The 120,936-nt window shown below is 50.3% G+C and overlaps 5 protein-coding genes across 5 annotated transcripts; 3 read left to right on the forward strand and 2 right to left on the reverse strand.

Annotated features, from left to right (window-relative positions):
• Positions 1-34,441: 34,441 nt before the first annotated feature.
• On the reverse strand, positions 34,442-59,185 carry TMEM132E (transmembrane protein 132E). The gene is made up of 9 exons (XM_054287176.1): positions 59,040-59,185; positions 46,725-47,610; positions 45,090-45,230; positions 41,921-42,113; positions 41,433-41,576; positions 37,321-37,526; positions 36,407-36,686; positions 36,139-36,330; positions 34,442-35,488 (listed from the first exon to the last, which is right to left on the reverse strand). Exons 1-9 carry the CDS (start codon positions 59,110-59,112, stop codon positions 34,460-34,462), a joined length of 3,144 nt encoding a protein of 1,047 aa, XP_054143151.1. The 5' UTR covers positions 59,113-59,185; the 3' UTR covers positions 34,442-34,459.
• Positions 59,186-80,496: 21,311 nt separating this feature from the next.
• LOC128944263 (C-C motif chemokine 4-like) lies at positions 80,497-81,652 on the forward strand. Its single transcript, XM_054287461.1, has 3 exons — positions 80,497-80,569; positions 81,301-81,415; positions 81,547-81,652. Exons 1-3 carry the CDS (start codon positions 80,497-80,499, stop codon positions 81,650-81,652), a joined length of 294 nt encoding a protein of 97 aa, XP_054143436.1.
• A 1,401-nt stretch (positions 81,653-83,053) lies between these two features.
• On the forward strand, positions 83,054-84,611 carry LOC128944231 (C-C motif chemokine 7-like). The gene is made up of 3 exons (XM_054287405.1): positions 83,054-83,123; positions 83,700-83,817; positions 84,512-84,611. The coding sequence occupies exons 1-3, from the start codon at positions 83,054-83,056 to the stop codon at positions 84,609-84,611; spliced, it is 288 nt and encodes a 95-aa protein (XP_054143380.1).
• Positions 84,612-90,727: 6,116 nt separating this feature from the next.
• LOC128944230 (C-C motif chemokine 3-like) lies at positions 90,728-91,572 on the forward strand. The gene is made up of 3 exons (XM_054287404.1): positions 90,728-90,836; positions 91,026-91,134; positions 91,394-91,572. The coding sequence occupies exons 1-3, from the start codon at positions 90,764-90,766 to the stop codon at positions 91,485-91,487; spliced, it is 276 nt and encodes a 91-aa protein (XP_054143379.1). The 5' UTR covers positions 90,728-90,763; the 3' UTR covers positions 91,488-91,572.
• Positions 91,573-99,333: 7,761 nt separating this feature from the next.
• On the reverse strand, positions 99,334-116,875 carry LOC128944079 (merlin-like). Its single transcript, XM_054287177.1, has 18 exons — positions 116,736-116,875; positions 115,419-115,536; positions 113,698-113,823; positions 113,217-113,339; positions 110,719-110,802; positions 110,253-110,321; positions 109,512-109,594; positions 108,744-108,819; positions 108,197-108,334; positions 106,493-106,567; positions 106,045-106,158; positions 105,126-105,248; positions 104,425-104,642; positions 103,465-103,567; positions 102,697-102,824; positions 102,025-102,175; positions 101,124-101,333; positions 99,334-100,190 (listed from the first exon to the last, which is right to left on the reverse strand). Exons 1-18 carry the CDS (start codon positions 116,741-116,743, stop codon positions 100,155-100,157), a joined length of 1,983 nt encoding a protein of 660 aa, XP_054143152.1. The 5' UTR covers positions 116,744-116,875; the 3' UTR covers positions 99,334-100,154.
• Positions 116,876-120,936: the final 4,061 nt, after the last annotated feature.

The following is a 120,936-nucleotide window of genomic DNA, read 5'->3' on the forward strand; positions in this document are numbered from 1 at the left end:
AAGTGAAATTTCTTGCTTTGAAAGCAAGAGAATGAAATGTTCCAGCTCCTTCCAGACACATTCCTGGGTTGTCCCTTTGCTGGGGTTTGATATTGGAATAAGGGACTCTGCCATTGACACTGGTTAATTCCACAATTCCAAGTCATTCCATCCAGGATAAATCACCTAATGATAAATGTAGAGCCCAAAAACCACCCTGGGTGTTGCCCCAGGAGCTCCAGGTGTGACACTTAAATCCCCATGCATGCTTTCATCTTCAACCCAAATAAATTCCTTGGAGCGGCAAAATTCTTTTTTAGGGATAGGGAGCAGAAATTAACTCCAGACACCAAGCAGTGATGAGAGATCCATCCATTCATGTGCTCAACCCATTTCCAAGAGAGCAGGGATGATTTCCTGGGATTTTACCTCTCATTTCTGGGATCCCTGACCTTTACAGACTTGGCCAAGTCTCCCAAGCCCCGGCACTGTTTGTTCCCCCTGCTCCTACTGATCCCTCCCTTCCCAGCCCTGATAACCTTTGGGAAGAGCATTTTGGGAGCCTTGTCAGCCACAGGGAAAGGTGTCCCATGGCCCTGGAGATGAAAGGAGGGATCAGGATGAGGAATCTCCCTCTGAAATGGGATATTTTGCTGGGGGATCAGATGGGAAGAGCTGGGCTGGAGAAGCAGGGAAGCATGAGCTGGGAAGGAGCTGCTGGTGACATTTTGGGGACAAGTGAATCGTGGCCCCAGCTCCAGTGGTCAGAGAGCAAAAGCTGCTGGTGCCACAGGGAACAAAATTCCTGCTTTGCTTAGGTGAGGATGGGAATGCTGAAATGCAGGGATGGGGATCTCTCTTCCACAGGAGTCTTGGAGTGGTACCTGGAATCCAGCCCCGATTCGCCCCAGCAAAATCCTAAAAACCCCACAGATGGTTCTGGAGCTGCAGCACCCAGGAACAGGAGGATGGAAAATTCCTTGGAGCATGAGGAATCTGTGGGGAAATCAGCCAAACAAGCCCACCCTGCACTGAGCCATAATCCCCTGCTGGAAAAGGGGGAAAAAAGGTTTCAGCAGCAGAGTAGGAGGGAGGCCAGTCAGCTCCCTGTGTTAAAGGAGAGAGAGAAAATGAGTCCTTTTTGGTCTCCTCACCCATTTACACACATCAAACTTCCCAAATGCTAAGCCAAATAAAGTCTTCTTATCGGTGTATTACCACTTAAGGCTCTTTCAGGCAGATTTAGGATGAATTAGTGCTTTTTTTAATCACAAAAAAAAGGAGCAAATTGAAATTTCTCACTCCATCAGCCCATGCAGCCTCTGCCTTAACCCTTGGACGGGAGAGCGGGGTCAAGGCTGGGCCAAGGTCCCTCCTGGTGTCACATTTTAGTGTGGAAAGTGCTGCTTCCCATGGATCCTGGAGATTCTGGGAGAGGTTTTGGATTGGCTGCAGAGCATCCTGATGTTCCCCTTGTTATGGTGAGTTATGCAGCTATTGGGAGCACAGGGAGTGCTCCAAAGTCCCACCTCAGCTCCAGCAGTGGGAAAACACCATTGTGGCTCATTGGGAAGGTGAATTGGCCACTTGGGATCCACAACAGATCCAGGTCTTGTCCTCTTTCCCACCCAAGCTGGATTTGGGACACAGCAGGATGTTGTCTCCACCTGTGCATGGAGGCAAGAGTCATGAGGAACTGGAGCACAGAACCTGTCTGAGCTGGGAAAATGGGAATGGGGAGCCTGGAAGTGCTGGGTGATGCCCCCCTTTCCCTGTACCCTGGTCCCAGGGGAATATTTGCAGCTCCATGCCCAGGAGCACAAAAAATTCACTTGATGTGAGTTCACAGGGGTGGAACTGTCCTCCCAGAGGAGCCACCAAACCCATCAGAGAGCCGCCACTCGTTAGCAATTAACTGCTTGACTTAATTGCTCTCCATCCCTCCCACTGTTCTGCTGTTTCAGGAATGCTGATGCTTTCCAAAGCTTTTTTAATTTTTTTCCCTGTGTGTGTGTGTGTGTTTAGCAGGGAGCAGCCGTTGGAGGTTTTGTGGCTAAAATTATTCCTGGGGATGAATGGCTGTGGCTTCTGGAGCCTCCAGGAATGGAGTCACCATCTGCTCGTGCTTCTGAGGGAGACACATCCTCAGCACACACCCATGCCCACACAGCTCTGCTCCTCCTGGGCAGCCACGGAGGGCCCAGCCTGGCTGGGAAATTATTCCAGGGGGGAAAAGCAGCTCCAGAGGGGACCACAGCACTTGGGAAGGTACCAGGAGGATAAAGGGATCTCCAAAGGGTGCTCCAGCTGCTGTGGGTCCAATCTGACCAGGGCTTGTGGTCCCTGCTCTGGACGGGGTTTGAGGAGGGGTGGTTGAGTCCCTGGGGTTGGTGTAGCCACAATTCCTTCTTCTCCATCCATCATCCCTTGTCCAGCCACCATCCCTTCTCCAGCCACCATTCCTCCCTTTTCCATCGACCATCCCTTCTCCAGCCACCATTACTTCTCCAGCCACCATCTCTTCTCCATCCACCATCCCTTCCTTCTCCATCCACCATCCCTTCCTTCTCCAGCCACCATTCCTTCTTCTCCATCTATCATTCCCCCCTTCTCCATCCACCATCCCTTCCTTCTCCAGTCACCATTCTTCCCTTCTCCAGTCACCATTCTTCCCTTCTCCATTCACCATCCCTTCTCCAGCCCCATTCCTTCCTTCTCCAGCCACCATCCCTTCTCCATCCACCATTCCTTCTTCTCCATCCACCATCCCTTCTTCTCCAGCCACCATCTCTACTCCAGCCCCATTCCTTCTTTCTCCAGCCACCATCTGTTCTCCATCCACCATTCCTCCCTTCTCCAGCCACCACCTCTTCCTTCTCTATCCACCATTCCTCCTTCTCCAGCCTCAGGAATGTGCTCCCACTCATGTTCCAGAAAAACCTCCTCCGTGTCCCCAAAATTCCAGGCTGAGCTGCCAGTGCTGGGGATGCTGCACAAACCATCCATTGGGAATAAAGCTGGGCTTTTTTTTAGGACTTGGCAGTGTTCTTCCCTGTCCTCAGCTGCTCCAGGGCTGAATCAGGATGGGAGCAGGTCACTCCAGGGTGGTTTACAACACCTCCTTCCCAATATTCACCAGGCTGCCATGGGCACAGCACTTTGGGCTTTGCAGTTGGGATCCTCCAGGGTCAGCCACGACCCAGAGCTTTGGGAATGGGGCTTTTGGCCACTCTGTGGTGGTTCCCTCTGCCCTACCCTGAACACAGCTCCCTTTGGGACCCACCACCAGGAGCTGTAATTCCCTGTCTCCCAGAAGAAGAAGATGCTGAGATGATGCCCCTCTTGGAGACCAACCTTCTGCAGGATGCCCCAGGGTCTAGGGGGGCGGGCACCTGGGATATGGAGACCCAAAATACCTTGGGAATGACCCAACCAGTGGCCACCAACCTCCACAAAGCCTCCCAGGCCATCCCTGCTGGTGTGGAGCTGATCTGGGCTGTTTGTGGAGGTGAAGACCCAGAGCCAAACCTTGGCAGGTTCACCTTCAAGAGGGACAGTCCTGGTTCCCTTCCCAAATCCTGCTATGGAATAGGAGCCATCAGCAGAGCTGGGAAAAACCTCCAGGACCCATCCTGGCAGAGCCAGATGGTGCAGGATGGATGGTGGAGGAGCTCCATCGGCATCTCCCGGCGTGGGAGGCACCTCCTGCCACATGCCAGGGGCTGGATGGTGCCAGGAGCAGCTCCAGGTTCTCCTTTCCTCGTGTCTGTCCTGGAAATCTCCGTGCCCTGGGCTGGGGCCACGAGGCTCTGCCACACGTGGCTGCTCTGGTGGCTCGAGGGAAGCTGTCCAAGAAATTGTCTGAGATTTTTCTGGTCACTCCTGGGCTCTGTGGTGATGCCCACACTGCTCTCCAGCAGACTCCAGTTCCCAGCTCTGGCTGTAAAGAGAGTTTTCCCCTCAGTGAGGAATCAGCTCCTCTCTGATTCCTTTTCAGGGACTGCCAGGATGAGAGTTAAAATCAAAATATGCTAAAGCTCCAGCTGGGTCTGAGAGACCCTCCTCGACCCTTCTCTGCAGTCTGTTAGCACCAACTCCACTCTCTCATTCTCACTGATTTTTCAGAGCTCCTGGGCCATCCTACTGAATTCTGAAGCTGTCCAGGCCTCTTTTTTTAATTTTTTTTTTTTTAAAAGAACACTTTCTTCCCAAGGCAAAAGCCAACTCTTTGTGTCCTTTTCACATGAGGCAAGTAGAGCTCACTTTGAAAAAAAACACCACAAAGGCAGGAGTGATCCCACATTCCCCCATCCCAGCTCTCCTCCACTGCACCAAAGCAAATTAAAAGGGAATTTTCAAGTCCTCATTCACAATGGGGAAAGTGCAAGGGCTGAGTTTGGATTCAGGTGGGAGGAAGTGATGCCTTGATCCTTTCCTACAGCATCCCCATCCTAATATTAGATTAGATGTGGTTGTGGAGAGCTGCCCCCAAAAAGCTCCATCTTCTCCCAGGAAACACAAACTCCAAAAGAAAATTTTATGCAAAGCAAGTATCCTTTTCCCCTCTTCCAGCTGCAGCCACAAATTGTCATTTATTGGTGAATTTAGAGAGGTATTTTTGGGAAAAGATGTACTTGGAGACCTTTGCTTGCCTCCCACTTCCAGCCCTGTTTTTCTGACTTTGGAAAAGACAAAAATCTGGTCTTTGTGAAAACCTCACATTGCTGCTGTGGGAGAATCCAGGTTTTATTTTTTGTTGTTTTGCCCTGGGATGGCTTCAAGGGCTCAGTGTGGTGAGGAACAGGAGGCTCCAGGGAAATTTGGGGTGGAAGATGGAAAACTGACAAATATCCAACCCCACTGAGTCCCTCCAGTGCAGCTTGGACCTTCTGGGGGGCAGCAAGACTTCAAAGTGGGGCTGGAGCTGCCTTCTCAAGAGCTGGAAATCCCTGGATTGTGCAAATTAAGGGCATAATTAGGTGCATCAGTCATTAATGCAACCCACAGAGACTCACGGCTGCTCCCTCCTGTGACCATGGTCACAGGGGTCTGAGAATGAGGGAAGAGACAAGGATCTGACTCCATGTTTCAGAAAGCTTGATTTATTATTTTATGATATATATTATATTAAAACTATACTAAAAGAATAGAAGAAAAGGTTCTCAGAAGGCTAGCTAAGCTTAGAATAGAAAGGAATGAAAATAAAGGTTTGTGGCTTGGACAGAGAGTCTGAGCCAGCTGACTGTGATTGGCCATTAATTAGAAACAACCACATGAGACCAATCCCAGATGCACCTGTTGCATTCCACAGCGGCAGATAATCATTGTTTGCATTTTGTTCCTGAGGCTTCTCAGCTTCTCAGGAGGAAAAATCCTAAGGAAAGGATTTTTCATAAAAGATGTCTGCAACACCCTCCATGGATGTAGGACATGGCTTTGTTCATTTTCCCCCAAATTCCTGGGATTGCTGATGTCTGGGGAATGGATCCAGCTCCCAGGTCCCAACATCCCAGCTCATCTGCAGGGTCCCAAATCCCAGATCCCCTCTGAGCTTCCAGAAAAGCTCTCAGGTTCTCCCCGTCCCCCAGCCTGGGGACATGGCAATGCAGGGGACAATTCCCACCCTGCAGTGACACTTTCTCCATGGATCTCCATCACATTCCCGCTCCCTTTTCTCACCCCTGCCTGGCTCTGAGCCAGCAGAAGCATTTCTCTGCATTTCCTTTGCAGACCTGGAAGGCAAAAGGGATGAAGAGCCGTGGCTGTACATCCCAAATGTTTGAGGGAAAAGCTCTGGCAGCTTGGAGCTGTGAGGGGTGAGAGGCAGGGAAAGATCTGGGTTAATTAACAGGAGCAAAATGAGGATCTGAGGGAGATGATGGATCAAGGGCTGCTCACAAACTCTCCAAACACCTCCTGTGTGTCACAGGACTGCAGCAAATGTGACTTTATTGCCCAAATCTATGCCAGAGACAGCTTTTATTGGGGGAAAAAAATCCTTTTTGCGCTGCTCACAGAAAACAGGAGGTTCACATCACCCTGACCTCCTGCTTTATTCCCATCTCCACTGACTCCTGAAAAGTCATCATTTTTCCACTTGATCCCCCAAGCTCTTGGAGAGGGAGATGGAACATCCAGAGTCCATTTACAGCATTGCTGTGACCCCAGGGCTCCGTGTTTGGGAAGCTTTGGGCAGCTTTCCTGAGCTAAAAGCCTGCTCCTCTCCTCAGACACCACTTCCCTTGGTCGGTCTTTCCCTCTCACACTTCCAGGGCACTTCCAGCAAGAAAATGCCCAAAGCTTTTCCCTGGGATGAAGCTGGGAACCTTTTCCCTTGAACAAAACCCACACCAGTGTGAGAAATGATCCTCACTTCTAAAAAAATTAAAAGGTTTATTAAAACCTTATCAAAAATACAACAGAAGACTGAATAGAGAAAATATCACAGTGTCAGGAGAGGAGGGTTCTTCTCACCATGCTCACCCACACAAAGGAGGTTTCACCTTTTAACCCTTCAGCCCATCCCAAAGTTCTCTCCATGGACTCCTCCTGTGCTGTCCAGTGGTGGAAATAATTCCTTAAATCTTGATTGGAGCTCAGGTGCTGCCATAGTGACAAACTGACCCTCCCAAAAGTCCCAAACACAGGCCATCCCCTGATAACCACACAAAGGGGGGGGGGGGTAAAACACAACTATAAATCTATAAAACTTCTGTTAACATATATACATGACATTTGCCTTTTAAGTGTGAGAGTCAATCGTTGCATCGCTCGTCTATCACACCAAAAATTGGCTGATCCTCTCTGCACAGGTGGGGTGGTTGGAAGGGCAGCACAGAGCTGAGTTCTCCAAGGGGGCTGGACAGGCAGAATTTGGATAATTCTGATTTTTGGATCTGTTATCCAGTCGAGTTTTCCCTCAGAGCTGCTCTCAGTATCCACATTCCCAGGAGCCAGCTCTCTCTCAGGGCCAGGTTTAAGCAGGAAGCATTTTTGGCTTCTTTGGATGCCAAACCTTCAGCTCAACATCTCCAAGTGAAGCTAAAACAGAACAAAGACTCTCCCAGGCCAATCCTATTGTTGTGTCCTCTCTATTCCAACATTCTACTTGCAGAGCCCCTTCATTTTTGCTTTTTTTAGCCAAATTTGGTCCTGTTCAACTCGGACAGAAAGTTTTTCCTTCCTGGAGCAGTGGAATTTGGTGCCAGACACCCATCTGACTGCATGGCTCAGGGCCAGCAGCTCCCAGCCTTGCCAAGGATCCGAGGAATTTCGGAATTTCACCCCCAGACTCCAGATCCTGTTTGCTTCCCATAGCAGGGACTGGTGCTGGCACCGAGCTGGAATGGGAACAGCACCCCCAGAAGTTGTTCTGGGAGATGAAAATGGTTTTTTTCCCTGTTTGCATGGAGCTTGGAGCTGCAGATGGGCCCAGCTCAGAGAAGGGATGGACTCAGCTCCGTGCCAGGACTAACGTGAACCAAGACATTCCAGACATTCCAGAAAATTTCCCTCTCCAAATTTTTGCCTTCCTGGAGCTGGAACAACCCAGAATGTCCTTCCTGGCTCACCCTTCATATCTTCCCATGTCCTGATTCTGCACCCTCACATGATGCACAGGTGACCTCTTCCCATGTGCAGATTGCTGAATCCCTGGGAGCCGGTACCAGTGGGAGATCAGCACTTTCCTGGCCAAAATCCTCACCAATCTGTGCAGGAATGAGCCCAAATTCACCTCCCCGATGGATTTTCAGGCCTGCCCAGCAGCAGCCTGGGGTCTCATCTGGAGGCTGAACTCAGAATCCTCCTCATGCCCATCCTTGGGGAGTGACTTCGCTTTTCCCACCTTGGAATGGCACCGGCAGAATTGGGTGCTCCAGCTTGGAGCAGCCTCTTGCAGGAGCCTGGGGCAAGGGAACAAGCCCACAGCAGGGGAGAGGGTGGGTGAAGGTCCCAGGGTGCATTCAGGAACTTTTTATCCCTTTTCTTTCCCTAAAACCCAGGCTGGAACATTGCAGGGTTTATCAGAGATCTCCTCTGGCTTTTCAGTGCTGAGCAGGTGGGTGGAACTGGAGCAGCTGCTCAGGAGTTGGGGATATTCCTGTCTCATCCCAGTGGCTTGGAGAGCCCTGCAGGAACCCTTTCCCTGATTTATTGTCCTGTTCTCACCTCCTGTCCCCTCTCCTGGGGAGGAAATCAAAGCCTGGAGAGCTGGAGAGCACCGGCTCCTCTCTGAGCAGGGATTCATTTCCCCAGACAAAGGAGGGCTTCTCATCTCCCAAATGTGACCGTGTTCAAAGGGGTGAACATAGATCTGACTCCATGTTTCAGGAGGCTTGATTTATTATTTTATAATATATATTATATTAAAACTATACTAAAAGAATAGAAGAAAAGGTTTCACTAGAAGGCCAGCTAAGCTAAGAATAGAAAGGAATGATAACAAAGGTTTGTCTCTCAGACTCTCTGTCCGAGCCAGCTGTGCTGTGATTGGCCTTTAATTAGAAACAATCACCTGAGACCAATCACAGATGCACCTGTTGCATTCCACAGCAGCAGATAATCAATGTTTACATTTTGTTCCTGAGGCTTCACAGCTTCTCAGGAGGAAAAATCCACAAGAAAGGATTTTTTATTAAAAGATGTCCGCTACACCCAAACCCCATCTAAACCCAGGAATGCGCCACAATTTAAAGCAAAATACAAACCCTTTTGTTTAAATCGCTGAATCCATGAGAAAAATCCATCCTTTAAGTGCAGGGCTGGGCCAAGCCCCTCCTGTGTCCACCCGGGGGATGGGCTGGGGCGGGATCGGAGCTCTTTGGGATTTTGGGGGAATTTTGGCTGCCGGGTGGTGGCGGCGGCTCCATTTGGCAGAGCAGCAGCAGGGACCTATTTCTGTCGTCCTTCTGGCGCTGGGAGGGCTCAGACTTTTTTAGGGGCTGCGGGTGCTGCTTGGCTCCCGCTTCCCAGGGAGGGGGAGCTGCCAATTGCATGACTCAGGGTGCTTTGAGGAAAAGCGGGATGAAAACACCAGGGGCTGCTGCTGGCTCCCACCTCCTGCCTCTCCCGCTGCCAGAGTTCATACAGCTGTTTCCTCCAGCTCAAAACCCGCTGCTAAAAATATTTCGGAGAGCTCGAGGATGCTGGCGTTCCAAATCGCCTCATTCCGAGGTTTTTCCATGGGTTTTTTTTTTTTTTCCCTTTTAGTTGTTTTTCCCTGTGTAAAGGGGCTGTCCAGGTGCTTCCTGTGCTGTGCCAGGGATTGGGATGGGTCATGAGGAGGAGGATGGGGGTGGCAGGGACAGTGATGAGCTGAGCCCAGCTGAGTCAGAGCTGCGGATGTGACCCCTGGGAATGGCCGGATTTGCACCAGCCCCAGGCTGATCTTGGTCCAGCAGGGAAATATTCCTGGTCTCCCACTCCCTGCAGGCTGTGGCACAGGAGCTCTCCAGCCTGGAGCTGCCCACGAGGCAAGATTTGGGCAACTGGGACATCCCATATCCCTAAGATCCAGATCCTGGGAGCTGGGCAGAGCAGCAGGATGCTCCCAAGCTCCATTTATGCTTTTTGCTGCTGGGCACAGCCAGATTTTGGGGAAAGGCTGGATTTGGGGCTGTCCTGGGAGGGCAGTTTTGCTTTGCCAACTTCTCCAGAGCAGAAGGAAAGAGAAGCAGGAATGTGGTGGCTTTTTCTCCACATCATCCTGGGGGATTGGATTCTGTGACAGTGTTCACAGGGGTCTCAGGTGGAGGGAAGAGATGAGGATCTGACTCCATGTTTCAGAAGGCTTGATTTATTATTTTATTATATATATTACATTAAAACTATAGTATAAGAATAGAAGAAAGGTTTTCATCAGAAGGCTGGCTAAGAATAGAAAAAGAATGAATGATAACAAAGGCTTGTGTCTTGGACTTTCTGTCCAAGCCAGCTGACTGTGTTTGGCCATTAATTAAAAACAACCACATGAGACCAATCCCAGATGCACCTGTTGCATTTCACAGCAGCAGATAATCAATGTTTGCATTTTGTTCCTGAGGCCGCTCAGCTTCTCAGGAGGAAAAATCCTAAGGGAAGGATTTTTCATAGAAGATGTCAACGACAGGATTCTGCCCCGTGTGATCCTGTCCATCAGTTCTCCCAGCATCCCAAATTATCTCCCGCTCCCAGCCTGGAAGGAGAAAGCCTAGGTGCTGTAATTTCAGAAAAAAAACAGGAAAACCCATTCTACTTGGATTTTTCTCTCTTTTTTCCCCCCTCTCTGGTGTCCCCCATCCCAGAGCCATCCTTGGGCAGAGTTCAGCCCAAATTCCTGCTCCTCAGAGCTGCCCCACAACAGGACTGGAATTTCCAGGTGCTCTCGGACTTTCTCTGCAACCCCCTCGGCACCACAGCTCCCCAACAGAGCATGGAATAACCACGAGGAGCAGTTTCCTTTCAGATATTCAATTTTAACTCCCTCTTCCTTAATTCAATTCCACCATCCCTCCCTTCCACCCCGGGGGAAACGATAGCACATCCTGATATCCGGCGAGGATTCGCTTTGCTCGTCTTTCGTTTGTCTCCGCTACAAAAAAGAGAAAAAAGAAGATGCCACAATAATTCTGATGGGATTTTTTTGTTTTCCTCCCATCCCGAGCTTCCCAAATCCCTGAGCTGATGCTGGCAGTACCTTTAGGAGCTGCTGGTGCTGTGGCAGCTCCATCCCAGTCCCTCCCAGTTGCTCCACCAGTTAATCCCTTAATGCTCTCCCGACACGCTCCCATTTCCTGAGTGTTTCTCTTCTCCCCCGAGCTATTTTTACGAGGCCTTTTGTTACTTCCTAATTGTCCAAACCACTTTTCCACATTTCTCCTGATAAAGGCAGATTTCTAAAAGCAGTTCGGCATCTCAGACATTTCAGCCTCATCATCTGTCTCATCCCTTTTATTGTTTAGCAAATGCCCTACTTTTGCTGGAGCATTTTTATTCCCCCCCAAGAGAGGGTTTAATTTCCCCCCTCCTTTTTTTTTTTTTAACAGCTTTTTCTTTTCTTAAATAATTCCACTTACACTGATTCCTCTTGCCTTTATTTCACTCTTTTATTCCCAGCCATTCCTCTGCTGGGCCAGCCTCCACGGGCTCTCCCAGTGCTTAGACTTGGATTAATTTATTTTATTCCCTTTTCCTCACAAACATTTTGGGTTTTGGGAGGGGTTCAGTGCATTTATCAAAGGAGGGGAAGTGCTGGTGCTGAGTCTGACCCACCCACAGTGATGCACTCAGCCAAACAGAACAGGTTATTGATGTTTTTGAATTTTCCAGCCTTTTCTTGGCCAAAAAAAAATCACATTTCAACACTTCTCTGGTGCTTCCAGTTGTTGGAGGGAAATCCCAACAGGCCTTGGTCCCTCACCACAGTAAAGAGGAATTTGGTCCCTAAATGGAGGTTTTAAAGCTGCCTGGGGACCACTCGAGCAAATTATTTCCTCTCAGGGGGAAGGAAATGCAGAGGAGACAAAACTTGCAGAGGAGCACAAGGGTGTTGTTTGTTTCCAAATACTGGAATAAAGGACGTGAAGGGAAAGGGAATATTGGAGACAAAAAAAGCCTTTCCCTCCAGCTAAGGCAGGGGAGAGAAAAATCCCTGTGGGAGAGGATCCTGAATCCCACCATGGATGGTTTGTACAGAACTCACTTTGCTCTGAGCTCCACAGAACCAGGAGCTTTTTGCTGTTTAAGTCGTTTTTCTTACCAGGGAAACAAAAGATGTCAGGAAGATTCAAGCCCAGGTTTGAAACAAGCCTTTCCACGAGCCCTCCCGAGGATCCAAACTGGTGTTTCCTCAGCTCACAACAGCCACATTCCGTGGGATTCCGGGGGAACAAGTGACATTTTAAGATGAAAGGGATGTAGAGCACATCCCTGTGGCTGAGTGGGAATGGCAGGACAAGCACACGGGGATGGTGCCTGTGCCTGGAAAATTAGGGCAGCACAGCCTGAGGTGCCTTGGTGGAGGGTGAGGATGGGGGGAAGCATCCACATTGTGAGGATTTGGGGTGTCCATGGGCTCCTGGGTCTGGCTGATGCTCCTTTTTCCTCCCATCAGTGTGGGACAGGAGGGGACAGGGAAGGTGAGGATGGAGGGAGGAATCCAGGCAGGAAGGATTCATGAACCCTTGGGTATGGCTGCAACTCCTTGTTCCACTTGTTCCACAGGAGGGGACAGGGAGGGTGAGGATCAAAGGAAGGATCCAGACTGTGAGGATTTGGGTGTCCATGGGTTCCTGGCTCTGGCTGAAGCTCCTTCTTCCTCCCATGAGTGTGGGACAGGGGAGGTGAGGATGGAGGGAGGGACCCAGCCAGGAAGGATCCATTAATTCCTCTAATCTGGCTGCAGCTCCTGCTTCCTCCCATGACTTTGGGGCAGGCAAGATGAGGATGGAAGGAAGGATCCATCCAGGGAGGATCCATTAATTCCTCAGGTCTGGCTGCAGCTCCTTGTTCCACTTGTGGCACAGGAGGGGACAAGGAGGATGAGGATGGAGGGAGGGATCCAGACAAGGAGGATCCATGAATTCCTCTAATCTGCCTGCAGCTCCTGCTTCCTCCCATGAGTTTGGGGTAGGGAAGATGAGGATGGAAGGAAGGATCCGTCCAGGGAGATCCATGAATTCCTCGAGTCTGGCTGTAGCTCCCTCTTCCTCTTATGCCACAGGAAGGGACAAGGAAGGTGAGGATGGAAGGAAGGATCCAGCCGGGGAAGATTCATGAATTCCTCAAATCCTGGAGGCAAACAAAGCCTTTCCAAATACATGGAGCAGACACCACCAGAGGATACACACAGGGCTGGGGTCTCAAATAGGAAACACCTCCCCGAGCCAGGAGTATCCCACAAACCACCCCAAAAGAGCACAGCCAGCTGTGGATTCCTTGCTGCTGCTGCTGGATGATGCTCCAGGAATTTCCCCAGGGACTGCTCCTAATTGCCTGGAGAGTCCCTGATGGCTGGTGAGAAAAAGGAGCGACATTCCCAGCACGGCCCTTTCCTCAGCAGGGCCATTAATTATGTCCTTCACTCCTCTGGCAGGCTGGGGATCCTCACCAAGCCTGTCAGAACATAATTCTCCTCAGATTCCCATTATTGCTGTCAAACCCTGTTCCTCTTGCTTCCTAAAGTGGAACATGAAGAGAGCAGACACTCCAGCTGCCTCAGACACAGGCAGGGACACCCCATAAACCTCTTTTCCTCAGGAAATCAGCCTTGCAGAAACCAAAATACTCCTTTTTTTTTTTAGTTTCTCTGGAGCTCAGCACATCCATGCTGGCACTGGTCTCCAGCAGAATGGAGGGATCCCTTTCTCCAGGAATCTTGGGGCACTCCTGGAAAGCTGTCCCAGCAGGAATGGCCTGTCCTGGAGCCACAGGAAAAGCTCCTGCAGCAAACCCAGCCCTGGAAGCAGCTGATGAGCATCACAGTGTGAGATATCCCTCTGCCTTGGCATCTCACCCTGGGAATTTACATGGGTTTAGCTATGGGATAATTCCTTTTTTTCCCTTCCCTCTGTGGGGTGCAGAGCTTGGTGCTTTCAGCTTGGGAGCAGCTCTATTTTGAGGGCTCAGAAACCAGTTAATCCCTTCCCTGGCGTGCACCAATGTCCCTGCTCATGGACAGCTTGGCACTTGCCATCTGCAGGGGAAAAAAAAATCATATAAAAATATCTTTACAAGGTGGAATCGTGTCCATCCTTTGTCACCGTTCTACAGGGAAAGCAGGAGCCAGCTGGGGCTGGAGGAGGGATCCTGAGATCCAGATCCATCTCAGCTCTGGAACAAAGTAGAACAGGAATTCAATGTTTTCTCTCCCTTTTTAGTGTGCCTGATGCCTTTTTTTAGGACTCTCATGGGAGGCAGGGAGAGCGCAGGAATGTGGCAGAATAAAGCACTGGCTAAAGGTGGGGGAAAGGAATTCCAGGTGGGAATAACTCCTTGCAGGGGGAGTGACACAGGGACAGGGACCTGTGCTGGGTGGGGACATCTGGGCTTGGAGCAAAACACAGCTCAGGAGCTGGAATAGAAAAGGTGGGAAGAGAAAATCAGGAGTGGATGAAGGTTGGAAACAGGACAGGGTAGGACCCTGGGAACAGCTGAGCCATTGTCACCTTGATGGGGACAAGGATTTGGGCTGGGGTGTTGTGACGGTGTTCACAGGGGTCTGAGGATGAGGGAAGAGATGGGGATTTGACTCCATGTTTCAGAAGGCTTGAGTTATTATTATATATATTATATTAAAGCTATACTAAAAGAATAGAAGAAAGGATTTCATCAGAAGGCTGGCTAAGAATAGAATAGGAAGGAATAATAACAAAGGTTTGTGGCGCAGAGAGTCCAATCCAGCTGGACTGTGATTGGCCATTAATTAGAAACAACCAACATGTGCCAATCACAGATGCACCTGTTGCATTCCACAGCAGCAGATAATCAATGTTTGCATTTTGTTCCTGAACCCTCTCAGCTTCTCAGGAGGAAAAATCCTAAAGAAAGGATTTTTCATAAAAGATGTCTGTGACAGGGTGTCACATTGTGAAGGTGAAGAGTCAGAATTCATCTTTCCTGTCTGTGAAGAAAATTTTTAGGGGCTGCTCTGCCCCTTTTGACAAAGACACTGCAAGGAAAACTCTGCCTGAGTGCTCGGGGAGTTTGTTCCCTCAGCCCATCCTCTCTGGTTGGGATTTGGGAGAAGGGATCTGATTGGGATGAAGGTGCTGAGCTCCCCTCTGCTGCCTGAGCACCCAGCCCTGAGCACAGCATGCAGCTCCCAGAACTGCAGAAGGAGAAACCAGGAGATTCTCCCCCTTTCCCAGCTCTTCACAGCTCACAGGAGTTGTTGGTGCTGCAAAAAGGAGCGCTCGCTTCCTCTGCTGGGAAAGAACCAGGCAAGGGAAGGAAGGAAATGAAATCATCCTCCTCCTCAAGGCACCAGAATGCCAGAACCAGCCGGGATCCAGCTCACAAACAGCTGCAGAGTGTTTGGGGGATTGGGTGTGACAGCATTGGGCGCTCCGTGTGCTGGGTGTGCTACCACTGGGCAGTGCTGGCTTTGCACCTCCCTTCCCTTTAACGTCACAAAGAACTGGAAATCTTGGAAATGCTGGAAATGCTGGAAATGAATGCTGGAAATGCTGGAAATGCTGGAGATGTGACTGCCAAGGTGCAGAGCTCCGTGCCTCCCGGCAGATGTTGCTCCTCCTGCTGCACCAACACTCATCTGCTCCCCAGATGTCCCTGACTAATGAGCAGCTCCTTCCCCTCCTTCCAGGGTCATCCCAGGTCTCTGAGGAGTTTAAAAATATCCATGGACACTGCGTCTCAGCACAGTCAGGGTGTTTGCTGTGTGTTGGGATGTTCTGGTCCAGTGAGTGGCCAGGATGTGGATTTGGGGAGCATTTTAAACTAATTTTTTAAACTGGAATGGAGCAGAAGTACATGAGGGAATACATCCCTCATTTTTCCTCCAGCAAACTCCATGGATGCTGCAGGCACAGCATTCACCCACCCTGGTGGAGGAGGTGGGCTGAGTTTCTAAATCATCCCATGGAGGAGGTGGATGGAGAATCCCAAATCATCCCATGTAGGAGCTGGATGGGGAGATCTCAAATCACCCCATAGAGGAGGTGAATGGAGAAGCCTCAAATCATCTCATGGAGGACGTGAATGGAAAATCCCAAATGATCCCATGAAGGAAGTGAATGGAGAATCCCAAATCATCCCATGCAGGAGCTAGATGGAGAATCCCAAGGTGGATGGAGAATCCCCAAATCATCCCATGAAGGAGGTGAATGGAGAGATCCCAAATCATCCCATACAGGAGATGGATGGAGAATCCCCAAATTATCCCATGCAGGAGGTGGATGGAGAATCCCAAATCATCCCACACAGGAAGTGGATGGAGAATCCCAAATCATCCCATGGTGGAGGTGAAGGGAGAATCCCAAATCGTCCCATGCAGGACATGGATGGAGAATCCCAAATCATCCCATGCAGGAGGTGGATAGAAAATCCCAAATTATCCCATGGAGGTGGTGAATGGAGAATCCCCAAATTATCCCAAGGAGGAGGTGGATGGAGAATCTCAAGCCATCCCATGCAGGAGGTGAATGGAAAATCCCAAGCCATCGCATGAAGGAGGTGAACGGAAAATCCCGAGTTGGATGGAGAATCCCAAACCATCCCATGCAGAATGCTCCATCTGGTCTTTTTCTGAGGGATTTTGGAAGAAGGGGATGAGCATCCTGCCCCTGACATCTCCACTGAGCCACATTATTGGTCTGGGATTAAGCAGAAACCCCTTTGCAGGTGCTAATTCTGTAAAAATAAATCGGTACCAGGCTGGAGTGGTGAGGAGGAGGCAGGAGCCTGCAGCTCAGGCTGCACTCGTAATCCAGGGGGAAATGTGTGTGTGAATAATGAATGGGCACTGGAAAAATAAAACACATTATTGTGGGGAAGATAAGTCTATTAAAGTCTTGCTGCAGAGCCTGCCTGATGGATTATGGAGTTCTCTGCCTCCAGCTGCAGCTCTTCCCTGTGCTGGGCTGGGTGAAATCTACTTGGATGAGCTTTCCATGGGCTGTGCCTGCATCCCAGCTCACCTGCATGGACATTCCTGGCCTCTCTTCCTGCTCCCCATAAGTGCCCTGCAGTGGATTTTAGTGAGCTCAAGGGAATCTCCCAAGGGATGGTGAGGCTACCTAAAAACAGAGGCCAGACAGAATTAAAGGAATAAAAAGCAGTGTATTTATATTTCTTGAAGGGCCTTCAGGTATATTTAGGGCAGAAGAAGTCCCTCAGAGGCTACACCCAAATGGCTGTGGGGTCACAGATTTTTATACTTTTATAATTTTGGTACATTTGCATTTTGGGGGTTAATCTTCCAATTATAGCTTCAGGTAATGAAGTCATTTACCCCAAATTTGCTCCCCCTAACTCACTTTTGTTTCCATTTTTCAGGGCCTGAGGCAGTGAGGTGTCCTTGATTCCCAGGCCTGGAGAGGAATTTTTGTGTCTGACCAAAATGGGAAAACAGCAGCTCACACTGAATATGGAATTTAGAGTTATGCACTGAAGAGCTGCAGGATTGCAAATAAATGAAGAATACAACAGCTAAAATCCAAAGGGATCAGTGGGAGCTGGGTGAAATTTGGGTGAATTTGGGAGCACAGCACCCTCAGTCCCTGAGTCCTGGTGGGGTTTCCAGGCTCCTTCTCCTTCTCCTTCTCCTTCTCCTTCTCCTTCTCCTCCTCCTCCTCCTCCTCCCCCTCCTTCTCCTGCCATCCCTCCTGGCTATGAGTTTTGGTGTCACAGCTGCTCCAAGGGATGAAGGCACCTCCTCACTCACCATCTGGGCCATCCTGGAGCTCCAGAACAGCCCCACCTGAGCAGGTGGGCAGCAAAAGCTGCTTCTCCTCTCCCTCAACCCCAAACCAGCCGCAGCCAAAGCCCCCCATGTGCCAGGACCTTGTTGGACACACCTGTGGGCAGGGATGGGGTCACACTGCTGTCCCCAAGCTCAGCCCCACAGCACTGAGCCTGGCTGTGCTGCCCTAATTAGAAACACCCAAATTAATCAGCGCACTGCAGCTCTGAGAGGAGCCTGTGTTGTTCTGCACTGACCTGAAAGGATTTGTCAGTGGTCGCTGCAGCCGTGGTGGGGAATGGTGTCTGCTCCCATTCCAGCTTTCCCTCTGCTCTGGGCTTGTTTCATTTTTTATTCCTCAAAGAAAAAGCAGTTTTGTTTGTGTTTCTCCTTCAGCAGCAGGAACAGCCACTTTCAGTCAGTCTATCCTTTCTGAAGGGGCTGCTGAGGTTTGGGGAGGTTTTCCCCATTTCTTTTTGAACTTCTCTAGGATGGGACTTTTCATTTCTCCTTCTTCTCCTTCTCCTTCTCCTTCTCCTTCTCCTTCTCCTTCTCCTTCTCCTCCCTGGGTTCCACCCTCAGGGAAGGTTCCTGCAGCACAGAAGCAGCCCCAAGCCCAGGATTGATGTTTGAAGAAGGAGCTCGATGCCTGCTGTGCGATTTGGGGAATTGCAGGGGGGAGCAGCAGCAGCAGCTGCGAATGTTGGGGGTAAAATCACATCAATAATGGAGAGAGCACGAAGGGAAGCAGCCTGGGCTGCCTGATTTAGGATTCACTTTGAAAACAGATTCCCCTTCAGGGGAAACACGTGTGTGCCTTGGTGGGAAGGGAAAGGGAAAAGGAAAAGGAAAGGGAAAAGGAAAAGGAAAAGGAAAAGGAAAAGGAAAAGGAAAAGGAAAAGGAAAAGGAAAAGGAAAAGGATTGCAAGAGCAAAGTGAAGTCAAATCCCTTCAAGAGAGGAGCTGGACCAGCAATTCCCACTCCATCTATGGAGTGTGGGTGGCCAGGCTTTGGCTCCAGGAAGGGGAGAGGCTCATCCTCAGCGCAGGAATCCAGGCACATCCCTCTGGGAAGAGCTTCAAAGGCTCTTGAACACCTTTCCTGCTTGTAGCCTCTGCTTTGCCTTTTCATTTCTCAAACACCGCCCAATCACGCTAATGAATTCATTCTGGGATAATTATCTGGTTTCCATCGAATTTAAATCAGGTTTTATCAGCAATTTGCCGTGGCTGTGGTGGTTGCTCAGGTCCTGGTGCTCCTTCCCCAGCCGCTTTCTCCTCCCCAAAGGTGACACCACAGGATGATGCTGTTTGGAGCTGCCCTTTACAGCCAAAATTGATCATTTTGCCCTTTGATCCTGCTGCTCTCCTCTTGCCTCCCCTTCCCTTGTGCCAGCAGGAGCAGTGAGGGGTGCTGGGGATGGGTCAGGACAGGCACATATGCGGGTTTTTCTTCCCAAAGCCAATTCTTGGGGCACAGAGGAGCTCACACACCCTCCTGCTTCATCATTGTGGATGATGGGGGTGAAGGAGGGGCTCAGGTCCATCAGACATGGGATGGGATGCTGCATCCTTCCCTCTCATCTCTCACAGGGGAGAAGTGGATGTTTAATCCCAAATTTCTGTGGCTGGGGAGCTGAGAAGGTTTGGAGGTTACTCCAGGAATCACGCCAGATTTTGGTTCTCATGTTTGGGGTCAAAATCCCCCCTCTGACACCACAGAGAAACAGAGGCGGTAATGGAAGAGGCTTAAGGACGTTTTTGGCACATTTGCTGATATTTCCCGGGGGAAATTCCTGCTGCAGAGCCAAGCCACCCCTCCCTCCCTCCCTGCTGTCCCCGCTGTCCCTTTGCTGCTGTCACTGATCGATGCCCGGTGTCACCCCGGGCCAGGTCAGGGCTCCTCGGGCTGCGTGGAAGAGTCACCCACATCATCCTCACAGCCATTAATCTTAATTAGACGTGCCAGGGCTCAGAGCCCATCAAGCCCAGCTGGTCTGGGCTGTCAAAGCCAGGTCTGGCCGGGCTGGGCCCCTGCGTGCCCAGGGGAAGAAGGGGAAAGGATGGAAATTCAGGGAGAGGAGGAGTGCAGACACCTGTGTCATAGACATCTTTTATGAAAAATCCTTTCCTTAGGAGGCTTCAGGAGCAAAATGTAAACATTGATTATCTGCTGCTGTGGAATGCAACAGGTGCATCTGTGATTGGTCTCATGTTGGTTGTTTCTAATTAATGGCCAATCACAGTCAGCTGGCTCAGACTCCCTGTCTGAGATACAAGCCTTTGTTATCATTCCTTCTTTTTCTGTTCTTAGCTAGCCTTCTATTAAATCCTTTCTTCTATTCTTTTAGTATAGTTTTAATATAATATATATCATAAAATAATAAATCAAGCCTTCTGAAACATGGAGTCAGATCCTCATCTCTTCCCTCATCCTCAGACCCCTGTGAACACCGTCACACACCTGGTTTTTAAAGCACACAGATATTGAAGCCTGCCCTTGTTGTCACCATCTCCCATCCCATCCCAATCTGCCCTTTCACATCCTGATCCAAAGCCCCCCAAAAGGACCAGAAGGCAGCAGCACCACACCAGGATTAACATTATCCTGAATTTTTTTCCTCTTTTCCCAGCAATTATTTGCATTGAAAATCTCAGAGATTTTTGCCTCTGGCTAACACAGCCACTCATCTCTGCATTTCTTCTGAAAGCATTCCCAAAATATTCGAGTGGAGGGGAGAGGAGGGGGTTTCCCAGCTGTCTGGCCATTTAGGAGGGCAAAAAAATGATCAAATTCCAGCAGCTGCTCAGTGCAGGGGACTTTGCTGCTGCATTAGCTGGATCAGCTTGGAAAACGCATCCTTCAATCAGTTTAAGCCCCTAGGCTTGATGCAATTTTGCTGCTGCCTTCTCTCTGAGGTGCTTTTTGCTGCTGCTATCTCTGAGTATTTACAGCAAAGTGAGGAGAGACTCGGCTGGGTCTGTCCCCGCCGCGGGTGGCAGCTCCAGGGTGGTTTTCCAGGGATTCATCCTGCTCTGACACCGGCAAGGAGCATCTTTCAGCACCAGGAAAAGCCTCAGCCTGGGCAGGAACCGGTCCTTAAATCCTCCCATCCCAGCTTTTCCCTTCTAGGAGCTGGATTTGGTGCAGGTGCAGCTCCTCATGGATCGGCGAGTGTGCTCTCTGATTTTTGCCACTCCTTCTGTTATAAGTAAAAAATCTGCCAAATTTTTTTGGGGGAAAAAAAAAAAGGTTGCAGAACCAGTTAAACCAGTTGCTGCCTAAGTGAATTTCTACCTGTTTGGCAGGGCCAAGCTGATGGTCCTTCTCCCCAGACGGTGAAAGGAGGGGACATGAGAGGGGGGCAGCAAAAGATGCAAAATAACCTCAGGACCAGCATGCCATGGGAAGATACCTCAAAAACTTACCAAAAAGACCCCAAAAACAATGAGCCAATAGAGAATTAAGAGATCAGAGTGATGTCTGGACGTGAAGAACAAAGTACTGAGCCTGCAGAGATGGTGAAAAACCTTTGTAGCCCCTTGCCCTGAGCAAAGACCTCAGCTGGAACCTAGACCTGAGCCTGGAAAAATCAAAAGTCAAAATCTGGGGCTATGCCCACTGCTCTCATGAGGACAGGACCCCCAGCTCTGCCCTTTAGTGGACAAAGCTGCACATTCCTCCTCCTCCGAATCACCCTGGGATCGACAACAGAGAAGCCGCGGGTACATCGAGCTTCCCAGCCTTAAGCTGATCACTTTTAATAAAGGCATTAAAAGGAGGAAAAGTCTCCTGCCCTGTTTATTTCACTTCCATCCAGGTTTTCAGGAGGAAAAGCCTGAGGAGAGCTGCAAATCCAGCAGTGAAGCTGCACATGCCGAGAACTCCGCGCTTGGACCAAGGCTCGGTTTTAAATCCTTTGTTGCTGAACAAGTGCCAGGTTTAGGCATGAGTTTAATCCACTCTGCAGGACTAAAGGACGCTGCTTAAAGTTCAGCACGAGTTTAAAATCGCTCTGTGTTTGCCGAATCCAGCCCTGCAGTGAGAGCTTTAAATGGAGCTAATTGCGCATTGTGTGCGATGGGCGAGCCCTCGCCTCCAAAATCACCGCCCGTGAGTTCTTGGGAAGGCTCGGCAGCAGCTGCAGAACACTTTTTTTCCATCCCTTTTTCTATCCAAAATTCCAGCACGCCGTGCAAATCCAGCTGGAAGCACGGCTGGTGTGGGCAGGGATTTATTAAATCAGTCTGAGGCTGTGTTTTAGGTACCTGGGGTAAATCCGAGTGGGATTTACCAAAAACCCACAGGGGACCAGAGCAGGGAGAGGAGAAATTATGGGAACCCTCACTGTGGCCTGCACACTGAAAATGGGAGATTTCTGCCTCATTTCTGCTGCTCTGGATCTTTCCATCCCTGCTGTCCCTGCTTGTGGCAGGAGCACTGTCCTCGCTCTCCTCCATCACTTCTGGTGCTCCTGGGATGCTCAGGGTAGTGGCACCTCCAGTGGTGCCTCGTGTCCCAGTGCTGCAGGGTCACCCGGGAGTGCTGGGCAGGAGAAATGTGACAAAACCAAAGTGTCCCCAACAGGGGCTGCAGCATCACCCAAGCTGTGGCTCCTGAGGCATTCATCCCCACTGAACCCCTTGAAACAGCTGAGCCCACATCCCAGGGCCTTCAACTCCTTCCCTCATGTGAAACCCACCCTGTGCCCATGCAAGACCCTGTGAATGTTTTTTATCCCCTATTTTTTTATCACACCTTGCAGATAATCCAAATTCACCCACATGGCCCCAGAACTTCCACGACCTTCCCCACCAGCTCCCTTGGCCTTTGACACGCCCCTGCTTCAGTCATTTTGAAATAAAACTGGATGGATGGATGGATGGATGGATGGATGGATGGATGGATGGATGGATGGATGGATGGATATGCTCCAGATTTGGGTGGCAGGGACAAAATCTTGTCCTAGGATTTTGCAGCTGCCCTTTCACCTCATCCATGCACCACAAGGGATGCACCCCAAACTGATTTTGTTGTCTGGGACAAAGCCCATTTGTCCATCCCTCTGTCCATCCCTCTGTCCCTCACATCTCAATTTAGCCAAGGCTGAGCCAGAGCCTTTTGCTGCCTGGACCATGCAGATGAAGGTAAAGCTGTTAATGTGCTAAATGAAATTCATTAATCAAGGGGAAGAGAAGCTGCTGATGGGAAGGGCTCTCATCCATCCACTCCCTGCCACCTCTAATGGGGCTTTTGTTCGCCTGCATCTTCATCTCACAGATGCAGAAATTCCAGCACTGAGTTGGAAATTCCAGCAGGAGGAAACTCAAAAATCCTTCTCCCCACCTCCCTTCGCATCCTCCAGGCTGGGGAGGTTGCTAAGTGACAGCGTTTCTCTTTCACTTACTCACGGTGAGAACCTGAGAGCTTAAAAGCAAAAAAAAAAAAAAAAATTTTAAAAAACTAAAAAAGGTGATTTAAGGACCTGAAAATGCCTGGGTTCAGGGGGCTCTTTGTTCTGGGAGGAATGGGGGGAATTCCATGCAGGAATTTGGAGGGGATGGATGGGGATTCCACCTTGCCTGCAGAGCTGGACGGGCATCCCTGAGGGGTTTCAGCCCAGTTTGAGCCTGAGGGATGCCCTGACTCAGTTTCCCCATCTGTGTGAGGAAGGTCAGGTCTGTAGGGACAGCCAGGTGCCACATCTGGATGCTGTGGATCCTGTCTCAGGTGTGATGCTGAAGGGCTGTGACAAAGGAGCCAGTAAATTCCACCTTTCTTCGCAACCTCACCTCTCTTTACCCAAATTCCCGAATGGATTGGGTGGATCCCGAGCCCCTGGAGCCCACCCAGCAGCAGAGCTGGGTGCAATCAGCCCAGCCCTTCCCCTCTCCCTCCTGCCAGGCTGCTCCATTTGTATTTTTTTGTATTATTTTTTATCCCGCTGTTGTTGGGATTGCTGCTCCGTGATCCCATTTAAAACCATTGATTTACCACCGAGGCCTCAATAAGCAATTTGGAGCAATTGGAGCTGTTATCTCACTGTAAATCACATGCTGCTGGCACTGAGAGGGGGAAAAGGGGGAAAGGAGAGGGAAAAGAAGGCAGGGAAACAGCTGGAGCTCCCCACAGCTGGTTTGGGTCCATCCACATCTCAGGGAGGCTGGAGGGTGTTTGAGTGCTGTGGTCCAGGAGAAGGGAGATGCTACTCACTCATTTTATTGGGATTTATCCTGGATTTGCCAGCACAAAAGGCCTGCAGGACAGGGAAGATCCAAGGAGGGCCCTGAGGGTCAGAATTAGAGAATAAATTTGGGAATAAATTTGGATTTTTCCACCACTGGTTGGACACAAGGACAATGGCAGCCACAGGCACTTGTGGGAAGTGTGACACAAACCCAGCAACAGTTCTGGCTTCAAAAGTTTCCTTTCTCCCTCTCAGGTTTGCCACCTTCCCTCCAGGCTGTGTCTTCTGCTCAATCCTTGGAAAAACCTTTTTGGAGGAGTGGGGGAAAGGAAAATGAAATCCCAACCTGATCAGAGGGAAATCTCTGCATCAGTGAGCTCAGAAACAAAACCTCCCCGAGCTCCACCAGGCAAAAAAAAACCTAATTTCCAATATCAAGGAGAAGGATAAAACATCCCAGCACTGGAGTTTTTAGCAATAAATTTCTGGTACCTTCAGAGCCCACCTGGAAAAGAGTTCAGGTCTTCAGAGTGCCTCAAAAAGCACAGTTAAGGGGGGTTTTGGGGGGCATCTGTGTATTTTAAATTAGAATTAAATAACAGAGCCCTGGGAGGATGTTCCAGAGAGGTTTTGCATCCTCTGGGTGGAAAATTTTCTCCTGGCCATCACCTCCAAGACAAACCCAAAATCCAAAATCTGCTCATGGAGAGTGAGAGGATCTGGTAAATGTGAGCTCTGCAGTGACTGAAAACCAAGTGTGAGTGTTCTTAGAGTGGAGAGGGAATAAATCAGCAATAAAGCAGCTACCTGAGAGCTTTAAAAGCACCCTAATGAAGTGATCCAGCTGCTTTCCAGAGGGTTTGGGAGCTGCTTTTTGGGATGTGCCCTGCTTATACTCACAGTGTGCAAAGTGATGCTCTTTGGTGGCAGGGAAGCACCTCAGAAATTATGGGTTTTGGTGATTTGACACCAAATTTGTTGCTGCTGCTCCCAGCAATCCCTGGTTTGTGTTTCTCCCATCTCCAGTGCTTTCTGCTGGGATGGAGATCACCCCCAGTGTTTGTTTCATGTGTTCTGGTGCTCACCAGCGTGCACAGTGCGGTGGTTCGGCATGGGAGGCATTCATGGAAGTGATGCAAAACTGCTGTGTAATTGACAATTTGTTGAACCACTAAAAAGCTGTACAAGGCTCTATGAAAAACACAAACATTAACATTAAACACAAAAAATCCCAGGAAATCTCAAAACCACTACACCTGGTTTGTGTGGGTACCACACACAGCACCTGGCATGACCCCAGCCAGTGGAACCAGCAAAAAGCACCCAAGAAAACACCTAAGAAAAGCAAAAAAAAACAAAACAAAACAAACAAAAAAACCCCACCAAAAACAAAACAAAAAAAAAACCCACAAAAAAACCAAAACAACCCAAAAAACCAAAATAAAATAAAACAAAACAAAAAAAAACAAGAAAACCCCACCAAAAATAAAACCAAAAAAAAAAAAAAAAAAGCCACGAAAAAAACCACAAAAACCCCCAAAACCAAAACAATATTTAAAGTTGCAAAGGTCCCCAAATTCCCAATTTTTCTGTGGGGCAGAGAAGGTTTTTATGTGATCAGTTGGAGCAGGAGCAGAACCCTGAGCTGCCTCCCCCTGAGATCAAATCCTTAAAAATGCCCCCAAAAGGGATAATTTCCATTCTGGAGGGCTCATCCTGGTTCTGGGTGTGCTGGATTCCATCCCTGTGCACCCACAGCTTCTTTCCAGAGGCATTTTGGCATCTCCATCTCCTGGCAGAGCAGAGCCAAGGCCACAAACTCAATATCTCCTTCCCAGCCATGCCAACAACAGATTTATTTGGGCTTTTTTTCTTTTTCCTGGTTCTGGTGTAGCTGAGGAAAAAAAACAAACCAGAAATCACTTTCCAGAGACATCATCTGTGCTCTGTCTCCGTTCCAGTCAAAATCAAAAGGGCTTGGGTTGATTTCCAGCTTTTTTAAGGTAAAAAATAAATAAATGCAATCAAAGGATGCGTCAGGGGGGAAGAAACTCCAGATCAAAAGATTGAGGCGGCTCCTTGCGAGCCAGGGAAACATGTCAAGGGGAAATATTTTTATTTCTGAATGTGGGGGGTTTTCTTCTGTCATTTTTCCTCTGGGAGTTTTGAGGGGATAAATCCAAGGAGTTTGGAGCAACCTGGGACAGTGGAAGGGGTTGAAGGTGTACAGAAAGGGTGGAAGGAGATGATTTTGAAGGTCCCTTCCAATCTATACCTTTCCATGATCCAGCAGGTCCTTGTGGGGACTTGGGGTGGGGAGAGGGAGCTTGGGGGGATGCAGGGATTCCCCATGGATCTCCTGCTTCCAGAGGGGCTGGGATGGATCCAGAGGGATTGGGGTGGATCCAGAGGGGTCAGGATGGATCCAGAGGGGTTGAGATGGATCCAGAGGGGTTGGGGTGGATCCAGAGGGGATGGAGATGGATCCAGAGCTATTGGGGCGGATCCGGAGGGGTGGGGATGGATGCAGAGGGGCTGAGATGGATCCAGAGGGGCTGGGATGGATCCAGAGGGGTTGGGATGGATCCAGAGGGACTGAGATGGATCCAGAGGGTTTGGGGTGGGTCCAGAGGGGCTGGGATGGATCCAGAGGGTTTGGGATGGATCCAGAGGGACTGAGATGGATCCAGAGGGGTTGGGATGGATCTGCAGGGGTTGGATGGATCCAGAGGGGTCAGGATGGATCCAGAGGGGCTGGGATCACCAGCATGGGGGGTGAATGGGTGGGCACAGCCCTAGAGATCAAAGGTGGCACTCAGAGGTGCTCATGGACCTCTCCCAGTGCTTCTCCCAGCTCGTGTCCCCTCTCTGCAGCTCCATAAATCCCTGTTGGGTTACACCAACCCCAAAACTGCATTTTCCCCACCTCCACTGTGGATCCCACTCAGAGAATCCCCCCCTTCCTCTGGGTAATCCCATCTGAGCAACAATATTCCCTCATTTTTCCAGCAGTAAAACCAGAGCTGTGGTACCTCTCTGTTCACCCCAAACCCAAACCAGAATGGGGTTTGTTCATCTGCTCAGATGAAATGTGAGGACAGAAAGGGATGAGCTCCCAGGAAGCAGCAGGATCATTTCCATGGCATTGATCAGGGGCAGAGCTGTTGCTGGCTCAGCACTTTGAACCCCTGGATTTCATCAGTGGAGTGCTCAGCCCTCAGCTAATTGGATTTGCATCGTTAGGGTGATCTATGCCTCCTCCAAGTATTCTAGGCACGGGCCTGGCTGGGATTTTAGCAGGGACAAGGAGCCAAAAAGGCCTGAACCTGCAAGGTCAGGCAGGAAAAGGCATCCTGGAGAGCTGGGACATCAAATATTGGGATATCAAACCTTGGGACATCAAACCTTGGGACATCAAACCTTGGGACATCAAATATTGGGATATCAAACCTTGGGACATCAAATATTGGGATATCAAACCTTGGGACATCAAACCTTGGGACATCAAACCTTGGGACATCAAATATTGGGATATCAAACCTTGGGACATCAAATATTGGGACATCAAACCTTGGGACATTACTTGGTAAAGGCAGGGACAGAGCTGGAGCTGAAGTTTGGGCTGAGGGAGGTTTTTATTTTTAACTGGAACCTCGCAAAGGACACAATCAGGCCCTGCAAATCCAGGGTCAGAGAGAGTGTGAAAACCAGCTGGGATTAATTACTGAGCAGTGAATTAATGTCGCATTAATTAGGCTGCAGCCCTGAGCCTGCCACAGACCATGGCAAGGTAAACTGAGGCACAGGTGGGTGAAGTTTTGTCACTGGGACACCCAGGGGGGCTTTGAGGGGTTCTGCACCTTGTCCTTGTCATGCTGGACCATGACAAAATGCTGTTTCCATCCCCAGTTTGGTTTTTCCAGATGTATCTCAGTTTAAGCCACTTTTCCCTCAATCTGGTTTCTCCCCATCCTGTGGAGCAGATCTTTAGATTTCCAGTGAAGACACAGAGCCACAACCAAAACCAGCTGTAAACCAATTTGCAGGGAATTAAAATCCATGATATTTTTTTTTTCCTGGCCAATAGGCTTTGCTTTACCCAGGCTGGCAAAAAAAAAAAAAAACCAAACAAAAAAAATAAAAACAAACAAAAAAAAAACCCTTCAATTTTGGCAAAAGGAATAATTTTGGCCAAAAAAATTTACTCCATTTTGGCAAAAACCCCTCCCCCCCAAAAAAAAAACCAAAAAAACCCCCAAAACCCCTCAATTTTGGTGAAAAAAACCAAAAACCCCTCAATTTTGGCAAAAAAAAATACTCAATTTTGGCCAAAAAAAATTACTCAATTTTCACCAAAAAAACCCAAAAAAAAAACAAAAAAAACCCCTCAATTTTGATGAAAAAAAGAATACTCAATTTTGGCGAAAAAAATATACTCAACTTTTGCTCCAAGAAGGAGCTCAGCCGTGCGTCAAAAATCAGATATCTGGGAGATGTTTGCTCCCATGGGAAGAAGGAAAGGCTCCAGCCCTGCCCAGCCCTCACAGCCTGGTTTTCAATCATGTCCAAGGGGAGCCAGGATAATTGGGAGCTGTGTCACAGCAGGTCAGACAAGCTGCTCTTCCCTGACCTTTAAATCCAGGAACTCACAAAAATTGGGGCTTTTCTGTAGCCAGGCAGCCGGGACAGCATCTGCTGCCTGTCCTGCCTGGCTGTGCATCCAGGAAATGGGATTTATCCATGGATTTATCCTAACCATCCCTCCGGGTCTGTGGGACCCCAGGAAATTCCTCTGGCTGCCCTGGAGGACTCGAGACCCTGTCAGGGGGCTCAGAGACCTTGGTACAGAGCCCAAGACCCCTGTGCCTTTGATTTAGCCCTTGGAAAAAACAATTACCAACCTTTACATGAAGGATTACAAGCCACAACAGTTTAAGTAGAATGATAGTGAATTTATCACAGGGTGGAAAAATAGATTTTGGGGTTTTTAGAATGGGGGTTCAGGAGGTAAGATGGAGGAATCTGGGTGTGTCCAGCCTTTCTCCTTCTTCTTCTTCTTGGCCTCCATCTTCTGGGTGATGTTGGCACTTTTAGATTGGTTTAGAGTAGAGGCTCACTGTCTAACGTAGGTGATAGGTATTGGAAAGGAATTGTAAATACTATAAAAATTGTAGATTTTAGTATAAAGACATAACACTGCCCTGGGGGCAGGCAGAGTGCCTGGAACTGTCCTGCTGGACGGACCTCGTCAGGGCAGGAGAAAATTTTTTATAGATAAGATAAACAACCTTGAGACTGAGAAATGAAGAGTTCTGACTCCTTCTTCAAGTGCTTGGGATGGGAAAAGAGCCTTTTAACATTTCTCGGGGTCACTCTGAGCAGCTAAAGATCCCAATATGGGTCCACCCCAGAGCAGGACTGGGAGGAGGGACAGGCAATCCTGGCCGGGCATCTCCAGGAACAGCTGGATTTATCCATGGATTCATCCCAACAATCCCTCCAGAGCAGAACTGGGATGGGGACAGGGAATCCAGGCATGGGACTCCCAGGAATAGCCGGGTTTATCCATGGATTTATCCCAAACAATCCTCGGGAGGGGGACAGGGAATCCTGGCCTGGGACACCCCCCGGCAGTGCCGGATGATCCCAACAGGGGCAGGAGAGAATTGCAGGAAGGATTCCCGGCCGTGCTGAGTCGGGGGAATGGGAATGAGTCCGCTCCTTTATGGGAATGCTCATTGAAAATGCAGCCGTGGTTAAAGGATCTGCCTCTCCCAGAGCCGTCCTGGGGATGCCTCAGGTTTAGCTTTTCTATTTTTCACATTCTGTGCTGCCTTAGTGTGTGGGTCTGGGTTCATATTAGGGTGTGGTGAGCTCTGCACAGAGCAAGGAGAAAAACCAATTCCTTCTCCAGCTGGGGACCAAGAACAAATGATCCAAATCTCAGTCCCAAGAGCATAAATAATGCTCTGAAATAGTGGTGATAATAATATAATGTAATATAATATAATAAATAATGGTGAAATGAAGAGAGAAAAACAAGCAGGATGGAACTGCATAACCTAAAGCTGTAATTGGACAATTAACTCCAAGATGCAAATGGAGCAGAACTGATCAAAGTGAGAGGCCTCTTGACTGGTTGTCCATTTTGTGACAAGTTTGGTTTATCTTGGGTTCATTTTGTGACCATTTTGGTTCATCTTGGGTTCATTTTGGGACCATTTTGGTCCATCTTGGGTGCAGCCCTGGCTGGGCTCTTGCACTGCCCAAGGTGGATCCATTGAGGAGATCCTTTTAATAAATCCCTTCTTTATTCTCTAACTCTGTCCAGTCTCTGTTCTAGGCCAGCCTTCTCAAGGCATCACTGGTGATGATTCTTCACTGAAACGCTGGAAGGGAAGCCCAGAGGTTTGGAGGAGAAGCCTCTGCCCCAAATCACAGAATTCCTGACGGATTCAGGTTGGAAAGGACCTTAAAGCTTATTTAATTCCAATGACAAGAGCAGAGACAACACCAAAGAAACCCAGAAAGGCCCCAAAATTCCTGGCAAGCCTGAAGGGAGTTCTGGAGAGCAGCAAAAGCTCCCAGCAAACCTTGAAAAAAAATTCATTTCAGAGGGGCTCCAGTCCTGCTATCCTTGGAAAGTGCTGGGGGAGATAAAAAGGGAAGAATTTGAGGAGAATCAATGGGAACCTGCAGCCAGGATATTTAGGATATTTAGAAGTATCCTCAGCTGCGAGGAAGGGAACAAGTTCCTGGTGCAGAGGAGGAGCCCCAAAATTCGGTGTCTGATTTTTTAGGTTTTCCTGCTCCTGTTCCCTGGAGAAGCCGGTGCTGAGCTGCAGCTGGTGCGGAGACAGGAGCATCCCTCCTCTGTCCCTAGGGAGGAATCTTGGATGAGCCAGGCACAAAAAAAAAAGAAAAAAAAAACCACAGCCTCGAGCCCCCAGAAATAACCGCGCAATTAGCAAAGTAATTAAATCGCAAATCCTGCCCCGGTAATGTCAACAGCGGGGAGGGGGGACAGAGACCTTGATTAAACTCGCCCTGGACAGCCAGGGATGGCTTTTCTGATCCCGGGAAATGAATCTGCCTGGCTGTGGGGAATATCCCTCCATCCCCTGGGATATGGGGCAGCCTGGGATGCAGCACCTCCTGTTGCCCTATAAATTTTGGGGTCCCCATTCCTGGACAAATCCCACACGGCTGGGAGTGGCGGGAGGCATCCCAAGAGGGGGAATTGTCGCAGACATCTTTTTGTGAAAATCTTTTTCTTTAGGATTTTTTCCCTTCTGAGAAGCTGAGAGGCCTCAGAAACAAAATACAAACAATGGTTATCTGCTGCTGTGGAATGCATCAGGTGGATTTTTGATTGGGCCATCTTGAATGTTTACAATTAATGGCCAACCACAGACCAGATGGCTTGGACTCTCTGTCCGAGCCACAGATCTTTGTTATTCATTCTTTTCTGTTCTTAGCTGGCCTTCTGAGGAAACCTTTCCTTCCATTCTTTTTAGTATAGTTATAATGTAATATATATATCATAAAATAATAAATCAAGCCTTCTGAACATGGAGTCAGCGTTCCCTCATCCAAGAACCCTTGTGACCACTGTCACAGGGAATTGGGGAAAAAAGGCTCTGAGTTTGGAGGGTGAGGGAAATGATGGAGGGAAAGGGAAGGGGCTGAGCTCAGCACAGGATAATCCCCATTTTTCACTCTGCTTTGATCCCTCCTCTCTCTCTGAGCCCGGAGACATCGATGCTCCGTGAGGTTTGAGGGGTTTTGTGAGGGTTTAAAGGATTTGTAAGGCACGTCTGGGGGCACAAGAACCCCATAGGGAGCAGGGGGACATCAGGGTGCAGGGCCCCAGCTCTGCCTGCTGCTCCTCACAGGTGGCTCCTGCAGCCTCACAAGGCCAAATTAAAATGCAAATATGTCCCTGCCTGCTGGGAACAGATAGTGAACCACCGAGCAGGGAAAAGGCAGCAGGAATAAACACAGGGAGCAATCAGAGAGCTGCTTTCTCATTATTTTACACGGGTTTTTCCTTTCTCTGGCACTTGGCTGTTTGGTTGGGGATTATTTAATGGGGTCTGAGGCAGTCAAAGGGGAAGGGGCTGGGTTTGGGGTAGCGCAGGTGGGTTTGGGGCTTGTCCCCATGGGTGCCACCAACCCCCAGCTGCAACCTCCATGTCCCCATCTCCAACAGCACTCTGGGGTCTTTTTATTTTAATTATTATGTCCCAACTGGATCATTCTTATGGGGAAAACAATGGCAGTGGTAGGAGTGAAGAGGACCAGAGACCATCAGAGCCTTCAGAGAATTCCCATTTTCCTGGGGTTTGTCCCTGGGTGTTTTGCATTTGCTGATGGTCTTCCAGGGCATCAGGACTTTTGAAAAATTGGTGGAGAGTTGTTTTCCTGGTATTCTGAATTCCCAGGATGGGTGAGACTCAGGGGAATTTGTATTTAGGGGTGTCTGTAAGTGCACCCCTGCCCCTGAGCAAAGCCTTTCTATATTATACAGCATTTATATATATATACATACATATATATATGTATATATATATATATATACACATATATATATATATATATATAGACATTAGAGATTCATATATATGTATGAAGCCTAAATACATCCATATGTATGAATTATAAATATCTGCATCTAAAGGTACCAATAAATAGATGGAGCCACACAGAAGGGTTTGCTCTCTTCACCCTGAGCAGGAACAAACACAAAACCCTGAGCAGGATTTTCCCTGGTTCCTCACCCAGGAATGATTCCCAGGGATGCTGGGAATGGCCTGGAGGAGGTGTCAGGGGATGCAGGGATGCTGCAGGGACACAAAACGGGGGTACAAACGCCGTGGGGCTGTGGGTGCAATGCAGCACCCAGTGCTGAGCTGGATCCATCAGCTGGGATGGGAAGTGATGGGCTGGAAAACCTCTGCTGGTGCTTGGTGTCAGACCTTGGGCTTGGCTACAGCTGGGAGAGCAGCCAGGAGAGGTGGGAGAGCCTGGCAGTGGGGGCAGCCCCTGCCAAGCTCCCTGATTCCCACAGCTCTGTCCCTGCTGTCCCCATCATCTCCCACCTCCACATGGACCAGAGTCAGGCACTGCCAGCTCTTATTACAGCTACAAAATTTTATTCCACCCTTTTCTGACCTTCCCCCCCCGCTTTGTAAATCTTTTCCCCCCCCCACAAATATTCATTTATGTTAATTCAGCGAGGAGGTTTGGTGGTTCCAAGCAGGCGAGGCAGCTGTGTTAATTTTCCTGCTCAGAGCCACAATCAGCTCTGTGGCTGGTTCAGACAAAAACCAACTCCCTGCATGCCCTGCCTGCACTCTGAGCACGTCTCAACTCCCTTGTATTTATATTTATATGTACATATTTGTGTATAGAAAACCAGCATAGAGCTCTCAGGTAAATTTTAAGGCCACCCAGGGGAGAAACTTTCATAGACCCAAAATTGATAAACTCCTTAAAGAGGCTTTTGAGACACCACACACCACCCCAGACCACGGCTTACCTGTCAGGGAAACTGAGGCACAGGATGAGCTCTGTGCCCATCCAGGAAGAGGAGAGGATTTTGGAGAGGAAACCCTCAAAACCACAAAATGCTCAGTCAAAGTTGAGCCATCCCCCAGCAGTCCCCCACAGCCACCCCCAAACCCACCCCAGGCACCACAGCAGAGACAGGGCCCATGACAGTGCTGCCACTTTGCTTTTTGTTTCATTTTTTTCCTTTTCTGGTCTTTTATTTAAGAAAAAAAAAAAAAAGAAAGAAAAAAAGAAAAAAAAGAAAAAAAAAATAAAGAGACACAGTGGTGGGTAACTTTCGATCCAGAAATAATCCGCTGCCAACTTCCACCAGGTGATGCTGGGGGGGAAGTCCCTTTCCCCACATGCTCGGTGCCCATGGGGACAATTGCACAGCCCAGGGGGGTACCCTGGATGCTCCACACTGGGCTGGGAGATGGGGTGGCCCTGGGCTGGGTGAGCCAGGGGGCTGGGAGGTGCCACCAGCACGGAGGGGACCAGGAGGCATCGGGTTATGGCAGTCAGAAGGCACCACACAGGCTGAGCCTGACCCCTGGGCTGGCACTGGCACACACAGGCCAGGTCCCATTGAGGGTGTCCCCACACCACATTCCCATCCCAGAGCCACATTCCAGCACTGGGAGGGGCCACAAAGCAGTGGCTGCCCCTGGAGGCCCCAGCAGGGCTGTGGAGTGGAGGGGTCCCAGCATTGGCCCCATGGCTGGGACAGAGGGACAGGCAGGATGGGCCCCACTGGCCACCCCCAAACTGCCCAAGCAGCCAGGGAGCAGGGCACAGCAGGAATTTGGGGCTGTGGTGGGGACAGCAGTGCCCTGGGCCTGTGCCCATTGTGCCCCCCACTTCTGCCTCGCCCAGTGTGGGCCAACACCCCAAAAACCGCGGGGTTACCCAGCCCTCACCTCCAAAATTGTGCAACTGAGCGCAGCAAAGGCTGGGGGAGGCCCTTGGGGAGCCCTCACCCACCACCTCCCTGCTGGGCTCCAGGGGGAATTCGGGATCTCTCCCTTCTCCCAAACCCTTCCCAGCAGGACCCCCAACCTCCCCCTGCACACCCTGAGCTGTGACCCCACCCCCTGGGAGGCCACGCTGTGCTGCTGCTCCCCTGGGACACCCACTGAGGAAAACTGAAACAAGGCCCCGCCAGAGGCGCCTTTGGAGGGGGTGAGGACGTGAGATGTGCGGAAGAAGGAGCCAAACGTGGGTGCCCGGCCCCGGGGAAGCGTGGTGGCGGCGTGGCACGGCGTGGCGTGGCGTGGCACAGCGTGGCAGCCCCTCCCTCCCGCCCCATCCCGCTGCTGCTGCTGCTGCTGCTGCCCCTGCGTTAAGCGATCTCCTTGATCCTGCGGATGTAGTTGTGGAGCTCCTCGGGGTCCTGCAGCCCCATGTCCTGGCACACCCACTCCAAGTCCTCCTCGTCGGCGATGGGGATGGAGTTGTAGGCCAGCTCGTCCGAGGGCATGGTGGCGAAGGTGGTGAACTTGACCCGCTTCCGTTTGGAGGTGGGCGAGTTGAGCGGGTCCTCGCTCTGGTCCCGCGTGGAGCCCCCCGAGGAGCCGTCCCCGCGCCCGTGCACCTGGCTCTGCACGCTGGTCTGCGAGCTCCCGCTGCTGTGGTGGTCCCCGTGGCAGCAGGTCTGCACATTCTCCAGCGGGTTCCCCGGGCTCTCGGGCTGAGGGGAGAGGTCATTGTGAGCCCTCAAGGGCTGCCCATTGCCCAGGAAGACCCAGTGGTGGGAATGGTCCATGTTGGTCTGGCCTTCCGGCGGGATGCGCTTGTGCCGGTACTTCAGCACAAAGACGATGCAGTTGATGAGGAAGACCAAGATGGCCAGGCAGAAGACGCCCAGCAGGGCGTACATGCCGATCTCCAGGTCCGTCAGCCCCCGCGTCACCTGCACGAAGCCGGTGGGGATGGTGGGGAAGTCCTCGGTGGGGTGGGACACGCTGGACATCCGGCTGTCCTGGCTCGGCTCCGCCTTCCTGTCCACCTCTGCCCGCAGGGTGGTGCTGGCCCCGGCCTCCCCCAGCCCCGGCCTGCTGGACACGTGGTCATAGTCGTAGGTGGGGTCTTCCTCGGAGCCAAAGTGGACACGGACAGTGGCCAAGGCCGTGGAGAGGACGCTCTTGCGCTTGGTCTTCTGGCAGCTCTCGCAGATGACCAGCTCGACCCGCAGCAGCTCCCCCGCGCCCTCGCTCTCGGCCACCACCAAGGGGAACGCCCTGTCCTGGGTCACCGACACCACTTTCTCATCCAGGCTGCTCACCACCAGGTTGTAGTCCTTGGGGTCGTACAGGGACAGGGGCGCCGTGGTGCCGTCGCTGTAGGAAATCCACAGGCTCAGCAGCGCTTCCTGCGGGACCAACACACGCACCGGTTGCCCAGCAGGGGGCCAGTCCCACCTGCACCCCGTTGTCCATCCCTCATCCACCCTTTATCCCTCCATAATCCACCTTGTTCCAACCATTCCCTGGTTTTTCTCCTCAGCCTATTCTTCTCTCCACGTTCCCCATGCTTATCCACGCTCAGCCCAAATCCCAGGTGTGGCTACCAGAGCTGGGCCAGGAGCTGTACAGGATTCCATCCCTCCCCATTGCCCAGTCCCACCTGCACCCCTTTGTCCGTCCCCCATCCACCTCTGCACCCAATCCACCCTTTATCCCTCCATAATCCATCTTGTTCCAACCATTCCCTGTTCTTTCTCCTCAACTTATTCTTCTCTCCATGCTCCCTGTGCTTGCCCAGGCTCAACCCAAGTCCCAGGTGTGGCTACCAGAGCTGGGCCAGGAGCTGTACAGGATTCCATCCCCCTTTGTCCCCACAGTTGTGTCCTGTCCCCAGACTTGGATCACAGGTCTCTGTGAAGGTTTCTGGGGTGTTTTGGGGTCACCAGGGTGTCATGAGGACAGTGGGTGCTGTGAGGGCTGGAGTGTGGGCAGGATTTGGGAGGAGGAGGCTGCAGCCCAAGTTCCTCCCCAGGCCTGGATGCATCCCTGGCCTCACCTGCTTGAAGAAGCTCAGAGTTTGCTGCACGGACGTGCGGGCGATGATGGTGTGGCTGTTGCCAGGGCTGGGGTGGAGGGACAGCGAGAGGCTGGAGACCACCTGGGCCTTCAGGTCTGTGATGCTGACCTTCTCCTCTGCCACTGTCACCAGCGTCTCACCCAGCACTGCCTCCACCAGCGGGGACACCACCTGCAGGGGACGAGGTTCTGTCACCCCCTACCACCCCAGCCAGGCTGGAAGAGGGGGGAAAGGTGGCCAGGGGTACCTTGAAGAGGGTGGTCCCTGGCTCCCGCCCGGCCAGCGTGGAGCTGTCCACCATGTGGGCCACCCTTGGGTCATCCACGCGCATGAAGTCGCTGACCAGGTCAGTGACCTCCACCAGCCAGTCCGGCCCCAGCATGGTGACCACCTGGCCCGTGCCCTCGGCCGCCGTGGTGTGGAACTGGGTGAAGACCTGCAGCGTGGAGTGCTGGTACTGCAGGGCACAGCCCCGGCTCTGCTTCCGCTCATCCTCATCCTCCTCGTGCTCGCTGTCCCGCACCGACCTGCAGGACAGATGGACGATGGAAGGATGATGGATGGATGGATGGATGGATGGATGGATGGATGGATGGATGGATGGATGAACAGGGCAGTGAGTGGGAAGTGCTGCCCAGCTCCCCACACCATGGCTCCTCTGCCCCTCTCAGGAAAGGTGGCCAATCAAGGAAAAAACAAGATGTCACCAAAAATGGTGGCTCCTGCCAACAGATGCCCGTTGTCCATGAGGGATTCCCGGGATTTAGCAGGGTCATCAGCATCTCTGCCCACTCAATAAATGAGAGGACAAGGTATCTCTGCTTGGAATGGACACCCGGACGTCTCTAGACCTCAAAAAAGGGAGTTGGGAGTTTGGCTGTTCCCAGTTTCATCAAGGGAACTTTTGACCACTGCCAAGGAGGGGCGTTCTCCACCAACTTCACTGTTTTTATGAATGTATTTTATTTATATTTTATATAAAGAAATGTATTCCTTTCCCATAACCTGTCCCCGTGACCTCTCCCCTTTCCACCAAAGACCCCTGAGACACCTCTCTCCCCACCACCTTTAAAACTTCCTCATGAAGTAGCTGAGCAAGACAATTAACCCATGACCACCACCTCCACCTGGCCTTCTCCAGGCTGGCTCCTCAGCACCCACCTCCTGTCCGGCAGGATGGGCACCCTCCAGCCCTTGACCTGGCTCAGCCGTGCGTCCGAGAGCTCAATGTGCAGGGGCAGTTTGGGCACCCACACCGTCATCTCCAGCGGGGCCGACAGGTGCTCGTAGGTGAAGGTGACCCGGGCGCTCATGGAGCCCCGCGACTCCTTCCCGCTGACGAAGACGTAGTCACAGCTGCTGGAAACCTGTGGGACAAGAGAGAGGGTGGGAATGGTCCTATAGGCACGGCAGAAATCATGGCAGGAAGAGCAAAATGTCACCTGGCATGAATCCAGTTCATGCCCCTGGAGCAGGGATGCTCCCTCCTCCTGGAGATCCTACTCTGAGGGAGATGCACACCTCGTGTCCACCATGGAAAGTGTGCCCTGACCCAGGTCCTCCTGAGGCACAGATCTGTGTCCACCCTTCAAAATGTCCCTTGACCCAGGTCCCCCTGGGGCACAGATCCACAGATTCCTGTCCACCATGCAAAATGTGCCCCGATCCACGTCCTCCTGAGGCACAGATCTACAGATCTGTGTCCACCATGCAAAGGTGGATCCACAGATCTATGTCCACCTTGACATAGCCCTACCCTCTCTCCCCTCACCAAGAACCTCCACTTGGTGCCTCAGTTTCTCTTTGGCCTCCACGCTGATTTGTCCCTGAGTTAGAGGCACCCGTGGGTGCTTTACAGAGGTTGCAAATTGCTCAACCTGGAAATTTGCCCCAAAATCTCCTCCAGAGGAGGCAGCAAGCAAGATCCCTCTCATTCCTGTCCCCACCAATGCCTTGTTCCTGTCCCTCCTGCTCACTACAGAGCAGGATTCCTGTGGTCTGAATGAATCCTCCTGAACCTCTTCTCACTCCTCTTTTAATTCCCACTTATTCAAATGCCATTAGTGAAATCTGCTATTAAAAAAACCCATCCTGCAGGAGGTCACTCATTACTGCCCACCTGAGCCAATCAAGGAGCTCAGGGGACACCAGGCCAGCATCTCCCAGGGTTTGAGCTCAGCTCACCTGCCAACAGCTCCTTCCCAGCCAGAGTGGCAGAAGACAACCAGAAAGGGACTCCAGCCTCTCATCCCTGTCAGGGATTGCATCTGATTTGTTGGATGGTGAGGAAGAGAACCCATTTGCTCAGCCAGCAGCACTGAGCATCTCAACAGCACAGAAGAGCTGATTTCCAGCAGCTGGGAATCCCTGGATTCTCTGATGGCTGATAAAGGGCTGAGGCCAGGCTGCAGGTGGCTGACAGTGGTGGTGACAGCATCCCTGTCTCTCTCCCAGCCTGTTCCAGGAGCATCTCTGGGCAAGCAGATGCAGGAACCTTGCTTTTCTCAGCCCACAGCAGGGTTTGACTTCTACAACAGCTCCAGGAGCTCAATGCACAGTGTCCACAGTCCCCTGGGGCTGGTGGAGGAGGCAGAGCCCTGGATCTGAGCTCCTGGGGACATCCCTGAGCCCAGGAGGGAAGGGCGATGCAGGAGGGTTTGTTCCTTGTCTTCCTATCAGAGGTACCAGCTCAGCAAGTCTGACAAGACAATCTCATCCGTGGCGAGGCAGCGCCAGAATAAAGATGAGCTCCCAGGTGAATCCTGCAGCAGAGGATCTCTGGATATTGTGCCATTTATCACAATAAACACGATGGGCTCTGCCTGCGTTGCCTCGGCTAATAAACCCCCCGGCACCTCCTTCTGGGCACCACTTGCTCTGCAGCCACGAGGGGGTTGAAACTATGACAACAAAAGGTCCCTGCACACCAGGCCTGTCCCGAAGATGGAGTGAGTGCAGATTAGCTCAGAAATGAAGCTTGTTCGGGGAAACTTCCCGGATTTACGGCGAGCTGTCAGGAACACAGAGGCTGAGGGCTGCCTGGGCTCCCAGCCAAACACCACTGCCTCCACTGCTGTGGCCAGGAGTTCCCAGCTTGGCACGGGGACAGGCCTGGGATCAAGGGGACACACATGTTCTCCAAGGCCCCCAGGAGTGGGGAGAGCCAGCATGGTCCTGGTGGTGGCTGTGGGTGAGCAGGGTCCCTGAGGACTGGTCCCGTTGAGCTCCTGGGGGGTTCTCCAGGGGATGTGAAGTGTGGGGTTCTCAGAAGGGTCACACACAGGTGAGGCTGAGCATCTCCCACTCCCTGTGTGACCCTCCAAGCCCACAAGGTCACCACTCATTTTAAAAACAGGGGATGATTTCCACACTACCCTGAGCGGTGATGTCCTCCTGTACACCTTTGTCACCACAGAAGGGGATGAGCATGACAACTCCCACTCATTCTCTCCCACCACCTCCTTCAGAGCCACGTCCATACCGAGCCCAGGACAAATCCCACGTTACACAAGAGAGCAACCACCAGGGAGCCACCCCAGAGCGGGGAGAGGCAGCTCCCCAGCCCGCCCTCACATTAAATTATTTACAGTAACAGATAGCACATCCCACTCCGTGAGCTGTGATTTATGGAGCAGGTTTAGAGCCCTGACACCGCAATCATACTCCCCGATCTCAGCAGGTAACTGAGAGCTCCCTCGGAAATGAAGCTCCAACACAAACACCAAATAACTCAGCAAGAAATGGCACAGGGCTCCGAGCAGGACGAGAGCCGGGGCCGGAGGGCTGCTCCCTGCATCATTCATCCCAGCTCCTGGGCATGTGCCTGCTCCCCCCAGGGCTGGGGACAGAGTGCCAATAGATTTATGAGCAGAAAGGCAGCACATTAAACAGTTTAAGTGTCTTGGAGTCCATCCTGAAGTGTATTATTGCTCCAGTGTTTTATCACGCTGGGGAGGACCGGGCTCCATAAATTAGAGCCGGTCCTGTAAATCCCACGGGTGTGAGTTTTAGTCAAGAACTTGGGTAAGCACTTTGGGGCACTGGATGTCCCCCTTGGAGAGCAAATCCCAGCAGGGACAGAGCTCTGCCATCACCCCTGTGTCAAAGAGGACAAGGGGCTACAGCCCCCTGGAGAATCCAGACCCCTTCCCTGCCTCTGCCCAGCCCAGCAGAACATGGAAAGGGAGAGCTGGCTGGGTGCACGCAGGGAGAGGGGTGGGAGGTGTTCAGGAGAAGGGAATGATGTCTGGGGGCGGATGGATGGATGGAAATGGTGGCAGAGTGACACGGGCAAGTGGGCAGATGGATTTATTCAGGGATGGAAAAATGTATATGGATGAACAGGGCTGGTGATGGGAAATTGGAGGGTTTGAGGATCAGGGGCTGCCTCAGGGCAGGGGCAGGGAGACTTCGGCATTGGCCCCATCAACACCTCTCCCACCTGGATCTTCCCCCTCAGCTCCCCTTTTCCTGCCATCATTCCCATCTCACCAGTCCCCTGATCCAATCAGGACATCAATGTCACTCAAGGCCTGAGTGCCAGTGCTGATGGGAGCATGCAGCTCAGCCCACAGTGACAATATTTCCCCTTATCAGCACTAAGTGTTGTGATAACCCATAGTTGCTGCTGCCAGCGTGGGAGTATCCCCTGGCCTCTCTGGGGACAGTGACAAAATGTCTTGTCCTTCTCCCAACAGACCCCAGGGAGAAGCTTGCACAGACTTGTCACAGACATCTTTTATGAAAAATCCTTTCCTTAGGATTTTTCCTCCTGAGAAGCTCAGAGGCCTCAGGAACAAAATGCAAACATTGATTATCTGCTGCTGTGGAATGCAACAGGTGCATCTGTGATTAGTCTCATGTTGGATGTTTGTAATTAATGGCCAATCACAGCCCAGATGGCTTGGACAGAGAGTCTGAGACAGAGCCTTTGTCATCATTCCTTATTATTCTATTCTTAGCTAACCTTCTGATGAAAACCTTTCTTCTATTCTTTTAGTATAGATTTAACGTAATATATATCATAAAATAATAAATCAAGCCTTCTGAAACGTGGAGTCAGATCCTCGTCTCTTCCTTCAACCTAAGACCCCTGTGAACACGGTCACACAGACTGGAGCCACCGAGGGGTTGACACTTGGTTTGGGTGGGGCTGTGAGCCACATCAGCTCAGTCACCAGCCCCAGCCCAGGGCGCTGTTGGGGCCAGCACTCCTGGAAGAACCCCAGCCACTCATGAGGGTCACAAGACCCCCCCCCATTCCTCACACCCACCTTGATGATGTCCTCGTTGTTGGACTTGCACTCCACCGTGGCCGAGACATCCACGATGGCGCCGCTGAGCTCGATGGCAATGACCTTCACGGGAATGGCCACCGTGCGCCCCGTCAGGATGGCTGTGTTGATGATCTCCGTGTCCTGGGGGCGGCATGGGGAGGGCACCATCGTGTTAGAGGGCAGAGGAGGAGCTGGGTGTGGGTGGGATGGATGGGTGATGGATGGATGGATGAGGGATGGATGGATGGATGGATGGATGGATGGATGGACGGACATACAGATGGATGGATGGAGGGATGGATGGGTGGATGATGGGTGGATGGAGGGATGGATATATGATGAATGGAAGGATGGACGGACATACAGATGGATGGATGGATGGACGGACATACAGATGGATGGATGCTATAGGGCAGGTGGTCCATCCCTCAGGGGGTGCCAACCCCTCAAAAGCAGGTAACGACAGAGGGCAGGAACCTGCTCACCATGGCCAGGGGCACGATGGCCCTGATGTCCCTCTGGATGACCGTCAGCTCCGTGACCACCTTCTCCAGGTCGGGCGGGGGGTTGCGGCCCCGGTAGTCGATGTGCCACATGATGCGGCGCGTCACCGACTGGCTCGTGAAGTTCTCCATCTCAAAATCCAGCTGCATTATCTCAGATGAGGAGTCCCCATCCCTGGGCAGGGGGACAGGAGGAGGGGACACGGTCAGGTGGCTGTCCCAGGTCCTACAGACGCCCTGGGATAAGCACCAGGCCATCAGAGTCCCCAACAGGTGTCCTTGGTGTCCCCAAGCTGCCAAGGGGGACTGGCAGTGGGTGCCACCCAAACCCAGCAGCCCTGACCCCACCTCTGCAGAGGCTGCTCCGATGGGATCCTGCAGATTCCCATGGGGATCTCCCCAGTGGGAGAGAGAAATGTTTTTCACCACCTCCCCCAGCAGGACAAAACAACCTCATCAGGTCTGCCAGGGCTGCTGGGTGACATCGCAGGGTGGACAGTAGGTGGCTGCAGGTGCTGGCCTTGTCTCCCTGACTCCATCTTCCCAGCAGTGTAGATGGATTTACTGCTCCTGCCTGGACACTCAGGTCAGATCCCACACCCAGAACACTCAGGAGTGACAAGCGAGTGTCAACACATGAGCTCAGCCCAAGCTGGTGACTCTACAGGCTTTTCCAAGGGGATCCCAGAGGGAAACTGAGTCACGGGAGAGTTTCAAGCCCACACAGCACGTGGGACAGCACTGAGCTGGGACATGGGACAGGGCTGTGCCCAGCCTGTGAGGGAGGATGGGCAGGGGGCAGGGGGGAACAGCCCAGGACCATCAGCTCAGCAAACACACACAAATTAATGCCAGGGCTGAGGACAGCAGGACATGGAGCTAAAGAACAGGGTGGACACCACCTCTGGGGTATCCCCAAGGCAGGACATCATGGCTTGGACACAACCTCACAGCCACAGCATGAATTATTGCTACACCCCATCCCTACAATCAAACATCCCGAGATCTGATCCTGCCCTCCCAGCTCTGCAAATCCTTGGAGTGAAGCAGGGTTCAGCCCTGCCCCAAGTCAAACTTCACTGCTCCCCAAAAGCTGAACACCCCCCGAGGAAATCCCAGAGCCCCCACAAACCACAGCACTGGTAAAAGCCCCCCAGAGCCAGCGAGGAGGGGAGGGAAAGTGAAATTCCAGTGGGAGGGAAGCCAGGACTGGCTCCAGTTTCATCTCAGTGCAGCAGCAATTGAGAAGGTCCCATCGATCTGGGGACGCAGGGCACAGCTGGGTTTCTCTCTGATCAATATCTAATGAGTGACAGGGAGCAGGGAGAGAGGAGAGCAAGAAGCTGGAGCTGCTCCAGGCCACGGCGAGCCCTGATCCCTGCTCCCTCATCCCACAGCAGCTGTGATGGGCTCTGCAGTGGAGCTGATCCACAGGGGCTCGTGGGGTATTGCTCTGCCCCAAGGCAGCTCTGGGCTTCAAGGGGAATCACTAAAGGGCACAAGGTTTAAAAAGAAGATTTGGCTGCTCTTCCAAAGCCAAGGGGGAAGAGGCAGGTCCAAAGGCAAAGCAGAGCCAGAGGTGGTGTGGCAATGGGACTCCTCGATGTGGGGTGCCCTGAGGTGTCCCAGAAATGCTGCCAGGCCCAGCCACCATCCTCTGCCCTCCCCCAGCATCACCTGCTTAGAACAGACTGCCAGGCTGCCAGCATTGAGGGAACAATTTAGGATGCGGCTCCTGGAGTGTAAAACACCCCAAACTGGCCATTCTGACCCCAAAAATCAGGATTTACAGCCCCTCTCTGCACAGCCAGCGCTGCCAAAAGCCCCCAGGGCTCCAGTGAAGCAACTCCTCTGTTTGCACAGCCTGGAGGGCAACACGGCTTGGAGTCATTCATCCTCTCCATTCCGTTAATATTTGATGGAGTTGTTTGTCTAAAAGGTGATTGTAATCACTTTAAATTCCTCCTCCGTCTCTAACCTTTGCGGGCTGATTGGAAGCAGTGCTGGCAGCAGGAGAGGGGGAAGGGGGACAGGATCCTGCTGCTGGCAGCTCTGCTCTCTGTGCTGTGGGGTGGCTGTGCAAGGGACAGGAGGCTGGTGGCCCTGGGGACATTCGAAGATCAGCCATAGGGCAGTGGCTGCTTTTACTGCCTAGGGTTAGGGTTACACCTAGGGTTAGGGTTTTTAAACCAGAGAGCCCAGAGCTCCAGGCACACTGCAGCTGCGAAAGCCATCCCAAGGAGAACTCAAAACTGCCACAACTCTACAGCTTTTTCCTTGGAGACAGCCTTAGCTGGTGTTGGGTTTTTGGGTGCATTTTGCAAGCAGCAGGATGGGTTGAAGGAAAATTTGCTCTCCTCGTAAGAAATTGGTTCTGCAGGGCTTTGGAGGTCACACCAGGGCAGGCAGAGCTGAGGAGATCTTTTCCCAAGAGACTAGCCCCAGGTTTGCTCAGTTTTTGGGTGGAGGACAGAGATGTGGGCAGAATTCCATGGCAGAGGACAGGAATGGCTTGAGCACATCCCATTGCTATAACCCAGCTCCTGGAGACCCTTGTGTCCCTTTCTCCAAGGCACAGTGACAGAGACATCACTGTTGTTTTCCAGAATCTTTCTTGCTGCTTCTTTTGAGCCCACGCCATGCCCTGCCAGTCTCACATCTCCTCTTCAGGCTGAGAACCCTCTGAGATCTCAGCTTGGCTTTGTGGGTCCTTTCTCCTTCAGATCATTCTCAACACCATCTCCAGGGCTCTCCTCAGCTCCTCTTTCCCAGCGTCTCAGGAATGTGTGAGCAGGGCAGAGCTGCCTGTCTCAGGTGCTGACTGGGATCCTGCTCTCCATCCAACACTCATCCATCACTTTAGGGCTCAGATAGGATCTTGCCTTTCTCCCCGTCCTTCCCAGAGGAGACACCAGGATAGACAGCAAAGAACTGCTGCTTCTCACAGCATTAAAACCTAATAAAAAAATTTAAAATTCTTCCATCCCAGACTAAGGAATCCTCCATAGCTTCACAACTCAGCCCTGATACCTTCAGTTTTAATCCTCAGTTTCCCTTGTGAGCACCCCGGTGGCACTGCAGCCACCAAGGGAGAACTGCTCCAGATCCAATCCCAGCACTCTCCTGGCATTCCCAGAGGAGCATCCCTTACCTGGGCCCGGCCCCATCCACCCTGGACACATCCACGGTGGCAGTGGAGTGTTTGCCACCCGTCAGCAGCTCCGAGCTCACCAGCCACTGCCCGCTCCTGGACTTGGTGCTGAGCAGGTTCACACCTTTCTTGGCCTTCACCCTGCAGAGAGCAAGTCAGGGAAGGATCCTCACCCTCAGGCACTCCTGGATACCCTGCCATGGCATGGGTGGAGTTTTTTCCCTGATCCCTTCAGGATGTGGGAAGCATCACCCAGGCTGGCAGCAAGAGCCCATTCCAGCTCCTCTTTCATGGCATTTTGGAGCCCCAGCCCCAGTGCTGACCCCAGGCATTGGGTACCCCTGGGGTGAAGGACAGGAGAGCCTGGAGCACCATATTCCCCATTCCAGAGGCTCCCTGCTGGTCCAGAGGCCACAGGGACACCTGCAAGTGCCCTTTGAAGAGGTGTGGCCAGGGCTTGTGTCCCCATCTTTAGGGACACGCAGTGATGGGGGCCCCCCCTGCAGACCTGCCCACACTGAGGTTCTCAGCACCTCCTGCCCACCACCCCATTCTGCTCCCACCTGGTTCTGGGGCAGGAGGAGGGGATATGGGGGACCCCCCTCACTCCACAGGAGCCCCAAGGCTGTACCACATCTTGTCCCCAAAGTGGCTGGGAATAAACCCAGAGCTGCTGGCAGGATCCCAGTGCAAGTGGGAGCCCTGGGAGAGCAAAGGCAGCAGTGCACAGTGGCAGTGCAGAGATGTCTTACATGGACAGCCTTCTCCTGCAGGAAGCTCCCACTGCAAACCCACATTCCACTGCATTCAGAGGCCTGTGCTGCATTCAGAGGCCTGTGCTGCATTCAGAGGCCTGTGGGCCAGGAATAAAACTCTGGATCAAAACCCTCCAGCAGAACTCCACTCCTTTCCTTCACCTCACCTTGAAGCCTCTCCACCAGATGTAAACCTGAGCTCCTGCATGCCTGGACTTGTCCCAAGTGCCCAGCCGCAGCATCCAGCCAGCCAAAGGTGTCTCTGGGGTGAAACCACCACAGATCCACCTTTGGTCAAGCAGCAAGGGCCAGACGAGCCCAGGCACGTTCCATCTGGCAATATTGGCATTTAATTCCAATATATTGGTGCCCAACGTGGGGTAGCTCGACCCTGGGGATGGATCAGTCAGGGAAGAGACCCCTGAGGTGGCACACTCACTTTTGCTGAAATATCCAGCCAGCCAAAGGTGTGTCTGAGGTGAAACCAGCACAGATCCATCTTTGGTCAAGCAGCAAGGGCCAGATGAGCCCAGGCACATTCCATCCAGTTATATTGGTATTTAATTCCAATAATTCCAGATATTCCAGACCCAGCCTCCAGCAGATCCTACAAACACCACACCCTCCAACAGCTGCTTTTCCTTGTCAAAAGCAGCGGGGACAGCCCCAGGGCCTCACCTGAGGGTGAAGTGCTCCACCGTGGAGTTGGACATCAGGTAGAAGAGGATGCTGAGCACCTCTCCAGGCTGCAAACCCACATTCCAGATATTCCAGACCTGCTCCAGCCTCCAGCAGATCCTACAAACACCCCATCCTCCCACAGCTGCTTTTCCACACCCAAACATTGCCAAAAAGAGCGAGATCAACCCCAGGGCCTCACCTGAGCGTGAAATGCTCCACCGTGGAGTTGGACATCAGGTAGAGGAGGATGCTCAGCACCTCCCCGGGTTTCAGGGGCTTGTCGGGCAGGCGGATGAAGACATTTCCATCCAGATGATGCTCCTGCAGGGCGGGCCCGGGCGGGGGCTGCAGGAGGCTGACGCTGCCAATGCGCAGCAGCGGGTGCTGCGTGGGACCCTCGGTGCGGGCACCGCCAACCCCACGCCGAGCATCCCCCAGGCACTGCCCGGCGCTGTCGGGGGCGTGAAGGGTGTAGTACAGCTCTGCCTGCTGGCTCTCCCCCTCCAGGCTCTCGGCGCTCTTCCTCCTGCCCAGCGGCACGGCCGAGGGGCCGAACCAGGCGTGGGGCAGCTCGGCCTGCACCAGGCACATGGCCAGGCTGCCCCGCAGCCGGCACGAGCTCTTGAGCTCGCGGGCGTCGCGGAAGGCGTGGAGCCGCACACACGGCAGCCGGTCCGTCACGTCAAAGTCGTCCCAGTCACGACCAGCCACATAAAAGAGCACTTGGACCACGGGCTGGCTGGCCACCAGCCGGGGCTGCACGATGAAGGCGCGCACCTTCCAGTTGACGGTGAGGCGGTCGGGCACCTCCAGGGTGCTGGAGGGCTGCAGGTGCTCCTTGGGCAGCACCAGCCCCGTGCTGAAGGGCCCCAGGGTGACGTTGAGGACGGGCAGCTCCTTGGTCTGGAAGACGACGAAAGGCTCGGAGCGCTGCAGAGGGGCGCTGCCGTTGCCCGCAGGGCTGGCTCCCAGCTCCTTGAGGAAGAAGGCCAGGCGGGTGTTGGACAGGCGGTAGCTGACGGGCAGCAGGATGGCACCAGGGGGCTCGGCAGGCTCGGGGCTGGGGGCTGGGCCCTTGGCGTGGGCTGCAGAGGGGAGGGAGAGTGCAGGTTAGCATGGGCACCCCCTCTGGAACAGCTCCTGAGCAGGGAATGCTGAGCCAGGCAAGAGCAGAGCAAGGAGGAACTGGAGTTTCAGCCCCCCAAACCAGCAAGAGTTTCAGCCCCCCAAACCTGGCTGGGTTTCTGTACCACAAACCAAAAATGCAGAAGATCCCAGGAGCTCAAGCACAGCCAAAGCCACCCTCATGGGATGGGGTGTCCAGGGCAGGCTGAAGCCACATCCAGCCTCAGGCAGGGAGCCCAAAGCATTGTCATCTCATTGCAAAGCTCCCACACCTTCTCTGTGATTTCTCATGGACATCGCCTCACAGCACTGACTCCTTCTTCCTCACAGCACAGCCAACAAACTCCAGCTCTCTCCTCACCCAGCTAACTCACTCTTTTTTTAGCACTCATCCTCATGGGACACCGCTGTGGCCTGTTAAGGGCAGGCCTGTTCCTAATCTTTGGTGATTACTACAGCTGCAACTCCTCGGGGTGAGATTACCTTCTGCACTATCTTTATTTTCTTACATTCTATCCCCCCACCCCAAAGCACTGGTCACCCACCCCAGTGCTGCCTGAACCAGCACAAACCCTTCCACAGAAACAGAGCTGGCTTCATCCCAGCTCCATCCTGCTTCCCAAGGCAGAGATGTTGAGTTTCTCCAGAGGCTCATGACCAAAAGTTACATCCAGGTTCATTTTTGGCTGGCAGATCCCACCATGTATTTATTATTATCATCAAGGCTTTCCTTCTGCTTCCAGCTCCTAGACCACCCAGAGGAGGTGGCTAAATCAGCCCCCAGATCTGCTCTGTCCCCACACCTGCCTTAAGGGTGGTGTCACAGCCAGTCTGTCACCTGCCATCCACCTAGGAGTGTCACCCACATTCTGCTGTGCCCATATGATAAACCTGTCCCTGACCAAATTATTCCAGACCTGGTGGAAATGTGACACAGATGATGTCGGTACCACTATGTGCAAACCTCAAAGGTGCCCAGGACCCTTCAAAACTCCCTTTTTGTCCTTCATTTTGATCAATTTTGCCTTAAAAAAAATAACTCCAGGGCTTGCAGAGCAGGGAACCCCTGCCAGCCGGGGGGCAGAGCTGCCCGATCCCCTCGGATGGATCCGATTACAGCACTGCAAGCAGAGGGAAAACCCACAGAAATCTTCCTGGGAAAGACGTTGTGCTGGCAGCTGCGGGAGCCTGGAAGACATCTCAAGGTCTTTGCCTTCTCCAGCGGCTGCCAGGAATTCCCAGGAGTGCTGGATCCCCCCCGCTCCCCTCGGCTCCCCGCATCCCCCGTTCCCAGCACTGATTGCAGCCTCTCCCAAGCGGCTCCCGAGCGGCAGAGCCCAAATTACCGGTGTCAAACCACGGCGAGGAAAGGTGGGGATGTGACGGCTCCTCTCCCGGCAATCAGTCAGTCCCCCTTCCCCACTGGGGCTTTGCAGCGTGCCAGGACCCGGAGGAATTTTCCAGCCCTAAAAAGTGGCTCCAGCCGCTTTCCTCGGGGCTCAGGGGATGCAGGAACCCCCGGTCCAGCCAGGGAGGTCTCTGCTGCAGGGCACAGGGGAGTTAAGCAGCTTAGAGGGTTCATAAAAGGATTAGCACTGGATAGGGGACAGACAGAATCCGCATCCCGGGATGGAAGGTGTCCCAGAGCCAGGCAGAGAATTCCTCGAGGCTGTGGGAATGCTGGGGATGCGCTGCCACAGCTCCAGCCCCTGCCAGCCCATCCTGCTTGCTCTGTTTTCCCATCTCCCGGAGAGCCAGGAGCTGCAGGAGAGGTGCTAAAGCCTGGAATGCACCCATGGGTGTCACTGAGCCCCTCGGCTCAGTGACACCAGCACTGCTCCAGAACCAGCAGCTTTCTGCCCTCGTGGTTCATGGAAGTTGTTTTCTGCTGTAAAAGGTGAGGGTTTGCATCCTCCTGCCATCCCCAAGGAGTGGGAAAGGGGATTTTTTTCCAAGGCATGAGATTATTTGAGGAAAAGGATCCAGCAGCTGGAGCGACATGAGCTGGACCCACTTGGGTACAAGGAAAGGGACTTGGCTCAACCCACACTGAAACAGCATCAGATTTCAGCCCTCCAAAACCTCCAGGGTTTGCAGCAGCATTAGGACATTTCACAAGGAAAACCCACCCAAAACCCACCCAAATCCCACCCAGCTCACTGCCCAGCACAGCCCCAAGCAAATCCAGCCTTGAGGTGCTGCAGAATTTCTGGTATCACAAGAGAAGCTCTGTGCCAGCCTGGTGAGCACCTCTAGTGAGGGGCACTCTCTGTCACCCACCCTCTGTCACAGGGTTTGGGTGCAATTTGGCGCCTCCAGCACCCAGCTTCTCCTTCCTTCCCTCCCTCCGTGGGGATTCTCTGCTGGATAATCAGGGTTGGGTGCAGCAGGACGAGGAAAGCGCCTCCCAAACTCGTTTTGGTGCCACAATGGGGACACGCAGGGTGGCCCTGCCACCGAGCCCTGCCAGCTGGGGCTGGGACAGGGACGGGGACAGGGCCAGGCTGCAGATTAATGGCATGGCCATGATTAGTCGAGCGCTGGCGGGTTGGCGGCACCCAGGGAAGCGATTTCCTCCCCGGACAAAATGCATTTAAATGATGCTGTAATCTGCAGCCGGGAGGGGACGGGAGCGGCGCCTCCCTTGCCTGGCCCTAAACTAATCCCGACAGGAGCGGGTCTAACCCAGGCTGGAATTACAGCCAGAGGGAAAGAGAAGAGAGGCGGGAGGCAGGAGGTGCGTGGGGGAAAGGGGGAATAGGGATAAATAAAACAGGAGGGAGAATAAAGGGATGGATGGATGTCACAAGTGGCTGGACAGCAAGAGAACGGCTCCAGGATAAGGAAAAGAAAAAAGGAAAGGAAACGGGGGGAAAAAAGGAAAGGGGAAAAGGAAAAAGAAAAAGGAAAAAGAGGAAAAAAAGGAAAACAGGAAAAGGGGGAAAAGGAAAAGGGAAAAAAAGGGAAAGGAAAAAAAAGGGAAAGGAAAAAAAAGGGAAAGGAAAAAAAAGGGAAAAAGGAAAAAAGAAGGAAAAAGGAAAGGGAAAAGACCCAACAAAGAAGGGTGCCTGGAAGGAGACAGGGAGGATGGACAAACAGCACAGCCCAGGAGTCTGCAGTCCCCACACCGCTGTCCCCAGCCCCTGCTTCCCTGTCACCCCCGGGAGGGGAGGTGGCCTCAGGTCCCGCTCTGGCCGGCTCTGGGGGACACAAGGGTTAAGCCCTGCCGGCTGGCTGTGCCCTGCAGCCCCGCTGCCGCTGTGGTGAGCGGGATTTGCAGCACCTGACCTGCATTCCGGGTTTATTGGGCCGGCACTGAGGGGCCCATCTGGCCCTTCCACCCCGGCAGCTCGGCACGGGCAGCCAGAGCAGAGCTCTCCATCCGTGCCTGGCACATCCCCGCTGCCCCGGGGGCTCCCCGGGCTGAGCGGCCACCCCCAGCCCCGCAGTGGGACGGGGCAGGACTCCCCTGTGTCCCTCGGGAAGCTGGGGGGACCTGCCCAGATGTAAACACACACTGGTGACCCCTTTGTGGAGCCCCACATCTGCCCCGCCAGATGTGCCCCAGCCACGGGGCCAGATGTGCCGAGCTGCTCTGCCCGCCCAGGAGGGCACGTGGGGACAGGGGCAGCGCCCTCCTGCCCTGCCTGAAATCCCAGAACGGGAAAAAACAGCCCCAAAACCCCTGCACATCCTCCCAGCATCAGGGTGCCCTGTGAAAATCAATTCATTCTCGTGTTCTGCCAGGCCTGGGGAAGAGCTCAGAGCAAACCCAAACTCCTGCAGGGGATCAGAGGTGACAAAGCCACCCCAGCAGCACCTAAAGCTTGGGCTTTTAGGGAAAATCCAGGATGACATCATCATCATCATCTTCATCATCATAATCATCATCTCCACTCCTGATGCAGGGGATGCTGGGCTCGGCCAGCCTGGTGGAGAGGAGGCTGGACAGACTGGATGGAGCCACCAGCTCCTCAATCACCTTCCCCTCCTGCCCTGAATCCCCAGAAAACAGGGCACAGGCAGAGCCTCTCCATCCTGCTGCATCCATCCCTGCTCTCCTGAGGCTGCAGACCCTCCTCCTCCTCCTGTTCCCCAGCAGCTTAGCCCAGCCCAGCTGTCGGCCTTGGGATCACTGCAGCCACGCTCCAGGGGGGAATCTTGATCCTGGCTTATCCCCTGGGCCACAGCGGGGGCTCCCGGGGCTATATCCCCACTTATAGGGGGAAAGCACACAGGGAAAGCCCTGGAGAGGAGGGAGGGGAGGTTTGAGGTCAGCCCAGAGGGGTTCAAAGCTCTCTGGATGTCAATGGGTGGCACTGTGGGCTCGGAGGATCGATGGATGAACGCAGCTCCAGGGAATGTGGGACTCCAGCCCCAGCTCTCGCAGCTCCTACCAGGCTCCCGTGGTGTCCCAGCTTGGAACAAGGCAGGAGAGCTGTCCCTAAAGCAGGGACTTGAGTTGCCATAGTGATAAAGCCACCCCAAATGCTCAGGGAGGAATGGAGGGGGTGTCACTGTCCCTGCCAGAGAGCTCCACCCCAGCTCCCAGCTCCTGTGGAGGGGTTTTGTGCTCCTCATCCCCAGCTCCAGTGCCATTCCAGGGTGACAAGGTGAAAATTTTAGCCCTAAGCAGGGTGATAATGGCAGGACACACCCAGAGGAGTTAGTGGGGTGACAGATCCCCCCAAAACCCCGAGAACCAGGAGCCCCCAAAGAGGACACCCAGCGTGGCTATTCCCCACTGGACACCTCTCACTTCCCTTTGCTTCCACCCCATTCCCCTGAGCATCCTGTGGATCCCAGGCCCAGCCCCAAAATCTGCTGGGCCAGGCTTTGCCACCTCATCCATCAGGACCAAGCAGAAAGGGAAAATGGGCGACAGCAGTCCCAAATACCTGGGATGTGCCACATCTAGAGATGCCCCACAGCTGGAGCTTCCACAGCTGGATGTTCCCACAGCTGGAGGTGGTCCCAGGGAAGGGTCAGGCTGAGACATCTCCCTGCCTCTCCTGGGAACCCCTTCCCTCCTCATCCCACAGCACTGACCCTGCCACCCCACACTCCCACCCCAATGGGGCCAGCACCTCCAAACACCCTAAAAACCAACAAAAAGGGAGGAAAGAATTCTCCAGGCCTCCACCAAAACTCAGCCAGCCCCATCATGTGCCACTCTCCACTCCACAATCCCAGGGTACAAAAAGAAAAGAGCCAGGAATTAAATACAAACCAAAAGCAGAAAATACAGAGAGACCCCTCATGGAAACCTCCAAAACATCCCCTGCAGGCAGAGCCTTGGAAATTGGTTTTGGTGACATAAATGACAACAAGCTCCCCCTTCCCTCTTGATGCATCCAGAGCCTCCATCTCCAGTCCCAGCTAATTGGAACTCAATTAAGTGAATAATTGTTACAAATGTGGAATCACCTTCCCCTGGCACACAGCGTGGGAAGAGCGGGATGCAGGGATGCTCCTGGAGCTGTCCAGGAGCTGTGGCAGGGATGAGCTGGGAATTCCTATGGCTCTGAGAGGTTAAACTGCATCCCAAAATCAGCCTGGGGTGGGAATTGAGTGGGAACTGGATGGGATGTGGAGTCCTGGGGTTGGAGTTCTGAGATTGGAGTCCTGGGAGCAGCAGGAATGGATTCTCTAACACAGAGCTGTGCCTGGTGGGCTTTTCTTGTAGATCCCTGAGAATTCTCCCTCTCCCAAAAGTCCAACCTGGCTTTTCCATCAGCAGGAGCAATAAAATCCAGTAACACTGATGGGACATATCCTGGGATATTTCTGGGGGGAGAAGCAGCATGGAGCAAAAGGGAACCATTCCAGCAGTGCTTCCCCCAGGAAATTAATAAAAGGGAATAAACAAAACAGGGGAAGGAAAAAAACCCAACAAACCAGAGACCTAAAGGAATAAATAAATATGGCCTAAATGGGATGTGCCGTGCAGAGGCGCAGCCTGCCATAAATTCCTGGAGCCAGCAAGGCTTTTACACAGCAGCTACTTTAGAGCAATTTCCACAAATCACACAAGGGACAGGCTGGGGGACAGGGAGGAGAAGGCTTTCCCAGAGGAGGGAGAAAAAAAAAAAAAAAAAGAAGAAATTAATTAAAAAGGAGGGATAAAAAAAGAACAGGGAAGTTTATGGCTGATTATGAATGTCCAGAAAGGAATGGGAGGGGAGATACCCTGGGATAAATGGGGCAGCCTTGAATGTTCTGTGGGGCTGCTGGGATGGGGGAGCCCCACAATGGGAGCAGCCCAGGTGGCTCCTCCAAAAATAACCCCTGGGGAGGCAGAAATGGGGATCAGGGACAGGAACAGCAGCTCTCAAGGGACAAAGCCCCAGTGTGGGGACAGAGGCAATGCAGGGACACCCCTGAGGCCACATGTCCTGCTTGGATCACCCCATCCCCCGTCTATCCCCTGCCAAAACCACCTGGGGAGCCAGAACTGGGAGTCAGGGACAGCAGCTCTCAAGGGACAAACCTCCAACAGCCCAGTGTGGGGACAGAGGCAATGCAGGGACACCCCCAAGGCCACGTGTCCTGCTTGGATAACCTCATCCCCTCTCCATCCCTTGCCAGCAGGGCCAGGAGAAGGAACATCCCCCCCAGCACCCTCTGAACACTGAATTTGTCCCCAGGCTGCCCTGCCCAGCACTCCAGGCTGTGCCCACAACACCTTCCAGAAGGATTCTGTGCCAACTCATTCCTTTCCCTCTGTTGGCGCACGGTGGAGCTGGATTCCATTCCAGAGGATTTCCCAAGGGAAATCCAGCCCCACATCTCAGGTTTGGGGTCCAACATCAGCCCCAGACCCCCCAAAAGCAGGGCTGGGAAGTGGTAGGAGCTCAAACACAGCTGGAATTCCTCCCCTTCCCTGGCTCCAGGAGAGGAGCTGATCCCGCAGCCGCGCCGAGCCGGCAGCAGCAGGGATTGCATTTCCAACCTGATTTATCCTCCAGAGCAAAACCACAGCTTCTCCTTAAAGGAAAAAAAAAAAAAAAAAAAAAGAAAAATTAATTCATTCTCATGTTTTGCCAGTCCTGGGGAAGAGCTCGGAACAAACCCAAACTCCTGCAGGGGATGGGAGGTGACAGCACCACGTGAGGTGGCAAAGCCACCCCAGCAGCACCTAAAGCTTGGGCCTTTAGGGAAAATCCAGCACAACAAATATTATCCAGATGGTGGGAAAATGCCCAGCAGAAGGTGACAGTGGCTTTGTCAGAAGATGGAATTATCCTTGGTGGTGTTGTCCTCCAAAGGTGAGAGGGGACGAGGGACAAGGGACAGGCCAGGAGCAGCAACAGGTCAGGGAGCAGCTCAAGGGAAAGGGAGAGGCACATCCTGAGGAACAACCTCTGCTGGTGGCAGAGGTGACAGCCCAGAAATGCCCCAGCACAGCTGGGCCACCCCCAAACGTGGCTGGAGGAGCCCAGAGCTCCCAAATTCCAATTAGGGGAGCTCCATCCTCCTTTTCCCTAGGGAATGGCAGCAGGACTGCCTCGCTCCACCCCACTGAACCATTCCTCCTTCTGCCACCACAACTCCCAGGGGACATCTCATCCCCTGGTGTCCCCAAGCCCATCCCAGCATGTCTCACAACCCTGCCTGCCTGCCTGGGGGGCTGCTCGTTAGCAGAGCCACGTATTTAATAATAAAAGCTTCTGATTAAATTAGCAAGAGTGACCTTTTCCAGATGGATGGGACGCTCCTGCGGTGGCAGTGACAGGCGCCACGCAGGAGGGGACACCCAGCAGCTCGCACACACCCAACATTATTTTGGCCAGGCAGTGCAGGAGCCAAAAAAATCGAAGTTGTGCTGTCTAAGCAGCCCTTCCCTCACCCACCATCCCCCAGGGTGATGCCACATCCCCCTAACTCCGTCCTCAACAGGCTCTGGAGCTGGGATGTGCTGATGGAACATTGGGGATGCTCTGCAGGATCCTGTTTTCCATTTTTTGTGTTTTTTTAGGATGCAGAGGAGCTGGGAGAGGGATCTCAGCAGCTGGAGTGGTTTAAATAGTAGCACTTAAAAAAAGAAATTCTCAAGGAAATAGCCTTGAGATGAAACAAATTCTCAAGGAATAGGTTTCCAAAAATTCCTGAGCAATCCCCAGCCAGGGGGTGCTGCCACCCCATCTCCTGCCTCAGTTTCCCCCAAAAGGACAGGTCTGGTTGAGGACCAAACCCTGTGGCTGGTGCTCCCCAAAATCATCGTTCAGTTATCTCCCTCAGCCTTTTCCCTTCCCTCAAAGACACTAAGAGGGCAAAAGGGGGAGAAGAAAGGAATTTCCCAAGGGGGAAATTCAACTTCGTACCCCTAAATGCCAGAATCGGGCTGGGATTTCTGGTAGTGAGATTTGGGGGAGCTGGAGCGGGTTTTGGGGTCACGCAGGGGCACTCCAGAGCCAAAATCCAAAAGGAACATCCCTGCACATCCCGCTTTTCTGTGGCACCAAGGCAAAACTTGTGCCAGCTTTAACCCAGCTCTGAGGCCAGGTCTTCCCCCTTTATCCATATACCAAAAATCCCATTGCCCTTCGTGCTCCTGGCAATGCTCATCCCAAAAGCCGTCCTGGGGGGCTGCAAACCCCGGGAGGGGTTCCCGGGGCTCATTCCCAGTGTTCCCCGAGCAGAGGCGGGTGTAGATTCCCGGTTCCCGGTTCCAAGTTATGGCACATCTCCACCTGCTGGTGTGAAAACCCCGGAGGTGGAGCTGCTCACAGGGATGGGCACGGGGCTTGTTTGGGGTGTGTTCCCCGCTGGGTTTGGGGTGTCTGGGCTGGAGATCCCCTCAGGGATGGAGCCCTGGAGCAGCATCCTGCCCCTCCAGGATCCCACTGGCCTGGGATGGGATACACGGGATGGGATGGGAGATCCAGCACAGGATCCCAAACCTGCCCGGAATGCTGGGACAGGATCACCCCAGCAGAGCCTCCAGGCTCATTTCAGAGCAGGGAAACTGAGGCACCATCATCCATGGAGCCCTGGAGCAGCATCCTGCCCCTTCAGGATCCCACTGGCCTGGGGTGGGATACACGGGATGGGATGGGAGATCCAGCACAGGATCCCAAACCTTCCCAGAATGGTGGGACAGGATCACCCCAGCAGAGCCTCCAGGCTGTTTGGGAGCAGGGAAACTGAGGCACGCTGCAGGGAGCCCTGGAGCACCATCCTGCTCCTCCAGGATCCCATTGGTATAGGGTGTAGGGGCAGCCAGGGATGGGATGGGATGTGGGATCCCACAGGATCCCAAACCTGCCTGGAATGGTGGGACAGGATCACCCCAGCAGAGCCTCCAACTCGTTTGGGCGCAGGGAAACTGAGGCACGCTGCAGGGAGCTGAGGGAAGAGGCAGAGTCCAGCTTCAACCCTACAGACAGCTGAAATCATCCCACAAACCCACAAATCCCCCATGCTGCATCCCAACAGGTCCCAGCACAACTGCACCGAGCACACACCACCAGCATCCATGCCCCACGTGTCCGTCTGTCCATCCTGGGGCCATCCCACCCCAGAAATGCCCAAAAAAACCCAAAAAAATCCCAATTTCTGTGAGCAGCTGATCTGGGGCCTCGGCCAAGCAGCTCCGGGGAGCGAGGCTGGCACGGAGGGCTGCTCTTAAATAAAAAACAAGGGAAAAAGGGAAAAAGGGAATGAAATCCTGCAGGCAGGAGAGGCAGGCGCTGCTTCACCACGGGCTGACCCCACCACCAGCCCGAGCCCTTTGGAAGGAGCTCTGGAGAGTCAGGAGCTCTCTGTGGCTTTTTCCTCCTCCCTCCGAGACCTTTATTTGTCCACGAAAGGCCAGAGAGGGCAGCTGAGCGTCCTGGAAGGGGAATAAAAACTCCTGGCAGAGGTTTCCCTTCCCGTGGGCACAGCCCTGGCACAGGACACCCTCACCCAGCTCACGGTGACATTGGGGACCCCCCAGTGATGGGGACACAGCCCCAGTGATGGGGACATCACATCCCCCAGCCCAGGGGACACATCCAGGCCTGACCCTGAGGGTTTGTGGGGTCCCAGCAGCAATGGGGGATCAGAAATGCCCAGCAGGGGATGGGGAGCAGGGGGCACGTCCAGCCCCTGCAGCAGAGGCTGTTCCCCATGGATCACATTCCCACAGCCCGGCCAGACAGCTGGATCTGCTCCAGGGCAATGGGGCAGGGGGAGATGCTGCTTCCCTCCCCAAGCTGGGGTTCCCAATGGGCTGTGCCAGCAAAGCCTGCCCAGGGAGCACCCCAGGAACAGTGTGGGGTGGGAACAGGGAGCTCTGCCCCCCCTGAGGATGGATGCTACAGAAAGTTGTGGCTCCACAGCCTGGAGCATCCCTGCTCCTCCACTGGGCTCTGAATTTCCAGGCTGGAAAACCCCTTCCAGCCCACATCAATGCCCCCAGTATCCCCCTCCTCATTATTTCGCCTCTCCTCAAGCTCCTACAGGACCCTCAGGTGCTGCAGATGCTGGGAGAGCCCCCAAAGTGCCTCGGCCGAGGGTTGTTGGTGTGACACAGAGCCAGGCACGGTCCAGGGATCCCAGCAGCTCCTGGAGGGGTCATTTGAGCTGGACAGTGTCCCCAGGACACCCCGAACCCCAGGCCAGAGCCAGGTGCCCCCCCAGGCTGCAAACAGCCCCCACTTTCTGCTTGGCCGGGCTGGGAAAAGCGTCTGCGGCCGGGGCTCGATTTTAAATGGAAAGCATCCACAAAAATCATTCCTGGAAGCCAGCCCCGTGTCCCTGGGGCTGTGTGACCCCTCGCTGGCCCCGCTGGCCCATCACAGCCCCCAGCAGCAGGTGCTGTCCCCAGGACAGGCCGGGATGTCACCGCAGCGATCAGAGCCAGGGTCTGCAGGGCCCCCAAACCCACGGGAGGGACAAGGAGGGAAGGGAGGGGGATGCCAGGGGTTGCACCCCCACCCCAAAACGCTGCCAACCCGGGCAGAGCCTGCCCAGCAACTCAGCACAGAGCGGGGAAGTGTCTGGGTGGGGGTCTGGGGGATCAGCGAGTGGATAATAGCGGATAAACCCCTGATCCTGCCGCTAAAGCAGCTCTGCATTAAGGAGACAAGACTCGGGGAGGGAACGAGGGGGGGTCAGGGGACACCCCCTCTGCTGGCGTGTCCCCCTGCCACCCTGCTGGCAGCCCAGGCTCAGCCCAGCCCGCTCACAAGCACAAGCTGTCATTTTATTAAGCCAGGAATAAACTCCATAATCTTCACCCATTCGGCTTTGGGGGGGCACGGGGAGGGGGTGGCCGTGGGAGGGGGGACACGGAGGTGCCCCGGGGGTGGGGGGGCAGATGGTGCAAAGCCCCGTATTGCAGGCACGGATAAAATAGAGATGTATTTGTAAATATTGCCCCCCCCCCCCCGCCAGCACTTACCGGGGAGCAGCAGGGAGCACAGGCAGCAGAGCAGCGCGGCCGGTCCGGGCAGCATCTTCTCCAGAGAGGCCATTGCAAGGTGGGGGGACAGCCAGAAAAAGCAGTGGGGGGGAGAAAAAAAAAAACCAACCCGAGGCACCCCAGCGGCGAAAACAAAAAATTTAAAAAAATATAATAATAATAATAATAAAAGGAATCCAAACCAAGCACCGAAAAAAAAAAAAAAAAAACCCGCAGAAATCCCCCTTAAATCCAACCACGTGCGAGCCGGGAGCAGCAGCCAATTCCACGGCGGAATTTTGGGGAGGGGTGGGGGGGAAGGAACCGGGTCAGGTATGGGGGGGCTCGGCTTTGCCCCCCCCCAGCTCAGCGAGCAGAGCGCCCCATCTCCGGTCCCCCACCCCTCCCCAGCCCGCACCCCAAAGCTGCCGCAACCCCCCCCCAGCGCCTGCAGGGCGGCCGGGGGAGCGCCCAGCCCGGCGGGGGAGGGTCCCCCTCCTCTTCCTCCTCCTCGGGAGCAGCGGAGCACGTGGAACCCCCCCCTTTTCCCGGAGGGTAAAAGCAGAGCCCCGATGTGCCGATGGAGGAGGAGGATGATGATGATGATGCTGCTGCAGGGTGCGGGTCGCCAGCACACAGCAACCCCCCCCCCCCTCAACCCTGCACGAGAAGGAAAATCAGAATTCCAAGCGCTGTTCTTCCAAAAGGGAAAAAAAAATAATTGAGGGGAGGGGGGAAGCAAAAAAATAAAAAAAAAAAAAAAAGGCGGAATTAACGCGCTCCCCCCGAGGAAAAAGATAAACAGGCGGAAAAAAAAATCAGCCAAAAAACCCAAGAAAACAAGAAGAACGTAACGCGAAAACCACAACCCAGAGCCGGGTGAATAATTAATCCCAGGCAGATGCGATTAATCGGCGGCAGGGGCAGCTCGGCGGCGGAGTCCCCGCATCCCAAGGCAAAGTTTGGGGGGCTCGGGGGTGGGGGGACACCCCGGGCTCAGCGCTGGCAGCGGGGGGACCCCGCCAGGAGCGCTCCAAAGAGGGGGTCCCCCGCGGTAAAGGCGGGGTGTCCCCCCCGCTGCAGGCAGGGGGAGGCAGGCAGGGGGTGCCCGGGGCTCGGGAGGTTCAGGGGGGCTCTGCCGGGGCCCCCCCAGCCTGTGCCGGGCCGGGCTGGGCGCTCCGGTGCCCGCTCGCCCGGCCCGAGCCGCATCGGGCTCCGCTGGGTGCCAGCGAGCGGCAGGGGGAGGCGCCTTCCTCCTCCTCCTCTTCCACTCCCTCCTCCTCCTCCTCCCTCTCCCAGGCGTGGTGAAATCTGGGGGGTTCCGAGCCCTCCTGGGCAAGGGGAGTGCGGGGAGGAGCAGCCGCGTTTGGCCAGCCTGGCTGCCCCTGTGCCACACCTGCAGAATGTACACGGGAACAATCAAGGTGTGTTCTCCATGCCACACCTCCAGATTGTCCCCTCAGTGCCACACCTGCAACGTGTCCCCCTCTGTGCCACACCTGTGTGTCCTCCCCGTGTCACACCTGCAGCATGTCCCCCCTGTGCCACACCTGCGCATTGTCCCCTCTGTGTCACACGTGCAGATTGTCTCCCCTGTGCCACACCTGCACCGTGTCCCCCCCGTACCACACCTGCACCGTGTCCTCCCCTATGCCATACCTGCAGAGTGTCCCCCCCTGTGCCACACCTGCACCGTGTCCCACCCCGTGCCACACCTGCAGATTGTCCCCCCATGCCACCTGCAGGGTGTGCAGGGGCACAATCAAGGTGTGTCCTCCATGCCACACCTGCAGCATGTCCCCTCTGTGCCACACCTGCACATTGTCCCCTTCTGTGCCACACCTGCACATTGTCCCCTCTGTGCCAGCCAGGGGATCAGCCCTGTCACCCCTCCTGGCTGTGCACACAGGCTGGGGGTATTGGGGGCCCCCTGTGCCCCCCTGGTGCCCTCCACACCTGGCAGAAAATCCTGGGATTTTCTCCTATAGGGCCTGGAGATGCTCCTGGCACGGCTGGGGAGGGATTCCCTTATCCTTTATTCCCTTATCCCAGCTTGCTGGAGCAATGGGAGAGTTGGGGTTTTGGGAATGCCACACTCCCCTCAACTTCCCAACAGGAATGTGAGAGCATTTTGAGGGCTGAACCCCATTCCCACCAGGGCTGGCTGCGTTTTCCTGCCCACACCAAGCCCGGGTGCCTCCCCTCTCCCTGCTCTGCTCCATCCATTCCCCCCCCATCTCCCTTTCCCAGGAAAGCTCGGCCAGCACGTTCCTCCTGGCAGCCTCGCTCAGCGGTGGAAGTGCACAAGACATCTCCATTAACGCCCAAATAATTCACGGCAATTAATGGGACTGACCTTGAGCAGTGACAGGAGCTGAGGATGCCCCCGGGAAGAGGCGGCCCCGCAGCGCTGAGGAAGATGAGGAGGATGAGGATGGATCCCCCCGAGGGTCCCCAGCACCTTTGGGTGCTGCTGGGAGAGCTTTGGGAACAACACCAGGGTGAGGAGGAGGAGGAGGGAGATGGGATGTGCCTCAATCCTCGCCACCTGGAATTCTGCAGGAATTGTTTTGGAGCAGCCCCGCCACCTTCCAGGCTTGTTTCCATAAAAATCCCATAATTTATAAACCAATCTCCCAATTGCTTCAGGAAGGGGAGGGCTGACTCCCGAGCTGAGCACCACCCAGCCCTTGATCTCCTCCCCACCCTGCCCAGGTGGGACAAATTCTCAATTTCCCCACTCCAGAACGAGCCCTGGCAAACTGAGGATGGTGCCCTGTCCTTCCCCGCCTCGGGATGCTTTTCCCACTGATGGATGAGGCTTTTAAAGAGGAATGTTTGGGTGCAATCCCTCCCGCGTTCCCGCCGTGCCTCTGGCAGGTTCTTGGCAGCACCGCTGGGAGATTTTTATTTTTTTCCAGCCGTTACAGAAAGGAGTATTTTTACCCCAGCTGGATTTTATTTATGACTCCAGCATTGGAGGGGGCTGGAGTGGGCTGGGATCTCTCCCGAGTGAGGAGCAAAGCCAGAGATAAATCCCCTTATTTCTGCAAGAGCTGAGGCAGGGAAGGGCAAAATGTAACCCCAGAACAATTTCGCACGTGTCCTTGTGGAGACCCACCTGAAAAACTCCTGGATGGATTTTCCAAGGAATTATCCCAAAAAAAAAACCCACTGAGGGATGTCCAGGTCTGGACAAATTCCCAGATGGTGATTCCAAAATGGTGATTCCCAAATGGTGTCCTTGTGGGGACCCATCAGAGCAACTCCTGGATGGATTTTCCAAGGAATTATCCCAAAAAAAAATCCAAACACGGAGGGATGTCCAGGCAGGATTGGGTTTGGACAAATTCCCAAACGGTGATTACCAAACGGTGATTCCCATGTGTCCTTATGGGGACTGACCAGAGCAACTTCTGGATGGATTTTCCAAGGAGTTATCCCAAAAAAAACCACTGAGGGACGTCCAGGCAGGATTGGATCTGGACAAATTCCCAAATGGTGATTCCTGCGTGTCCTTGTGGGGACACACCTGAGCAACTCCTGGATGGATTTTCCAAGGAGTTATCCCCAAAAACCCACTGAGAGGTGTCCAGGCAGGATTGGGTCTGGACAAATTCCCAAAGGGTGATTCCCAAATGGTGATTCCCAAATGGTGATTCCCACACATGTCCTTGTGGTGACCCACCTGAGCAACTCCTGGATGGATTTTCCAAGGAATTATCCCAAAAAAAACCCCAAAAACTATTGAGGCTTGTCTAGGCAGGATTTGGTCTGGACAAGTTCCCAAATGGTGATTCCCAAATGGTGAAAAACTTCCGGATGGATTTTCCAAGCAGTTATCCCAAAAAAGCCACGGAGGGATGTCCAGGCATGATTTGGTCTGGACAAATTCCCAAATGGCGATTCCCAAACGGTGATTCCCAAATGGCGATTCCCAAATCCCGCCCCCCCCCCGGGCCAGCAGCTCCATCCCACTCACCCCACGGACCCCACTCCCCAAAACCCCACTGTCACCCCATTTATTGTCACCGAGCAGGGTGGGACGGGCTGGAGGCGCTTCCCACGTGGATAAACCCCAACCCCACGGAGGATTCGGTGCCAGCTCGGGCAGGGAGCAGCGCCGGCCTCTCCATCCCGGCAATAATCCCCGGCCGGCGTTTCACCTGCCCTAATCCCACTAATCGCTGGGATAACAGGGCGCTAATCACCCTAATCCCTGTGGGAGCCGCGCTGGAGGTGTCGCTGCTGCCAGGGGACCTCCGGGGGTGGCACCGGGAGCGAGACACGTCCCCTTTTCCTGGGGAAACTGAGGCACGGCCTCTCTCTCTCCAGCTCTGCTGTTTGCAAGGCTTTGCTGGGATGAATCCATGGAGAGCAAGGAGAGCTCCTGGTGTGCAAACCACTCCTCTGGATGCATGAAAATACATCCCAAACCCCATTTTTGGGGGGTTTTACCAAAAAAAGCCAAGAGCCAGCGCTGAGCTTCACACCTGGAGTTGTTCTTTTTCACCCCCAGGACCCTCCAAGGGAGATAAATCCCTCATAAACCACAAAGAATTAATCCAAACCAGCCCTGGGGATGTGTCAGGTGAGTGAAAGCCTCACTCCAAGCCTCTGTTTTTCCCATTATTTTCCAATAATGCACACAGGGAAATTCCTTGGTAGTGGCAGGAGCACCCCAGCCCTGCCCCAGAGCTGAATCCTGAGTGGCTGATCCTAAAACACGATTAAAAATACATCCCAATTCCCTCCCTTCCAGAAATCCATTTGTATCCTCAGCCCTCCCTTTCTACAGTTCTGTTAATGACAGAAATAGAGGAATCCCGTAATTGCCATAAATTCATTTTATGTGATTATTTCTAAGGAGACGGAGGGGGGGGGGGGGGGGGGAAAAGCCTTTTATTGGAATTAATTGTCCAGCTGGATTAATGATTTATTCCGTGGATCCATGGCTCTGTCACTGGTCCCAGAGGCCACTCCAAGGTTCTCCATCCTCCCAGAAAAAAATGGGTGGAAAAAGAAAAAAAACCAGGGCTGAAATACTTCAATACTTCACTCCTGAGCACATCCCAGCAAATTGGTCTGACTTTTGGGTGCCCCAAAGAGTACAAAGGCACATTAGGTATTGAATGCAATATTTATAATATTAAAATGAATATTTTAATAGCCCCATAAAAGGAGCGGAAGGAAGAGGCAAAGCAGTGGCGCCAAAGCCGCTCCTTCCTGCGAGATAAAAATGTTTCATTTCACTTTTACTGCTCGGCTCCATCCCTGCCTCGACTTTTATATACTATTAAAATATTAATTTCGGGGTAGAACGGAGGGATTTAATATTTCAGCTGATCTAAAAAGTCAATATTATCAAAGTTGGAGGTTGGGGAGGGGGTCTCAGAGGAGAACATCTCAATAGACCAGCAGTGACATTATTTCCCTTTTCCTTCCAAAAATTTGTTTATCCCATGGGGAAACTTCTCCATTTCTGCTTTTACCTCTATTTTTGAGAGGGAAAAATCACCAAGGATGGGTTCCCCAATGTTTAAATCACTGTTTTGTGAGCATCCAGAAATCCCTGATGGAAACAGAGCATCCCAACATCCTCCAAACCCAGGGAATTTATGAGCACCCCCTTCCTCCAGCACCAGGGAATCAAAGCACCTAATTACAGCAGCTCGTTAGGAGGGTTGGTTATCTTGGCAGACACAGAGGCCAACAAGAGAGTTTCTTTCCTTGGCTTGCTGTTTGTTTTGGGTTTAAAATAAAAAAAAATTAAAATGTGGAGTTTTGGAGTAGGATTTGAGCACTGGGTGAGCTCAAAAGCAGCTCCTCTGAACTCAGGGCTGGGCTGGCCATGGGAATTTGGGGTTGGGACCAGAACATCACTTTATCCTCATATTGGAAGGGCTGAGGGGATTTATGGCACAATGAAGACCAGCACCTCATTTTATCCTCATTTTGGAGGGATTGAGGGGGGATTTGCAGCACAGTGAGGACCAGCCACCATTTTGTTTGGATCAGTTTGCTCCATCCCACAGCCTGATTTGGTTTTTTAGGGCGCCTTGGGAACAATTTGCTCCATCCTAAATCTTGATTCATTTTTTTGGGGTGCCTTGGCATCAATTTACTCCATGCCACAGCCTGATTTGGTTTTTGATTTTGGGTGGTTTTTTTGGTTTTTTGATTTGGGGTGTCTTGGGATCAATTTGCTCCATCCCACAGCCTGATTCATCTTTTGGGGTACCCTGAGATCAATTTGCTCTGTCCCACAGCCTGATTTGTTTTTTGGGCTGCCTTGGGATCAGTTTGCTCCATGCCAGAGCCTGATTCGTTTTTTGATTTTGGTTTTTTGATTCGGGGTGCCTTGGGATCAATTTGCTCCATCCCACAGCCTGATTTGTTTTGGGGGTGCCCTGAGATGAGTTTGCTCCATCCCACAGCCTGATTTGGTTGTTGGGGTGCTTTGGGATCAGGTTGCTCCATCCCACAGCCTGATTTGGTTTTGATTTTGGTATTTTTGGGTTTTTTAACTTGGGGTGCCTTGGGATCAATTTGCTCTGTCGCACAGCCTGATTTGGTTTTTGGGCTGCATTGGGATCAGTTTGCTCCATCCCACAGCCTGATTTGGTTTTTTGGGGGTACCCTGGGGCCAGTTTGATCCTGGCCATAAGCATCCCACCACCCCCATAAGTGTCACCTGTGTCCCCAGCCGGGCACTCTGCTGCACCCCAAATCCCCCCAAGCACCTCCAAAACCCCAAACCCACCCAAACACCCCCAAAACCCCCCAAGCACCTCCAAACCCCAAACCCCTCCAAGCACCCCCAAAACCTCAAACTCCCCTAAGCACCCCCAAAACCCCAAACCCACCCAAACACCCCAAAAAACCCAAACCCACCCAAACACCTCCAAAACCCCAAACCTCCCCAAGCACCCCCAAACCTACCCAAGCATCTCCAAAACCCCAAACCCCAACACCACCAGCAGGGACGGTTTTCTCCTTCTCCTTCCATGCCTCCCCCAGGGGATTTTAACCCCGACCCTTCCCAGGGGAATCTCCCCGAGCAAGGAGGGACCAAACCCATCCCAAATCCCCAAATCCTGCCCATCCCGGAGCTCCCGGTGCCCTCCAGGCTCGGGAAAGCGGAGCCAGCCTGGCTCTGATCCCGGAGCTCCCTCCCGGCTGCCGTGTCCAGCGGGATAACGATGGAGCAGCTGCAGAACCAGCTGGGTCAGCCTAATGGGCATCCCATAATGGCCAGGGGGATGCGGGACCCCAGCTGGAACGGGAACAGGATCCAGGAAAATCCGTCCCTGGCTGCCATTAGCAATCCCAGCTGGGATTGGGGCCGGTCCCATCCCGCCTGGACCCCCCTGGAAAGAGCATTTAGGAACATGAATTTTTCAGGAGCTCGTTTAGCATCTTCCCAGCTGGTTCTGGGCAAAAAGGATTAACCCCTTGGGGTGGGGATGGAGGGGGCACATCCCCTGTGTGAATGAGGCCGCTGGGATTTGGGGGGTGGAAAAAGCAGAATTAGGAGCAGGGGATGGGTTTGGCTCCTTAATTTCCTCTCCAGGATCAGGGAATGGCAGCAGGAATTAAGTATCACCCAAAATATCCCTGAAACAAGCACGGGAAACCCCTCAGGAGAGGCAAAACCTGCCGGGAAATCCGTGCAGAGGGATTTGCAAACCCGGATCCGACGGGAAGGAGCCACCGGCAGGACTGGGAGGCGTCGGGGAAAATTGCATTTGAAGCACAGCCAGTGCTGGAGTCTGGAATAATTATAGCAGCAGGGTCAAAAGAGCCTCCTGCAACATCGTTTTGGGTTTTTTTGTTTTTTTTTTTTTTTTTCCTGCTCAATAGGCAGCAGCTGTTTAAAACAAAATTTAAAAAGCCCCCAAAAATCCACACAAGGGAAGGGTGGAGAACAGCCAGGAGAGACGGAGGATTCTCCAGTGGGATAATGGCTGGGCTGTCTTTGGGGAAAGAATCAGCATTTTCTGGCCAGCTCTGCTGTTGAAGGTTTCTAGCAATGATTTCTCTCTGAGGTTTTTCAGCAAAACTCCCCCTGCCCTCGGTGGTGTCTGGCCAGAAATGATTCAGGGTTTGGCTACAGGTGGGCACAGCTCAATTAAAGCCCCCAGGGCCTCTGGGGAGTGTCTGATCGATCCTTTCCATCGACCTGATAATGGGGCTGGCTGTGGGGAGGGATTTGCTGATGTTTCCAACCCTTTCAGACCCTCTGGGAGCAGAGGGAGCAGCTGCTGGGTTATCCCATCCTTCCTCAGCCTCATCTTCCTCTCCCAGAGCTGGGAGTGCAGAGTCCCCATATCTGCATTATGGGATTAGGGTTTGTAAAATCCAACAGCCTTGGAAGGCTCTGCAAAAGGACTGAGGTGCTGTCCTGGGTGTCCTTTGTCACCTCCCTTTGCTAAAAAAATTTTTAAAGCCAAACACCCTGGGATTTTTGACCAAAATCCCACAAATTCAAAGCCAAACCCCCTGGAATGGCCAAACCATCTGATCCCAGAGCATCTGCCCAGTGGGGGATGGCAGAGAAGAGCCTGGATCCACACAGGGAGCAATTCCTGGCAGGAATATTGAATTTCACAACTGATGGATTGGAGTTTTACCAGCAGCTTTTGATGGCAAGAGATTTTGGTAATATCCCAGCTTTATTGCTGGGAAAAATGTGAGGATTCCAAGTGGCTTTTAGGGTCCTTAAAAACATTTTTTTAGTCACTTCTCCCTTCTCCCATTGCTGCTGCTTCATCCAGGGATGCTGAAGGGTCTGGGAAAGGGATGGGAAGGTGGAGAATCCCAGTAAAACCAGTGGGCAGGTGGATGGGATGCACTGGTGAGGATTTGTGGGCACAGGTTTGGGATGGGATGGATTGGGATGGGCTCATCCCACTGGGGCAGCTGCTGCAAGCACCAGGGATTATCCTGAGGAAAATTCCTGAATTCCCTTTCCTCCAGACAGAATTCCTGGTTCTGTGCCTGATAGGGGATATTTGTTCCTCTTTTTGGGAGTAAAATAGGGGAAATTCCTGAGTGATGCTCAGCCCCTCCTCATCCTGGTGATGGAGGGAGAAGCAGGAAGATGGAGAGTGGGGAAATGGCGAAAATGCTGGGGAAAAGGGTTGGAAAATCCAGGAGAGGGCTTGGAAAAGGGTTGGAAAATCCAGGAGAGAGGGCTGTGGAAATCAGGGAGTGAGGGGTTGCAGCTCCTCCGTGACTGCAGCTGAATTCTGGCCCTGGCTTTGGGCAAACACAGGAAAGAAAATCCCCCTCTGGGACTGCGGGCTGGGATGCTGTGGATCACCAAAATGGGGTTATTTTCCTGCTTTTTGGCCAAAGCTGCTGGATTTGACCTTGAACCAGTGTCTGGTTCCCTCCTGCCAGCCCTGAACTGCTGGGTTTCCAGCAAAGTGAAATCAGGAGCTGGGTGAGAGCTGCTCCTGCCCAGCCCTGGCTGGCACCCTAAACACCCCAAATGCCCTCAGGGTGCCTGCCAGCCTTCAGTGGGGTTTGCAGGTGAATTCTGGGGGCTCCCAGCAGCAGTGAAAGGGGAGGGGAAGCAAACAGCCCCTCCCAGCCCCAAATCTCCCAATTAATGCTCCTGATTCCCCGTTTGCAGCCCAATCATGGTGCTGATGGAATCAAGGATGCCTCTGGAGGCTCCCTGCCCCACGGGCCGAGCCTGACTCCACCACGGCGGCGTCACATGGGGGATATTGAATTATTTCCCTGCCTTTTTCTGGGAATTGCCAGTTAAGGCTCTCAGGCAGGGCTCACTCCCAGCTCCTAATCTCATTCACCTGCCATTTACCCCAGGAGCAGAGCACGAGGCAGCCCTGCCTTCCCAGCACGCACAGATATGGGGGAACACGTCGCTAATTAGAGGGAATAATCAATATTTATCAATGGGACAGCATTGCTTAGCAGAGGGAATAATCAATGTTTACCAGGGGTGCTGAAAATTGCAGAGCAGGGCAATTCCAGGTGTGTGGAGTTGGGGTCCAGCAAAGGGAAAAATGGGCCCTGGCACTCCAAAATTCCTCAGGAAAGGAAAAGGAAAAGCAGAAACTGGTATTGTGCATGTGGATTAATCGCATTAATAATAAATCAAAATAATTCCCAAGTTATTTAAATTTTAAAAATATATTATAAATAGAATAGAAAAAATATATTATATTATATTATATTATATTATATTATATTATATTATATTATATATCGTATCATATAATATCATATTATTTTTAAATTTTTATTTTAATTTAAAAATTAAAATAATTCCCTAAGCACCCAAAACTCCAGTCTGGCACCTGGGAGTCTCCAGGGAATGTTCTCCCAGTCCCCAGGATTTCTGGGCCCTAAAACCAGATTTGAGGACAGCAAAACCATCAAACTTGACCCAGTTGTTCATGAAATATAGAAAGAGGAAATCTGACAAGTTTGGGTTTCACACTGGCAGAGGGAGAGGCTTTGTCCTGAAATCCCTTCTCCACTTCCAAGCTGCCTTCAGGGATGCTGGAAATGCCCTGAAATCCAAGCAGCCCCCCTCACATCCCTTCCTTTCAGCCCTCAAAATTATCATTTAATTAAATACAACTCAAAATGCTTTGATAGGGGCCCAAGACTGATATGCCTCTTTTTTCAAACCTATTAAAAAATTAAAAACCCTAAAAGCCATGGAGGTGGAAGTTCCCATCAGTTTTAGGCAGAACAGGGACAAAGCAGCACCAGGAATGGATGTGGTGCCACAGAGGCAGATGGAGCAGAGCTCTGGATGAGAAATCCTCTTTACCCCACCTATACTTTGCTAAATTTTGATTATTTTTCGACCATAAAGTTTTTAAAACCCTGTTTTTTAACACCTTCCCAGAGGGCTGCATCTCCCAGCCGAAAACAGGGAGGCTGCTGACACCCACTCCACGACTCCTCCCGTCCTCAGCTCCACTTTTTTTTTTGTGCTATTGATATGATTTTTTCCTTTCTCCTGGCTCATTTCAAGCCTGAGCTCCCCAGACTCCGGCTGACATCTGTTAATATCCTGAAACCCGAGCCCCAAGGCTCTGAAGCCAGGAGTGCTGCTATTTCCAGGCCACGCTGGGATCAGGAGGGGTTTTCCCCACCCTGGGCTCACCGGCAGCCCCGGGCCATCCAGGACATCAACCCGCTGAGTTTTCCACTGGATTTGCTCTCCAGGGACAGCACAGGCTCCAGAGAAGGCAGAGAAGCTGCTGGGAGAGGGTGAAACCAAAATTGTCCCCAATAGTGGGGACAGAGGTGAGAGAAATGGCGGATTTGTCTTTACGAACAAGCTGTGGGACTGCTGGGAGATAAAACCAGCTCTGGGATATAAACAATGGGAATATTTCCACTGACTGATGAATGGAAAAAGATATTTTACAAATATCTTTTACAAATAAACTTTAGGTTTGCTGATAAATGAAATTAGACATTGAGAGATGAAAGAAACAATGGGGAAGAAAAACCCCTAAGTTCCATAAGAATTAAAAATTAAAAGGGAGGGTTATACATTAAAAGGAAATCTTCAGTGTCAGATGTTTTGGGAAGTCTGAACCTCTCAAGTACCTCAGCCAATGGGGAAAGAGAGAAGGGAAATGTGGCTGGGAAATTGGGATAAAAGGGAGGCTGCATCCTCCAAAAATTGGAGAGATCCCAGGAGAATGCCCCACGGCCTCTCCCTTTATTCAAATAAAGTAAAAGACTCCTCTGTCTCCTTTTTGGACATAAACCTCTGGTGTTTGTGCATTAATTTTCCTAACAGAGGGGACCAGCAGACCCCAGGAAAGACAAAGCACATCCCACCATGCCCAGCCACCTTCCAGCCTCACCTCCTCATCCTGCTAACTCCAATCAAGGAAAACTCCATCTGAGGAGAAGAGAAAAACAATAATTTAATTTTTTTTTTTTTTCCGGTGCATATTGAGTGTGCCACGCTCTCTGCCTGAGCCCAGCCTCTGTTTTACTGTACTAATGACTTTTTACACTCCAGGTAAAATCAGAACAAGACGAGGAGGCTTTTCGAAAGCTCGTTCTGACAAATTCCTCACTGTAATTACTGGAGCAGAAAGAACTCATCAGCAGAACACGCCGTTGCTCGGGGCGCTAAAAGTCTCGAGTGGTGGTGAATGGCCCAGATCTGGGAGCGGGGCAGGGCTCAGCAGGTCCTGCACGCCCAGCCCCGCTCCCCTCCCGACCCAGGAGCGATTTTATACCCCAGTGATCCCGAGAAATGCCCGTCCCCCCGGGGCACAGCGGGGAATGGGCTGGGTTTGGTGTTAAAGAAGATTTGGGGATGGCTGGATTCACTGTGAAGGGTGAGGGTCCCTCCAGGATTGTTCCCACTGCTCAACCAGCTCTGCGTGTTGTGGTGGAGGGGAAAAAAAATAAATCCATTTCCCTCAAAATCAAAATGAAATCCATGGAAAGCAAGAGGGGGAAATAAAGCCCAGCCTGGGCTGGTGGCAAAGCAGCTGGTGCAGGGGTTTCAGCAGCCAGCTGAACACCCCTTGGAGTATCCTTTGGAACGTCCCTTGGAATATCCCTCGGAATATCCCTTGGAACATCCTTGGACTATCCATTGGAATATTCCTTGGAACATCCTTGGACTGCCCATTGGAATATCCCTTGGATATCCCTCGGAATATTCCTTGGGACAACCTTGGAACATCTCTTGGAATATCCTTTGGAACATCCCTTGGGATATCCCTTGGAATATCCTTGGAATATCCATTGGAATATTCCTTGGAACATCCTTGGAATATCCCTCAGAATATCCCTTGGGATATTCCTTGGAACATCCCTTGGAACGTCCCTTGGAGTATCCTAGGAATATCCCTTGGGACATCCTTGGAATATCCCTTGGAACATCCTTGAAATATCCCATGGATCATCCTTGAAATATCCCGTGGAATATCCCTTGCATCATCCCTTGGAACATCCTTTGGAATATCACTTGGAACATCCTTGGAATATCCCTTGGCTATCCCTGGGAATATCCTTGGAATATCCCTGGGAATATTCCTTGGAACATCCTTGGACTATCCATTGGAATATCCCTTGGATATCCCTTGGAATATCCCTTGGAATATTCCTTGGAATATTCCTTGGAACATCCTTGGAAAAAGAAAGAGTCAGTGCTCTGAAGAGATGCCCACGAGGAACACCAAGAAGGTTTGGAACTTTTGTGATAAGGAGACAACAGAATGGAACCCCTGCAATAAGATGACAACATCCATCATCCCTCATGTCCTGGCCGCAGCACAGGGAAAACCCATCCCAGCTTGGCTCTCACTGCCCTCTCCAGCCCCCTCCAGTCAAGGCAGCTCCCAAAAAGGGAAATCCCATTAAAAAATGGGCTCTAAATCCAGGCTGAGCAGATGAGAGATGAGAGATGGGAACCCCTCCAGCTCTCAGACACAGGCATGGGGACAGGCAGGCACCTCCCTGTCCCCATGGCTGTGGCCAAGAGCTGGAGGGGTCCCTGGGCACCGGGGCAAGAGGGAGATTTGAAGCCCAAAAAGGGACAAATATGGACCTGGATGGATCCAGAGCAGGATGGATCCAGAGCAGGATGAACCCAGGATGAACCTGGATAGATTCAGAGCATGGAGGCATCCATGATGGACCTGGATGTATCCAGAGCAGGATGGATCCATGATGAACCTGGATGGATCCAGAGCACGATGGATTGATGACTTGGATGGATCCATGATGGATTTGGATGAATCCAGAGCAGGATGGATTCGTGATGGACCTGGTAGGAACCAGAGTGGGTGGATTCATGGACCTGGATAGATCCATGATGGACCTGGACAGATCCAGAGCATGGATGGACGCAGGATGGACCTGGATGGATCCAGAACAGAATGAATCCATGGACCTGGATGGATCCAGAGCATGGATGGATCCAAGATTGACCTGGATGGATCCAGAGCATGGACAGACCCAGAAAGGACCTGGATGGATCCAGAGCAGAATGAATCCATGGACTGGATGGATCCAGAGCATGGATGAACCCAGGATGGACCTGGATGGATCCAGAGCAGAATGAATCCATGGACCTGGATGGATCCAGAGCATGGATGTATCCATGATGGATCCAGAGCAAGAGGAGAAGTCACCTCCAGCTCACCCCCACCGAGGCCAGCGCCACAGAGCATCCCAAACTGAGCACTCCCAGCAGCACCACGATCCCACAAAGCTTTCCCTGCCCCCTGGAAAAGCTGGAGCTTGGATCCTGACCCACACTCTGCACTCTCCAGCTGCGTTTGCTGCCCTCAGCAGCCAATCCATTGATGGGCAGTGATGCTTTTTTGGATCCTGACTCTCCAAAAAGACTTTTAGCTGTTTCCTTGGCTGGCTGGTTTGGCTTTACAACACCCAGGTCAAGAGTTCTCTCTGAGTGAGGCTTGGAAAACAAAACCTTTCCTTTTTGGGGGGGCTCCCTCCCTTCCTTTGGGGTCCCTGCACCCCGATTTTGGCACTGAGTGTGACCCCAAGAGCCCCCAGCACCCCGAGAGCGGGGTTGGAGCAAACAGGGAGAATGGATCCCTGTGCTCTTAATCTCCCTCTATCTGCTCATTAAATATTGATGGTAGTTAAATATTCATAGAACATTTGGCTCGGAGTTTTTATCTGTCTTCAGGCGGACGTGGGGGTCTTTGATGTGTTATTTTCCTGGTCACACAAGGTCCCAGAAGTCTCCAGACTTGTCAACACTCTTTTGAGGGAGTTTTTCCCCCCCTTTTTGCCACGTGTTGCTGGGAGAGGGTTTGGGCTCTTTCATCCCCAGCTTCTTTTCCCCTGGATCTCTCCCCAGATGATTCCTGTGGTTCTGGAGGTGTCTGGGTGCCTCCAAAGGGGAGGTTGAGCATCACCCGCTGTTCTAGGAGCCTCTCCACCAGCAGGGAGAGGCCCCAGTGGGTCCCCACGGGTACATCCGTACCCTGGGGTGCTGCACCCCGATTTAGGACCCCCAATGAGCACCGTGACCCGGCCACGCCGTGTGGAGGAAGAGCACCGAGAGCCGTTCGCGGGGCAGCACTGACATCTTGTGCCAGACGCCGGGAAAACAACATCCAGGGATGGCTGGGATGGATGAAGGAGCTCCAGCGCCGATGCTGCTGCTGCGCCCCAAACCCTGCCCGTGCCCAGCCGGGGCTGGCACCACACCCAGGTCAGGGCTGGGCTGCTGCCATGAACGCCCTGAGGGGCCAAAAATGACAGAGGGACACAGGGCTCACCCAGCCCTGCACAGCTGGTGCTCATCCCCTTCATCATCTCCTCCATCATCCGCAGCCTCATCCCCAGCTTCATCCCCATCTTCATCCCCATCTGTCTTCATCCCCATCATTCCCATCTTCATCTTCATCTCCATCTTCCTCTTCATCCTCTTCATCATCCCCATCTTCATCCCCTTCATCATCTCCATCTTCACCCCTGTCTTCATCCCCTTCATCATCCCCTCTTCATCCCAACTTTCATGCTCTTCATCATCTTCATCTCCATCTTCATCTCTATCTTCATCCCCTTCATCATCTCCATCTTCATCCCCATTATCATTCCCATAATCTCCATCTTCATCCCTATCTTCATCCCCATCATGCCCATCTTCATCCCCATCATACCCATCATCATCCCCATCTTCTCCATATCCTTTATCCCTTTCATCATCCCCATCATTATCCCCATCTTCACCCTCATTTTCAACCCCATCATCCCCTTCATCATCTCCATCTTCACCCTCATTTTCATCCCCATCATCCCCATCTTCATCCCCTTCGTCATCCCCTTCACCATCCCCATCTTCATCCCCATCTTCACTCCCACCATCTCCCTCATCCCCTTTGAGCTGTCCCATTCCAACCCTTCCCACCTGGAATGTTCCCTGCAGCAAACTCCTGCGGACATCAGGAAGGTCCTTCCCCACTCCCAGCCCAGGAGATATTTCTGGAAGGATTTCGGGGGAATTTCCAGCCCGGGGGAAGGGGAGTCCCCACCGGGGCTCCACCCACCCCACCTCACCTGCTCGGAGCGATGCCAGGGGAAGATTCTCAAGGAAAACACCTCGGGGTGGGCCTGGAGGAAATGAATTCATCTCCCTTGGGGTGTCTTTTCCTCCCTGGTCAGGCGGTGGCAGAAAATACGTGTGAAAAAGGTCACCGAGGCCACAAAGGCAGATCGGAGCTGCTGATAGCTGGGAAAGCACCGCGGGGAGCCGGGGCCAGCTCGGGTGGGCTGAAAGAGAATTCCCCAAACCCTGGGGATGCTGATCCCCCTGACCCATCCCCTGCATCCCATGGGCACTGCCCAGCCTTGGGGCTGGAGCCTGGAGAAAACCCAGAGAGCTGCCAGTGTGGGTTGTTGGGATTAGTTTTGATCCCAGCATCTGGGTGAAGAGGATTTTATGAGTATCTTCCTTTTTGGTTTGGGATTTATCTTTCTTTTTCTTGTTTTGTGCCTTTCGGGTTGCTGGGAAATCATGAGGAGAGTGGAAACTGCAGGAATAGGGATGCAGATCAGGAATAGGGATGCAGGAATGGGAGTTCAGATCAGGAATGGGAGTGCAGATCAGGAATTGGGGCTGCAGATCAGGAATGGGGGTACAGATCAGGAATGGGGGTGCAGACCAGGAATGGGGCTGCAGATCAGGAATGGGGATGCAGATCAGGAATGGGGCTGTAGATCAGGAATGAGGCTGCAGATCAGGAATGGAGCTGTAGATCAGGAATGGGGGTACAGATCAGGAATAGGGGTGCAGATCAGGAATGGGGGTTCGGACCAGGAATGGGGGTACAGATCAGGAATAGGGGTGCAGATCAGGAATGGGGGTTCAGACCAGGAATGGGGCTGCAGATCAGGAGTCAGAGGAGGCTTTGGGTTTATCTGAGTTCTGAACTCGGGGTTTTCAAAGGCCAGGGTTGCTCAGCCCGAGCAGCCCAGCCCTGATGGCAATCTCAGGCAGAGGAGTTGGGTGTGAAATCAGCGTTGGAGGAGCCGGGGCCGTCCCTGCGGGGGCAGCCAGGATACCGGGGCCAAAGGACACGGGAAGTGAGTCAGTGAGCACCCGGAGATGTGCGGGGAAGGGGAGAGTTCAGCTCGGGACAGCCGAGAGAGGGTGGAATGGCCAGGGACAAAGGGACAGCCACCAAACCTCTGTGCTGTGCCCAGGGACAAGGGGACAACCCCAAAAACCCCTTCCATGTGCCCAGGGACAAGGGAGCAACCACAAAATCCCTGCCCTGTGCCCAGGGACAAGAGGACAACCACAAAACCCCTTCCCTCAGGAGATTGGGACAGCAATTATCATCCCAAATGGGAACTTTTCACCTCTCTGAAGTCCCCACCACTGTTTTGGGCTCAAACCCCTTTCCTTTGGGGCTGCTCTCCCTCTGGGCCAGCAGGATGTGGGGACACAGCTCCAAAATCAAGAGAGGAGCCCGAATCCCCAGAGACTGACACCAAAGCCACATAATGCTATGTTTTTCACAGTGTTTCCACTTCTCACAGGTGGGAACATCGCTCCCAACCTGTCTCTGAGCCTGAATTAGGGAGGTGAGGGTGACATGGGCTGGTCCAAGCCTGGACCAGGTTCTCCTTTCAGCAACACCTGTGGCATGCTCAGCATTCCTCTCATAGGACTGACATCTAAAATTGGATTTAGCTGTGATTTTCCTGGTGAAGTCTCCCCTGGAAAAGGATGGCAGCACTCATTCCATCTCAATCCCACAGGAGGAAGGAGCCTCAGGCCAGCTGGGTGCCAGGCAATGCCTTGGACAAAAAAAAAAAAAATACCCCAAAACATCTCCACTTTGTGCTTTCTGAGAGCAGAATCCAGCTGGGCTCTGCACGGATGTGGGTGGTGTGAAAAATGCATGTATTTTATGATTGGCTTTTCACAAATATTAAAATTAATATTATATGTGTTGTTTTAGAAAGTAATGCTGTATTAATTATCTTAAGCACTGTGTTAAATATAGTTTTAGGTTATAAAAATTGTTAAAATAGAAACTATGCTATGTAGGATGCTTCTTTTAAAGAAAGGATTGGCGGCGAGATATCAACCACAGGACACCTAAATCTTTCAGAGAAAATGAATTTATTGCTCTCTTATCAGAAGAAATGAACTTCTTCCCACCTCAAAGGCACTGTTAGGATTCGGAGCAAGAAGTTGACGATGACCAGACAGAATCCTGTATTTTAATGGAATTTATGCATTATGTATGAAGTGTATGAATATGCAACAGGGAATTGCTTTTAAGGGTTAATCCTTTGTTAACGTGGGTCCTTTTTCGGGCTCGTGCTCTATTTGTTGTCTCATATTTGTCCTAATTCAAATTGTCAAAATTATTATTACTCTAATTGTATTACTATTTTTATAACCACTTTATTACTATTAAACTTTCAAAATTTTAAAAACAAATGACTGGGGTTTTTAACAAGTGGACAAAGGGGACACCTATTTTCGGGGACATTTTTTTGGTGACAGAAACCATCTCTGCAGCAGCTGGGGAAGTCCTGCGTGGCTGGGGCCGGACAAGGACTTTTAAAAAAGGAAATAGCACCAACGGGGCGTGAATTCAGTGGTTACCTCAGCGTCAGATGGAAAAGCTGACCCGACCACGCTTGAAAAGGGAGAAGAAAAAAATCAAAAAGAGGGAGAAGAAGAAATCAAACAGATCCTTGTTGGAAACAGCCCTGACCGGACAAAGCAGCTCTGCTCCCTTTGGCTGCCCCAGCTGCAGCAGCTGCCCCGGGGGTTATTGATCAGCTGAGAGGGAAATAAAGCATCGATAAAGCATCAGGGTGGAAAAGCAGCTCTGCCCCGGGGGTGGCAGCATTCCTGGGTTGTCCCGGGCTATCCCTGTGTGTCCCAGTCTCACACCCAGAGCTAGGAGTGCAAGCACAGATCCCCCAAGAAACAATATTGTTTTGTTTTTTCTTCAATTTTTTTTCTAAGCCTTCTGATGTTTGTATTTTTGTAACGAATTTTTTTTTTGCGCACTCTACGTAAATAGCTTATTGTTTTGTATTTTTTTATGGAGGAAGAAAAATTTAATAATATTTTAATATAAATTTTAATAATATTAAAATTTGATAATAATTTTAATAATTATTATCAAATTTTAATATTAATTAATTGTTAATTAATTAATTAGTTAATTTATTTAGTGTCATTGGAGAGGTAGCACTGTCATCTTCTAATCCACTGTCATTTTGGAAACCTGTAAATATTAAAGTTAGAAATTAAACTTTCTTCTTTTTTACTTTACAGAGCTGGATGTCTGTGTTGTTTTATTTCATGTCCTATAGCAACAGAAACAGGGGAATAAAGGGAGGAAAAATATGTTTTCCAGCCCAGATAATTTGTGGGATCAGAGGACTTTTGGGGCACCCCAGAGCAGAGATTCTGCCCATGTCCCTGCCCTTCTCTGCATCAAACACTGATGAGCTGGGAATGTCATTCCCGGCCTTCTTTGCCTGCTGCATTCGGAATTTTACCTTGGAATCATCAAAAGGGGTTTTCCCAGGCCAATAAATCCTGTCTGTTCCCCTTCCTTTTGTTTTCCAGGGAACATTTTCTACGCTTAGAGGGCCGGGTTTGCCCCAGCTGCAGCAGGAGCTCTGCGGTGCGTGGGGGTAGGAAAAGGGATGAGGGAAAAGATGGATCCAGTCAGGGAAAGGCGAGCCAAGGGCTGGGCCAGAGCAGAGCCAGAGACGTCTCTGCTCCCCCAGGAGGGATGAACTGGGAGTTTGGGGGATGACAAAAGGTGCTCAGCCCTGCCAGACAAAGACAAACCCCAATTCTCTGCTCCCACCACCCTTGGGGCGTCCCCTGGCACCTCACTGTCATCCCAAAAAAACTGAGGCTGATTTCTGGGAAGCGGCTTTGGAGAAGAGTGAATTCCCATTCCTATCACAGACATCTTCTATGAAAAATCCTTTCCTTAGGATTTTTCCTCCTGAGAAGCTCAGAGGCCTCAGGAACAACATGTAAACATTGATTATCTGCTGCTGTGGAATGCAACAGGTGCATCTGGGATTGGTCTCATGTGGTTGTTTTAATTAATGGCCAATCACAGTCAGCTGGCTCGGACAGAGAGTCCAAGCCACAAACCTTTATCATTCTTTCTTTTTCTGTTCTTAGTTAGCCTTCTGATAAAATCCTTTCTTCTATTCTTTTAGTATAGTTTTAATATAATATATATCATAAAATAATAAATCAAGCCTTCTGAAACACAGAGTCAGATCCTCATCTCCTCCCTCATCCTCAGACCCCTGTGAACACGGTCACACATTCCCATTCCAGGAGCAGCACCCCAAGGCAGCCCAGGACACAGACTCAGGCTGCATGAAGGGAAATACAGGTTGGATATTAGGAAAAAGGTTTTACAGAAAGGGTGATAAAGTTCTGGAATGTTCTGCCTGGGGAGGTGGTGGAGTCCCCATCCCTGGGTGTGCTTAACAAAGCCTGGATGTGGCACTGGGTGCCAGGGTTTAGCTGAGGTGTTGGGGCTGAGTTGAACTCATCTTTAAGGTCTCCTCCAGCCTGGAGGATCTGTGATTCTGTGCAGGGCTGTGTCCCCATCACCCCAGGATCTCTCAGCGTTCCCAGCACAGCCTCTGCCTCTCCCGCTGCTCCCCTTCCTGCGCCAGCTGCAGGCAGCTGGGGAGCGCCCTGGGATCTGCAGGGCTGGGGGGAGAAGGGGCTTTTCTGACAGCTGCAGCCAGGCAAAATCCACCAGGGATTCCCTCTCTGGCCTCTCTTTCCCAGCCCAGCACGGCCAAGAACATGAGCTGCTGCTTTGGCACCGAGAGCGGGGAAGCGCAGCCACCTGCCCGTCCTCCCCCTGGGCCCCAAACACCCCCAAAAATGCACAGAGGGGTTTGTGTGCCTGATGCAACCAGGCAGAAGCTGTTTCTCTATGATTTGTGGTTTCTCTACGGCTGGTTTTTTTGTGGTGGAGGAGTAAAGGGGTTTTTTGGCTGGTGGTGCCAAGGGCCAGGATACAAAACTGCAGGGCAGGGGAAGGACAGGCACCATGGGAGACCCTGCCTGTCCCTTGACCCATCCAAAGGACATCCCCAAACCCTCTCAGCTCCCCTCCACGAGGCCTGGACACAGCCTGCCCAGGGGCTCAGGGTGCAGAGCCAAGCTTTGGGAACAGCCTGTCCATCAGCCCCAGCACTGGGGGCTGGAGCTCAGGAAAAATCCCAAGCACATCAGTGCCAGAAGCACGGCCTGGGAGCACATTCTTCCTTTCCCAGGGCTGGGGAGGGGATGAGGGGATGAAGTATCACTTTCCCTCTGTGCTTTGGGACGTGGCAGGGGCCAGGCCCTCCCCCATGGATCCCCCATAAAAGCAGCCGGGGCAGGCTGGCCCCAGCACAGGCGGCTCAGCCACTGCCACAGCCCGGCATGGGGACAGCGTCCAGGGTGCTCTGTGCCCTCCTCATCCTCTGCACGCTGTGCTGGCACAGCCTGGCTCAGAGTGAGCATTGCCTCCAGCCCAGGGGCTGGGGATGGGGACAGGACCCAGGGATGGGGACAGGACCCAGGGATGGGGACGGGAACAGAACCCTGGGATGGGGACAGAACCCAGGGATGGGGATGGGAACAGAACCCTGGGATGGGGACAGAACCCTGGGATGGGGATAGGGACAGAACCCAGGGATGGAGAGGGGGGCAGAACCCAGGGATGGGGAATTGGGGACAGAATCCTGGGCTGTGGGATGGGGACAGAACTCAGGGACAGGGACAGAACTCAGGGCTGGGAAATGGGGACAGAACCCAGGGATGGGAGGAACAGGGACAGAACCCAGGGCTGTGAGATGGGGACAGAACCAAGGGATGGGGACAGAACTCAGGGACAGGGACAGAACTCAGGGCTGGGAAATGGGGACAGAACCCAGGGATGGGGGACAGGGACAGAACCCAGGGATAGGAGGAACAGGGACAGAACCCTGGGATGGGAGGAAGAGGGACAGAACCCTGGGATAGGAGGAACAGGGACAGAACCCTGGGATGGGAGGAACAGGGACAGAACCCAGGGATAGAACCCAGGGATGGAGCTCAGGGACAGAACCGAGGGCTGTGGGGTCGGGTTTGCTTCATGCACAGAGTGCAGGGGATCCTCCCAAAGAGCTGCCATTGCCATGGCAGGAGGGTTGAGGAGGGGTTGGGGGTCTCTAGACTGAGCCAGGCTTGTGCTGTCCCCCCCAGGAGCCCCAGCCATGCCAGACAAGTGCTGCTTCAACTTCCAGACCAGGAGGATCAAGAGGGACAACGTGGTGGCCTGCTACCCCACCAGCCCCGAGTGCCCGCACCAGGCTGTGATGTGAGTACCCCAAACCCACCCTGCACCCTGCCACACCCCTGCCCTGCTCTGCTGGGTTCATCCTGACCCCCTGAGCCCCTCAGGAGCTCAGGGTTGGGGTCTCCACTGACCCCAGCCCCTCTGTGCCCCAGCTTCAGGGTGAGGAACGGGAAGGAGATCTGCACGCAGGCCAGCAGGCCGTGGGTCAAGAGGTACCAGCAGAGCTTCCAAGTCAGCTCCTTCTCCATCCCCAGCTAGTGGGGTGGCTGGGGACAGCCCCGTGGGGGACACCACACCGGCAGAGGGGACACTTCTGGATGGAGCAGCTCACAAGGGACATCCTCCCCACCACCATGACCCTCACCACAGGAGGAGGCCTTTTCCAGCCTTTTCCAGCCCACCAGGATGGAGTGTCCAGACACTCTGTGATCCATGGAGAGGCTGCAGCAGGCTGGGGTGAAGGGGGAGCAGCTCCTCAGTTGTTTTTTGTCGACTCTGACCAGAATTAAACGCGATTCCCACGTGCAAACATCTGTGTGTGCGAGTCTCTGGGGCCTGGGCAGGTCCTGCTGCCGCCTTTCCTGCCCAGGTGTTGGGACCAGCAAGGAGCCAGGAACAGCTGGAGCCTCAGCCAGGTCTCTGTGAGGGTGTCCAGGGGGGAATGGGGCCAAACCAAACCCAGGAGGGCTCTGGGGAGGAACCAGAGGGACAGCATGGCTGGGAGGAGGCCTCCTGTGCTCCTCATCCATCATCCCAATTAACAGCCCAAATTCACTTAGAGGGGGATCTCAGGCAGCCCAAAACACCAGGAATGCCACCAGGAAACGTGATGGGTGCTGTGACAGTGGCAGAGCCACCCAGCAATGGGTGATGGATGTGACGGTGTTCACAGGGGTCTGAGGATGAGGGAAGAGACGAGGATCTGAATCCATGTTTCAGAAGGCTTGATTTATTATTTTATGATATATATTATATTAAAACTATACTAAAAGAATAGAAGAAAGGATTTAATCAGAAGGCTGGCAAAGAATAGAAAAAGAAGGAATGATAACAAAGGCTTGTGGCTCGGACAGAGAGACTGAGCCATTAATTAGAAACAACCACATGAGACCAATGACAGATGCACCTGTTGCATTCCACAGCAGCAGATAATCAATGTTTACATGTTGTTCCTGAGGCCTCTGAGCTTCTCAGGAGGAAAAATCCTAAGGAAAGGATTTTTCATAAAAGATGTCTGTGACAGATGGAGAAACAAACCCGGCCACCACCCCAGAGCAAGCCGAGGCCCCAGAGCCAATGGCAAGGAGTGGTTTTTGCACAGGAACTCACAAGTGTGAGCATCATCCTGTGCTCTTTGCTGCTGGCCACAACCCAACCCAAAATAGACTCCCAGCCCAGCATCACCAGCCTCTCCCACACCTCTCAGCACCCAGGGGTGTCACGGTGGCCAAAGTGGCTGCCAGGAGGAATTTCCCCTCACCACTCGCCCCTCATGGAGAGATCCAACCGGTTCTTTCCACGGGGACGGTTCAGAGCTGTCATGGAAAGCCTGGCAGGGGTTGGTATAAATCACCCAGAGCTGCAGGCAGGAGGGCAGAAAGCTCCTGGTGGGCTGAGCAGAACCAGAGCTGCTGGTGCTGACAGAACCTCGGGGTGGACATGAGGATCTCCTTGGCCCTGCTCGTCCTGCTGCTGGCAGCTGCCTGGACTGGAAGCCAGGGCATGTCCTGTAAGTACCAGCAGGGAGATTTTCCCTTCTGAGATTTCCCTCTGATAGGATTTGGGGCTGGGGAAGGGGAGGAGAGCTCAGCTCCTGATGGGGTTGTGGGGTTGTGGGGCATCACCAGCTGCCTGAGCATAGGGGTGGCCTGGATTTGCTCAAAATGAGTAAAAATGGAGTAAAAATGGGGTAAAAATGGGGTAAAAATGGAGTAAAAATGGGATTGGTTCAGGCCCAGAGTGCCAGCTGGGGAGCTCTAAGAACAGGGTGCTCACACCCTGGGGCAGAGCATCACCCCTGGGGCTGCAAGATGCTCCAGCTGTCTGAGCATGGGGGTGGCCTGGATTTGTTCAAAATCCAGGTAAAAATGGGGTAAAAATGGAGTAAAAATTGAGTAAAAATGGGGTTGGTTCAGGCCCAGAGTGCCAGCTGGGGAGCTCTAAGGGCAGGGTGCTCACACCCTGGGGCAGAGCATCACCCCTGGGGCTGCAAGATGCTCCCTTTGTGGGATGAGGGAGAAGGAGTAGAACCCAGAGCCCTCATGCCAGGACAGGGAGAGCACTGAACCCTCCCTCCTGCTCTCAGTCCGCAGCCTCAGAGCCAAGTGCTGCTCCAAGGAAATGTTCTACCACCGGAAAATCCCAGAGTCCAGGATCATGGGCTACCTGGAAACACCTTCCACCTGCACACACAGGGCTGTCTTGTGAGTAACCCCAGCTCCCAGCCAGCCTTCCTCCCGTCCAGCCCATCCTCACCTCGCTCACCCTCCTTCCCCACCAACCCCCATTGCTGGGGACTCCCCAAAATTAGTCCCTTGTGTGACAGTGGTCACAGGGGATGAGGGAAGAGACGTGGATCTGACTCTATGTTTTAGAAGGCTTGATTTGTTATTTTATGATATATATTACATTATAACTACACTAAAAGAATAGAAGGAAAAGTTCCATCTCAGAAGGCTAAGCTAAGAATAGAAAGAAATGAAAAACAAAGGTTTGTGGCTCGGACAGAGAGAGAGAGCCAGCTCTGCCGTGAGTGGTCACTAATTCTAAACATCTACACGAGACCAATCACAGATCCACCTGTTGCATTCCACAGCAGCAGAAAACCACTGTTTACACTTTGTCCCTGAGGCCTCTCAGCTTCTCAGAAGGGAAAAAAATCTTAAGAAAGGGTTTTCATAAAAACATGCCTGTGACACCCTTGCACAAGGCGCTGCGGTGGGGCTGTCCTCACCTGGCTCTTCACACTCACCTCCCTCCCTGCTTGACCCAAACAGCCCTAAATGGCCCCATTTGTGCCGCCAGCAGGCCAAGAGTCAGCCCTGGCAGGGAAAAGGGGGACAGGATGCTGCAGGAACCCCCAGACTGACTCCCAGGATATTCTTTTTCCCCCCCAAGTGTGAAGCTGCTGAAAGGGATGGTCTGTGTGGACCCAGACAAGAAATGGTTCCAGGAGTACCTGAGGAAGCAGAAGAATCCAAACAGCACCTCCACGTGAAGCTGCCTTCCCCAAACCTCTATTTAATTGTACCCCATAATTCTCTGTGTGTGTTTTTTGTGTCATTAATTTACAGAGCTGGCTCTGTCCCCTTCCCCTGCACTCAATAAACCCTCTTGTAAATAAACCTGCAGCTGGAGTGAGATGTCAATCCTGAGCAGAAAATGGATCACATCCAGGGTCAATTTTCCCAGGAACAGTCCAGGAAACCCAAAGGGCCAAGCTCCCCTAGCCCTGCCCAGCTGTGGGGTTTAAGGATGCCCATGGGATGGGGATAAATGTGAGGAAAAATTCCCTTTGGGGTGTTTGGGGGTGTTTGGGGGTTGAGTTGGTTCAGCCCTGGGGAGCAGCATTGGTGACAGCCCCAGCTGGGTGTCACTGCCCTCCCCAGCTTGTCACCCTAACAGGGCACTGTCCCAGCCATGGGCAGGCAGTTTCTGCAGAAAAACGCTGCATTGTTCACTTTCCTGTTAGTTTGTGACTCACTTGAATCATCTTTTTGATGAGCTAGGACATGCCTCACTCTTAAAGACGCCTTTACGCACATTGCCAGATTTGTTGCCATTTATCTGCCCCCATTTAGGGCATTTTTTTGTACAAATCAGTGACCAGTTTGTACAAATCAATGGCCAATTTTTACAAATCAATGGCCAATTTTGTACAATCAATGATCAATGGACAATTAATCTGCCATAATGCCCATGGGACTACATCATCTGGAACTGGTCTGGAATTGGAAGGAATATTCTTGCCTAGGACTGTGTAACTGCAATTCTGAAGTTTTGCAGAGAAAATGAGAGTTAACCGGACTTTCCTAGCTGCTCTTCGGTGCTGGGAATCCCAGGATCCAGCAGAATATTTGGGATGTGTGAAGGACAGGGCAGGAACTGGTTCTCTAAACCATAGAAGCACTAAAGAAAAAAGACCTTTAAGGTCAAGTCCAAGCACTAACCCAGCACCAAACCACATCCCCAGGGGTGACACATCTTTGGAACACCCCCAGGGGTGGGGATCCCACCCACCCAAATGCCACATTCACCCCAAGAATGTGACTCAGAGCTGGAGCCCACACAAAGGTGCCAGATGATGAAGAACTGAACCCCTTGGAGATGAAAGATTGCCAAGGGTGGGGCTGAGGGCACCAGCTTGGTGTCCCTGTGCCTCTGGCGCTGCTGGGTGGCAGCAGGGTGACAAACAGGACAGCTCAGGTCTTGGCCTTTATATTTTTCAGACTCTGTGCTGCTTTAGTGTGTATTTCTGAGCTTCATATCATGGGATGGTGAGCTCTGTGCACAGAGCAGGGAGACAAAACAATTCCTTCTGTAGCTGGGGACCAAGCACAAATGATCCAAATCTCAGGCCCAAGAGCATAAATAATGCTCTTAAGTAGTGGTGATAATAATATAATTAATATAACATAACATAACATAATATAACATAACATAACATAACATAACATAACATAATATAATATAATATAATATAATATAATATAATACAACACACTATATTATAATATAATATTGCGTAAGACAACACTATATTACATATTATATTATATTATATTGTATATATTATATTATATTATATTATATTATATTATATTATATTATATTATATTTATTATATTTATTTTATTATATTTATTTTATTATATTTATTTTATTATATTTATTATGCTATACTAAAACTACAATAAAGAATAGAGAAAGGATCCAGACAGAAGGCTAAAAGACAATAATGAAAAACTCGTGACTCTTCCAGAGTCCTGACACAGCTGGCTGTGATTGGTCATTAAGTAAAAACAATTCACATGAAACCAATGAAACAATGACCAGTTGGATAAACAATCTCCAACCACACTCCAAAGCAGAAAAACACAGGAGAAGCAAATGAGAAGCAAAATTTCCTTTTTCTCTGAGGCTTCCCCGGAGAAGAATCCTGGGCAAGGGGATTTTTCAGAAAATGTGAATGTGGCAGGGGTCTTACCACGGGATCCTCAGGGAGGGAAGGAACATTTGGAAATGTGAGCTACAAATCCACCAGCAGGGCCTGCTGTGGGAGCTGTGCTTTGAAAGCAGAGCTATTCCCAGAAAAGCCCACAGAGCAGGGTCAGGGCCAGCTCATGCGGCCGCCCCGTGCTCTCCCCGGAACCCCGAGCCACAGGAACCCTTTGCAGCATTTTTATCAATGAGTGTCACTTCCAGGGGGATGTTGCATAAGCCCTGTGGCTTCCTCTGCCCTTGCACGGGATCGGGGTGCTGGCTGCGACTTTCATTTCTTCCTGCTGTGGGTTCCTGCCTTGGGGAAGGCAGAGGTTGCTTTGATCCCTTTGGTGCTCCCCAGAGCATCCCTCTGCCTCAGGGCCAGAGCTGGACTTGATGCACCTTGTGGATCCCTTCTGTTGCAGACATCTTTTCACTAAAAATCCTTTCTTGAGATTTTTTTCCCTTCTGAGAAGCTGAGAGGCCTCAGAAACAAAATGCAAACAATGGTTATCTGCTGCTGTGGAATGCATCAGGTGGATTTTTGATTGGCCCATCTTGGATGTTTATAATTAATGGCCAATCAAGGCCGAGATATCTCGGACAGAGTTAGAGAGAGCTGCCTTTTGTTATCATTCTTTTAGATTCTATTCTTAGCTAGCCTTCTGAAAGGAAACCTTTCCTTCTATTCTTTTTAGTTAGTTATAATGTAATATATATATCATAAAATAATAAATCAAGCTTCCTGAACATGGAGTCAACATTCTCATCTCTTCCCTCACTTGAAGACCCCTGTGACCACTGTCACACCCTTCCAGCTCAAGAATATTCTGTGATTCTCTGTTATCCCTTATTTCTGGGATAAGAGCACTAAGGGAGAGGTTCCTCACCCTGGGACAGAGTGAATTTGGGGTCTGCTCTGGCCCCACACTGTCCCTGCTGCTCCCCCTTGTCCTGCCCTCAGTCAGGGATGGTCCCTCTGCACAGCCCCAGGGGGTGAGGGGGTTCCAGACCTAATTCTCTCCTTTTCTTTGGGATACTCATGCAAGGCAGTGCAAAAGACATCAGATTTTGTGAGAGCAGCGCTACATTTGCTCCTCCACCCCATGTGAGTTTATCTGATGGTGAGGAGGCCACAGCCTGGCTCAGGAGCAATTTATGGGAATCTTTGTAGCCCTTTTGTTTTGGCTGCATCTGCCTCAACTGCCTCCTCCTTCCTTGTTTATTCCTTCTTTATTATTCTTTCTTTATTTTTTTTTCTCTTTATTATTTGCCTCTTCCTTCCTTATTTATTCCTTATTTATTATTTGTTCTTTTTTCTCTTGTCTCTCCTGGGTGCACAAAATTTTGGCGGTACTGAGAACTTAACCATAACCAAACAAGCCAAAAAAGAATTGGCATCTTTGGCTCTTTACTCCCCCCATTAACTAATGGGCTTTTGCTTTCTTTAATTTTTCAAATTTGCATTTGTAAAGCTGAAGTTTCTCTTTCCCTCTATTTCCTCCCCTCCAGATTCCTGTTCCTCTCTTGTCACCTGCTCACAGAGATCTTCCACGGCAGGAGAAATAAAACCACAACTCATTGCTTTACTCTCCCTTTACATCAGTTCCTGATATCTAATTCCTTAAACAGAATTAAACATCCACTGCCTGCTCATGCTGAGCTGCACTTTTGTGCAATTCTCTGTAATGTCCTCGATTCCAGTCACAATGGAAAGTATTTCATCAGCATCCAGTAAGAAGTCCCATCCGGCCCTCGGCTGAATGGAGAACTGAAAGTTTGGCCAGTCACTTCTTCAGCAAAGAGGAAATATTTAATTTTTTTTTGCTTTTTCCATCAGAAATAATCTATTAATTGTGAGATTTTCTGTGGTTCCTGCCGGATGAGAATTCATCCTGTGGAAACTGCAGTGCCCAGAGAGCCCTGATCTCAGTTTCCAGGTTTTTCTGGCTGTGGGATATTTACTCCTCACCATGCTCCTGGTGTTTGTTGGTCCCCAGTGCTGCTCTCTTGCCCATCCTGCCCCTTCTCTCTCTGTTTGGGCACCAAGCCAAGCTCAGCTCATCCCTGGCTCCAGAAAAAAATCCCATCCAGGCTTTGGATAGCTCAGGATGTCATTCCTGTGGTGGATCCAGACAGCAATTCCTGGTTTCCTTCCTCCTGTCTGTCCCTCTCCCACTTCTCCCCCATGCACAAGCCCAGCTGGCCCTCTGAGGCAGGAGAGGTGCCAGAATTCCAGGGGTGGCTGGAGGGCAGAGCTGTGGGGAAATCCCTGTGGATTTACAGGCAGAGAGGGTCATGGAAACACAAAAAACTTCCACTGACAGGCCCTGAATTTGGGACTTCTCTGCACACAGAGGTAGCTTTGAGCTATGGAGAAACCTCTTGGTGTCTTTGCAATCAGCAGAGCAGAAAAAACAGAATAAACTCATGCAGATCTGCATTACTATGGGGAATTGAGCCCCTTCCTTTTGCCTTTGTGCATCCAGGGGCATGTGACAAGCAGGTGCCTTTACAGCAGGTGAATTTTCCAAGCCTTCCCTCAACCACGCCAAGTGATTATTGGCAAACCCAAAGGATTTATAAATTTATTTATTCATTTGTAGCTCCATGCACAGAGTGGCTGAAACAGAAAGAGCTGGAAATTGGGAGCTGGAGAAAGAGCAGGAACAGCTGGAACAGCTGGACCTGTTCTTCCACCACCTCAAGGCCAGATCAGCTCCTCCTGAGCAGCTCCAGGAGATGATTTGCAGCCATTCCCTGTCCTGCTGACACCAGGCAGAACCTGATGGCTGGGGAAAGTTTTTCTGGACAAGAACAGGCAGTGCCATGGCTCAGCATTTTGGGCACTTGGACTTTTCCCTTGAATCAGTCAGGAATTAGTCATAGCCCAGGCAAGGTCAGCAGCAGGGCCAGGGGAAGTTGGGCTTTGCATGGTAACTGCAAACTCTCTGTGGCAGCATCCAGAAAAGGCTGGAAAAGGCAAAAAAAATGGAGGAAGGAGTGATTTTGGCAGCTCACTTTGTTTGGGTGTGCAGTAGAGGGGGGTGTTTGGGGAATTACCCTCTGGAATTGCAAATGCTGCCCTTTTTCAGTCACTCTGCAGTTTCCTGGAGATTTTATGTGCAATGAGCTGATCCCAGTGGGTACCAGCAGGATCCTCTCCTCCCTCTGCCCCTAACCCTCCACCCTGTGTCCTACCATGGGAGTCTCTGCTTTTTGGGGCTAAATCAGGAGAGATTAAATTGGATTTAATGATCCTGCTTGGAAAGAAGTGGGCAAGCAGTTATTGCAACAACTTCAGCCTTGAGAGGCTGCAGCAAAACTGAAACTCTTCAGTGTAAATTCAGTCAGAGGAAAAGGAGGAGAGGGTCAGCTGCAGCCAAAATGAAACCCTTAGAGAAGTGTAAACTCAGCCAGGGGACAGGGGAGGGTGGCAGGGTGGGCTGCAGCCAAAAATTAAACCCTTATAGAAGTATAAATTCAGCCAGGGGTTAGAGGAAGGTGGCAGGGTGAGCTGCAGGCCTGGAGCAGGGCACCAGAGTCCAGGCCCTGCACCTGCCCCTGCAGGGACTCCATGTCTCTGCAGCCTTTCCAGTAAGGAAATTGCTCTTTTGACCAACCACCAGCAAAAAGGGACAAATGTGAGGCCCACTGTGACTTCTAGATTGACACAACCTCATTCCCTCATGATTTTCCCTGTCCAAGTAGGAGCTGTGTTATCAGTGGGGACAAACGTGTGTGCAGTGGCTGTGGACCTCGCTCTGGATCCCCGTGGTGGAGCAGGGTGAAAAGTGGCAAACCCAGGGAGAATTTGGCATCTTTCTCCTTGCAGGGCTTTTCTGCCAGCACCCCCAGAGCTGCTGCAGAGCCCTGACACAGTTTGGGAGCACCAGGCACCCAAGGAGCACCTCGGAAGCTGCAGCCTCGTGGCCAGCGCTTCCTCTTCTGCGGTTTCGCCGCCTTTTCCAGCTCAGCAAAAATTAATGATCCCAACATAATTTTTAGACACAATTTCCTAGTACGATGTCCTCACTTTCCTCCTGTGAAACCCTGAGCCCACCCCTGGGATGGGGATAAAAGGGGAGCACGGCCCCAGGGCCACAGACAGAGTCCTGCAGCCTCCTCAGCTCCATCTCCAGCTCCTCTCTCAGAGCCCACAGCACCATGAAGGTCCTGGCAGCCATCCTGGCCACTCTGCTGCTCCTGGCCACCTGCTCCCCAGCTGAAGGTCACCTTGGTGAGTCCCAGCCCTGGCAGGGTGGCTCTGGGGAGGGTTTGGGGGGGGTTTGTGTCACATTGGGGGCACAGGTTTGGAGCTGGTGGTTGGCTGGAGGGGGTTCTGACAGGGGATGTGGAAATCCCTGGAGAGGGCAGAGGCCGTGCTGGGCTCTCACCAGAGCCGTGTGTGTCTCCCCTGCCCTCACAGATGGTGTCCCCACCAAGTGCTGCTTCACCTACCAGACGAAGCCCATCCCTCAGCGCCTCGTCAGCTCCGTGTTCGACACCAGCAGCTCCTGCAGCCAGCCGGGAGTGATGTGAGTACCCAGGGGTGCCAGGGGACACACAGGGGTGTGATGTGAGTACCCAGGGGTGCCAGGGGTGCCAGGGGGGACCTGGGGGGACCTGGGGTGCCAGGGGTGACAGGGGGACCTGGGGACACACATGGGTGTGATGTGAGTACCCAGCACTGCCAGGGGTGCCAGGGGACACACATGGGACACTCGGGGTGCTGCTGCTGGCACTCAAACCCCGCTGCCCCAGCCCAGCAGCTCAAGGCAGGTTTTGTCCTGGCAGTGTGGTCACCCTGAGGAAGAAGGAGCTGTGTGCAGATCCAAAGGAAAACTGGGTGCAGAAGCTCCAGAAGCACTTCCAGAACGCAGAAAACTGAGCCTTCCCTGCTGACAGCCGCAACCCCACCCCTGCACAGCCTCCAGACTCGGGCACAACAGAGAGGATTTGACCCCCAGCCTTCTTCAGAGGAGAAAATTATTTTATTTAACTTATTTAAGTTAAACTAAATATTGTTTTTTCTAAGCATTATTTTTAAAATAATTTCTAAAAATTATTTAAACTATGTCAGAATAATACACTAAAATAAAGAACATTTCAATCATATCCACGTGTTTGTTAATGAAGAGTCAGTTTTGATGCCTCCTTGCACCAAGGTGGGAGAAGGGACCATGGGGGGCCCTGGGTTTGCTGTTGCCAGCTCTGGTGCCACCCAGTTTGTCCCCACAGGTGACACCTGTGTCTCACCTGGGGCTGCCAGTGGTGGCTCTTGTTTGGGGAATGTTCTGGAAGCACCTGTGGTGCCACAGGAGAGCTGGGGTAGGATTTTCTATGGGATGGAAAATCAGCTTGGATCACCTGGCCTGGCTCTGCCCCCTTTACAGTAGCTCCTGAGTCCTTGATGAAGGAAAACACCATTTAGGAACAGCTAAAACATCAACACCATTCTCATTTGCTGAATCCATCAGCAAATAGCTGAAATAATAATAATAAAATTGAGCTGCAGATCCATTGTCCCACACCACTGGTAACAGGACACAGGACATGGGGACAGCAGACCCAAATTTTTGTGCTACCCAGCTCTTCCTCTACAGGCACATTGACATAATGGAAACTATTTTTGTGTGAACTTATTATCCTGACATATTTGAAATACCACACCTAATAGCTGCCTTTTGTAAGTTCAGAGGTATTTGTGCTGAAGGAAATGCAGTAGATTTCACTCATCTGGGCTCCAGGAAGACACTTGAATTAAGGCCAGATAGTAAATTATGAGCAAAGGCAGGGGAGATGTGACTGGCATGTGAAAAGTAAATTTGGTCAAGAGCTGCCTGAAAGGGGCATGGTAATTGCTTCAGCTGGAAGGGGCTGTGTCACACTCACAGGGGCTTACCCACACAGTTCCTTGAGTTTCTGCCTCAAAAAATATCCTGCTTGACATTTGCATTAATGACCTTGGCACACAAAGCAGGAGAAGGCAGAGGAAATGTGCTGATGAGGCAAAACAAGATGGGATCATCAATCTGGAGCAGGCCAGGACATCACACACAGAGGGATTCCAACGACCTTGAGGGGTGGAGGAGGATCCAAGGCAGCGGTGCAGAGCAGGATCCTGCTGTGGGAACAGGGATAACAGGAATAGGAACTCCAGTTTGGGGGCAGGTAATGGCTGGGGCAGGGAAAAGCCCTTGGCACACAGCACAGGACTGATGCTACCATGAAAAGAGCTAAATGCAAAAGGTTTGGGTTGAAAAATGAGGGACTGGTCCATGTGAAGGTAGGAAGGAGGTGCTGCTGGTGTGAGGCCAGGCTGGAAACCAACAGAGAGGAAACCAGGTTTGCACAGGGATGCTGTAAGGGTCTCATGCAGGTTTCTGAGCCAAGATAAAAACCAAGCACTGCTCCCATGGACACCAGTCCCACTGACGGCTCAGGTTTATGCTTTTACATTTTCACATTCTGTGCTGCTTTAGTATGTGGGTCTGAGCTTCATATCAGGGGATGGTGAGCTCTGCACTGAGCAGGGAGACAAAACAATTCCTGCTCCAGCTGGGCACCAAGGACAAATGATCCAAATCTCAGGCCCAAGAGCATAAAAAACAGTGAATTGAAGTAAGAAAAACAAGCATAATCTAAAGCTGGAATTGGACAATAAACTGCAAGATGCAAATGGAGCAGAACTGATAAAAGTGAGAGACCCCATGAGCGGTCGTGCACTTTGGGACGATTTTGGTTCATCTTGGGTTCATTTTGTGACCATTTTTGTTCATCTTGGGTGCAGCCCTGGCTGGGCTCTTGCACTGCCCAAGGTGGATCCATGGAGGAGATGCTTTTAATAAATCCCTGCTTTATTCTTTAGCTCTGTCTGGTCTCTGCTGTAGCTCAGCCTTCTCAAGGCATCACCACCAGCACATTCCACAACCATCCTGCAGCTGAGATTCCTTCCCAGGAGAGATGCCGTGTCTTCACAAGGGCCCATTCCCAGAACTGCCTTTCAGAGCCCAAGGTGTCCCTCAAAGCAGTGTTGCTGTGGAATCCAATGTTCTCCAAGGCTGTCCAAGCACCAGCAAACCAGGAAATTCCTTCCCAGGACAAGCTTCGCTCATTCCCCTGCAGGCCTGGAGGTGGTTTTGGTGTGAGCTGCCTCACTCTGAAACTGCTCAGCTCATCCCTTCAGTCTGGGGCAGCAGGATAACAGCATTTGTGCCAAATTTCCTTCAGAATGTCCTTTTTGGACACTCCCACCTCCAACACCCCTCATTGTGTGCCCTGAAGGAGCAGAGCTGAGGCAGCCTGGGTGCAGACACCCCCATTTCCTAAGCTCACCCCTTGCTGCTCCTCATGGCTGGATTCATTTTGTGGTTCCAACCTTTCACTCTCCACATTCCCTGTGTGTGCCCATCCCATCTCACTGTCCTTGGGACGTGTCCCCATCTCTGCAGTACTTCAGGACACCAAATCTCCTCTGGGATCATCAGTGGTTTCTGTTTCTTTATTTCTCTCCTTTTGGTTTCCTCCACATCCTCATCTCTGGCCAAATCCCTCAGAGCTTCCTGGGCCACCTCACTGCTGAGCTGAAAGATTTTTATAGCGCTATTTGAAATTTTCAGGCTTTTTCTGTCGACTTCCTCTTTCTCTGGAATTTCTCTTTCGAATTAACTGGGACAAGACTAATCCTGGGCTCTGCTTGGATCCCTTTCCTTTTCAACCACAGGATGTGGGACTGAGTCACATTTTGGGGAGAATTACTTCTATCCCCCCTTATCTGTGAATCCCAGCACCCACAGCATCCCTCCACTCCCAAATGCCAGCCAAGGCTGTCACTCTGGACACTCTCTTGTCACAGACATCTTTTATGAAAAATCCTTTCCTTAGGATTTTTTCTCCTGAGAAGCTGGGAGGCCTCGGGAGCAAAATGTAAACAATGGTTATCTGCTGCTGTGGAATGCAACAGGTGCATCTGGGATTGGCCCATGTTGGTTGTTTCTAATTAATGGCCAATCACAGTCAGCTGGCTCAGACAGAGAGCCCAAGCCACAAACCTTTGTTATCATTCCTTCTTATTCTATTCTTAGCCAGCCTTCTGATGAAATCCTTTCTTCTATTCTTTTAGCATAGTTTTAATATAATATATATCATAAAATAATAAATCAAGCCTTCTGAAACGGAGTCAGATCCTCGTCTCTTCCCTCATCCTCAGACCCCTGTGAACACCATCACACTCTCTCCTGAATTTTCCCTCTGTGAATTCCCCAGCTGTGAAACCTTTGCTTTTACTCCAAGCCAGGAGTAATGGCACCCGTCAGCCCATTCCCATCCTTTTCAGAGCCACTTTTTTCCTGCAGCCTCCATGCCTGGACCCTGCTGGGTGTAATTCAGCATGACAAAGCCCCTTCCTCCTCCCAGAGAGGCATCACTCCTGATTCAAAATGCTTTTTGGTGTGAAACCTGCTTTTTACCCAGGGCTCAATGCCTCAGAGCAGCCCCATGGTGGGCTCCCCTGTGTCCTTCCAAAAAGCTGACCCTGCGACCCCCAAAAATGCCTTGCAGGAAGGTGGGGAAGAGCCAGAGAGTGCAGAGAATGAGAAATAACAAAACACAGCCAGGTTTTGCATCTGGGCCTGCCTTTTGTCCATAGAGCTGAGTGAAAAAAAGATGATTTTACAAGCAAGGACTCAGCACAGCAGGACTGTGTGTCACCAAGAGCAGCAGGCTGGGAGCTCAGGTGACAATGACAAAGGACAGGTCTCAGCCTGGAGCTCCATGCACAGCCCTGAGGTTGGGGCACAAGTGGCAGGGATGCTCTGGGAAGGACCCAGCAAACACCTTGGGTACAAGAGGCAGCAGACCTTGGTGGCTCAGAGGGCACAAGGCAGACACAGGGATGTTTGCAAGGAGAAAGAGGAAGGAATTTGCTTTGGGTGTGATTCTGCAAGAGGCAAGATGTGAACTCATCCTGCTGCTGGGAAGTGGCTCCAGAGCAGCAGCACGGGCAGGAAAGGGTCAGGATGACTCAGGGCTCAGCCAAATATGTGGTGGTGCCCAAATTCCAGGGCCAGGTCAGCCCTGGATCATCCAGGAGGTGAAAATAAATTGGTTTTTGAGAGGCAGGTCCCAGCAGAGGATGTGCTGCCTCCAAGGATTGAACATTTGCTGCCTTCCACAGCTCAGGGGCACCCTAAGGAGTTTCCCATGTGCACAGTTCCCTGTGTGACCATGTTCACAGGGGGCTCAGGGTGAGGGAAGAGACGAGGATCTGACTCCATGTTTCAGAAAGCTTGATTTATTATTTTATGATATATACTACACTAAAACTATACTAAAAGAATAGAAGAAAAGGTTTCATCAGAAGGCTGGCTAAGAATAGAATAGCAAAGAATGATAACAAAGCTTCTGCCTCGGACAGAGTCCAAGCCAGCTGACTGTGATTGGCCATTAATTAGAAACAACCACATGAGACCAATGACAGATGCACCTGTTGCATTCCACAGCAGCAGATAATCAATGTTTACATTTTGTTCCTGAGGCCTCTGAGCTTCTCAGGAGGAAAAATCCTAAGGAAAGGATTTTTCATGAAACATGTCTGTGACAGTTCCCCATCCCAGGGCTTCTGAGGGAAGGGAGAGGCCCTTGGGGTTACAGCACGTGGTTTTTCAGAGAAGCAGAGCAAGCAGGGCTGAGGAAACACAACTTCCACTCGCTGTGTCACTCTAGGAACAGACTTCCCTTCTCCCCAGGTGATCTCCCAGCACCTCCTCACTGCTGCAGGAATTTTTCTCCCTTTTTTTTTTTTTTTTTTTTTTTGCTATTTGAGACCAGAATATCGTGTCCTTTCCAGCAGGAAAACAAAGGATGGAATTGTTCAGTGACCCCTGTGGCCCATTCTCAGGCCTCTCTCACCCTCCTCGCACTGCACACCACAATTCTTCCACGCTCTGCAAATTTGACAAATCCACGCTTGTTTCAAGCAGCATTAATAAAAATATCACATAGCAGCAGAGCTGTGGCAGCCAGGGGTGAAACCCACCCAGGCCATTTCCACAGGCTGACAATGACAATGAGGTGTCAGAAGCATTAGGTGATTTATTTTTTTGCAATTTGGGGGATCTGCACAGCACGGAGCTGCTCATGCAATAATCCCTTCCCAGAGCACAGCACTCACAGATTTTGAATCCCTGTCAACAATGACGTCAGGTTAAACTCCAGGAGAAGAACAGGAGCCTGCTGGTGTGGGAACACAGATTCCCAAGGATTTCCCAGGCAGCTCTTCCCAGGCTGCTGCAGAGCAGCATTGCAGCACCATCTGCTGCCTGCTGCTCCCCAGCTCCCCAGCAGGCAGCTGAGAAATGCCTCACACACCCCTCAGGGTGACAAACCCTGCAGTCACTGAGGAGAAACTGGATCTGTGTTCTCTTCTTGGGGGAAATGAGGGCTCAGGCTCCTCAGAGCTCCTCCCTCAGTCTCAGATCCTGTGGTCAATGCTGCAGGTGAGTGTGAGCAGCAGAAGCACCAACTCACAGAGTTTAATTGCTGCAAATATTTACTGAGGGTTTCAGCAGATCAACACCCTGCTGGCACTTCTGTTTGCAGCGGCCTCCCTGTGAGGGCACAGCACACCTGACTCCATGTGTGGCTGGGCATTGCTCAAGCTGATCCCAGCTCCTCCTGGCATCTAAAAGGTTCACAGCAGATCTCAGCTCCTCCTGCCCCAACTGAAAGGTTCACAGCAAATTCCAGATCCTCTTGCCTCATCTGAAAGGCTCACAGGAGATCTCAGGTCCTCTTTCTCCACCTAAAAAGCTCACAGCAGATTCCAGATCCTCCTGACATCTAAAAGGCTCACAGCAGTTCCCAACTCCTCTTTCCTAAAAGGTTCACAGAAGATTCCAGCTCCTCTTTCTCCATCTGAAAGGCTCATAGGAGATCCCAGCTCCATCTGGCCCATCTGAAAGGTTCACAGCAGATCCCAGCTCCTCCTGACCCATCTGAAAGGCTCACAGCAAATTCCAGATCCTCCTGACCCATCTGAAAGGCTCACAGCAGTTCCCAGCTCCCCTTTCTTCCTCTGAAAGGCTCACAGAAGATTCCAGGTCCTCTTTCTCCACCCAAAAGGCTCACAGCACAACCCAGCTCTTCCTGACCCATGTAAAAGGCTCACACAAGATTCCAGCTCCCCATTCTCCATCTAAAAGGCTCACAGCAGTTCCCATCTCCTCTTTCTCCATCTAAAATGCTCACAACACATGCCAGCTCCTCTTTCTCCACCTAAAAGCCTCACAGCAGATCCCAGCTCCTCCTGGCCCACCTCAGAGCCCAAACACCCATCCCAGCCTGCAGCAAGGCGGTGCTGCACAGCAGCAATGCCCAGCAAGGCCACAGCAGGCTGAGAACAGCATGTAAAGGCAGGGTTTGTATTGGAGCTGGCAGGAGTGTGACCTTGCCCTTTTCTTCACTGGGATTTACAGGACTAAGTCCAAAGAAATAAATCAAAGCTGCACATGGAGCAGGTTTCCTCCTCTGGGCCACAGCTCAGACCCAGGAGCAGAAGGAAGAATGAGCACGTGTGGAGGATGAGGCACAAACTGCCTTGGCTGTGGTAAGGCACATGCCAGAAAAAAGAGGGAACAGGAAAAGAAGAACCAGGGGAATCCCAGTATTTCTCCTCACCCTCAAATCCGAGAATGCCACACTCAAAGCTGCTGCAGCATTTCCTGGCTAACACAGGAGATGGTTCACTGTCCCAAATCCTGGCCTGTCGCAGACATCTTTTTATGAAAATCATTTGCTTGGGATTTTTCTTCCTGAGAAGCTGAGAGGCCTCAGGAACAAAATGTAAACATTGATTATCTGCTGCTGTGGAATGCAACAGGTGCATCTGTGATTGGCCCATCTTAGATGTTTATAATTAATGGCTAATCCCAGCCCAGTTACCTTGTGTCTCTGTCCGAGACACAAACCTTTGTTATTCATTCCTTTCTATTCTTAGCTTAGCTGGCCTTCTGAGATGAAACTTTTCCTTCTATTCTTTTTAGTATAGTTTTAATGTAACGTATTTCATAAAATATTAAATCAAGCCTTCTGAACATGGAGTCAACATTCTCGTCTCTTCCCCCAGCTGAAAACCCCTGTGAACACCATCACACTGGCCCATGCCCCCCTCCCCAGCCCTGGGACCATGACAACATCTGCCTCATCATTCTGGCATTTCTGACAGCTTCACACACCAGGTTTCTGCAGACAGCTCAGGAATTGTGTGTACCAGCCAATATTCTGCAAACATCTCGTGCCAGACTGGGCTGGCAGAGAATGGACACAGCCACAGCCCAAGGCACCCAGGCAAGGCAGGGCAGCCCTGCAGAGCACTCCTGTCCCTCTCCACAGGCAGCTGCCATCCCCCTGTGTGCTCAGCCTGCTGCAGATGTGTACAGGGCAGATTTGGGTGTTTGTTCTCCAAAGCTGCCTTGTTAATGCTGGAGGAATATTGACACAGCGCTCCCTTGGAAGCAAGTGGAAATTGAAGCTTTTTGTTGAACCCTGCTTTATTCTTTAATCTCAGCTTTTAGAACAAGACATTTAACAACATAACCATTCATTTTTAAGTCACATGTCACAAGTTCAGCCGGGCTCCTGCTTCAGCTGCAGCTGAATGTTGTCTGCTTCCCCAGAAGTCCTCAGAGCGAAGATTTATGGAGAAGCAGACACTTAAACACACACAAAACCAGAAAATGCAAGTGGGCTTTACTAATGAGGCAGGCACTTTGCCGCATGCACCTCTCTCCACCAGAAACAAGTCCCACTTTAGCAGACACCAACATCATCTTTTGTCTTTGTCTAATTTGGGAGCTGTTCTGCACACAAGTGGGAAGGCAGTTAATGTATGCACAGTTTGCTCGAGCAGAAAATGCTTGATCTGGTCAGGGACTGGAAGAACAGAAGCTTTGCATTACAAACAAAGGATTCCCCCAGGAATGGGAGGTACTTGAAGATGTCCACTTGTGCATCTGGAATTAAAAGCTGAGATTTCTCACAGAGAAATGCAAATCAATTAAGTGAACCAAGAAATGTTTGGGGAGGAGAAGGAAAATACTTGGCAGGCAAACATTGAAACGTTAAGCAGCTCTGTGGGAGTCATGTCCCAGGGACTGGACCAAAACCATAATTAGTCTGTTGTGGAGATAAACACCAAGCTTGTGTTCTGTTTTCTCATCCCAAACACCTCCTGGGCACTTGCTGCCTCACATCCTTCCTCCAGCAGCAAAGCTGAAACACCTGGGGGAGGAAGGGTTTCAGCAAAGTGTGAAGTGTTCCTTTCCAAAGTGCACAGGCAATAAACAACATTTCCTCTGGCTTTGCACTGCTCCCAGCCACACTGGGGGCACTAAAAGGTGGCATTCCCAGCTGATGGCACCTGCCTGGGAGCTGGGTGGCAGCTCTGGATCCACAGTGCCTTGTCCCTCACACCTGGCAGCAGCCAGAGCTGCCCAAGTGTCCCCACAGAGGCAAAAAGGCCACCAGTCCCACCAGGCTGGCAAGGAAATGAGGGGCTTCAAATGTAGATCACATCTGAGTCATGCTGCTGAACCTGCAGGCAAATCAAAGAGGGAGAATTAGTGCTGGCTGGAAGTGACTCCCTTTGCTCTGGGTCTTCCTCTCCTCCCACTCTGGAGCCTTTTGCAAGATGCTCTGCAATAGTTTTTTCTTCCTTCTTTAAACAAATTTGCCTCACCCCTGAGTTTAATCTTAAAAGTTGTTTCTGTTGCTGCTCCCTCAGCTGCTGCTGCACTCAGCTGTGTCCTTTACTTCTAAGCACACCAGCCCTGAAGGAGGTATTGAATGTTATATTCAGGAGCTTTTAATTGATCCTAAACCCCTCCAGTTTTGTTCAGCTAAACCACAACAAATCCATCAGGCTTTCCCCATTCCCAACACCTTGCCCAATTAGCATTGCCCACAGACAGCTGATTTCCTTCCCACTGCTCCAGAGCACATTTCCTTCCAGCTCTTCCTCATTCTCCAGCCCAGTGACATTTCAAAGCAGGTTGTTTTCTCCTGCCACCCAGCTCATTGCTCTTCATGCCTCTTTGACAGGGAGCACATGGAAGAGAACTGAGCTGTTGGGAGCCTGGGGATTTATTGGTCTCTTCCTCCCTGCCTTTTAAAAGCAGCAGACAGGCACAGTATGTTTTAAGCTCTCTATACCTGGGAGCACACTTCTCATTTCCAAGTCTGGCTGGTACAAATAAAATTTAACACAGATCCTCCTACTGTGTACAGACATCTCTGCTTCATTTACCAAGGCTTACAGCTTTGCACTCCAGCTTAGATCAGAAGTGAGAAAAAACAGGCAGCCTCGAGTTACAAACATTCCCAAATGATGTGCCAGCACCAGGGGCTCCAAAATCCTGCAAAATCCTTGTCAGCTGTGAGGCTGGGACAGAGCAGGACAAACCAGCCACCCTCTCTGAACTCCCAACTTTTAGGCAACATTTAGGAATTTATTTATGAATCTGATTACCTTTATGATCTGTTTTCTGGTTCCTGTGCCCACACTGTTGGCAGCCAGGGAATTGGCTTGGGAAGATGACTTTTCCACTGGCACCATGTGCTGAATTTTGTTGGTGCAGGGCCAGCTGCTTGCAGTGTTTAACAAGTAAGCAGGGAAAGGTCTTTGCAGATTTACATCCACTGCATCTCCAGTTTCCAAGGTTTTCATCCATGATGGGGCCTTTAAAAGAACAGAGCACATGGAAATTTAATGCCCTCTCTATATCAACACTCATCAAGCCAAAAAGAACATCAGATGAGTAGTCAGAAAATAAAGACCATCTTTCCTCATCATTTTTCAAGCCTCCCTTCTGTCTCTAAAAAACCATTGACTCAGAGCCATTTTTGCTACATGAGGAACAACCTGCAGACAAAGCCAGCCCTATTCCTGCCCTGCTGCAGGAAGAAGCCAAAGAGTTTATTTAAATAAAAAGCAACTTATGACAAAAATCTGGGTCTAGTTCCTCATTGCCTTCAAAAAAAAAAAAAATACACCAAGGCTTTTATGACTTTCAGCAACCACAAAGCACATGAATGAGAATGTGAAGCAAACTGTAAGAAACCACATTTAAATGTGTTAGTCACAACAATTTCATTTGCTCCAAGACCTTAAACCCTGACTGTGATTTCATAATCATAAAAAAATGAGATTATTCTTTTTTGCTGATGGTCCTGGTATTCAGTGCAGGAAAAAAAGGCCTTAAGATTTTGTTTTGACATTAATTTTCCTCTAAAAGTGGTCATGCTTCTAATATTTTATCAAGAAAGGTAGTGAAGCTTGGACTGGAATAGAGCAGCTCCCTTTGGCACACCCACACTGTTCCATTTTGGGGTTCATGCTGGAGAAAGGGGCAGGGATTTGGGGTTCTTACACTTCCTAAGGAGCGATCCAAGGAGCCCAGGACTTCATTCCAGTGACTGTAAAGCCCAGCCTGTTTTTCCTCCAGCTTCAGAGCATGAATTTCAGACTTCAGTTCTTTCAGCCGATCTTCGAATTTCCTGCTGTTTTCTAAGTAGTCCAGCCTGAGCCCACACATTGGAGGCAAAAGGTTTAGGGTGGCATAATTCAATCAAGAACAGGTGTTTGTGGAAGGAGGAGAGCTGGTTTTTGTTTAATTTTACCTTTTATAAGTAAAATGAACTCTGGCAATGCCAACCTAGCTCCCCTGACCTTGTCACAAGTTCATTTCTTCCCTTTTTGTTTCCTAACTTTGCACCAAGCATTTCCTCCCAGACTTAGGGATGGCTGATGGATCAGCCCCCAGCAATTCCACCCTTTAGCACTAGAGGGAAACTTCTGTCCTCTCACATGCTGTTAGTTCAGCAAGGTGCTTTGTCCCTCCCGAAGAGAGAAGGTTCTGGATTTATTTATGGCTTGATGCCACCAAAAAACCCTTCCCCTGTGTGAAAAGCCAGTGTGACACAGACATCAGCTCAGTAAAAGGCCTCCAGCCACATGCACATCCCAAATTATTTTAAAATTAACTGATGTCCAAAGATTTCATTGCCTTTCTCATCCATTTGCACCACAAGCATGCTGATACCTCTCTCTCTCTATCTCAAAGGAGAGTCTCTTGAGGTCGATGTCCTTCAAATCCAGCTTGATGGAGCCTTTGTCAAAGTTGGCATCTCTGCTGTCACCTGGGGAGTACTGGGGGTACTTGGCCATGTGCTGGAAGAGGCAACACAAGCACTGTCAGCCAGATCTGATGGATTTGGGATTTATCTCCAAAGAGTGCCATGTTGAGCTATTTCCTAAGTTTTTGAGACACACAGATGCTCCTGCAGCCCTTCCCTTGCACCCAGCTGAAGTCCACAACCCACAGATCCAAGAGCAGAGGTTTATCCTGGCTGCAGTGTTTCTATTTCAGCAGAGAATGAAAAACCAGCCTCAGCAGGGCTGGAGCAGAAGAGGGAGTTGGGGCACAGACCTTCAGCAGTGCCTTCCTGCAGGGGACAACTTCACCTGCTTTGCCTAAACACGGATGGACGTGCCAGGATGACACAGCTGGCTCAGCACAACCCTGTCCACAAAATCTGCCTGGCTGAATGGCACCATGAGTTAGGCATGAATGCAAGACAGCCTCTGCTCCCTAAGTGCATCACCAGTTCTGGTTTTAACTCTTGCCTTGCCTTTCTGACCACCCCGAACAAACCCAGCTTCCACCCTTGCTAAGCTGCTTTTTCCACACCACTTTGTCCCCCAGCTGGATGCAGCCATGCCACTACTCAGCTTGATGAGGGGTATAAAAATGCCATCAACACCTGACTATCCCTGAGGATGAAGTGGTGCCCACAGGAGCAGAACTCACAGGATAATTAAGCCTGGTTATGTCTAAGAGCTTCTGCTTGGCTTTGCGTTCGGCCTCGCGCGCTTCGTGCAGGTCTTGCTTCAGGTGCTCTGCTTCCTTGGCTCTGCAAGAGAAACATCCTGAGGGCAATTCTGATGGTTTCCAACCAACACAGGGATTTCAGGGCTCACTACCTCCCAGAGAAGTCCACTACTGTGTTATCTTTACACCAAGGCACTCATGGAGGATGCTCCTGACTGGGCACAGCAGGACAGAGACACTCCTGCACAGAGTGGCTGAATTACCATGATTTTCCTACTCCTAATTTCCATGGGTTCACTTAAAACCTGCTGATACAGATTCTCTCCAGGCCATCAGATCCTCCCTGAGGTGGGGAGAGGTTGCTCCTTATTTTGGCAAGCTTCCTAAAACAAGTAGAAGGATTTCTTAATAACAGGGTTAAAAATCCTCTGTCAACACTGGCCTGCTCTGCACATTCAGGGAACATGCAAACACTCAGAGCTGTTTATATTCCAGGAGTTTACCTGGCTTTACACTTCCTAAAGATCTGAAAGGGAAACAAGAGACCATTCACTTGGTACTAATGAATGAAAACAGCCTCTTATCTCACAGGGTATAAAGAGTAAATTTAGACAGGTAGCCAGTGCTTATTTGATAACACTGAATAGAAGATGCTTCAGCATTCTGGATCTTTCTTGCTAAACATTCTCTTTCTTGTTAAACAGCCATTTCCTGCCAAACATTCTCTTTCTTGCCAAACAAGCGTTGCATCCGATCCTCTGTAACTTGACCTGCAATCCAACAACAGCATCCAGGTGGAACAAACAAGGCACAAGGAGGCTTAGTCCCTCTGAAGTGTCACTTCAGGAGAAATTCCCCCTTCCTGGGCTGGGCTCTGGGGCAAGCAGCACTCCCTGCAGCCCAGCTGGGAGCACACAGAGCCGCGGAAGCAAACCCCACCTCCTGTCCGACTCCTTCACCAGCTTCACGGCGATCAGCTCCGCCTCCCGCATCTTCTGCTCCATCAGCCGCTTCTCCTCCTTGCTCTTCAGGGCTGTGATCTCCAGCCTCTGGCGCTCCTGCTCGGCCTCTGCAGCGTTCTGGGCCAGCAGCTTGGCCTCTTCCTCTGCAATCTGGGCTTTCTCAGCCAGCAGCTCTGCTGCTTCCTGGGATCGCAGCTGAGGAGAAAGAATTTTTCTTAATTTTTTCTCCTTATCTAGAACCTCCAAAATCACCCCTGCAGGCAGAAGACATCTTTTACCAAGTGATAAAATATTATTTCTTAAATAAAAATCAGACAATTTAAGGGTCTGATGTTCCTCCTCTGCTCCAGAATTTCCTGTGTCTCACCTCTACAAAGCAAAGGAGAAAAATCTTAGAGCTGGACAAAGCTGAAGCCAACCCCTTCAGCTGCTTCTTTCTCCCAATGTCAGCTCCCAGATTGTTTTCTTTCCCCTCCTCTTAGCCTGGAGAGAGCACTGTGAGCCAAATGGAGGGAATGGCTCACAGATTATGGCAGATCAGGGTTTTCCCAGGGATTCCTGCGTGCCCTCTCCACCAGTGATCAGAAACTCTCCAGCCTTGTCTGAGCTACAATTCCTGCTGTCAAAAAAAATCCTGCTTCCAACCCAAGAAAGCCCATCAAGCACAAGAATATTCACCAGGGCCTCGTTGGCCTGCCTGGCTTCATCTTCCAGCTGGAAAAGGCGCCTCTCCAGCTCCTCTTTGGCTCTCTCAGCTTCTTCCCTGAGCTGCTTCTCCCTGGCCAGCCTCTGGTTCTCCATCTGGAAGCAGGATGAGCAATTGTGGGTGGGATGTTGGATTTTCAGGGACCCCCGAGGAAAGGAGGAATGATGAATCTGACTCCATGTTCTCAGAGGCTAAATTATTATTTTATTATATTATATTTATTGAAGAATACTAAACTAAACTATACTAAAGAATACAGAAAGGATATTTATAGAAGGTTAATAAGATAATAATGAAAACTTGTGACTGTTTCCAGAGTCCAGACACAGCTTTGCAGTGATTGGCCATTAAGTTAAAACAATTCACATGAAAACAATGAAACAACCACCTGTTGGTAAACAATGTCCAAACACATTCCAAAGCAGCAAAACACAGGAGAAGCAAATGAGATAATATTGTTTTCCTTTTTCTCTGAGGCTTCTCAGCTTTCCAGGAGAAAATCCTGGGCAGAGATTTTTCAGAAAATGTGACAGTGACAGTGGGATTGCAGCAGAATCTCACCTGGGCCTGAGTGAAATGCACCAAATGAAGAAGGGGCTGCTCTGCAGCTCAGCAGAGATGCTGAAGCTGCCTGAACTTTGCAGCACTGAACTCCCCAGCCAGGCACTCCTGGTTATTTCAGGCTGCTGGGAGAGCCCTAGGATTGATCTGGTTTGATCCCAAATCTTTGGGATCCCCTCCCACACAAACACCTCTGACCTCCTCAGATGCCAGAGCTGTTCCCACATTCAGTCCTGCTGCACTTCCTCACCTCCCACACACACACTGGTGGAATACAGAGCTGCAGTAATAATCACTGTCTTCAACAACAGAGGAGCAGGAAAATTCTACCTTTTTTCTAGCTTTTTCTTCCCTGGCTTGTGCTTTCATTTGCTGGATCTCTATGGAGTCCACTTTTCTCCTCCTCATAAATAGGTCGTGGTTTCCAATGCACAACTGGAAAATCTGGATGGGAAAGGCAAAGCAAATGGGGTTTGATGGATTTGTGCCCTTGCCAGAGGGACAAAAGGCCCACACTGGCCTCACAGGACAATTCTGACTTCAGCACAAGTGCTGGCAGCTCCAAGAAAATCAGTACCCAGAGCAGGCTCACAGCCAGACACACAGTTCAGGTAAATTTGTAACAGGATGGAGATTCCTCCTGTCCCACATCTCCCTCTGATCCCATTTTCCTGAATTACACAGGCTGAGATCCCAAGATCACCATTTTGTTCACAAACAATATTTCTCAGTCAGTATCACCAGGCTCAGCTTTAAAGCAGGAAAGCAGTTCACTCACCAGTTTGTTCACTTTGAGCTGAGAGGAGAAGAACTTGAAGACTTCTGCTTTTTTGTCAAGGGGTTTAATAGTTAACTACACACGCAAAGGGGAAAAAAAAAGAAAGGAAGCATAGTGAGGAGGAAAGCAAGTTGAAACTATTAAAACCAATGCAAACTTGAGCTCATCTTCATTTTTCTCTGGGGAAGCAGTGATTTATGCCACAAATAGGGGCAGAGTGATGTAAAACTGGTTTTGTTCACAGAATTAAGCTGTGTTGGAGAATAAACACCCAGGCCCAGCCCAGTGCCAGTGTGGATGGAGATTTTCCTGATGCCACCTGTGCACTGTCCCCAGAGCTCTGGAACAAGCCCTGGTTATCAGGAGGACAGGACACAGCAGTAATCCCTAGAAGCAACTCCTAGAACCTGGCCTTAAAGCCAGGGAAATGTCAAACCTCTCAGAGCAGCAACAATTGAAGGGATAAACAAATGTGTCAAGGGCCTTAAGGGCCTGTTTTTCAGAGCAGCAGGTCAAAGTCTGGAGACTTCCCCACTTTTTCAGTCCCAAGCTGTTCCCAGAGGCCAGGCAGGGTTTTCCTGCTGCCAGCTCAGTGCTTCACTCCATACCTTGTGCTCTGTTTGGCTTCAGAACAAAATATGGCCCTTTTTTTTTATTATTTTTAAGGCCCTGTCTTCTGTTCCTCACAGGTTCCCTGGCATTCAATTCCTCTAATTCATTTGCAAGGTAATTCCTGTGTAATTCCAGAGCATCTGAGTCACCAGGATCATGTCCTGGAGCTCCTTTCACCCTCTAGGTAATGACTGGCTGCCTTTTGAGGAGCAAGGCTGTGATGTGTCACTGAATAAAGTGAACCTTAAACACAAAATTTCCCCCCAACAGGGAGTTAAAGCAGTTTATTCACACATCTCAGGGGCAGTTTGATGATATCAGAGACCAGAACTGTTCTGGAGGCAGCAAACCCGCAGTCCCCTCTGATTTAATGGATATGAATCTAAAATCTCATCTCAGTTTTAGATCCCAGTTTCTGTGGGCTGTTTTCCAAAAGCCCCACAGAAAATGGAACAGACTGTGCTGTCCTTTGGCTGACAAATTCCAGGTATTCCAGCACCACTGCAGTTTCCCTGGGTTTGTTTTTTTCTGATTATAGCCTTCCACACAGCCCATGATTTGGACTGAGAATAAATTTCCCTTCTTAGAAGCAAAAGCTGGGCTTCACAGTGAAATTGCAGTGCTGGGGAGTGAAATCATGTCCCAGCAAACTGGCAGAAGTGAGGCAGAAAACCATTAATACCTCCCTGCATGTCTCCTCTTGCCACTGGGCTCCAAAGCTCAGCTGCAAGGACTTCTGTGTGTGCAAGCAGCATTTAGGTTTTTATGGATCATGGAATTCCTGCTGGGATAACTGAGGAAGGCAGGCACGGTGGCATTCATAATATCTGTCTTTTTCAGAGATCAACACATTTGTTTTGCAAAGGCCAAGCAGCAGGGAAGGAGCCAGAACAGAGTCAGAGCTCAGGGAACTGAGGTTCAGAGCTCATCTGCAAGGCAGGGCTGTTATTTTTAGTTTTGTAACAAAGCTCCCCAGGATTTTCCCCTTCTCCCCCAAAATTATTTCAACAGAGGAAGCTTTCAGCCTGTTCCAAGAATCCCAGTCCACACCCATGCCCATGGAAAAAGAATAATACATCAAAGCCATCATACCTCTTTCTCACTACAGGAAATGTTTCTGATAGAGCTCCACTCAAAGGATTTATTGGGGGAGAACCTGTTATTAATGCTGTAGATATGAATACCTTTGGCATCAACTCCAAGCAGGAGATCTGTGTGGTTTTTGTTTTGCTAAAAAACAAGAGAGATGAGTAAATGGCATTTTTGGTGACACTAAACAACCACAGAACCAAAGCATCTCTTTTAATATATTGACATTTGCTTGTATTTAGGCAATTGGTGTTTATATAAAATATTATGAGTGCTGTCACTGGAAGTATAAAACTCAGTCCTCTAGGCTGCTCATAGCAGCTCAAACTATTTCTCCTTCCTATTCCCTACCTGGAGTTACTCAAAACTTCTGTCAGGTTGTAAAATATTAATCTTAACTGTTTTATTCACCTGCTTATTTAGCAGGCAAGAAAACCAAGTCAGAACACAACCAGAAGTCAGGAGTCCCAGTTCCAAACTCCCTGGAGGACTTTAAAAGGACAGCACCAATATCTGCAGCCCATCAAAACTGCTAAAATAAGGCACTTACAGCAATTGGGAAATAATTGACACCATACATTTCCAAGTCTTGGGCAATTTTCAGATAGTTCATCTCAGCTTCATCCCTGGAGAATAAAGCCATGATTATTAAATGCTTTTCCAGCCTTTCTCTCCTGGCTGACTCTCCATTTCCCACTCAGAATAGAGCAGGCAATCTGACCCTTTGTACAAACTTAGTTTTGCCATCTTGCTCTCAATAATAGAAAAAAAAAAAAAAGATAATAAAAACAGCATCTGGACAGAATAAAGAATAAAATAAAGAATAATAAAGAATAAAAGTTGCATCTGTTTCAAAAGATGACTCATGGATAGTGTAATCTTCATTAAAATTCATTAAAAGTCTTATCCTTGTGTTAGTTTTGCCACTCCATGTCTTGGAAAACCACCCTTCCATTGTTTTCCATGAATATATTTCTTTCAGGAAATAGAGTTCATTGAGAAATGAGTCTTGGACAGAGCTTTTGGCCAAGGCCAAAGAAGAGTGAGAATCTCTTCTTCTCTGGAGAATGGGGCTCCACCCACTTTTCTCCTCCCTTCAAAGTAAATCAGTAAATCTTGAGGAAAATATTCAATAAAAATAATGCTAAGAAGCCTCCAGAACAGAAAGAAACAGAACCCAAATATTAGGAAAAGCTGCCTCTGGGTGCTAACAGATCTTATTTATTGTTTAATTGGATTTCCAGACAGGCTGAATTACACTGAGAACAACAAATCCCATAAATAAAGAAATTTTCCAAGAAATGCAAAGGTTTCCTACCTGGCAATACCCCTGTGCTCTGCATACCAAGCTGTGATCTTCTCTTCCCACATCTCTGCTGTCAGCTGGTACTGCCTGAGCACCTGCAGGACAAGGAGGGAGCTTGGATCCCTGGGAAAATCCAAATTCCAGTTCTGCCTCTCCCAAGCAAAGTGAATGCAGAGGTGCAGCTCACAGCTTGGGCATTTTGTAGAGTTTTTAATGAATTTAACGTTAATTAATGTTTTTAAATTAATCCCCAGCAATAGCTGCACTGCAAAAAAGGAGACTGAAAAGTTTTGCACTGCAAAAGAGGAGAATTCAAAGATTTTGCACTGCAAAAAGGAGATTCAAAGATTTTGCAATGTAAAAAGGAGATTTAAATATTTTGCACTGCAAAAAGAAGAGATTCAAACATTTTGCACTGCAAAAGAGGAGATTCAAATAGTTTGCACTGCAAAAAGGAGATTCAAAGATTTTGGACTGCCAAAAAGAGATTTAAAAATTTTGCACTGCAAAAGAGGAGATTCAAATATTTTATACTGCAAAAAGGAGATTCAAATATTTTGCACTGCAAAAGGGAGATTCAAATAGTTTGCACTGTAAAAAGGAGATTAAAATATTTTGCACTGTAAAAAGGAGATTTAAATATTTTATACTGCAAAAGAAGAGATTCAAATATTTTGCACCGCAAAAAGGAGATTCAAGTATTTGCAAAAAAGGAGATTCAAAGATTTGGTTTTGTATCAAATTAAGACTCACCCTTTTGGGCAGCAGCTCATCATGGGCTAGAAAGCCTGGCTCGTGGAAATTTGGGTCGTAGTCACCATACTGTCCCAAAAAAAGAAAAGTTATTTCAGTTTGTTAGAGGCAGAATGTTGAGGGAGTTGTTCCTTGCATAGTTTGAAGTGAAAGCTTAATGCAGATTTTATTTTGGCTCCCCTGCACACATCCCCTCATCTGAGCACCCCAAGGAAGATCCTTCCAGAAAGAAAGATCACACTAAAATGTTAGGGCCAAATAAATCCCTTAAATTGCAGAAGCATAGAAAAAAATCCTTGTAATGGCATTTAATATTTTGGGGTATTTTTCTAAGTGTGCTGTATCTTCCAGGATGACCAACTTCACCAGCAAATTTTACCCCTGCTGTGTTTTACACACCACCACGTAGATGTGTTGGTTAAACCATAAAAAAGTCAATTAAAAAAGAGATTTTCTATGCACAAACCTTGGCCTGAACAGCATAAGAAGCCAGTAAAACTGTAGCTTCTGGTGAGCAATAGATTTCCTCATCCAGGATCTGCTTCTTCACCTAAACCAACAGAAAAAGGGAACAAGTTCAAAGTCAGGACTTAAGTCAGGCTTGAAATGAAAGCAGACATGCCCAGACTAGAACTTGGCACCAAATATCACCTTTAGGAGTTAATAACAGCAACAAGAAATTGGCATTCAGGAACACAGGAAGCCTTTAGTTAGCATTGCATTTAATGAGACCAAAAATGCCAGTCAGCTCTCTGCACACACTAACATAAGGAGTCCTATAAAAGAAAATCCTATAAAACATCAATTTTATTGTCTGCGCTTCATTTCTTTTAACAATCCTTCTTTTTTTCTTTTTCCTGCCTTTGGAAAAGTCAGCTTTGCATCACATCAGCCATCAGATTTTAGGTTGGGAGGGAGCTCTGGAGGTCAGGTCCAAGCAGAGCAGACTCAGGGCTGTGCAGCTGCCATAGAAAAACCATAACAAATGTTCTGCAGCTTCCCAGAATGAGAGAATAAAGGAGATCCTCAAAAGAGCAGCTGAATAATAAAGCACTTCATTTATTCATTTTCAGTGGTCTAAGCACAATCAGACAATGCTAAAGAGTCTTTCAACATTCTTTTCATTTTAATAACCTGTGGTGCTACCAAGAGCAGAGGTGTTATAGTTTGTAAGGTGTTGATTGATTTTAAATCAGTTGTGCAATTTCTGTTTGAAAACCCAGAGAGGGAAGGGGAAATTAATCTTCCCAAATCCTCCTCTCAGGTGTATTTAGCTTAGGAACAAGCACAAGGCAACAAAATTTTGCATAGCTCACAGTCTTCAACATTTCCAAATGGAAAAATGTCTTGAGCTAGCACAAGTTCTGTTTACAAACACACCTCTGTAGGTGCTGGGAACTGAAATGAGCCACCAAGAAAGTTTTTTGCTTTTAAATTTAGTCCCTGGTGAGCACAATCTGTGAGGCTGAGTTACAGTGCAGGGAACATTCTTTCTAAGCTGTTAAAATGGAAAGAATGGAAAGATTTTTCTTCCAATTTGGAAAGCTCCAGCTTTCACTCTCCAGAGTGTAAATCATGCTCCAGAATTCAGAACAATGTGGATAAATCCCCCATAAGTGTCTGGGTCGATTTGTTTGTTTGGGGTTTTTTTCTGATCAGTTTTTACAGGGACTTTTTGTTGAACTTCATGAAGAAGCAATAAAATACCTCATCTTTAAGCAGATAATATTTAGCTTTAGTCATTGACATTTATTCAGGCATTTATGCCACATTAATTTGCAAAGGTCTGAAGAGTCAGGAGAGCTGAAATCTTCAGGCATCCAGATGTCTGAACATGTTTTTCCTATTAGCATCCAGGTGTGAGCTGAAGTTCTTACACTCAGGAAACTTTGCAAGTTCCAATTTGTTTCAGCCTTGTTTTCCTACTTTGGAATGAGAAGAATTTGCTAATTGCATATCTGCTAGTTAAGGCAGGTTCAAGCAGAAAAGCAAAAAAAAAAAGTGGAAAAATCAGGATTAAAAGAGTTCTGCTGTCCTCATTCCTTTCCAAAATTAGCTGAAGAAATAAATTGCCAAGTGGTTGAAGGTTCTGGATGAGGTTCTGGTGGGTTTATGAACCCTCAGAGCTGCAGCATTCCCCCAATATTTCATCAGCACATCCTCCTCAAGGAACAAGGGGATTTACTGGGTTTATTTCCAGCTGCAGACTGAATTTATCCCAGCTACCTGCACAGACTCATCCTGCTGGAACAAAGCAACACTCCAGGGGCTGAAACTTCCAGAGAGACTCCAGAGCAACTCAGGAGAGAAGCTGGATGTCCCAGATATGGGAATTGACCATCCCAAACTCAGCTTTGCCTGGTTGATCCATCTTTATTTTTGGTAAAGCTCCAAGAATTTGCTCCTTCATCTGCTTTTTGATGGAGCTCAAATGATGTTTGCTGCTCTGCTCCTCTCAAACCTTGCCATGTGAACAAACCTGGATTTCAGAATGCCTATCAAATTCCATGATCTTTTATCCCTACAATCCAAAATGAAGGTTTAGGGAGTCTTTGTTTTCTAGAGGTTTTGCTCTCCAGCACAAAATTTCTCTAAAAGCCTCACAGTTCTTCCAGCAGTTCCAGCTTTGGAAGGAATTTTTAAACTCCAGCTTTGCATAGAATTTTAATTTTTTTAAACACATATTAAAGAGCAAAACAAGCCTGGAATATTCAGGTTTGGAATTATCCCCCAAACTGCTGGGTGTTGTCACAAAAACCTGCAGAAAATGAAACATTCAGCTTACCTGGACACAAACCCACAGCAGGCAGGAGAAATGTTTGTGTTTCATAAAAATAATGTCTACAAAGTTCTTGATACAGCTGAAGCAAGCAAAATTATCCTGAGCTGCCAACAAGATCAAAGACAATGCAAAAGGACTGGGGGAAATACAGAAGAAATTCATGGTTCAAAACTTTTCCTGACCTGAAGGAAGAATAAATGCTGGGTAATTTCCTGTAAGAGTTCCTCTTCTACCTTCTCTGGGTAGAATTTAGCCAAAAAATGAAAGCTAATGGGATCTTCTTTGGGGATTTCTTGATCTAAAACCTGTTTACAGATAAAATAAAATCAAATCAGCAGCAAAAAGGATACATGAGTGTCTTAAGATAATATTGCCAAGGAAAATCAGAAAGCAGCCTATAATCCACTTAAAGCCTTCCCATATTTTAGAGGGCAGGGTAATTCTGAGCTTTAATCTAACAGCAATCAGTGGTGATTAGTGTGGGATGCTGCAGGTCAAATGGGATAGAAGCAATCAGAGCAAATAATCCTATTTTCACCTTAAAGAAAGCCACCATGTCAAATTCTGAGTTGTCATGGAACCCATCCCTTTAGCTCTCACGCTCCAGAAAGTCAATATTTATAGAAGTAAATAATTAATTGCCACCCATGTTGTCTGCTGTACCTTTTTGTCCATCTTTAACCAGGTGCACATTCCTTTAATTGTGTACTGCAAGCCAAAGAACCAGGTCTCCCTTAAACCAAGGGCTCGGCACACCAGGTCAAACAAATCCTTTCCCTTCCACTTCATCTGAGAGAGAGAGAAAAATCAAGAAAAACATGTATATCCTGAATTAATTTGCTCCATTTGAGCTTTTTCTCCTATGAAATCTTATTTTATCTTTAGGTTTTTAATGAAATATTCTTGCTGCTGTGTCAGAGTTGCTGGGTTCCCCCTCCTCTCCCTCTCCAGACACATCCAGAGAGCAGCTGGAGTCATTTCCCCACCAAGCACTTGAGGGAATGAGGATTGTATTATTGATTCCCTGGGATGTGGCAAGTCTTTATTAATATTTGTCCAAAATTTTCACTCAATGCTTCATACAAATTGGAGAGACTGAGAGAAAGCCAAGGGAAATCAAATCAGGGCACGGGGTAGGAATGCTGAACAATGAGAACAGATCCACCTTTCACACCCCTCAGGTATTTCAGTGGCACCAGGCCAAGCCTTTATCCTGCTCTGATTTAAATGAGTCTTCTTCAATATTTTCATTTCAATTTAGCAGCCACAGAGAGCAAACTTTGATTCAAGGTCCCAAATTCACACAAGCCTGATGCCTTGTTCCCCTCACCAAAGGGGCTGCTCCTCTGTTCCACCACAGTTCAGAAAGATGATTTTAGCTAATTGCTAAAACTAAAAAATTATTGGCCAAAAAAAAAAAAGGGGAACTTTTAGGCAGTATTGGGAGTGGAAAGCTGGAAATCACCCCAGCAAAAGAGCAGGGTCTGGGGAGAAAGGAGAGGTAGCAAAGGAAGGAACACACTATTTCCTAACAAGGACTCTGAGCTCTAAATCAGATTTTCCAAATCCTTTATTTTCACAATTCTGCCTGCAAGTACTGCAGAGCAGTAAGTCATCCAAGATTAATCTATCCTGTTTCTGAAGGACCTAATAAATTACATTAAATGGCTCACAGAGCAGTCAGGTCTCACTAAAACTGACAGTCCCACTGGAACTGGGTTTTCTAACTCCCCAAAACACCTCTGTGTCTTATTTTGCTTTTGCTGGATGATTAAGAATTAATTTCTCAGGGACAGTTCTGTCCCTTCAATAGTGCAGCCCAATTTATTTAGCAATTGATCATTTATTTTTTTTCCCCAGCCATGATTTCCTTAATTAATTTATCAGCCATAATTAATAGAACTGCCAGCTTTTTCATCAATCCTTTTTTCTCTTCTGCCCAGAGATCCAAACACCCATTGCAGGTAAAGAACTGGAGTTCATAAAGGGAAAATTGCTCAACAAAAGTACCAGTTTATAAATTATTTCATCAACATCTTAGCACCAGCTCTGACCAGTTTATCCAAGTTGGATGTGTCTTAAAGAGCTGTGTCAGTTCCAAAAAAAAAAAAAAAAAGAATTTTATGGAGAAATAGGAATTCTTACAAACAATTGGAATGAAGAAAGCAGTTTTAGTATTAATTTAGCTGTGTCAGTCAAATGGATTTCATGCAAACAGCTTTAAATCCTGAACAGAGTTAAGAGAACACACCTGAGATTAAATAATCCATTATTTATAAAAATAACAGATCAGTTTTAAGACCAACCACGAGCTGATAATCTGAATTTTTTCCAATTTCTTGCTAACACAAAGGGCACTCCCCAGCATTTGCTGACACACTCACCTCACAGCTGAACTCCATCTCAGCATCCACTGTTATAATTCTGACTTTAAAAGTCTTTGGTTGTTTCTTCTTCAGGCCTCTGATGGACATATTTTTCAGCTGATGAGGGCAGCCACACCTGAAATTAAACATTGAGGGATGGAAATTCAGCAGCATTTTCTTGGTTAGATTCCAAGCCAGGATGAGTCCAAACATGCAGAATAAATTCACCGTTAGAGATGCATTTTTTATGGCTAATAAGGATGTTGAAAGAAAAACCTTTTAAATTAGTTTGCTGCTTAAAGGAAGTCTCTCAGAAAAAATGTTATTGCTGTCTTGTCTCAGATTTTGGCCATTATAAATAAAATTCTCTTTCTCTGCATCATCTCCACTCAAGAAAAAATGCAGTTAAACTTTATTATTTCAAATCCAACACAAACCTTTCCCATCAGTTATGGCTCCTTCAGCAACTAAACTATTGGATTTCTTTCTAACATGAGGTTTTAACTCCCTGAAATTATACAAATGCCAAGAATTTATGCAATGAAATTCAGCTGAATTTACCACATTCCCATGTGCTACTCACTCACAATGATAAAAGGTTTTTAGAACAAGAATTTTCCCAGTGAAGTTCTCATGAAATTAATTAAATTTTGCAGAAGCTGACAGAAAATTCCATCAGAAATCTTCTATTCTAAAGGTAATCACCTCCATGCCACCCAAAAAATTGAGGAGATGCTGCTTCCATAGGCACAAGAGTCTTGTGGAAAGCAAATATTGAAATCTGGAGTTAAATGAAGGTGTGAATCTGCTCCAGGCAGTTCCCAGGCATTTCTTTCTGAGCACAGGAAATCAGCCTGTAAAGGTTTTTGCTTCTTTTTACTTTATAAAATTAACAGGTCAGACTTGCATAATGTAGTGAGAATCTGTGAACTGTACAGGGCAAGAGACTGAGGCATTCCTGGTTTTCTGCAATACAAAACTATTACAGTGTGGCAGAATTCCAACCTCCCCTTGAGGAATTCCAAAATAAAGCTCTAGTTGAAACTGAAAATTTCCATTTGCCTGCACCTTCCAGGATTTCATAAAATATTTTGCTCCTTTTTTCTTTTTCTGCTGAGCTCCAAATTGGCTTGCAAATGTATTGGTTTTTCCACTTACTTTCTTTGTGCCACCCTCCCACAAATTTTGAGGGGTTAAACAGGAGGGGAAATAGATATAGAAGGGTTTTTTTGAGGTGAAACAGATATGGAAATTTTTCTTGAGGTGAAACAGGTATGGAATATTTTCTTTAGAGATTATAGGGAAGTAGAGGCAGGGAATAGATAAAATAGTCACCAAATCATAAGGATATCAGAGGCAGAGCTGAGAACAAGTGATGGAGACAACTCAGAGTGGGGAAGAGGAGCTCAGGAGGAAATTCATCCTTCTGACACCACTGGGGAGTTGGGGAGTCTCTCTCTGGCTCTGGTGGAGCTTCTCTGAAGTCTTTTTTGGGTTTGGGGCACCACTTCTGGAGCTGGGAAGACAACTGGAGTCCAAAGGAGAGGTCCCAGGGCTAGAAAATCATCTGTGGGGAGATGAAAGCACAGGTTAGAACAGAGAAAGTGTGAGTGGCTGCTCTTCAGGACAAGGAATAATGGGGTTCATGAAGTTGCAGACTGAGGAAAATTCAAGAATAATCAGGATATTATGGCGCTGGAAAAGCACAGGGAGGCATTTTTCTTTCAGAACTTCCCCCCAAAACAATGTGACAGCATTGTCCTGGAGATTGGAGGCACCTAAACCCTCAAAGGACTTCTGGCAGTGGCCATGAGAGGCCACACCACCCAAAACCAGTGAAATGCACAATAAATAAAGAACAGCATACCCAAAGCCCAAATCCCATCACCCCCAGGGCACCTTTCTCCTCAGGGATTATATTTTAGAGTGAAAACCAAACTTTCCTCTATAATTTAGGCAGCTCAGTGCAGAGCTCAGGTCTTTTCTACTTAGCACAGCAAAGAATTTTCAATTAAGGAAAAATATTGAAAACCCCCAAAATTACCACAGCAATATTGACAGGGAGAGCATCATGTGAGGGCATCCAAACCAGCAGTAAATTATCACAGACATCTTCTGATCTTTAATCTGCAAAATTAAATTTTAACCTGTTGCATTCCAAAGATCTTTTCCATCAGTTTTTTTTTTCAAAACTGTAAATAATCGTACCATACAGCATTTATAGCCTGAGAACCACAGACTTCTACACAAAAATGGAAATAGTTTTATTAGTTTCTAGAAGAAACATCAATGGTTGAAAACTAAGGGGGAAAAAGCTTCATAATTCATTTTTAATATGTAACCTGAAACAGCCAGCTGAGTTAAACAGGAACTTGGAGTTAAGGCCAGTACAGAACATTCTCAGAGTTTCATATGGAAAAGTCTGAACAGATAAAATTGAACAGCTGGAGAAAAATGTACTCATTTTCTCAAAATATGAGAAAAATACCAGAGCTTTTCATTTGGACTTTGAAGTTATTTCTTTTTTTCTTATATAACCAGGTTGAAACAACAATATAATTTGTTCAACATTTCCAATAGCATTTTTTTTTGTTCTTTCCAGAATTTTTATTCCATGGAAAAGTACATTCTGTCTCACAGTAAAAAGACATTTTTGAATATCAAATTTTCCCCAGAAAAGTAAACTGCATTTTAATCAATAGCACTGGTAAAGAAATTGGAAAGGGTTTTCACGCTGAATAGCTGAAATGAATGTCAGATCCTGACAACAGAAGCAAGAGCACTTAGCAGACAAGATTTTAGAGAAAGAACTTTTCCAAGTAAGAGAAATCTTGCTGAAAAAAAAAAAAAAGACAAGGAAAAAAAAGGAAAAATGAGAAGGGTTTGCAATTTTTTTTGTGTAAATGCAAAAGCAATTCCTTCTAACAACAGGGAATCAAGTGCTCCAAGGCTCCTGACACCCAGCCCCAGTGATTTATTCCTGCAGGTGCCACAGGGAATCCAGAAGGAGCAAAATGTGATGGATCAGGGCGTGAATGCAAAGCAAGGCAGGGTGATGAAAGATTCCTGCCCAGCCAGAAGCTGGGAACAGAGAGTTCAGGAGCTGGGAATGGGAACAAGCACAGGGAGATGAGTGATAAAAGCTTGGTGTGGTGAGGGGAACAGCAGGGCAGAGATGGGGAATAAAATGGGAAGGAACAAATGAGCCCAAAGACTCTGTGGGTGCCCAAGATGAAAGGAGGGACATCCAGCAGCTCCGGGGTTGAGTGTTCTCCCTCCTGGAGAATGAGAAAGCAGCAGCAAAGCGCGGGGGAAGAGCAGGAAGAACTGGCCAGGTTGGTGTGTCCCAGCGATGCTGCTGTGTCCCAGCACAGCCCCGCACTTTGATCCACGTGGGGAGGCACCCACAGAGCACTCAGCACCCACCCACAGGCAATGAGAGAGCGAAAAGACAAACCAGCAGCACCACACACTCGCCAGGCTCCAGAAACCCACCAGAGCTCGGCGCCTTGCAGGCAAAAACCTCGAGCTGCCCACGGGTGAGAGTGCAATTTATGCTCAGTGAGTTTTGGGAGCAATTTATGCTCAAGGTGAATGGAGGGGTTTTGCAGGGCTCTCCACAGGGGTGTAAAACCTTCCCTTCAGATGGCACTGGCTCTCAGTGACAGTCATGACCATCCATCACCCCTGGGGCAGCCACACTGGGGTGAAAAATCATCTGTTTCACACACACACACACACACAACACCCAGCAGCACTGTTTAAGGTGAGAACTCAGGTGCAGATAGGCAAAGAATTAATGGTGATCAAGAGCCCTCTTACACCTTCACAATGAATCAGCCTTGAAAGGATCAGCATGGTCCTTCCAAACACAAAACCTTCGGGACAGCAACGAGGATTCGAGAGACAGGGCTTGGGAATGACTTAAGAGCCACCAGCAGAAGATGCTTGAAGCACCCCACTGCAAAATCACATTAGCTGCAGCTTGAAAGAGTGTCAGCGCTGAAATATTTACTGCAACTCCGAGTGGCGAATTCCCCTGACTCATTATGTTTCTCCCGGTTCCTGAATTTCCATACTCCGGCTCGGGAATGAATGCAAAGGATTTGAATGCAGACAACACAGGCGAGCGAGCGTCGTGGGCTCCGTGCTGCTGTTGACTCACGCTCCTGCCTCTGCTCCCTGCCCGAGGAGCGATTTCAGCAAAGAATTCATTGTTTTAAAATGGGTCAGCAAGATAAAGGGTTTTCTTTTTTACCCCTCACTCTTAAAAGAAGTTATCTAAAGTCACCAGTTGGATCAAGACTTACCTCACAGATGCTTTTTTTGAATGATGATAAGAAAGGGGGGGGGAAAAAAATCCCTTTTAATCCAAAAACTCCGTATTTTCCCCGCAGACATCAATATGCAGCCCTCACAAGTTTTGCCACTGAGAATAAAATCCAAGAACAACTTTTCTACTTGATCCCCTTCCCTTTGTTTCCATGAACTGCAGCATGTTAGCGCCCTCTGAAAAATCAAAGGATTGCTTTCCCAGGTGATAGGAACTCTTTAACCATTTCCTGCCTGCACCAGGGCTCCTCCCCACTTCCCTGCTCTGTAATTCAACCAACCAGGCACTAAAATAAGAGAAACCCAAGAGTTTTGGCTTGGGTAGCTGTAAAAATGGATAATGAAGTGCTGAATAATTCCTTGGATGGTATCTGATCAAATTATTTCAATGGTGTTTCCTGTTCTGCCCATATCAGCCACCTTAAGAAGAGAAACTGCCTGGAGTTGTGCTGTTAATTAAATGTAATTCCCTACCTGTCCTCTTCCTGCCGTGAGAGATGATGGGACACCCACAGCAAAAAGAGAACAAGGCTCTAAACTGGGCAGCAGCCAAAATACCCGCAGAAAGGTGTAAGTGAGCATATTTAAATAAAATTTTAAAAAGGGATGGTCTCAGCCTGTAGTCACAGGAAAGACCAGGAGCGTGTTACCTCAAAGTCCAATAATTTTGCCATTATTCAGTTTCTAAGTGGTGTGGGGTTTTTTTGCTAACAGAAATTGAAATATCTTCCAGGTGATGGCGAGCAAGGACAGGCCAGCTCTCACTCCATATCTACTATAATTATTCCAGATTTATATGGAATACCTTCAAGATTTGTCTCGCGTCCATCACTTATCAGCAGGGGGAAGAGCACAGAGCTTGCTGATGTGCAGAAACCTCAAAGAGGCTGCACTGAGAGTCAGCTCCATCCCCAAAATTCCATGTAAAGGACCCCTCAGCACCCACAGCCTGCGTTTGTTTGGAAGAGGAGGCTCAGGGAGGAACCTCTTCACTCCCCAGAATTACCTGAGGGGAGGTCGTGGTGAGGTAGGGTCACTTTTTTCTACTGCAGTGAGAAGACAAGAAAAAACAGCTTTAAACTGAGATGGGAGATTCAGATTAGATATTAGGAAAAATGTTTTCACTGTTTCAGTGGTCAGGCATGGGAACAAGGTTGCCATGGCCGGCTTATCATCCCTGGAAGCGTCTGGATCAGGTGCTGGG

This window comes from Melozone crissalis, unplaced genomic scaffold, assembly GCF_028551555.1.
Source record: "Melozone crissalis strain CALT ecotype California unplaced genomic scaffold, PUWL_Pcris_2 ptg000057l_1, whole genome shotgun sequence".
Classification (NCBI taxonomy): Eukaryota; Metazoa; Chordata; class Aves; order Passeriformes; family Passerellidae; genus Melozone; species Melozone crissalis.

Excerpts from the sequence above, each read along its gene's own strand:
- TMEM132E (XM_054287176.1), bottom strand. The coding sequence starts at position 59,112 with ATGGCCTCTCTGGAGAAGATGCTGCCCGGACCGGCCGCGCTGCTCTGC. Across the intron at positions 47,611-59,039 it reads GTGCTCCCTGCTGCTCCCCG|CCCACGCCAAGGGCCCAGCC; the intron begins GTAAGTGCTGGC and ends TCCCCTCTGCAG. Across the intron at positions 36,687-37,320 it reads CCCATCCTGCCGGACAGGAG|GTCGGTGCGGGACAGCGAGC; the intron begins GTGGGTGCTGAG and ends TCTGTCCTGCAG.
- LOC128944263 (XM_054287461.1), top strand. The coding sequence starts at position 80,497 with ATGGGGACAGCGTCCAGGGTGCTCTGTGCCCTCCTCATCCTCTGCACG. Across the intron at positions 80,570-81,300 it reads CTGGCACAGCCTGGCTCAGA|GAGCCCCAGCCATGCCAGAC; the intron begins GTGAGCATTGCC and ends TGTCCCCCCCAG. Across the intron at positions 81,416-81,546 it reads TGCCCGCACCAGGCTGTGAT|CTTCAGGGTGAGGAACGGGA; the intron begins GTGAGTACCCCA and ends TCTGTGCCCCAG.
- LOC128944231 (XM_054287405.1), top strand. The coding sequence starts at position 83,054 with ATGAGGATCTCCTTGGCCCTGCTCGTCCTGCTGCTGGCAGCTGCCTGG. Across the intron at positions 83,124-83,699 it reads TGGAAGCCAGGGCATGTCCT|TCCGCAGCCTCAGAGCCAAG; the intron begins GTAAGTACCAGC and ends TCCTGCTCTCAG. Across the intron at positions 83,818-84,511 it reads TGCACACACAGGGCTGTCTT|TGTGAAGCTGCTGAAAGGGA; the intron begins GTGAGTAACCCC and ends TTCCCCCCCAAG.
- LOC128944230 (XM_054287404.1), top strand. The coding sequence starts at position 90,764 with ATGAAGGTCCTGGCAGCCATCCTGGCCACTCTGCTGCTCCTGGCCACC. Across the intron at positions 90,837-91,025 it reads CCCAGCTGAAGGTCACCTTG|ATGGTGTCCCCACCAAGTGC; the intron begins GTGAGTCCCAGC and ends CTGCCCTCACAG. Across the intron at positions 91,135-91,393 it reads TGCAGCCAGCCGGGAGTGAT|TGTGGTCACCCTGAGGAAGA; the intron begins GTGAGTACCCAG and ends TTGTCCTGGCAG.
- LOC128944079 (XM_054287177.1), bottom strand. Across the intron at positions 108,820-109,511 it reads GAGCACAGGGGTATTGCCAG|GGATGAAGCTGAGATGAACT; the intron begins GTAGGAAACCTT and ends TTTATTCTCCAG. Across the intron at positions 101,334-102,024 it reads TGGATCGCTCCTTAGGAAGT|GCCCCATCATGGATGAAAAC; the intron begins GTAAGAACCCCA and ends GTTCTTTTAAAG.